The 121,896-nt window shown below is 38.8% G+C and overlaps 1 protein-coding gene and 1 pseudogene across 1 annotated transcript; one reads left to right on the forward strand and one right to left on the reverse strand.

Annotated features, from left to right (window-relative positions):
- Window positions 1-7,653: 7,653 nt before the first annotated feature.
- Window positions 7,654-29,531, reverse strand: LOC143410592 (DNA-directed RNA polymerases I, II, and III subunit RPABC4 pseudogene; annotated as a pseudogene).
- Window positions 29,532-31,646: 2,115 nt separating this feature from the next.
- Window positions 31,647-104,152, forward strand: LOC143409646 (gamma-aminobutyric acid receptor subunit alpha-5-like). The gene is made up of 9 exons (XM_076870070.1): window positions 31,647-31,732; window positions 46,484-46,605; window positions 49,014-49,081; window positions 49,192-49,412; window positions 80,437-80,519; window positions 92,307-92,450; window positions 95,179-95,331; window positions 98,815-99,026; window positions 103,850-104,152. Exons 1-9 carry the CDS (start codon window positions 31,647-31,649, stop codon window positions 104,150-104,152), a joined length of 1,392 nt encoding a protein of 463 aa, XP_076726185.1.
- The last annotated feature ends 17,744 nt before the right edge of the window (window positions 104,153-121,896 follow it).

Consider the following 121,896-nt stretch of genomic DNA (forward strand, 5'->3'; position numbering starts at 1 on the left):
GAGGCAGCTGACCCCATCTTATTAGTGCAGTTCTGTTAAATGGCATCTTTTACCTTTCCACACAGAGCACACTTACACATGGAAATCTCAGATATATGCTGCATCCTAACAAGCTGTCCTCTTTCACAGTTAAATTTAAACCTCAAGTATTAAAAGGAAAATCTAGAATTTATCTGTTTTTTATGTCAGATATGAATTCATTTAATCCTTACAGAAGCATCCCAGTCTGAATATATGAAACCAATTAACAAAGGGAGTAAACAGAAGATTAAAGAGGATCAAAGGACTTGTCCCAGGGCAGGTCCCTTTCTCTGGCAGCTTCCAAGCTCTTCTTTCTTCTTTTGCACTTTAGTTCAGGCTCCTATGGGAACACCCATCTCAAACCCAGGCTCTGAATCCCAGGTGTGCTAGATTAAGATGGCAGAATGAAGGCATTGAGAAAGCCATGGAGATCTTAGAGATAACTAGTGACAAATCCACTGGGGTGTATATCGATTGTGAATCAGATCCATGCACACACTTAAGAGCAGAGTTCTGCCCATACAATCTGAGTCTTCAATTTTAGCAAGTCTATTCTGCACTACTTATATTCTTTTTATACTTTCTTATTTGTTTGATTTTTTAAAAATGTAATTGCAAAATCCACTGAATTAAAAAACAAAAATGAATTATGATACTAACTTTTGTAATATGGGAACATGCTGAAGTCATAAATACACAAGATGGAGACATGGTGGCAAGAAAAGTACCAGGTAATAACCACCACCAAAGTAATTGAAAATTCCTACCTCATGCGCTCTTCACAATCACTAAAACACCCCACCCTTACAAAGAAAACATCTACAGTGATTTCTAAAATTGTGTAATATCTTTGCCTGTTCTATATATTTGTATGAATGGAAATGCATGATTTCTTTGTGACTTTTCTTTGGGAGATTTTTGCCTATTTTTACCTCGAACAGTCATTCATTGATTTTCATTGCACTTAATGCATGAACAGGTCATTATTTATTAATCCACACTGTTATGAATGACTATTTGAGTTTTTCCAGATTTTGGTGATTGTCAATATCCTTTTAAGAATATTCTTGGACCTATCCTATGGGGCACACACATGTGCATTTTTATTGCAAAGTATGACTATTGAAAGTATGACTTCATAGTGTATATGAATGTTCAACCTTAATGAATAACATCAAGCAACTTTCCAAAGTGTTACATAAATTTTTATTCTCATTAGTATACAAGAATTCCAATTGTTTCATATCTTTTCCAGTGCTTGAAAAGGCCAGTCTTTTTATTGTAAGCCATTCTCATGGATGTAGGGTGATCTCTCACTGTGGTTTAATGCATATTCCTCTGAAGAATAATGACACAGAGCACCCTATCATGTCTTTATTCTCATTGTGACATTATGAGTAATGTACTGACATCTGTGAGTGATATGAAGTTGGGAGCAAGTTTAATTCTTTCAGTATGAATATCAAACTGAAATACCATTTATTAGGAAAGACCATCCTTTCTCCATGCCACCACAGTGTTCTCTTTCCATTGTAACAATTAGTTACGTATTTCTGTTCCCATTTGTCTGTCTGTACCTCATTTTTTAAAGTACTGTAGCTTTATAATCAGTCTTGATTGTTGGTAGAGTCCTTCTTTAAGATTACCTTGGTCATTTTTGCCCCTTTTGATCATATATAAATTTTAAAATCAGCTTTTCAAATATTACTTTTAGAAATCCTGTTGGGATGTCTATGGAGTTACTGAGATTTCATTGATCATCTTAATGAAGAACTCATTGTCAGTCTTTCAATCATGGAATATGACACAGTCCTTCATTTAGGTAGGTCTTCATTAATTTCACTTAATAATGTTACATGGTTTTCTGTGAGGAAGTTTTAAAACATTTGATTTTTTTTCCTAGCTTATTTGGTGAATGTAAGTTCTAACATAATTACATCATTTTTTAAAATTACATTTTTATACTGGCCTTGTCTATAATGCCCTTGTTAAATTAACTTAATTTCATTTAATAGATTTGTTTGTAGCAAATCTTTTGTCAAATTAAAAAAATTCCCTTTGTGAAAGTTGATGATACCTAAACAAAATTGTTGTTGTCAGACAAAATAAGAGCCAGGTAGTTATGCAGAGGAGAGCTCTTCATAAGACTTTTCACAAGGACTCCAGAAAAGCCCAAAAGAGACTTCTTCAAGTTGTAAAAGCACTTGATGCTTTGTCTTTCATGTCTGCACAGATTTCTATAACAATGTTTAATATTCTCTAAGGCAGCAACAATTCAGACTAGATGCTCTGGGCAGAATATTTGCCAACAAGGACACCTCCACCAATAAGCTCATGCCAACTATTCCCTTGAGTCTGCAAGGCTAAAGGATTTTGTATCTGAAGTCAGCTTTTTCCCTGCTATGGCCAAAAGAACTCAGAAATAACAATGTAAAGAAGGAAAAATTTATTTGGGGCTCATGGTTTCAGAAGTCTAAGTCTGTGGATGGGTGACTTCATTGCTTGGACCATAGTGAGGCAAAACACTATGGCAGAAGGGTGCAGAGGAGGAAAGTAGCTTAGGCTATGGCAACAAAGAAGCAGAAAAGAGAGCTCAGCTCCCAGAGACAAAACATAAACCACAAAGGTGTGCCCCCAGTGACCTATCTCCTCTAGCCACACCCTACTGGCCTGTAGTTACCACCCAGTTAATCCCTATCAGTGGATTAACCTACTGATAACAGTTCTCAGAACCTGATCATGTCACTTCTCAACTTTCTTGAATCATCCTACACATGAGCTTTTGGGGAACCCTCATATCTAAACCATAAGAGTATCAAATAACTTGTGTAAATTTCTCCCTTTGTTTGCCCTTAAAATCTTCCCCTTGCTTTAACCTCCTTGAATATGCCTGTAGTTAACCATGACCATGTGTATTCCCATCACAATGCAGTGCTCCACTGTTTCCAATATCATGAACCTTTGGAAAACCTCTCTGATTGCTATTTAGATTTATACTTTAAATATGTCATGTTAAGGGTTTAATTATGAAAGATTCTTATACTTCATGTCTATTTACAGAAGTGAAAGTAAGATTTATTCATTTCTACTTTTACTGGCAAGTTAAAGAATTGATTTGCAGCTGTTAGACTAACTTAAGATTCCTGAAATAAGCCCCAGTTGGTCTTATAAACTGCTGAATATTATTGAACAGTAACATTCACATTTTTGTATCCTTATGTTTATGAAGAATATTATCCAGAACTGTTCCTTTTTAAAATTATCATTTAGGTATTGTATTACAGATTGGCCTCATAAAAATGTTAGAAAGTGTTCCTTTATTCTTTGGTAGAAACTGTGAAATATTTGTTTTCTGTCTTCATAAAATATTTGTTAGAGGGGCCGGGGTTGTGGCTCAGCAGTAGAGCGTTTGCCTAGCTTGTGCAAGGCCCTGTCCTCAGCACCACATAAAAATAAATAAACAAAATAAAGGTATTATGTACAACTAAAAAATAAATATTAAAAAAATATTTGGTAGAATCCAGGCCTAGAGTTGCCTTTGTACATTTTTATCAAGGATTTGATTTTATTATTTCTAATGCATTCATACTTATCTTCTTAATTTGTCCTTTTAGTAAGTTTTGTCATTTGTGAGAAATATAATGTTTATATTTTAACATTCAGAAGAGCAACTCTTTGTACCTTTTCTGGTGTATTCATGATCAACCTTATTGAGGGTGAATCATTTTGATTTTTTTCCTTACACCAATTTCTCACTTTATTGACTTTTTCTATTAGATGTTGTTCTTAAGTTGTTTATGCTCCTTTTAATATACATATTCTTTTTTATCTTGTTTGTATTTAATTTGCTTTTCTATTCATAACCTCTTGATTTTTAGGGCTTTTTTCCTCTGAATATTTGTCTTCAAAAGTATGGATGTAGAATCTTTTTGTTTTTAATCATTCAATGAAATTATTTTGTAGATTCTTTTTTGATTAGTGAACTACTTACAAATAAATTTTTAGTTAATAGTCAAATATTTTGAGGTACTTCTGTTTTTTTTTAAAATATTCCTTGGGATTTGTGTAATTTTTGGCTTTGATCTTCAGCTTCCTTCCACTGAATTCTGAAATCATATTTTTCATTGCTTTGTTGCCAAATTGAAGTATTTCATGGTGTGGTTCTTTCTGTGTGGTTGTTTAAATTTAATCAGCTTTAAAAATTAAATTATTTAAATGTTCTGTTATTCAGCCCTCTTTTTAATATCAGTAGCTGAGGAAAGTAAATACAAACCTTGTATGATGATTAGAGATTTTTGTTTCTCTTTTTAGTTCTGACAATTTTGACACATTAAACACACTTGAGCCTATTTTTTAAAATATTACAAATTTAGAATGATTACATCTTCCTAGTAAATTAAAAGATACCTCTCTTTATTTCTAGAAATAATTCTTGTCTTAGCGTCTACTTTATCTGATATCGATATGATACGGTTATACTGGCTTTCTTTTGGTCAGTGCTTATATAGTTTTTCTTTTCTATCCTTCACTTTCAGACTTTCCAGATCCTTGTTTTTGAAGAGTATTTCTTTTAGCAGCACATATGGAAGTTATCTTTAGTGTCTGTGAGTGGTTACATCAGAATTCCATGTATCTTGCTATATAAGGTTCAAGATAAATAATTAATTTTCTACTTCTCATACAAATGTTGAAAAACAGACTTGGGTCTCACTTTTCCCCTTAAAAATAACTGATATTGAAATGTAATTTTAGTCCATATTCCTCTCTTTCAATTTGGAGAAATGTAACTATTTGATGTCATAGCCATAAAATTTGCATTAATATAGTGATCTTGACTCTGATTTTATTGAGCTTTTTGCTGAACTATCTGAGCTTCTTGTGTTTTTATTCATAGCTAAACATGAATTCTCACAAGCTTTACATTGTATTGGCTAACTGGAGCTCACAAAACACAGCTTATATGGTGCAAACTCCAAATTTATCATCAAAATGCTGATACATTCATTAAAGCCCAGTGTTTTCGCCTTTGTTAAATTTATAATTGCATAAAGAAAAAAATCCAAACATTTTAAAATGCAAACCACATTAGAAAAGGCATTAAATAGAAGAGAGACATCTATTTTAGAAACCTAACTGTTGCTCTAAATGGTTCTCTACACAACAAAAATAAAGAAAGGATAAATTATGACAAACCAGGAGTGATGTACTTATTAGAAAGCAAGTGAAATTCCAAGATCATATACTACATGTGTTAGTCATATTTCCATCACTGTGACAAAAATAACTGGCAAGAACAACTTAGGAGAGAAAAAATTTATGTTGGACTCACGATTTCTGAGGTTCAGTACATGGGTGAACAACTCCATTGCTCTGAGCCCAAGATAGCATAGCAGAAAGAAGGGCATGGTGGGGCAAATTTTCTCAGTTCATGGCAGTCAGGAAGCAGATAGAGAGTAAGCAGATTGGTAGTAGATACACAATACCCAGGGGAATGCTCGACCTACACCCTACCTGCCTTCAATTATCCTCAATACAGTTCTCCTTTCAAATTACTAATCCATCAAAAGGATTAATTCATTGGCTAGGTTAAAGCTCTCATAGTCTGATCGATTCAGCTGTAAACATTCCACATGAACTTTCTGGGTGGACATATCCAAACAATAACACTGCAGGAACCAGTGAGCTCAAATAGTCAAAAAGCTCAAATAGCCAAGCACTGGACCAGGGGGAAGTTGGGACTCAACCTGATATTCCTACATGAAATCAAGCATGTAAACCTCTGCAATCTTAGTGAGGAAGTTGTTTCCCAGCAAAGGAAAGGTATGAAAAGTATTTTGTTCTGGCTTCTGGGAGAAAAAAAAATAATAACAGCAATAAAACCAACAAGAAAAAATAGAAGGAAGAGGGGAACAACACGTGCCTATTGTGGAAATAGGAGACCATGGGACTGCCTTTAAGTTTACAAATCAACCTTACATTCCTGCTTGGTCAGAAAAACAAATTCAAAATAGCAACAACAACAACAAAAATTAGATTAATGTAAACCCAGGCTGAAAAACCAAACACAAATAGAAAATAAAAATCAAGTGCCCACTGGAGAAGAACACTCCCAAATATAGCCTGTAGGATCAGTTGGATAGATAAATACACAATTATGCAACCCAAATAAATAAGACACTAAGAGAAGATAATCATTGGGAAAATAATTTGGACCCATCAGGACTTTAGATGTCAAACTCTGCAGATATCTATATAAAATAAGCATACAGGCTTTATTATACATTACAAAAACAAAATTATATGTATAAAATGATAAAATAAAAAGTCTGTAAGGAATACAAAACTATTAAAATTATAAGGCAGATTTAACAAATAAACCAAATACAATTTTTAGAAAATAAATGTCTTCATTAAGAATAAATTCTTATACATGTCTTAAATAAATGAGACAGCAGGAGGGAAAATGGGCAAACTGACGAAAATAAATGTAGCACAGGAAAGCTAGTAGTAGAAAATATGCAAGTTTAAGACATACTGAGGACAGAGTGAGAAGTCATAAGGATAGTTCATAAATATTCCAAAATGAGAAAATAAATAGAACTAGGGAGAGGCACAAATTTATCTAAACTTATTAAAATACATAGAAGCCATAGATAAAAACAAAACCATACAACACATCCTATATAGGAGAAAAAAATGTTTAAACATATACTTAGAAATATTGAGTATACCTGAAAATATTAGAAGAGAGAAGGAGGGCGGAGCATAGAAGGGGAGAAAGAAAGAGGCAGACAGACAGATTCCTAAAAGACAACAAAAAAGAAAGTTATATTACCTTAAAAAAGAGAAAAGATAGAAAATTTCTTGAAATAGCAACAATGCAAGTCAGAAGTTCACGAAAAACTGTTTAAATTGCTGAGAAATAATAAATGCCAATGTAGAATTACAGTCCTAGCAAAACTGATTTTCAACAATAAGAACTCAAGACAATTTTCAGATTGAAAAACAAGGCCCCAGACAAAACAAAAACAGAGGGTATTCACTTCAGCTGACACATGCCAAGGAAATCAAAACAGAAATAAAGAAGAAATATAAAACACTCAAAGAAAAAAAGTTTCAACAGGCAAAAATACTGAGAAAAAAATGGTAAAAACAAAAATTAAATTTTTTTTGCACAAAATATACAATAATGTTAGGGTCTAACTTATGGTGTTATTAAAATGAGAAATTTAAAAATAATGAACATAAATGGCATGTATGTGCAGAATTATAGGTGTTTACATTCCATAATGCCCTTAATCTGAAAGTTGGATTCTGATTAATGTTGGACTTAAAATTTTATTTTTTATTTTTATTTTTTGTGTGTGTGATTTGGAGAAGCAATTTTAATTTTCATTTTGTGTCTGGTCACATAATACAATAAAATTAAAGTCATTTAATTAAACAAGAGTCTTTATACAAATTACTGATATCTAAACACAATTTGATTTGGAAAATGAAATAAAATGGAATCATATGTATACAGTTGTATTCATAAGATAAGTGTGCTAAATGAAAAGCTGTATAATAATGAGAAACATTCAAGGGTCAAATCCAGGTACAAAGGAAGACACTCCTTTGAATTCTCATGTTTCATCCAGCATCAAAACCCACCAATCTTTTGGTTCTTTTTTTTGTACATTATTCTGTATCCACATTCTCTGCATCTGATTGGATCCCTGGGTTTTATTTCATTTTCTGTGTGACATTCTCACAGATATAGATCATTGGCTGCTGCTTTGGGGGTTGAACGACCTTTTGAGTGTCCAATCCTATACACCACACAGACTTTTCCCCGCATTTCCAAACAGACTGGACTTAAAAATTTAATGGAAAAACATTTTTAAAGTAGAAATTGTTCAAATCATTACAGGAAACATTGACAAATAAGGAAGAAGAGAAGAAAGGAAGAAGAAAAACAGTATAACAGGGTAGAATCAGTATACACACTGATAGATGAAGAAGTGAGTGCAAACATATAATTAATCTTTACCACTGCAAACAAACCAGAAAAACCTTTTTGTAAAGAACTGGAAAGTAAGTAGTTCTGTAGGCTATTGGTTTCTATCCAGTCACTCAACTGTGCTGTTCAGCACGAAAACATCTATACACAATATGTAAATGAATGGCTATCTTCCAATAAGACTTTGTTTACAAAAATAAGCAATAGTCTAGATTTGCAAAGTATGGCAATATTTACTGATTTTTGTCCTAAACTTACAATTAAAAAATAAAGTAGTTAAGAGTGGGAATAAGGAAAGAGTGTTCTCTTTTACCCCTTACACTAAATGTCCCACTAAATGTCCCAGCTAGTGCAGTAAGACAAGAAAAGGAAATAAAAGTGTTAAGGTATGATTCTAACATTCCAAATAAAACTCCATGTCTTTTTGAAAAAAAAAGACAAAGGATTTATTCTGGCCAGCGCCAAGGGAGCAGAAGGCAGGCAGTTCTGTAGCCCAAGACAATGAATGCAGGTGGAGGGATCATTTAAACAGAAAAACAACAAAGTGGGGCGCATGGGAGAGGCAAGAAGAGTCATAAGTACATTCTCAGAAATCTGCACCTCTTGTACCCACTCAGGAAGTAAGTCAGCACAAGCTCCATAGTTTAAAGATTGTGTTGGGGTGCGAGTGGGTAGAGATGTCAGCTTCTATTAGAGTGGGCTCTTACAGGAAGGGGAGCCAACTGCCCACTCAGGGTGAGATATCTTGAGCAGAATGGGGTCAGTCTGACTTAAACTCTCAAATAAGCCCATAACAAAAGGCATATAGATTTTGAAGAAGGGAATTAAATTGTTTTTATTGATAGGATTTATTCCTTTTTTGTTTTTCAGCAGTACAGATTTAGCATTCCTAAGAGGAAAAAATTGAAATCCAGAATGTTCCAAAATATGAAACATTTTGAGCACAGACATGACACCACAAGTGGAAAAATTCTACACCATGAAATTTTGCTTCATTCATAAAAGTGTTGTACAAAATTCAGTCCAGATAAATAAGGTGTATATGAAACATAAATGCATTTCATACATAGACTTGACACACATCCTCAATATATCTGTATCTGAAAAAAATCCTAAAGAGCTGAAATATTTCTGGCCCCGCATAAGACATACTCAACCTATATTCTATGTATGGATATACCAGTTGTTTGGCCATTCACCTGTTGAAGAAAATTTGGGTTGTTTCCTGTTTGGGCTATTATAAGTAAAGCTGCTAAGAATATTTCTCTGTAAATTTCTGCATGTAATTATATTTCTGTTTCTTTGGGATAAAGACCCAAGAATTCAATTCATGGGCCATATGGAAAAATAAATGTTCATTTATTTTAATTGCCAAACTCATGTCTTAGAGGCTGTACCATTTAACATTCCCACCAGCAAAGCAAAAGCCATCAAGTTGCTCTGAATCCACATCAGTCTTTTTTTTTTTTAGATTCTGAATTCTTTTGTTAAAAAATATACCTTTATTTTTATGTGGTACTGAGGATCGAACCTAGGGCCTTATGTGTGCCAGGTGAGCACTCTACCACTGAGCCCCAGTCCCAGCTCACATCAGTCTTTGATAATATTATTTTTATTTATTTCACCCATTCTATAGGTGTACAGTGATATTTCATTATGATTTTAATTTCCCTAAGAATTAATACGTTGAATGTCTTTTTGCCATCTGCCTATCATCGTTATTGAAATAATCTCTTCATATAATTTTGTCATTATATGACATTAGTAATGCTATTTTCATTTATTTATTTATTTGTTTGTTTGTTTTGGTGCTGGGTTTTAACCCAGGGGCACTTAACCACTAAGCCAAATCTCCATTTCTTTTTAGTTAGTGAATTATATATTTTTTATATTTCATTTAGAGACAGGGTCTCACTGAGTTCCTAAGTTGCTGAGGCTGGCTTTGAACTCATGATCTTCCTGCCTTATCTTCCTGAGCCACTGGAATTACAGGCCTGTGCCACTGTGCCCAGCTCATAATGTTATTTTTAAGTAAATAAACAAGATTTTTTAAACCTCAATTTATTTTTAGTGTTTAAAAGTGATAGCTATAAATGGTGTGACTCTACTTTGTGTACAACGAGAGATATGAAAAATTGTACTCTATAGGTGTAATATGAGTTGTAATGCATCCTTCTGTCATACATAACAAAGTATAATAAAATAAAAATTCTTCCAAACAAAGTGCTAGCTATAGTACACATAAATAAAAGAATAATGGGGTCATAAATAAGAATATAATGAGGTTTTAAAGACAAAATGTTTGAGAAATCCTGCCTTATAAGCACCCTTAATTGATGGCATCAAATTAAAAAGCTTCTGCCCAGCAAAGGAAATAATTAGGAATGTGAAGACAGAACTTGGATAATGGGAGAAAATCTTTGCTATTTACTTTTCTGAGAGAGGATTAATATCTAGAATATGTAAAGAACTCAAAAAAAAAACCACTTCAAGCCAAAATCAAATAATCCATATAATAAATGGCCAAATTAATTAAATAGACATTTCTCAAGTGAAGTAATACAAATGGCCAACAAATATATGAAAAATTGTTCAACATCACTAATAATTAGAGAACTGCAAATCAAAACAGCACTGAGATTTTATTTCACACCAGTCATAATGGCAGTCATAAAGAACACAAATAATAAGTGCTGGAGAGGATGTGGAGAAAAAAGAACACTTTAACACTGTTGGTGGGATTCTAAATTAGTACAACCACTACTGAAATCACTATGGAGGTTCCTCACAGTCTACTCATGGAACCACCATAAGACCCAGTTATACAACTCCACACTATTCATCCTGAAGAACTAAAGTCATCATAGTACAGCCATACATGCCATGTTTATAGCAGCACAATTCACAATTGTGGGACCAGCCTGTTTGTCCACCAACGAATGGATGAATAAAGAAAAGTGGTGTATATACACAATGGAGTTTTATTCAGCCATAGAAAGGAATGAAATTATGTAATTTGCAGGAAAATAGATGAAACTATGGACCATTATGTAGAGCAAAATAAGTCAAACTCAGAAGGTCAAGGGTTGTATGTTTTCTCTCATATGCAAAAACTAGACAGGAGAAAAGAAAAGAAAGGTGGAAGTGGATCTATGACAATCAAAGGGAAATCAGTAGAGGAAAGGGACCAATGAGTAGGAGGTGAGGAAGGAGGGAGGAAGAGTTAGGGAGTGATATTGACCAAATCATATATATATATATTGTCATATTTTATATATGTATAAAATATGACAATACATATTATATATATGTACACACATACACACACATACATACATACATATACATATATATATGAATATGTAACAACAAATCCCATCATTATGTACAACTATAATGCACCAATAAAAAAATGTAGAAAACAAAACAAACCCTTACATATGTTCCCAGAATGCCATAGCAAACTATTGGAAACAACTCAAGTGACCACCAACAGAGGAAGGTATAAATAAATGGCAATTTGTTCTGTTCATGAAATGAATTGTTTCTAAGCAGGGAAAGTTATTTGTTCATAAAATATCACCAGCCAACTTTGAAATGAATGTTGAATTTTCTGCTTATCAAAAGTAAATAAAATAATGAATAGTTATCTATGACAGAAGAATATTTTGCATGCTTTTCTGTTGTAAAAGGTTCATTGGGGAAGAGTATTAAAACACAGTTGACCTGTAATCCCAGCTGCTCCGGAGGCTAAGGCAGGAGGATTTTAGTTCAAAGCCAGCCTTGGCAAAATTAAGGCACAAAGCATCTCAGTGAGGCCCTTCCTCTAAATAAAATACAAAATAGAGATGGGGATATGGCTCATGGTTGAGTACACTGAGTTCAATCTCCAGTATTACCCCAACACACACACACACACACACACACACTCGAAAAATTGAAGATATGGAGTTATGATTAAGTAATTAGGACTCAACTCAATTCTCCCTCTATAAACACATGGAAAACTATTCAAGATGCATAAAACAATTATTTTCAACACTAAGCAAGAGTTTGTTGAAGCATGGCCCCTGAGAAAAGAAAGACAAAAAAGGTAAATCCAATATTTATTCCTAATTTCTGAAAGGAAGTAGATTTTTTTTTCTAACCAGAGATTGAACCCAGAAACACTCAACCACTATTTCTGGCTTTTTTTAAAACTTTTTTATTTAGAGATGGGGTCTAAGTTGCTTAGGGGCTTTCTAAATTGCCTGGGTTGGCTTTGATTTTTGTGATCCTCCTGCCTTAGCCTCCTGAGCCACTGGGATTACATACATACACCACAGCAACCAGCGTGGATGTAGTTCTTAAATAAAGAACACACACACACACACACACACACAAACACACACACAAAGAATCCCTCAGATGAAGATACAAATATTAGCATCAGGAAGATAAGAAAACTGAAACTTTTGAGGTAAAATGCATGACAGAAGGGGACAGTGTGAAGTTATACTTGCAGAAATGTAATAGAAATGCCTTGAGTTTATTCATGAGTAGAAAGTTATGCATTCATAGAAGGAAATCCCATAGGCTGAGTGAAGAATAATTGGGGACCTGTAAGCTGAATAGTTTCCAGAGTTCACATTGTGATGGGAAATAACCAAACCCAGACACCCAGAAAAAAGAAATCACATGGTATAACTTACAATACAAAAAAAAAAGCAGATATGGACCACCTCTTTCTGACTAGCAGACCACTGCAGGACCTCAGGCCTGGCCCACATCCACCCGCACCAATATGCGTGGGACCCAGGCCCAGGGTAGGTCCAAGTTCATCAGGGAGTCCAAGTCTAACCCTCTTCCATCTTGGGACATTGCAGACATCACCATAGCCTTCCCCATACAGTAGCCCCTAACTTGACATCAGACAGGCCTAGAAGAAGCTGCATCTTAAAGCAGGCATTCTAAAGACAATGTAAGGCCCAGCCTTTCAGCCCCATCTCTGTAAGACATTGCGTCCATCTTAGGGCACCTCCACTATTATCTCGTGTTACCTTGGCTATTGCTGTCACCACCTTTAGTTGCAGTAGCATACTTTGAGGGACACCAGAAGGGTCTGTCAGCCCAACATCAAGGTGAGGTACAGACAATCTGCATGGATACTACAAGAATATAAGGTAGAAACTGTAATATCTCAGATCTAAACTGCAAGAAAGGAAGACACACAGACAACATGAAAAAACAAGGGAGGAAAGTGCACCAAACAAACCAGGATACTACAATAAAAGAACCCATGGACAATGAAGTTGATAAAATATCAGAGAAGAAGTTCAGAAGTTTCATAATTAAAATGAATTAAAAAATGACCTAAATGAGCAAATACAACAAAGAGATAAGAGAGCAAATGCAGGTAGCAAAAGATTACTTCAAGAAAGAGAGACTCTGAAAAAAAAGTCAGAAATCTTTGAAATGAAGAAAACAATAAACGAAATAAAAAACTCAATAGAAAGCATCACCAACAGACTAGATCACTTGGAAAACAAAATGTCAAATAATGAAGACAAAGTGTACAATCCGGAAAATAAAGTGGATCACACAGTGAAGATAGTTATAAACCATGAACAGAACACCCAAGAATTATGGGACAGCATCAAAAGACCAAACCTAAGAGTTATTGGAGTAGAAGAAGGCACAAAGTTTCAAATCAAAGGAATGCACAATCTCTTCAATGAGATAATATCAGAAAATTTCCCAAACACGAAGAATGAATTGGACAACCTAATACAAGAGGTTTATAGGACACCAAATGTACAAAATTACAACAGATTTACACCAAGGCACATTATAATAAGAATGCCTAGCATATAGAATAAGGTTAGAATCTTAAAGGCTGCAAGAGAGAGAGGAATCAAACCACATACAGGGGGAAGACCAATTCATATCTCAGCAAATTTTTCTTCCTCAAAGCCAGATCGTGGAATAACATATACCAAGCTCTAAAAGAAAATGAATGCCAACCAAGAATCTTATATCCAGCAAAATTAAACTTTAGATTTGATGATGAAATAAAAACCATTCCTGATAAACAAAAGTTAGAAGAATTTACAACTAGAAAACTTGCACTACTAAATCTTAGGCAAAATATTAAACAAAGCGGAAATGAAAAACAATGATTAGGATCAGCAGAGGGAGGTATTACACTAAAGGAAAAACTAATCAGAGGAGAAACCAAGTCAAGTTAAATAAAATGGCTGGAATACAAATCATGTCTCAGTAATAACCCTGAATGTTAATGGCCCAAATTCACCAATCAAAAGACATAGATTAGTAGATTAGATTTAAAAAGTGCTAAAAATATGCTGCCTTCAAGAGACTCATCTCAGGAAAAGACATCCACAGACTGAGGGTGAAAAGTTAGGAAAAATCATACAACTCACATGGACTGCAGAAGCAAGCAGTGGTTTCCATCCTCATATCAAATAAAGTAGACTTCAAGCTAAACTTAATCAAAAGGGTTAAAGGACACTATATGCTGCTCAAGGGAACTGCTGGGAGCCATCAGCCAAGTAGGTATGACAATTTCCTTGCCAGCGTACCCCCATGTTTCTTTAGTGGAAGGACTCATGGAAATAGGACATTTTGCAGGACATTGCATGTAAGGTGACCTTGCTCAAGGATGAGGGCGGATCCGTGTTTAGGGTGTTCCTGGTTTAGCATAATAGGAGATTAGGGTGTTCCTCCTTTAGAATAGGGCAGTTTAGCATAATAGGAGATTAGGGTGTTCCCCCTTTAGAATAGGGCGTATCCTGCTGCTGAGTTCCTCTTGAGTTCTTAGGGTCAGACAGTATATTTGGGAGACAGAAGCCCAGGAGTAGGGGATTTGGGCAGAGTGTGGATTAGGGCAGAGAAGGTGGATTCCCCCAGAACGTGTTTGTAGATGGCCGGTGTGAGTTCAGGAATAAAGAATTGCTGTTTGAATCTACAAGCTGTGTGGAGACTCATGATTTGTGCCCAGCCAGAGATTGCGGCATCTGGTGGCTCGTACTCGGAATGTCTAAAAATTGGAAGTAAGTGAAATTACTCGCCCCTGAAGGAGAGCGAAAGAATGGGTAAGCGTTTCAAAAAACAATGCGTTCTTGTTTTGATTTATTTTGTTTTTATTTCAAGTTGCTTGTTCCTAGAACTTTCTCAGGCAAACTGGAGAAAATGGTTGGCTCAAGGTTTGAAGTTGTTCGCCTCCAAGGAAGAGAAATTGTTAGAGAAAAAAGGCACCCCAGTAAGACTAAGAACAGCTAGGGCATATGTTGATACAATACAAAAATGTAGCTCATGGCTTTTTAACGAGAAGTTGTTAAATATATCAATGGGACCTTCATGGTATCCTGTAGAAGAATTTTTCTTCAACAAGAAAGAGATGGCTAATTCTGTTTACTACGCTTGTCTAAGATCTTGGTTTTTACAGACATCTGATTAATTTACAAAGCTAAAGTGTTAAAATATCAACCACTAAATATGAAATCAAGTACTCTTTACTTATTAAGTTCCATAAGGTAATATATTTAAACATTATGTGTGTTTTCATAAACTGGTAAATGGAAAAAAAGTTTAATATTGCTTTGGTCTATGTCTTTGCTGAAACAAGGTTACTAAGAGTTAAGATTCTATCATGTGTAATTTATATACAAAGAGTATAAGAAGTTTCAGTTGGGTTTCAATTATAGTATTATAGTACCATAAAAAAAACATGAAAGTATTTCATCTTATTAAAGTGGAGTAATTTGTCTAGATCAGAAATTTTATAAGGGTTATTTCAGAATGTGAATTTATAAAAAGGGTTAACGGCTTTAAAAGAGATATAAAAAGATTCAAGATGTGAAAATATATTTTAATATAAAAGGTTAAAGGAAAAAGAAATGTTTCTAGATGAGATAATCTCTGTGGTAAAGTAAAAAGTTGTAAAATGCCATTTATAAAGATTTTGAGGAAACTAGACTTACTTTAAAAGTTTGAGAAAGGAAGAAAGAAGAAAAAGGTATTTGTACATGGCAGATTGAGACAAAGCTTCTTAATGGAGTAAAAAAGGCCTTTGGTTGAAGGGCAGCCATGTAAACTAACATTAAGTGATTTAAACAAAATCTAAGCCTCATTTAAAAGAGTGAAGCTGTAGGTGGTGAAAAAGTACATTTAAAAGTACAGTATAGATGATAATTAAAAGGCTTTAAAAGGTTAAATTGAAGGTGGTTAAGATGCCTTCATGACAGAGAAAAAAAAAGCATAAAAATGGGAAGATAATAGGATAAAAGATATTTAGATAAAGAAGATTAAAAATTTTAAGTCGAAAACTTTAAGACAGAATTACAGAAAGGTAAAAAAAAGAGAAGATGTAGGAAGATAAAAAAGATAAGAAACAAGAATTTCAAACCCACAAAATAGGGAACAAAAGAAAACTAGGAAGAAAAAAAAACAACTAAGGGTGAATGTACAAACCTTAGAAAACTAGAGGATAGAAACAAGATAAAAAAATGGTGGAAAATATCAAATAAAGGTATTTTAGATAAAAAATGCAAAAAGCTAAGACAACTATTAGATACATACATGTACTTATTAAAGCAAAAAGAGGGAATTTGAAAGGAGTGTATATCCCCCAAAGATAAACTTAAAATAACCCTTTTTACTCTAAACTTTTTAAATTTGGATTCATCAGGATTTAGTGCTGCGGAAAGACATATGTATCCAAAAAATGTTCATAAGCCTAAGGTACTTTGGAAAGATATTCTAACAGGACAATGGAAAGGTCCTGACCCAGTGATTGTCTGGAGTCGGGGTTCTGTTTTTGTTTTTCCACAGGAAGAACAGCAAACAATTTGGATTCCAGAAAGACTAACTAAAACGATTTCTACAGATCGAAAAGAAGATGATTTGACTCAAATCCATAACAGCTGATATGCAGAACTCCAGATTGGCCATTTTTACATCTGCAACAGTGATTAACCAGGATGCTTTTTTCAATATCTATTTTATTATTGCATTTTTCCACATCATAAGGTTCTATTTTTATTTTTTGAGCTCATACAAACCTAGGTTAATGTTTTTCTGATCAGTTTTATTTTTTTGACTGTGTAGTTTTTAAACATTGCAATGGAGATTTCACCTAGGTAAAGCTACAAGGCCTTTATTATTATCTTATGTGTTGTACGTTTGTTTGCACATTTGTGTTTTGTGTTATATGTCTGTGTGCGTATGTCCATATTTCATATATGAGGAGCGCTCATGAAAAATGGATCCAAATTATTATTTTTTTATTCACGTGATTTAAATGGCTTAATTTAAATTAGGTAAACAGCTGTTAAGGATCGTTTTTAAAGGTGGTTAACAGATTTGCTTGTTTACTAATTTAAATCAGGTAAACAGCTGTTAAGGATTGTTTTTTAAGGAGGTTAACAGATCTGTTTGTTTACTTTCACCTTTCCTTTTCATTATATTTAATAATTCTTTTCAGGATAATGTCTCTTTAGCATCATTGCCAGAATTCCTATCTTCATCCCAATGAATATAACTCAACAAGTATGCTCAATCAAGGAGTCAACTTACTTTGGGAGGATAGATTCCTCCACTTTGAACCACTTGCAGAACTTGCCTGTACTATGTAACTACGTTTAGTGCAGCAAATTGTGGTAATGCTGGCATATCTTTGCTGATGGTGTCACCAGTGATGCAATTTTTATTTTCTTGCCAGCACACCACATGTTAATTGTGGTAATGCTGGCATATCTTTGCTAAAGGTGTCACCAATGATGCAATTTTTCCAAAGGAACTGTCAATTGGCTTGGTGTCGTGGCATTTCTGTATCCTCCTCCCTTCTGCTAGTGATGGTCTAAATTTGGGGGCCAATGGCTATATGCTGGACCAGTAGTCAGTGACGGGTATGATCCAATTGCAGTGGTATCAACCTAAGACAGGAGGCTGAAGCCTAAAGGTCAGTTTTCCAATGACGGGTAAGAACCATATGTTGAACTGGACAACCTACCAGGCACGGTCCTTAAGCCACATTACTTGTTGTTTAATTAATCAGAAGGGGGGAGATGCTGGGAGCCATCAGCCAAGTAGGTATGACAATTTCTTTGCCAGCGTACCCCCATGTTTCTTTAGTGGAAGGACTCATGGAAATAGGACATTTTGCAGGACATTGCATGTAAGGTGACCTTGCTCAAGGACCAGGGCGGATCCGTGTTTAGGGTGTTCCCCCTTTAGAATAGGGCAGTTTAGCAGAATAGGAGATTAGGGTGTTCCCCTTTAGAATAGGGCGGTTTAGCATAATAGGAGATTAGGGTGTTCCCCCTTTAGAATAGGGCATATCCTGCTGCTGAGTTCCTCTTGAGTTCTTAGGGTCAGACAGTATATTTGGGAGACAGAAGCCCAGGAGTAGGGGATTTGGGCAGAGTGTGGATTTGGGCAGAGAATGTGGATTCCCCCAGAACGTGTTTGTAGACGGCCAGTGTGAGTTCAGGAATAAAGAATTGCTGTTTGAATCTACAAGCTGTGTGGAGACTCGTGATTTGTGCCCGGCCAGAGATTGCGGCAGGGAACCATACACCAAGAAGACTTAACAATTACAGATATATATGCCCCAAACAATGGATCACCTACATTCATCAAAAAACAAACAAACAAACAAACAACAACAACAAAAAACTCCTCAAAGTTCAAGAGTTAAATATACCACAAAACAATAATTTTGAGTGATTTAAACTCATCTCTTTCACCACTGGATAGATCTTCCAAACAAAAGCTGAAAAAAAAGATTATAGAATCCAATAATAGAATCAATAACATAGACTTAACTGACACATATAGAACAGTTCAACCTTCAACGAGTGAATACACTTTCTTCTCAGCAGCACATAGATCCTTTTCTAAAATAGACCATATATTATACCACAAAGCATCTCTTAGCAAATATAAAAAAGTAGAGATACTACCCTGAATTCTATAAGATCATAATGGAATGAAATTAGATATCAATGATAAAATAAGAAGTAGAAGCTACTCCAACACCTGAAGACTAAATAATGTGCTACTGAATGAACAATGGGTTGCAGAAGACATTAGGGAGGAAATTAAAAAAAATACTTAGAGGTGAATGAGAACACTGATAAAACATATTGAAGTCTCTGGGACATTATGAAAGCAATTCTAAGGGGAAAGTTCATTGCATGGACTTCTTTCCTTAAAAGAAGAAAAAGTCAACAAATAAATGACTTAACATTACATCTCAAAGCCCTAGAAAATAATAACAAATCTACACCAAAAGCAGTAGAAGACAGGAAATAATTAAAATCAGAGCTGGAATCAATGAAATTGAAACAAAAGAAACAATTGAAAACAATGACAAAACAAAAAGCTAGTTCTTTGAAAAAATAAATAAAATTGACAGACCCGCAGTCATGCTAACGAAGAGAAGGAGAGAAAAAACTCAAATTACTAACATCTATGATGAAAAAGGAACTATCAGAACAGACACTACAGAAATACAGAAGATAATTAGAAATTATTTTGAAAACTTGTACTCCAAGAAAATAGAAAATATTGAAGACACTGACAAATTTCTAGAGTTACATGATTTGCCCAAATTGAATCAGGATGATATACAAATTTAAACAGATCAATTTCAAGTGATGAAATAGAAGATACCATCAAAAGCCTACCAAGAAGAACATCCCAGGACCAGATGGAAACATATCTGAGTTCTACAACACCTTAAAAGAAGAACTAATACCATCTTCAATTTATTTCAGGAAATAGAAAAAGGGGGAGCACTTCCGAACTCATTCTATGAGGCCAATTATCACCCTGATTCCAAAACCTGGCAAAGACATATGAAAAAAAGAAAACTTCAGACCATTATCTCTAATGAATATAGATGCAAAAATTCTCAATAAAATCCTGGCAAATTAAATAAAGAAAATGTCAAAAAGATAGTGCACAACTATCAAGTGGGATTCATCCCAGGGATGCAAGTTTGGTTCAACATACGGAAATCAATAAATGTAATTCATCACATAAATAAACTCAAAGATAAGAACCATTTGATCATCTCAATAGATACAGAAAAAGCATTCAAAAAATATAGCAACCCGTCATGTTTAAAACACTAGAAAAACGTGGGATACAAGAAACATATCTCAACATCATAAAAGCTATCTATGCTAAGCCCAGGCCAACATCATTCTAAATGGAGACAAATTGAAAGCATTCTCTGTAAAAACTGGAACAAGATAGGGATTCCCTCTCTTACCACTTCTATTTAACATAGTTCTTGAAACACTGGCCAGAGAAATTAGACGACAGAAATTAAAGGGATACAGATAGGTGAAGAAGAACACAAATAAGCACTATTTGCAGATGATATAATTCTATATTTAGAAGATCCAAAAAATTCCACCAGAAAACTTCTAGAGCTAGTAAATGAATTAAGCAAAGTAGCATAATACAAAATCTATACCCATAAATCAAAGGCAATTCTATATATTAGTGACAAATCCTCTGAAAGGGAAATGAGAAAAACTACCCCATTTACAATAGCATCAATAAAATAAAATAAAATACTTGGGAATCAACTTAATGAAAGAGGTGAAAGTTCTCTGCAACAAAAAAACTACAGAAATGTTAAAGAAAGAAACTAAAGAAGACCTTAGAAGATGGAAATATCCAACTTGTTCTTGGATGGGCAGTATTAATATTATCAAAATGACCATACTACCAAAAGCACTATACAGACTTAATACAATTCCCATAAAAATCCCAATGACATTCCTCATAGAAATAGAAAAAGCAGTCATAAAATTTATCTGGAAAAATAAGAGACCCAGAATAGCTAAAGCAAGAAGAGTGAAGCAGGTGGCATCACTATACCAGAACTTAAACTATACTACAAAGCAATAGTAACAAAAACATCATAGTATTGGCACCAAAATAGACTTGTAGACCAATGGTATGGAATAGAGGACACAGAAACAAACCCACATAATTACAGTTATCTTATATTTGACAAAGGCACCAAAAACATACATTGTAGAAAAGATAGCCTCTTTAACAAATGGTGTTGGGATAACTGGAAATCCATATGCAACAAAATGAAATTAAACCCCTATCTCTCACTACACACAAAACTAAACTTAAAGTGGATCAAGGACGTAGGAATTAAACCAGAGACACTGTGTCTATTAGAAGAAAAAGTAGGCCCAAATCTTCATTATGTCAGATTAGGCCTGACTTCCTTAATAATACTCCTATAGCACAAGAATTAATATCAAGAATCAATAAATGGGATGGATTCAAACTAAAAAGCTTCTTCTCAGCAAAAGAAACAATTAGTGAGGTGAATAGAGATCCTACTAGTTTGGAACAAATCATTACCATACTCATGTCAGATAGAGCACTAATCTCTAGAATATATAAAGAACTCAAAAATCTTAGCACCAATGAAATAAATAACCCAATCAATAAATGGGCCAAGGAACTGAACAGATACATCTCAGAAGAGACTATACAATCAACAAATATGTGAAAAAATGTTCATCATCACTAGCAATTAGAGAAATGCAAATCAAAACCACTCTAAGATTTCATCTCACTCCATTCAGAATGGCAGATATTATGAAGACAAACAACAATAAGTGTTGGTGAGGATGTGGGGAAAAAGGTACACTCATACATTGCTGGTGGGACTGCAAATTGGTGAAGCCAATATGGAAAGCAGTATGTAGATTCCTTGGAAAACTGGGAATGGAACCACCATTTGACTCAGATATCCCACTCCTCAGTATATACCCAAAGGACTTAAAAACAGCATACTACAGGGACACAACCACATCAATGTTTATAGCAGCACAATTCACAATAGCTAAACTGTGGAACTAACCTAGATTCCCTTCAGTAGATGAATGGATAAAGAAAATGTGGCATATATAAACAATGGGATATTAGTCAGCATTAAAAGTGAATAAAACCATAGCATTTGCAGGTAAATGAATGGAGTTGGAGAAGATAATGCTTAGTAGAATTAGCCAATCCCCCCAAAACACAAATGTGGAATGATTTCTCTGATTTAAGGATGGTGATCCATAATATGCTGCAGGGGGGGTGGGATGAGATGGGGGATTAAATGAACTCCAGGTAGGGCAAAGGGGAAAAGGGGTGGAGGTAAAAGGAGGGGGCATGGGGGTAGGAAAGATGGTGGAATGCGATGGTCATCATTACCCTATGTACATGTATGAAGACACAAAGGATGTGATTCTATTTGTGTATAACCAGAGATATGAAAATTGTGCTCTATATGTGTAATATGAATTATAATGTATTTTGCTGTCAAATATAACAAATTTTTAATAAAGAAAATGATAAAATCAGACATGGAGGCAAATAACATATTATGTACAGAGAAATAAAAAGAAAAACAATAGCAGACATCTGGCCAAAATCATCACAAGGCAGAAAACAAACATAGAGAACTTAAAACTATATCCAAAGGCTGGGATATAAGTTTTTTTTTTTTTTTCTTGTGGCTCATTGGTAGAGTGCTTGCATCGCACATGTGAGGCACTGGATTCGATCCTAAGCACGACATAATAATGAATAAATAGAATAAAGGTATCTGTCTATAACAATAACAACACACAAGAACTATATACAAAAACACTTATCAGTCCATAATTCTACCTGAGAAAATAGTATATGTCAAAACTGAAGATGAAAAAAAGTTTTCAAAGAAAGAAAAAGTTACAGAATTCATTACAGATGGTTGGTGATACAAGAATGATAATGGTTTGTCTCTGTGTCTTCTATTCTGTTCCATTGGTATTCATGTCTGTTTTAGAGCCAATATCATGCTGTTTTTGTTACTATGGGTCTGTAGTATAATTGAAGGTCCAGTTTTGTGATGCTTTCTGTTTCACTTTTCTGACTAAGATTGCTTTGGCTATTCTGGGTCTCCTATTTTTCCAAATGAATTTCATGATGGCTTTTTCTATTTGTTTGAAGAACGTCATTGAAATTTTAATAGGAATCTCATTAAATGTGTACAGGACTTTGGATAGTATTGAAATCAGTATGTAGCAGAATTAAATTTAATCCCTCTCTCTCACCCTGCACAAAATTCAACTCAAAGTGGATCAAAGACCTAGGCATTAGACCAGAGATGTTGAAACTACTAGAAGAAAATGTAGGACCAACTCTTCATCATGCGGGCTTTGAAACTGACTTCCTTAACAAGATTGCATAATAACTAAAATCAAGAATCAATATATTGGATGTTATCAAATTAGAAAGCTTTTTCACAGCAAAAGTAATAATCAAGTGTGAAGAGAGACCCTACAGAATGAAGAAAATCTTTGCCACATGCACCTCAGATAGAGTGTTAATCTCCAGGATATATAAGAACTCAAAAAACTAAATACTAATTTTTTTAAAAAAAATCAATCAATAAATGGGCAAAGGAACTGAACAGACAGACACTTCACAGAAGAAGAGATATGGATGGTCAACAAATATTTGAAAAACTGTTCAACATCTCCAACAATTAGAGAAAAGCATATTAAAACTACACTGAAATTTCTTTTTACTCCAGTCAGAATGGCAATTATCAAGAATACAAGTAACAATAAATATTGGTGAGGATATGGGGAAAACGATATGCTCATACATTCATTGCTGGTGGGACTGCTAATTGGTGCAATCACTCTGGAAAGCAGTATGGCGATTCCTCAGAAAACATGGAATGAAACCACCATTTGACCCAGTTATCCCACTCCTTAGCATATACCCAAAGGACTTAAAAATCAGCATATTTCAGGATACATCCACATCAATGTTTATAGCAGCTCAATTCACAATAGCTAAGCTATGGAACCAATTTAAATGCTTCAGGTATATCTACTGAAATGGTATATTAGAAGAAACTATGGTATATTACAGAATGGAATATTACTTGGTCATAAAATGAATGACTTTATGACTTTTGCTGGTAAATGGATGGATCAGGAGTCTGTTATGCTAATCAAAATAAGCCAACCTCAGAAAACTAAAGGTTGAATGTTCTCCCTGATATACATATGCTAACATACAAGAAGGGAGGTGAGAGGGAAGGACAGAATTTCAATGGATTAGACAAAGTTTGGAATGAAGGGAATGGATTGGGGACAGGAATAGGAAAGACAGTGGAATGAATCTGACATAACTTTCCTGTAATCATATATGAATACAACACAGAGAATCTCCCCATCATGTACAGCCACAAGACTGGGATCCTAATTAGAATAAGACGTACTACATGTTTGAATAAATATGTCAAAGTCTACTCTACTGTCATGTATAACTAAAAAGAACAACAACAAAAAAGAACAAAAAAGGAATTTCTATAAGTAGAATTAAAATGATACTCAATATGAACATTTTTATTCATTTGAAAATCCATTTAAAAAATAATCAATAATTAGAGTGAAATGCAATTTGTTGAATATAGAAGAAATAAGTTACAACACTACCAAATAAGACAGGAAAGAAAAATAGAAGTATAATTGTTACAAGACTGATATACTATACTTCGTGATAGAGTTGTGTTGTAAGATTCATATGCTACAGTATATACTATTCATGTACTATATAAATTAAATCTAAACACATTGTTGTAATGGCTATTTTAATTACTATTTTTGCCAGTTCCATCACACTATGCATAAAATGGTACGATATTACTTCAAGGTAGACTGTGATATGTTAAAGATGTGTATAACCCCAGCATCACCACTAAAATAAAAATAATATAAAATTAAAAATATATAACTACTAATGGAGATAAAATTATAATTTAAAAATTTCTTAAATATTTTTAAAACCTCATTTGCCTCTGTTTTCCAAGTTATATAAATGAAGCTCAGTATAAAAAAGAATTTGTTACTCTGAGGAGCCCACGCCCAATATAAGTAGGTGGAGGTGAGGCAAAAAGATGTGAAGTTGTGCTTAACGTTGCTGAATCTGGTGGGTTTTTCTTCCCTTTTTAAATCCAGAGATCTAGAGATATTCATGAATGGATGCATTCATTTATGGAAAATCTGGTTTTCAAATACTGTATTTTAAAATATTGTCAGCTAATTAAAACATGTCTGTCATCTACATGTACCCTTGAAATAACTAATTTGAGAGTTCTAATTTAAATAATGAGAAAAATAAAGAAATAACGTATGGATTGAAAATACCCAGACTGTGCTTCCTATAAATACAGCATTTATCACCTGGAGTCCTGCACGTTTATGCCTCTGCTCCTACTCTTTCTTTTGTTTTTTCTGTTATTTTTTGGTCCCCATTCTTTTTTAGGTTCCAAATCAGCTGCCATCTTTCCTAGGACTTGTCCTGCTTCTCCCAGTCAGACTCCACCTTTCTTTTTCCTTAACAAGCAAGGCCCACTTGCTTCTGTTTGGGCGAAGAACCCCTAAGTCAGTCTGCTTTGAATACAGGTCAATTGATGAGTTTATCATTCCATTGATGAAGTAACTCAATCATTAAATTTCTCCAATAGGCTGTCCCTGTGTTGTGCCTGGGATGTCCATATTTGCTTTTAGCCTAGATTTGCCTCCTCTTAAAGCTTTCTCTGTACATAGTTGCTGGGGTGATTCTTTTCCAGCATCTTGTTTTTCTCATGACACCAAAACTACATTCCATGGCTCTCTAAGGCTCGTAGGAGGAAGTCCACCTCTTAGTTCCAAATGTCCTGTCTTCCAAGCCTGGCTTCTGTACACCTGACTCATCTTATCTCTGTGTTTACCTTGCTTTCACTTCTTCAGTAATACAAAATTACACACAGTCCCATGTGTGTGTCTTATTCTACAGTGTGGACTCTCAGCTTAGAACATTCATCTTCTCACCTTAACCAAGCTCTTATTCCTCAGAGGACATTAGTTTTTCTTTATTGAAGTATAACTGGTGTGTCTTAATGGTGGTCAACGTGACAATTTAATATACATATACATGGGTATAATAATCACTTCAATGAAGCTCATTAACCATATAGTTACCATTTCATTTTGCCTCCTCCTCCTCCCCTTTATCCTTCTTCATTTTCTTCCCCTTCTTCTTTTGTCATGAGAACTCTTAAAATATACCCACTTATCAAATTTCAAATTAGATCTCCAGAATTTACTCATCCTGAATAATTGAAAATTTGTATGCTTTTACCAACATCTCCCCATTTCCCCCTATCCTTAACCTCTGACCCTATCATATGATCTAGCAATAAATGGAATGAATATATATATATATATATATATATATATATATATATATATATATATGTACACACACACACACACACACACACACACACACACATACACACACACCTTGCTGGGTTTCAAATCCAGGGCCTCATGCATCCTTAGCAAGGACTCTATCACTGAACTACCCCTCAGCCCTCACTTCTGGGAATTAATGCATTATCTGATAGAGATATCTGCACGACCATGTTCATTTCAGCATTTTTTACAATAGCCAAATTATGAAAGCAACTCAAATGTCTGTTGATGGGTGAAAGGACAAAGAAAATGTGCTGTGTACAATGGATGGCAATGGAATATTATTCAGTGTTAACAAAGAAGGAAATTCTACCATATTCTGTACCGTGGATGAGGCTGGAGGAAGGACAGATTCTTCATGATCTCAGTAATATGATTTGGCTTTCTTGTATTCAGCACCTCTACCACACCCACTCACATAAAGAAACTCTCTTCTCAACCTCTGTTCTAGATGCAGTATGTGCTTGGTGTCTTATGAGGTACAGAGTTACTGTTACTGTTTTTAGGGTAAATGTCAAGCCACTGCCCATCTTCCCCAAGTTCAGCTATTTTAAGGTTTCCTACCCCAAACCAAAAATGACAGACCACCAATACTGAGGTTGTATGAAACTGGGGTGCCCTCTACTGTTCTCCAGAAGTATAACTACCTGACTTAATTTGATTCAATAAAAGGTAAAATTTGAATGGAACAAATGAAAATTCAACTGATAGACCATTGTTTCTCAGGACAACCATTGAATTCCACATTAAACCAAAAGTTATTGAAATGCTAGTAAGTATTATTAATGTGAGTTTCCACAATACTGTGGTTTGTCTTATCATTTCACCATCCTCTTAGGTAATCAGCCGATCTAACATGAGGCCCTCTTATATGTTACATGAACATAATGAGGAAAGATTGAGATACCACTTCAACACAGGAAGGAGGAAAGCATTTAAGAAACATGCTTAAATACAGTTTTAAATAGCAAATCTTACTTAATGTAATTTTCATATGTAGAATATGTGTTGATTTGAAACTGATAGAAAATTTTCAAAAATAACCAATGAAATTTTAAATGCCCTCCATTAAAAGAACACATTCAGTTACAATTGATATTTCATTCAGTAAGAATTAACATCCTTGACTTACAAATATGAAAGCAATCCCTATTTACTTTTTGTTTTGCAAAAATAAGCTGGATGGCTTTGTGTGACAATCTATAAAGATTTAAATTCTCTAATCAATTGAACCTATTTATTTGCATTATGTTGTTTAATTCTATGAGAAGAACATCTGTTTTTGGAATACTTAAACCTGTAATTGCAACACCTAATAGGTGAAAAGTATATTATTCTTATTAGAAAATCATATTGATTCTTTTTAATTTAATAATTTTGACTATTGTTAGTTTTGCATGACTGTGACAAAATACCTGAGATTAAACAACTTGTAAGGATGAAAGGTCTATTTTTTCTCACAGTTTTGGAGATTTCGGTCCATGGTTGCTTAACCCCACTGCTCTTGGGTGTGCAATGAGGCAGCACATCATGGCAGGACTATGTAGTGGACCAAACTATTCACCTCAAGGCTAGGAAGTGAAAAAGAGAGGAAGAGGCAAGGACGGGATCCCAATATCCCATTTGAGGGCTCACCTCCACTGACTAAACTTCCTCCCACTACACTGCACCTCTAAAGGTTCCACACTTCCCAATAGCAGTACAGGTTGGGGACCACACCTTTGTAACCAACAAGCCTTTGAGGGACACATAAGACAAACTACAGCAAATTTCAAGGAATTTTAACTTAGGATAAATCTTTTGAGGACTCAGAAAATGAAGAAATGTCTGTGTTCAATTCATCCATCTTAGAGTTAGAAAACCCTTTCAAATGAGCATCTTATTTATATTTAAGAACCCATAATTATTTAGTAACTGTGACTAAAGATGTCATAAGAATAACAATTCATATATATATATTTTCCCACATTTTTATGTGTTCACATCGTGTTCCTGGAATTTATTTGCAATTTCTCATTTGGGGAAAAATTTGTATTTTCTGGAATGTGCTCAAAAATAACAACAGGTAGCTAAGATTGATCATACTCTGGGTTAAACATAACTGGAAAACTGAGGGGCTTCATACTCTGGAAAATTAAAGATCTTTTCTAGAGTAAATTTAGAAATTTGCCTTTTCTCATAATTATTGTCCTACAAGAAACTGTTAAACAGTGCAGTTTCTCAAAAGATATGAAGCAATAATACAAATTTCCCATGGTCTTGGTGGTTTTACTTTAAATCTTAAACATTACTCCCTGATGTTTTCATCAACAAGAAGCACCTACTTCCTGTGGAAACAGCTCGCTACAGTCTTGCAGTTGGGGAATGTGTTGCTTTAGTGCTGGTGTTGTTTGTAGGGAGGCCTCTGTCTGCCCAGGTGTCCTTAGTACTTCCTTCACATCTCAAACTATACCTCTGACACAGGAGACCCACATAATTACAATAAAGCCCATGCATGTTCTGTTAACTGAAGTCAGTGCCTGATGCTGTGTCCCCAGAGGATTTACTGGGGAGATCCCTTTCTTTGACCCAGACGCACTTTCAAATCTGGAGAGGCCATGGCCCTGAGCCCCATCCTAGTCATACCATGGCTTCTCCGCAGGAAATGGTACTTCAGAAAATCTCAACTGTATACTGGAATGGAGCAAGGGTTTCCTCCTAATCCCCAGTTTTACTCTGGCTTTTCCTTCCTAAGCAATGAATTAATTATTATCTATGAATTGAATAAAAAGGATTCTCCCAAGCCAGTCTCTTTCTGACGAGAATAAGAGATGAGAATAGACAGGGGGGCCACTGAGGACTGAGGTCATGTCTAGGGAGGTGCTATGCAGGGCCCCAGAAGAGGAAAGCTCTCAAAGCAAAGGCTTCCGTTATCATAGAATAGGCTGCTGATTTTGACACGATCTTTCTATTTCTGTTCTAAAAAGGGGACCAGTGGTTATTCCAGGGGAGTACAGAATATGTTCCTAGGGGCCTCAAGAAACTTCATTAGAAATATGGCCTATCCCAAATCCCCAAACCGCGGGGCCCTGAGCCCTCCCCCTTCCTGAGTTTGGCCCAGAGCGCGTTTGGTGAGATTCTGGCGGCCTCTGCCGGAGCGTCTCTGCAGAGGGACGTTCCTCCAAACCCAGAGACGACATGTGGCGCTCAGGAGAGGTGAGAGCGAGCGCGCGAGTGCACTGGGGGCGCTGGGGGGATCTGCAGCGGGGCAGCGCGCGGCCTCAGGCGCGGCGCAGAGCCCAGCCGCAGGGCGGCGGCAGGAACGCGGGGCGCCGGATCCACTCCACCCGGGATCGCTGGGGAAGTTCGCGCTGGCAGCATGGGGCGGTGACGCCGCACCGGCCTTCCGCTCCTGCCACCGGGCGAGAGCAGGCGGTGGAGAAGGAGGATGCACCCTCGCCGACGGCTCGCCTCTCGGGGCCGGCGCGCAGGATAAGCCCCCGGCGCGCCGGGCCCGGGCAGTGGGGTAAGAAGATCCGGATGGGGGGAAAGGACAGGCAGCTCAGGCTCCGCCGGCACTACTCTCCTCATGGCGCCTGAGCCTTGTGTTGCATGGCTAGGGAGCACAAGTGGAGAGCAGGCGGGAAGCCAGGGGCAGCCGCAGCGCAAACTTTCCCCCGGCGACTGCGGGTACAACCCGGGCGCGGGAGGGCATGGGCATCCTGGGCGGCGCAGCTCCGCCAGACGGGGCTTCAGGGCGCAGCACCTACGGGTCCCTGGTAGGAACTGGGGGATAGGATACCCCCGCAGCCGCTGTCGCGGGAATCGGAGGGACGAAATCGCCCGCCTGGAAGGCCCCTACCAGCCCCGGGGCTCCGAGGCGCTTCCTGGTGTTACTTGCGGGGTGGGCGCGGGCCCCGCAGGGGTGTCGCGCGCGTGTCGCGAGGGCTGCTCGAGGCCAGGGTACTCCGAGCCTCCACTGCACCGAGCGGTCCCAGCCCAGGAGGAAGGTGCTGCTTGGTGGGGCACTGGGCTTGGACTCGGGGCAAGAACAAGGGAGGTCTGCGAGAGCGGGAGCGAGCCGGGAAGGGCTGGGTAGAGGGAAACTCTAGGCTCGCCGCTGCGGACCGGGCGGGTGGCTGACCCTGTCGGGCAGCGGGTACCGGAGTAGCGGAGGCTGCGGCTCTGCAGTGCCTCCCCCGCGCCCACCTGCCCCGGTGCCCTGGAGAGCCTGCACGGCAACCTGGGGACCGTGGAGTACAGCCTTCCTTTGGGGTATACTGATCAGAGCTGAGGGGCTGCAGGAGGAGCCGCCCGGGTTTCCCGCATGCAGCGCCTCATGCTCGCTGTTCCGACTTGCCCCGGGTCAGGCGACCACCGCAAGGCACACTGTCCTTCTTTACCGGAGTCACAGAAGGCCTTCGCTTCTGAGGTGGAAGTACCTGTTGTGTACTTCCCAATTCTGGAGTTTTGGGGGGGTCTCCTAGGAAAAATGTTCCTTTCGAACTCTGGGCTGTTCATGCATCATGAACACCTATTTGCGTTATGCGCATGTTAAGAAATATAAGCCTTCTCTAAGGTTAGTTGCTGAGCCTAAGGATGGTGTCTGCCTGGATTTCATTGCATTGATTAGGGCTCAGAACAGAACTGAGAGACTTTCTCAAATGCAATGATTATTAAATTAGTGATGGAGGCAGGATACTGAGAAAGTGGCAACGCTGTCTTATGGAAAGTTATTACATTATCGTGATCTGATAGAAGACTTGTTTCCTAAACGTGCTTTTCCCCCACTCTTTCCACATACTTTCTCTCAGCACCTTGCAGAACAAGGAGTAACTGGCTGGCTTTGAACGCGTGGCGGACATTTCAGAAAGGTAAATCTATTCCACTTGTGGATTTGGCGCAGACAAAATATAGTTGCTCAGATTTATTTTAATAATAGGAGTAATGGGTCATTTAATTACATACTGAAAAGTAAAATAGGATTTGGGGTATGGGAAAATGAATTAAAATGATTCTGCACTCTGAGTTAAAAATGAAAATTGATTTGTATTGTAACTTTTCTTTACACCCCACCTAACTGCCTAGTGAAGTAGAAAACACCTGGTGTATGCCTGTCCTGGGATTGACAGCCAGGTTTCCTTTCTTTGTCGATGGTTGTTTGGGAGCTGTTATGATTGATTCCAATGTAGTGACGCAAAAAATTCATGTTCATGTTTTTCCTTTTTGTGTATTTTTCAGCTTCAAGATCAAGTTGGGAGAAAAGAACAGTTATTCTTCCAAATTCATCTGCTTCAACTATAATCTTATTGGGAATGGACAATGGAATGTTCTCTAGCTTTATCATGATTAAAAACCTCCTTCTTTTTTGTATTTCCATGAACTTATCCAGTCACTTTGGGTAAGTTATCCCTTCCAGTTTTAATGTTTACAATTTTGGGGCTAATGGTACCTTTCTGGAATCTTGTAGAGCAGAACATCAATTCAGCAAGCCCTTGCTTTTTACCTTTGCAGTCTGCTGCCCTTCAGTTTGTTGTAAATATATGAAGGGTCCTTGCTCCTGACCTATGATTTCTACCTGAGCAAGGCTGCCCCTGGTGTGGGATCTCTGCAGTATGTCCAAGAAAAGAGGCAGAAAATGTTTTCAGAAATGAAAACCAAATATGGTTTCAGAGTAAAAGCTGTGTTTCCTCCTACTTGGGCTAAAACAAGATTCAGAAGTTCGCTTGTGTAAAGGACATTCACTGCTTATTAGACAGGGTGGTCGGTATGCAACATTCTGATCACTCTCCTTGGTTCCATTATGCAATTGAATTTGCCTTTCAAGCCCAGTCTTTGCTGTGTATGTATGTGGCATTGAAAAAGGACTCCAAGTAGTCATGCCTGAGCCAACGGCCTGGAACAGCCCATTCAAGTGCAGGGGCAGACGTCATAAACTACACGTCTGAAAATCTGAAAGTCACCCCTGAAGTTCTAGCATTATCATTTACATTAACCTTTCATTTTGGCCATTAGTCTCTGTGTATTGATTTTCTCTTTCATCAAATTATTGTTAACTAACATGACATGTGCATGCTCTTAGGAGGCCTAAGAGCCTCCTCTCCTTCTTCTCTCCCACCACTCCAGAACTGTTCTGGCTAATCAAAAGGATTGCAACTTGAAGCTTATGGAATATGATTAAGAAATTAAATTTCAGGATTAAAGTCACCAAAAAATTAGTTCTGTAAAACTAGGCTCCAGAGGTTTCACATTATACTCTGCACATGTGTAAATCGTAAAAGGGTGGAGACTATTAAGTGGCTCTCCAACAGCCTGGGGAAACTCCTGCTGTCTGGCAAACAGAGATGATCCTTTTGGGGGCTGTGACATTTTGTTTGTGCTCTGGGCATTTTCTGCTCTTCTGACCCTTCCAGATTTGAGCAGATGAAGAGAGAGGGGAGAGGGAAAGAGACAGACAGACAGGTAGAAACTTAAGACTTCCAAGTGCTGTGACCGCAGCCCAGGTGCACTGGGACCTGGGCACAGGCCTGAGTCTTCAAGGAGGACTTTCTCCAACATAGTTTATCTAAGGACATGCCCATCCCTCACCAGCGTGAGCCCAACAGCCCATGTTGGCTAATGGAAACAGGTATAGGTTGCAGCCAATCAAGTATTCTCTGGGAAGAAGTGTTGTATGTTATTTTTTCCTTGCTTGTTTGGCCACCTCCCCTCACAGGCCTTGTCTTTGTTAACTGTTAAACGCAGATTTTCTTTCCAAGTTCTCTCCAAGTGTTAAATTCTATAAACTGTGATGCTCACAAAGTTTTGAATGGAAGGTGTGTAAATGAAATCCTACCAAGTATTCAACTTTGCAAGTTAATGCATTGTGTGGTCAGTCTGCTTACTGATATATTACATATTCTTAGAGATATTTTGGAAGTGAAGAGTATGCTAGGATTGGCATCATATAGTTTCTTTATAATATTTTAGCCAACATATTACTGTGACTTTTCACTAAATAGGTAGGAAGTTATTACACTTCCTGGAAGGTTCAAGTCTGGAATAGGAAGTAACATATAAAAGAAGTGTAGCCATAAGAAGCAGTTATGCTTTATTCCTTAATTAACCCTATAGATTTCCAAGATCATGTTCAAAATAAGAGAGGTAATTATTATGTGCTGGAAGGAAACATTAAGCAAGTGGTAAGGTACTCCTCAATCTTTCTAAAAAGTTAGCTGTTGGAGAAGATTTTAATTTTGATTGTTTTGATAAAACCATACCTAATAAAATGGAAATTGCCCATAATTCCACCACCAGAGACAATCACCCTTCACAGTTTAATATACTTGTTTCTGTGCATACGTTTATACAGCTGGGATCATACTGCACATTAACTTTTGGGTAGTTTTTTTCAGACTTGTTACTTTATTATTGCAAAATCTAAGTTGTGTGATTTTTAAAAGGGATGGATTTATTACTGTGCGTGAATGTTCTGTTGTTTACTACTTCCCTAATTTGGGATGCTTACGTTGTTTCTGATTTTGCTGTTACAGATTTTCTTGTAGTGAACATATATGGCTTACAATATTTTAAATTATTTGAGATCATTTCATTTAGAGAATATCTCTGTAAGTGGAATTTTAAATCATTACATCATTACATCATTACAGGTTCTTGGAGTGCTTTTAATGCTTAACCCTGGGTGTTCAGCTGCTTTTGATAAAGTGGGGTTTTTAGTGAAGAAGGAAGCCGAGTTGCACACATTCTGTCCAGCAGGATGTACTTTTCAACAGCCGCAAAAGATATCATAAAATATATCAAATGTCTACTTGTTTCTCTTCTTATATGAGGCTCCTCTCACTTACCCTTTACCCAAACATATGTAAGAATAATTTTGTCAAATCCCAAAGTTTCATAACATTTGCTTGACTTTAAATCTTCAAAGAATAGTATCGATTACAATGTACAGCACCTATTTTTAGGACTATGTTTTAGGTGAATCATAGGAGCAGTCTTATGAGATGAGCATCCTTAGCCTCTTCTGACAGCTATGGAAGATGGGATGGAGAAATAGCTAACTTGGGGATTTCATAAAGCCAGTAACTGCTGGGATTCCTTACTCAGCACACTTTATGTGATTGTGTCTGGTTACTTTCTGTGCTGCCTTATTTGACTACTGTTGGTTTGCAAACTAATATAGATGGGGTGGGGGGTGTAATTCTGAAAGGTATTCTCTTCCTTCCCAGCAGAGAGAGGACTTTGTACTTTGAGATTAGGGGTGGGAATGAATTTAAAGTAAACTCTTGTTTGTTTGTTTTTTCCCCAAAGAAAGAGTTTATGTGATCAAGCTCAAAACAAAAGCAAGAGGGAAGTAACAAAGGCCCTGAGAAATGCTGATACCTGTAAATACACAAAAGAGGTCAGAGAACTGGCAGGGGGTAAGGAGTGAATCAGAAAGGGGAGAGGAAGGAAAGAGGCCATGTGTAAGGTTTTGTGCTTGTATAGAGTTGATGTACAGGGTTTTTGAAAAGCATGTGTATCTGTCAACCAGGAAATGTATTTGTGAGAGGGGAAATATTTGAAATTATATAAGATAATTAATGTGAAATTGCTTTGAAAATAATATGAGTATTATTTCTTTTTTTTTCCTCATAATCCTTTAATTTATTTGGTCACCAGCAGCTCATTTTTAATAGCCTTTATAATTCTGCTATTAGTGTTAAATTATAGAACAGAGCATGTATCAAGCATACAACAGAGCAGAGATCTTATTTGAGAGTCAGCCTTATGCAATGGCCTGGTTGAAGATGTGGGATTATTTAAGCCATTATAATTATTTTAATGAAACCAGTATCCTAAAGTACATGGGAGAGGAAAAATAGCATTGAAACAATATTGCAATCAATGTCATGCCAAAATATATACTATTAAGTTTGAACTGGAATTAATTTATCATAATTTGAAAAAATCATACATTGTCCAACTTGGAAGACCCATGATAATTGCAAGATACTTTGGAGGATTATTCACTCAATCATAAGGTTAAGTCCAATTCCATTCATTTAATTACATTAAATATATTTCATAGATTTATCCATTGAAAAAGAATGTGTTGGGATTTTTATTATGTGGGCAGTGCAATCCAGACAGACTTCAGAAAACAGTATTTTATAATTGGGAATTAAAAGCAGGTCCTTGCAGAAGTCCCTTACATACATAAACAGAGAGGGCTATTCTTTATTTATACAAGTGTGCCAGCCTGGACCTTAGGTCTCATGTACAGGGCCTTTGCAGACATATACTCAAGGACAGTTCCCTTCTCTTAACTAGAGCAGAAAGTACATTTTCTCTGAATCATGCAGGCACTCACAATGTCTTCTTAAATGGAAAGTTCTCTCTTCTCTATCCCCGATGACAAATTCTTCCTGCCCTACAGCTGAAGGTTCATAAGACCCAGGACAAACAGTCATTATAATAATTATGAAAACACTCAGAAAGCAGCACTGAAGCAGTCAGCAGGAACAGAATCAATGGCTCAGGGAGAGTTAGAGATCAGAAAAATAGGTAGCTCCAGCAAGACAAGTAGGTGACCGCAACCTGGCTGCACAGTCATGCCCAACTTTCTTTCTTTCTTTTTTTTTTCTTAAGGCACCAATAGAAAATACTTCTGAATTATATACTTTATAAAGGTAACTTTTTACATGTTCATCATGCCAATAGGCAGCAAGCAGAGCTCAGAAGGATACGGCTCTCTGCCGACACCAGCTGGCAATCAGCTCCAGAATGAGTCACTGGCTCAGTTCAAGGGGAGAAGGAGAATGTGGGTTTTTTGATTTTTATAAAGATTCAGTGGCATAAGATGTATATTTCAGTTAATGTGGAATTTCAGAGGAAAGTATTAGAATTGAAAGCGACAAGACATCATAAAACCCTCTCAGCAGTGAGTTATAGGTGTGTCTATAGGTGTGTCTCCTTAATCTTCACAATGCATTTTAAGAAGTGTGCCATTTAATTTTCACAAAATCCTCATGTTGTGGATATAAAGAGCTCAGGCTCAAGAGCTTAGAGAGATGCGTCTGATTTTTGCCATTGGAAAGTGGAAGTATTAAACAAATTTTTTTAAAAGAAATGGAAGTATTAGGGTCCATCTCAAAGATGCTGAAGCCTTCTTCAGAATGTCCTAATGTTTATAGTGCCATGAAAAAGGAATGAATGGGAAGGAAATTTCCATATTGGTAACAGAAGAATATTTTAATTTAGAATTCAAATAACACCAATATAAAAACAGTTGGTCTACCTCACAGCCTGAATAAAACCCAGTACAGGATATGGATTATGAAATTTAATGGTGTACAGAAGGTCCCAGCAAAGTAAGACATACTATGAAACAGGCGTTAGCAATTCCCTGAGAAATCCATTTTATGTGTATTTCTTTAAAAGCCATTTCAAAATCAAAAAGACAGAATCTAGAAGTTAATGAAACCCAGGGTCAGTTCATTTTAGTTTTAGTGACAACAACAAAATGGGTCATCACTTCACTATCAGTTTGCTTCCTGTTTCAAAATCCTTGCCAAACATTTAGGGAGCATAAAGTATTGTTTGGGGCAGTCTTGATGGCTGACTGTGATCTCTGTTTCTACACATTACGTCTGTGACATCAGAAGTTATGTAACCTGTCTACATCTCAGTTCTGAATCTCAAAGTAGGGATAGTAATGGATCCTATATTTCAGGACTGATGCGAGGGACAACTGTTTAACTTATGCCAAATGTTTAAACAAGTGCTTAAACAGAGGTGGGCATGGGGGTGGTGTGCGCATGTGTGTGTTTGTGTTAAGCTCATATCATCCCTCCTTCTGGGTATTTGACCAGGCCACTCCTGACCTTTACTAGACCCAGAGGGTGAATGTGGTGTCCCAGCTGTGCCTGAGTGCAGTAAGGGCTATAAATGGAACCACATATGCAAAGCCTCCCTTGCATGGGCTTCTTGAGGACTATTTCCCTGCTGCTACTATAGCATGTATGGGGTCCTCACCACGTACTAGGCACTATGCTAGATGCTGAGGTCTCACAGGGGGCAAAGTGGAGCCTGCCTTCATGGAGGGTATATTCTGGTTTAAGACAGGTAATAGAGAAATAAATATCGGTTGAGTTATAAAGATGGCTACAAAGAACAATTCCGAGTAGAGGTAATGAATGTGCAAGGAAGAAAGGCTATTGCAGTGGTCCTAGGGAAGTGAGGTCGTGAGCAGTGCTATTTGTAGGGAAGACTGATCAGGTGGGAGAGATGGTGGCAAAGGCAAGGGTGCTGTAGCAGGGGCTTGCTGGGCATATTAGGAACAACAAGGGGAATGATATGGGGAAGTGGGAGATTGGTAGAAAGCAGAATCAGAAGAAGGGGTGGAGTTGGGTCAGAGGACCTTGTAGGTGATGACTGTAGCATCAGTTGACTTTTATATTGAGGATCAGAGAGAGTGGTGGAGTGGTGTTTTGTTGTTTTAGAGATCGTCTCAGTGTCTTGCTCAGGCTGGTCTTTGAAATTCTGGCCTCAAGTAATCCTCTTGCCTTACCTTCCTGAGTAGCTGGGACTACAGATTATGTGACAGGATGCCTGGCCCAGTTCATGGAGTGTTTTGGAGTGGGAGAAAAATGTGATCTAATTTAAATGTGCCAATGATGCCATTTAGATTTTCAAACTCACTCAGTATGCTGAGTAAATAAAATGGAATAGAATCTGGGGTGGGGCTAGAGGGGAGAAAAGGAAGAAGCAACAAGGTCATAGTGACCCTGGGGAGGAACTATTTTGTCTAGTAGGATTTCTTGATGGGTTAGTGTGGGCATGAGAAAAGAGGGGACAACGATGATGACCTCTCCACATCAAGTATTTGACCTGAAAACCTGATTGGTTCAATTACTTGTCAAGGAGTAGAGAAGGCAGTGGAGAAGAGGTTTGGGTAGAGATAATCCTAAGTGTGGTTATGAACATGCTAAGCCTTTTGAGATATGGGTTAGATACCGAGGTGGAGAAGCCAGGCAGACCATTGGAAATAGAGGTCTGGAGGTCAAAGACAGACTGGACTACATGCATAGCCTTGATAAACGTCTGTGGGTAGAAGATATGGAAAGCCATTGGGTTGGATGAGCGAGTAAAGTTTGAGTATAGACAGAAAGAAAAAGACTTCCCTGGATTACATCCTGGCATATTACAGTATTTGGAGACAGGAAGGCAAGAGCAAAGAAGGTAACAGCAAGAACAAAAGGAAGAGGCAAGTGAAGAAGATGAAAGAAGAGAATAATGGAGGAGGCCAAGTGGAGAAAGTGTTATAGGGAGGGGAACCTTAGACCTGTTGCTCACAGGTCCACTGAGATGAAGATCAAGATTTGACCTTTGGATTTGGCAATGAGTTCATTCCTGGCCTTCAGGAAAGAGATTTTCTTGGGATGCAGGTAGTGGAGATCAGAGAAGAGCTGCTGCAAGAGAAGGAAGGAGAGGCAGCAGGGTTTTCTAATGCAAATAACGCTTCCAATGAGTTTTGATGAGAAGAGGAACAAATCACAGAGAACAGCTGAAAGGGAACATGGGTGAATGACTTAAAGACCCATGGTACTATATCAGATGTGCTTGCTGATGGGAATGATGAGAAGCAAGGGATAGCTGTGGGATGGTGCATGTGGCACGAACACATACGTGGGTTGGGGAAAGGAAGGGCCTGAGCTAGGGAACATGGGTGGTGTGGGGTGGATGGCGTGCAGTGTGGCCTGTAGGGTTGTATGATTTAGGTTCTATGTTGTAGGCTGCAGGATTCTGAGCCAGACAGAAGAGTCAAGGACAAGAGAGTTCATAGGGAGGTAGTGAGCTGGGATGGACTTGTGCTTGATCTGGGAAACTGAAGGGCAGGACTGGGAGGGTCTTTCAGATGGAGTTGGAGGAACCTAAGAGTTCTGGCATAATCCATGATACAGGAATTTAACCACATAAAATATGTGTTTCAAGTTTTGAGTTTTCCACATTGAAATGGGAAAAATTCTTATCTAGAAACTTGGAATTAATCTCATCATCCAGCTAGTGTCCACCATGGCTGCCCTCTCTCCTTTTACATAGCATTTTGTTTTAAATATGGTTAGCTAAAGTAGTGCCTAATGCACATTGAGGAAACACATCACAAAATGGTGCCATTTAGAGGTGCTTATGTAACGACCTTCAAGTAACAAACAAGTGAAGATATATTTCCAAGAAGCAATCAAATACTGGGGGGAAGAATGCAATTTCAGAAGACAGATAAGCTGAAGCATAAAACCAATCTGCTCAACCCCCAAAGTAATTTCACATTAAAACTGTCTGCAGTAGCTGTTATCAATCCCATTTTATGTAAATAAAACATGACTGTCAATATAAGCAGAGATTGTACCATAAGAAATACAACATGCCCTCTCTTTACATGTGCAATTTGTGGTCTGACAACACTCAGAAGAATATTCTTCACCAGAAATTATGAGCTAAAGTGTACCCTTTAAAATACTATAGTAAGGAAATATCTTGGTAGAATAAAGCACCTTTAAAGATGGAATCTACAACACATTACTCCTCTTATCAGAGATTTTAACCTTAATGGATAAATGAATCAGTCACATTGTCAGAGAATCCTTGAAAGTTTCTCAAAAAGAAAGATCCTTTTATATCTTAATAAAAAAACAAAACCCAACCAGCACACCTAGAGTGGTGCACACCTATAATTTTAGCAGGTCTGGAGGCTAAGGTAGGAGGATTTGAAGTTCAAAGCCAGCCTCAGCAACTTAGGCCCTAAGTAATCCAATGAGACCCTGTCTCTAAATAAAAGGGCTGGGAATTGGACTCAGTGGTTAAGCACCCCTGGGTTCAATCCCTGGTACAATCAATGAATCAGTCAATCTCCTTGCTTACTCCCCTCTCCAGGGTACCCTTGTCTCTCAGTGTCTGTGGAGGACTGGCTTCAGGATCCCCTCTTAATACCCTCATCCACCATGCTAAGACCCTTACATAAAATGGCATAATATGCATATTTTCCTGTATACTTTAAACCATCTCTAGGTTACTTATACAAAGTAAATTCTGTTTGAATAATTGTTATACTTTGTAGTTCAGGAAATAATGAAAAGTGGGGAAAGTCTTTATATGTTTGGTATAGTTGCTATTTTTTTTTCCTGAACATTTTCCATCAGTGATTGGTTGAATCTGAGTATGTGGAGCCTGCAGATATGGAGGCTGACTGTAATGAGTGAATTCTGCAGCAGAGTTCACCCTGTGTTGGTAGTTGGCTTATTTGGGAGTAAGCTTCCTCTGCACTTCCAGTCCTATTATTTAGATCCCTCCTTCTCCCTCATCCCCCGAGTCACAAATTCAGCTGATGAGCTGGGCTTGGTGGCATGTACCTATAGTCCCAGCCTTGTGAACAGCGAGGTGGGAGAATCTCTTTAGCTTGGGAATTTCAGGCCAGTCTGGGAAACATATAAAACCTCATCTGAAAAAAACAAGGCAGTGGTGGTGGGAGGGAGTAATGAGGGAGGGAGAGAAGAAAGGGAAGAAGAAAGGACAAAAGGAGGGATTGAAGGGAAAAACCCAGCTGATGATACTCATTCATCCCACCTCTTATCCCCACTACCATGGCTTGAGTAACTGATCTCTGTGCCTCTGGTCTTGCCTTGTCCACATCTGTCATTTGTAAGCTGCCCAAGTGCTCCAGGAAAGTGCTTAGGGGCCCTATCACCCCCAGGAAGAACTTAGATGTGTAGCATGGCATACAGAGGTCATGGTTTAGTGTGTGCCTACCTGCCCACCAATTGCTGGCTTTTGTGGTGCTGGTGGTTGAACCGAGGGCCTGGATCATCTTAGGCAAGAACTCTATACCGAGCTAATCCTCATGTCCTTTTCAGCAGAGTTCTCACATACCCTCTGCAAAGAGGGTATGTTTCTTTTTTACAGTTTCTTTTTTCAGGGTCACTGTTGACAATTCCCTTTTGCACCCCTTTCCTTGACATGAGACACAGTCTTCATTCTTAAAGCCTCGGGTTCATTTTCCTCTCCCCTGAACCTAGGCAAAGGTTGAGTCTTCTCTCCCTTGTGTTCCTGTAACGTCTTGCATAGTGACACTGGATTCCTACCATATTCTACTGAAAAACCTCCAGGAACACAAAACGCTCTTGCAGAAAACACTCATGTCCTGCAGGTCATTTTCGGGTCCCTAGTTCTCTCCACAACACCTGGCACATGGTGGACTCAGTAGTCATAGAGCTGGAATATGTACCAAGCGCAATCAGGGCCTCTCTGAAGATGTAATGGAGGAGAGAGAATCTTGGAGGCCATTGGAGTCATGTTGGAAGTTGGTTCACAAGGCAGTTTTCTGTTTCTAGCTTAGCCCCAGAGCACTCGCTTTCCACCTTGGCTGCACAGGAGGGTCACAAGGGTGGTGGCAGGGAGAGGGATTAAAAGTTACTGGTGCCTGTTTTCTCCTGGATCAATTAAAACTAAGTTTCCAGAGCCAAGAAGTCAGGAAGAAGCTAATGCAAGAGTCTCAAAATCAGAATTTCAAAAAGGCCAGGTATGGGACAACAGGGAGAGGTGAGAAGTTGGCAAAGGTTTACCCTTCCTGAACAATTTATTTTTCTTAAGCACTTTGCTGGTGAAATAAACCCATTAGTGGATCAAATTTCATGGATACCAGCTCCCCACTCCATTTCATCAAAAGTCTATAAATGACCCAGAAGTTCACATTAGGCTGGGTGCCATGGCATAGCCTTTTAAGAAACCCCGGGGATTTCCATGGTTCTTCAGCACCTTACTCCTGTCCCTGCTGATCCTGCAACCAGTACCTTTCTCAGGCTACAATATGAGACCCTTGACCTCATTTCTTTATCTTCTCCATCTTCTCCTCTTCTCCCTCCTCCTCCTCCTCCACCACCACCACCTCATTCACCTCCTCCTGCTGTTCCATTTTTCTTTTTTTCCAGTAGTATTGGGGATTGAGCCAGGATCTAAGGCAAGCTTGGCAAGTAATCTACCACTGAGCTACATCTCTAGTCCTCATTTCAAATCACCATAAAGTTTAGGAATCCATTCCTTATATCTTTTGTATAGACTAGTAATACTTACACAAAGAAATGTAAAAAAAATGGGAATTTTTTTTTAACAGAATAGATGGGTTTTTGATGGTGGACCCTTCATATCCATGGATTCTGCATCTGTGAATTCAACCAATCTCAGATTGAAAATACTTGCATCTGTACTGATCATATCCAGACTTTTCCTTCATCTTTATTTTCTAAGTAATACAGTATAACTATTTAGATAGCATTTTCATTATATTAGGTGTTATAATTAAATTAGAGATGATTTAAAGTGCATAGGATGAGATGCACAGGTTATATGCCAGTATAGCACCATTTTATATAAAGGTCTTGAACATCTATGGATTTGGGTTTCCATAAAAGGAGTCCAGGAACCAGTCCCCCATGGGTATCAAGATATGACACTATTCTTTTCTGAAAGATCAATAATCTGAAAATATTAGAACTGAAAACATGGAGTAAATATGACGGTTTTGAAGAGAGTACATGCAAATATAAGGAAATAGTTCATATTTCAAGAGAACCTAACTAATTAACTCTCATTAAAATCAAGTGTGAGTCACCCAAATTTTCAAGTATTCCTTTTATGTTGAAAACCATTAAATAAATAACATTTTACAAAAATCCACTCCCCAAAGAGCAGAGCCTTTAGCTTCTCCTTGAGGCAGGAATACACTCAGGGTGGACCCAAAGGTGAGCAGAGCTCCTGGGTTGTATTCAATATGGCTAACAAAAGTTGAATGGGAAGGCCAGTGGACCAAGCCTGCCCTTGGACCTTAACTGGAGTGAGTGTTCAATGGGAAGGGGGAATGTGGGAGGGCTCCCTCATTACATGCTGCTGTGTTCAGCGTTACTCACTGATGGCAGAGCCCAGGATGTCTGGGTTATTTTGTTTTTCAAGTACTTTCCCTGAGCCCAAATGGAACAAAGAAAGCTGGGGTTACTCTTAATCCTAGAGGAAGCTCTTAAAGATTGTGCAGCTTGGTAGAAGCACCTGCAAGTTCCCCTGACATCTGTGAGCTTCTCCTGAAGGGACAACAGTGCCGGGGGCTAAGAAAACACAGCATTTGTGTTCAGTGATCAAGCAAGTGTCTTTCTCTTCAGGGCTGTCAATGTGGTGTACTTCATAACCATATTCTGTGGCTGAATCATTTTTGAGGTTGACCTATGGATGTGGAGAGCTTCCCAATTGTTCATGGAAAAAACAAAAAGCAAACAAACAATAAAATGATATTGCTCCTCTCCTAGGAGGCATTTTCAGGGAATTTTGGAATACTCTGTTCCTTACTTTAGCACCTATCTTTAGTTAATACAGTGAAGGAAAAACCCTGCAGGTCCTCAGCCATGCTTCTAACTATGCAGGCCCACAGATAAATACAAAGAGTGATTATGGCAAGACAGGGTTAACTATAGCTCTTTCTCCAAGAAAAAGTATAATTATGTGCATATTTAAACTCTGTTTTTTGTATTGTTCTTGTTTTGGCCAGTGAGTGAAAGCTGAGCTTTGGAATTCTTAATCCTATCCTGTTGCTATCAGACATGATTTAGGTATTTGTGAAGTGAAATTCAGGGTGGAATGGTGATTCCCTGAAACTAGTGAACCAGTAAACATTTGTCTTTCCTCTTGGACAAAGCCAAGGAGAGTGGCACTCAAAAGACATCTCTACAGATCTAGCCTCAGAATGGTCAATAATGTAGGCAAGTCTTTGTCTCTTAACAGCCAGGGCTATTCAGATCTAATGTAATTTAAGAACATTTCACAATGGATAATGGAATAGCTTAGAAAAATTTCTTTGAAACATTAAGATGTAGTACTTCTCCCCTAAATGCAGGAAATACATGCCAAAACTCCAGCTGATGCCTGAAACTTAGGATAGTATCAAATCCTATATGTATGATGTTTTTTCCCTATATCTACATACTTAAAAGTTTAATTTATGAATTAGGCACAATATGAGATAAAAAATAATAACTAATAATAAAATAGGACAATTATAATACTATACAGCAATTAAATTGCCAACATCTCTTCTCTAGGACTTTGGGGCCATTATTAAGATTACTGGGCAGATATTATATACAGCAGGATACATTGGACAAAGTGATGGTTCAGATACTGGGTGGGTTGACATGACATTGCATCATGCTACTCAGAATAGCACATAATTGAAAACTTATGATTTGTCTACTTCTGGAATTTTCCATTTACTATTTTTGCCAGCGGTTGACCTCAGATAACTTAAACAGCAGAAAATGAATCCATGAATACAGAAAGAATTTGCTTTTCTTTTTACTGGTGTATATTTGTATGTTAAAGAGGCAGCAAGTACCTTCTAAATACTAGGCACTTGGCCATAGCCTAAAATTGAATAATTGGACTGTTTAGAATTTGAACACCATGAGAAGTGGACCCTGAGGCCAGATCTGTTTGACCAATCATTACACAACTAACTGAGCCAGTACCAAATATAACATTCATTCATACACTACCCAAGATGATGTCAAGACTTTTAATTCTGACATTAGCTTTGTGTGGCTTAGTTTTTTGTCTTTCTAAAGTGTGAAATTACCATGGATGCTAGAAAAAAGGGAAATTTAATATTTTTAAATACTGAATCACTGAACAAAATATCTGTGGGCTCTTTACTAACAGGATTAAATTTTAGCTTGCTAGAACTTCTATATGTGTTTTAATGGCAATGTAAAAATTAAATCAAGGGATCTTTCTACTGTGTCATTCAAAAAGGAAAAGCTTTAGGGTCAGTAAAGAATTGATCTGTATAAATGCAATCAATGAAAATGACCAATTTTCATGAACAGGGTGGGGCAGGCAAACATTGATTTTGACTTCAGTGTCCCTCCACAGAGGGATGGTGGCTCTTGGCTCTAATTTCAATGATTATGAAGTACAGCTGAGACCCCACAGCTGAGTATTTAAGGGAAGCATCAGGAATAGAGCATTATTTTCCCAGTTGCCAAGAGGGCTTGCTTCTGGGAGTCACATCTGGCTTTCAGCTCAGTGAGTCCTCTGAGCTCTGCAGCCAAGCCCAATGTGTAATTCAAGTGCTGTTGGCACATCTCAAAGCATCTACAGGAACCAGAGGTGGAAACCATGCTCTTTAGTCATGTTACTGTCTTTTGGGATGGTAGACCTTCTTTTCCCCAAAATAACCTCCTTAGCTTGTCCAGATCTGCTCAAGGGCAGACACTGAGGTCAGAATCTATATGTGTCTGTCCCATCCAGTTCTTAAAAATTGCTCATTTCCATGGATTGCATCTAAGCAGATCATTCTGGTTTCCATCTGTTCCATCTACATAAGCTTTTTGAGCCTGGATAACTTCACTTCATTGAACAAACTCAGAATGATCCTCTTGTATCATCCCTGAAGGTTCAGTCTGCTCTTCTAGGTTTTTTTTTTCTTTTTTTTTTTTTTGGCTCTTGATGTGTGGGCACACACAGAATGTGCCATGAGCTGGCAGCACTGAAAGCTGCAGAAGCCCAAAGATATATCACAAACTCAATCACTTGTGTCACTAAATACTTGAATTCTGGTGTATTATTCACAGCACAAAATACTCCCAATTCAACTAAAGACTCAGTAAGACCAGCCTTATCTTTCAACCTGGGTAAAAGTTTTTCACCATCCCCCTCCTCACCCCAGTGCTCATTGAAGAAGGCTTACTAGTGATATTGAACCCTGATTTTCTGTGTTTAAATCAAATTTATGAAATCCCTTATCAGTGGAGTAAATTCTGCTAGTCCATGTGCAGTGCCTAACTTGTTTTTTAAATAGCTAAAACATTGGTAATAAACAGCTCTTCAGAATCAAGAATGGTAGATTTTGATTGTCATGCTAGGTGATGCACATTTAGTCCAGAACAGAACTTAGGATACTCAGGAACTAAGGCTTATGACAGCAAAATAGTAACTAGGTGGTATGGAAGCTCCCTTTCCCCAATGTCCCCCTTTAAGAAAAGTTGCCATAGGATACCTGCATTTCTCTATCTTGTGAAGAATTTGTAAGAAACAATACTTAAGTTTTAACCTTTTCTTTTGTTTTTCTTTCATAAAGCTTTTCACAAATGCCAACCAGTTCTGGAAAAGATGAGACCAATGACAACATCACAATATTTACAAGGATCCTGGATGGGCTCTTGGATGGCTATGACAACAGACTATGGCCTGGGCTCGGAGGTAAGTGTGCTGTTCTTGGAGGAGGCCGGCCAGGCCCCAGGAAAAACCTAACCACAGTCTACAGCTTGGGTTACTGTGAGTCAAACAACCCCTGAAAGAACCATCACATCTGGATGTCCTGAGATGGTTGCTCCCTCCTTGCCAAGGACCCTGTACCCTTTATTATTGTTTCCCAGATGCAAAGTGCTGGGGAAGTGGTCTCCCTAAAATGTCCCTGCAAACTCTTCTTCCCAGAAGTCCTATTCACTTAGTGAGGAAGCAGTTATTTTTTTTTAATTTTTAATTTGTTTTAATTTTTGTACAAGACAGTAGAATGCATTTATGCACTTTGATATAAATAGATGGGATATAATTTCTCATTTTTCTCAGTGTACATGTTGCAGAATCACATTGGTCACGTAGTCACATATATACATAAAGTAATAATGTCTGTTTCATTCTACTATCTTTCCTATCCTCACATCCCCTTTTCTCCCCTCTCATCACTTCCCTCTACCTAATCTAAGGTAATGCTATTCTTCTTTAGTGCCTCCACCTTATTGGGAATTAGCATCCGCATATTGGAGAAAACATTTTGGGATTGGCTTATCTCGAGAAGCAGTTCTATCCAGTATTGTTCTTTGCATCTTTACGGGGTGTAAATTTAATTTTTGACTTTGGCCATAATTATAATATTTATAATAGTCTCCCCTTATCCATGGGAGTATGTTCCAAGACTCCCAGTAGTCGCCTGCAATTGTAGGTTCTACAAAACCCCATATATACTATGATTTTTTTCTGTATATACATACCTATTATAAAGTTTAATTTATAAGTTAAGCATTGTAAGAGATTAACAGCAATAATGTATTATAACAAGACTATTATAACAATTTATAAGAATATACTGTAGTAAAAGTTATTTTAGAGCAAATTACTTATTTCTAGAATTTCCCATTTAATATTTTTTTATTTGTTGATAGACCTTTATTGTATTCATTTATTTATATGTGGTGCTGAGAATGGAACCCAGTGCCTCACATGTGCTAGGCAAGTGCTCTACCACTGAGCCACAACCCCAGCTGAGATTCAAATTTATCTTTGAATCTCAGCTCACACTGGGTAGCTGAAACTTCAGAAAGTTAAAGCACAGATAAGGGAAGGACGACTGTGCTTTGAGAGAAACTGATAAAAAACAAAACAAAACTTGATAATGGATTGTTCTTCCAGAGCACAACTGGCACAGCTTAATTTTATGGTGAAGATTGTGTGCAGTTTCCAGGCACGTTTAATGCATTTGGCTGTAACCAATTTAGATGTAGTGCATTTGAACTTGCTTCATTAGGTGAAGTTGACACCCTCTGGCAAACACATTCTAGAGGAAAAGGTTTAGTTCTCTGATATTTGCATTTTTAAAGGGAGATTCACTTAAAGCATGAATTGCCATTCTCAGCCTTTTCAGGAAGGCAAAGACTCCTTGACAATGTCTGGTCTGCCCTCTGAATGGCATTCCCAGGCCTCAGTGTTCAGCACTCCTGCCCCTTTTGGACATATTCAGTGAGGTCAAGGCATAGAGAGACCTGCTGAGTTGTCCTCTGTTCTTGCAGCCTGCCTTACAACTCTGCAGGTTGGGGGCCCTGAGGATATACAGGAGGGCTTAATGGGCTACCCTAAATCTCAGGGTGCAGTGGGGCTTATGTTTCAGTGGGGAGACAGGCACCAGAACCACAAAGCACCAAACACCTGTGTATAAAAGTAGATGTCCACTGCAAGGAGATGCTGGGAGAGAAAAGATCTGAGCCCATGGGGATATCATCAGGAAGTCTGGGGTCCTTTAACACTGGATGTAGCACATTCTGAATGTGGTCTGTACTCACAGGGGTTATTTGGCCTCAGTGGTGCCCAGAGAACACACAAAAATTTCCCCAATATTATTAACCACTTGTATCACTTTATGTATTTTCCAATAATTTTAGCTGATACAGTAGTCTTCCATGATGGAAATTTCTAACCATTGAAATGCCATCCATGGAGCAGTGCGTCTTCCCCTCTGAGAGCTGTCCTTGTCTGAGAGCACACCCAGAGCATTTTCTCATTCCTCCTTTTCCTGGAGACTACATGGTGGCTCCATTTTTTTTTTTTAACTGGAGCTACCCCTGAATGTTTATGCTACTAACCAACTCCCACTCGGGGACTCAGCAGGTCCCTTATGCAGAAAGACAGTCCAGGGGGCAGAAGTACAATGACAACCAAGCTGCTTTCTTTATGTGATGGGTATTTTATTTGTGTTAGATTTTGGAGCAGCTTAGTTCCACTGGGTATTCTGACCAGTCCTCTGGATTTACCAAACACATCACAAATGCCCAAATACAGTGTGACCGAGGTGCAGGGTGAGTCCCTGCACGGAGCAACCTGTGTGTCTGTTTCAGAGCGAATCACTCAAGTGCGGACTGACATCTACGTGACCAGCTTCGGTCCTGTGTCTGACATGGAAATGGTAGGTCACGGGGCTTGGCCCCACATAGATCATTCTAAATAGTCCCCTCAAGAACTCTGCCGCTGGCTTCTTCTACTCAGATGTCCCCTCGTTGCCTTCCTTTGCCTTAGGAATACACTATAGATGTGTTTTTTCGGCAAAGCTGGAAAGACGAAAGGCTTCAGTTCAAGGGGCCCATGCAGCGCCTCCCTCTCAACAACCTCCTTGCCAGCAAAATCTGGACCCCAGACACCTTCTTCCACAATGGGAAGAAGTCCATCGCGCACAACATGACCACGCCCAACAAGCTGCTGCAGCTGGAGGACGATGGCACTCTGCTCTACACCATGCGGTGAGCGAGGGGATGGGCTGGGGGAAGCTGGGCGATCAAGGGTTCAGTGCAGGGACGTGGTCACCCGACCAGTCCCAAGGTCCTGGGGTCCAATCCATCTGAGGATGGGTTTCAGGACTGCAGCCTGCGCAGTGCATTTCAGTGTTTCATACTCTGCCCTTCCCATGCCACAGCTCATGACAGTTCTTTGCTTTAGAGCCTATGGGTTCAGAGCCATTAGTTATTTGTACTTTTTTTTTTAATTATTCTTGTTCAAGAGCATCTTTGGAATTAGTGACCCAGATAATAATGTAAGATAGGGAAAATTTATTTTATAAAAATTTCATTGAAACCTTTAAAAGAATCCTTTTTTATGTTGTAGTCATGCAACCTCTTCAAGTTTTAAAAGTCCATTTCTCATAAACTTTGATAACATTGCACGGCTGAGGTTAAATTTCAGTATTTCTGGTTTCAAATGTTCATTAGTCATCTTTTCCCCTGCATTATTCATTATCCTTCAGTAAATCAATAAATTGACCATCAAGAGAGGCTCCTTTATAGTTTCTCAAAGCTTCCATGGTGGGCTTAAGTCAGCTTCAGAAATTTTTTTTTTTAAATGTAAAAAAAGTCACCAAAGCCAAATGAAAAACAAATAAATAAATAAAGCACACAGATAGATGTAGGTTTATGGAATTCCCTGTCTCTTGCTACAGTCTCTTAAACTTCATATGTAAAATAAGTAATTATAGTGGAAACTAATATTGCTCTTGTTATCTTTGGAGGCTGTATTTTCTCATGTATCTTCTGAGTAACACTTTGACATGCAAACCTGATTGACAACAGAACTTTCTCCTTCTCGTCATCACCCCATAAGGAGCTCCGATGAGCAGTCTTGAGACACAACCAGTGCATTTCATTCTTTTTTCTTGTACCTTGCTTTTCCTTACAATGATCTTGTGCATGTTCTTCCCATTGATGGATGTGTGGGTTGTGGGCATCATTGCCCTTGGACAGTTCCTTCTCCAAGAAGCAGAGTGTATTGAAAAACTAAGAAATGTTGCCAGAGTTGAGAATAAGGGCTTGGTCATCTTCCCGTGGAAAAGAGAGGGGATGGAGAGAAGTCAGTGCAATCTTAGCCTGTGAGCAGAGCCCAGTGTGGTGGCAGAGGAGTCTCCTGGGTCTACACAGGGTGCTGGGTTGAGGGATTGACTCTGTGATCATTGTGGGGGTGCCTGTGTGTTTTTCGTAGGATACAACAGTCCCCAGTGGATTGTTGTCCTTGATTCTCGTCACCCACTCACGGGGGTCAGGTGCAAAGCCTCAACAAAACAGCGTGGAATGAGAGATTGTATTTCTGGAAGACACTGGGAGGCTACCATTGGTGTATCACTGCCTGAATCTGGTGGTGGGAGGTAGGGCCACCGATTAGAAGAGGAAGAGGTGGGAGAGGGGCTTCTTATTGAGCACCATGTGCTGGACCTGCAGGAACCCTGCCAGCCAGATGACACCATGACCTTTAACACTCAGAGAAAGCGAGGCTCAGAAGTGTTTGGTAATTATCCTAGGGTCACACAGCTAGTGAAGGGATGAGAATTTGAGCTCAGGTCTGAGCAGTGCCCTTGTTTGAGCCATCATATTTGACAATTGGAAGGATGTGGCACTATTAGATGTAGGGTAGATTTCTTAGTACCCTCTTCAGAGTGTCATGCCTAGAAGGAAGTCAGTGAGAGGTGAGAATGGGAGCAACTTGTCGGCAGTAGTGAGTGGTTGTTTATGCAGAGACTTCTGCTAATGAGCTGCAAAGTTGATAATGAGTTTTCTTTTTCAGTCATATACAACATTTGGGAATTGGAAATAGTTCCTCTTCAAGGTGCTATGAATTTTAATGTGGTGAAGCTAGAGCTAGGGGGTGATACTGCATGTTATTGACTTAGCCAAAATGATGAGTGGGCAACACGAACCTGTTAAAAATAGAAATCACGTGAAGTGGTGTCCCAGTGCCCCACCCCCACCATGGGGCACTTCGGGCACGGCCTCTGGCTTCAGCACTGGGCCACACCTGTCAGGACCTGTGCTCTAATTTGGATGTTGAATGTCTTCTAAAGGTGCATGTGATAAAAGCTGCATGCCTAGGGTGACCCTACTGAGAAGTAGTGGAAAGTTTAAGAGGTGGAGTCCAGCCGGGGGTATTCTGGTTAATGGGGGTGTGCCCCTGAATGGGAATGCGGGACTCCACATCCTTCCCTTTCTCTCTTTCACTCCCTGGCATAAGGTGAGTGGTTTGACTCCACCACACACTTTCCACATGATGTACTGCCTTACTACAGGACCAAAGCAAAGGGGACAATCAGTCATGGACTGAAACCTCCGTAACTATGAGCCCAAAACCCCTTTTTTTTCTATATAAGTTTATTTATCTCAAGTATTTGTTCTAGTAACAGAAAGCTGACAAAAACACCTTGTAAAACCAATGGTACCCTGATCCAGTGATTCCCAGTTAGTCTCCATCTTGAGGAAATCATTAGAAACATGATCTAAGCTTCATGTACAAAGGTATCTGCTATGAAATTACTTGTGATGTCAAACATTGGAAGAAATATAAAAGCTGATACCATTTTTCAAATACCATTGTGTCTTTTGTTTGTGTGTGTGTGTGTGTGTGTGTGTGTGTGTGTGTGTGTGTCTGGTACAGGGGATTGGACCCATGATCTCACACATGCTAGAGAAGAGCTTTAGCCACGAAGCTACATCTTGTGACTTTAAACTTTGTAATTAATGAAACATGAAAGTGTAAAACAAACTAGGATTTGTGTGATGCCCTTTTAGCCTAAGATAAATATCTAGAAATGTTTAAAACTAGTGCAGTTACCATCTTTTAAAAAGTAGCCTCAGAGTAATTGTATTTGGAGAAGATTTGTATTGTAAAATTCCCATCACACCCCAGAAGTCGTTTAAATGAGTATTCAAAGATACGCACAATTTAGCAGGATGGAATTATTTTCATAGGGGATTTAAAAGAAGCCAAGAGAAAGTCAGCTGCTGATGCCATTTGATCCTATATACCTGTCAAACAGCTGTAAGCATTTGCCTAGAGTTAGTTGACAACATTGGTTCTGAAGAATTTTCTATGACCAATGGGTCATTCTTTACAGAGTTTGAAGGTACAGTTCACCAACTACTCAGTGTAAGCCCAAAGAGAGACACAAACATTTCCCACTGGATCCTCCAAAAGAGAACATTCGGTGCTGGGGGTGTAGTTCAGTTGTAGAGCAAATGCTTAGTATACCTGAGGCTCTGGGTTCAATCATATTGATCAAATTATTTTTTATTTTATTTATTCTTATTTGTTACATATGACAGCAGAATGCATTGCAGTTCATATTACACAAATAGAGCACAATTTTTCATATCTCTGGTTGTACACAAAGTACAGTCACACCATTCGTGTCTTCATACATATACTTAGGGTAATGATGTCCATCTCATTCCATCGTCTTTTCTCCCTCCAAGCCCCCTCTCTTCCCCTCTGTCCCCTCTGTCCCCTCTGCCCTATCTAAAGTTTGTCTACTCTTCTCATGCTCCCCCCCTGCACATATGAATATGCCACAATGAAACCCACTATTCTGTATAATTAATATGAACTAATGTCTTTATTTCTTTCTTTGAATACTGGGGATTGAACTCAGGGGCGCTTAACCACTGAGTCACACCCCTATCCCTTTTTATTTTTTATTTTGAGATAGGATCTCACTAAGTTGCTCAGGGCCTCACTAAGTCACTGAGGCTGATCTTGCACTTGCGATCTTCTGCCTCAGCCTCGGAAGTCACTGGGATTATAGGCATCTGCCACTGTGCCCAACTATGGATTAATTTGTTCAAAAGGACATTTTACAGTACAGATGCTCCCAAACTTACAATAGGGCTACATTTCCATAAACTTGTTGTAAACTGAAAATATCATAAGCTGAAAATGCATTTCATGCACTTACCCCAAATGTCATAGCTTAGCAACGCAGCACACAGTGGAATGTCAGTTTCACTCATGATCCTGTTACTGACAGGAGGCTGTGATTTGGTGTGTTACTGCATGTTGCTAGCCCAGGAAAAGGCTAAATACAAAATTTAAATATATTGTCAATTAAATGTGTATCACTTTCACACCATTGTAAAGTCATCTGTATTGAACAGTTACTCCTGGAGAGTCTTTCAGCAAATAGATCTATTTTACAAAGCCGTCCCCAAAGTTGAGTTTCAAACATTAGGCATGGTGGCCCAGTCACTTCATCCTGGCCTCCTTTTCAGGGATGGAGAAGTAAGAGACTAGCTTTAGTCCATCCAGGATATTGCTGGATGATTGTCACCATGGCCGACTTTCATAGTTGCTTTTGATTCCGGATAGAACTTTTGGTCATTAGTAGATGGGTTCTGATTCCCAGCTAGACAAGCCCTTTATAGCAGGGTAATTACCTCAGGGAGACATGGCTGGTAGACCTGGCTGTCTTTCATCTCCATTTCTTTTGCACTCTCCAGAAGTGCAAACTCTTGTGGGGATGCACCATGAGGGGCCTCTCTTAAGTCTTCAGTGTCAGAAGAGCAAGAACTTACTTAGGAGGCGGGCTTCACTAGAATCACATGATTATGTCTGTCTCAGAAGAGCTGTTCTGCCCACCCTCACTCTGCCCAACTGAGGGAAAGACCTAGGTAAATGTTCTAGAATGTTGACCATTTCCGCATCATAACAAAGCATACAGCACTGAGTAGCCTAATACCAGAGTCAGGTATCGAATGCCACTCTGTGTCATCTTCTGTGCACAGTGTTTTCTTCTGTGATGTTTTTATTTTGAGGAAGACAAGTTCTTATATCTGTTTATATTCTGTTTAGACTTTCATCATTAAATGGGCAAATATTTGCCACACATTGAAGAAATAGGAGGCATCCAGAAGATCATGTACCTTGGGGTTATGCTGACTAAACTTCACTTGCATTTAGTGGCCAGGAATCCTTGATCATTTCATATTAATCTCTTAGAATCACTTTTTTCCCCTTTGTGTTGCCTTATTATTAATTATTTTTCTGACAATGCGGAAGAGCTATAGGGTCTAAGACTCTTTTGAGAACAGCTACCAAATAAGCATATTCTTCGAATGGCCACTGGAGGGCAGCATAGTCACATTTATGTTTGGTGATTCACAACACCCAAAGTAACCCAAGAAACTAACTTGGAAGAAATTGTGTTACACGTGTTTGGTTTACGGATAATGTATTTGAAGGAACTGAATACATACAGCTAGAATTTTTTTAACTAGACACTGATATGTGTGTGTATGAACAAGCATATATACATACACACACCAATATCCAGTTAAAATCTGCTTTTGTGAACCAACTCATCTTGAAATTTCAAGGTAACACTTATTTTATAATGACAGAAACAATAATATGATTAAAAAATTCAAGAAGTATGATATCAAAGCCAACAAGAATCAATGTTAATATTTGTGGGTGGGTCATGTGCTTGTGTCTCTGTGTATAGACACACATACATACATATGTGCATTTCTGTGTGAACACCTACAGCGTCTCCTATGGTTTTTAAGTGGTATCAATGTCTGAAAACTTCTTTAGGTAGATATTTATTTAAAATGTATTGAAGACTTTTTCTGTGTCTTAGAGTTTGTTCTGAAACATGATACATCACATTTCATCAGGTGGATATTCTGTAACAAAATTCTGTATCTGTATCTATAACAAAAATTCATCCTATTTCCTTTTTTTACTTGATAAATAATATTGTGATTTCAGCACACAGATATATGCTTTGGGTCAATTCCAGGAATTGGACAAAAGATAAATCTTTTATATATATATTTTCAAATTGTTCTCTGTAAAATTTGTACGAATTTGACTTTCACCAACAGTGGGAGTAGAGATTGTCTCTCTTACTTCCTTTCTGATACTTTGAATGTGAAAATTAAGTGTCCTGCAACCAGTTCCCTGCAGCTACTGACAGACAGCTGTACTCCATATAATCTCAGCACCTGGCAATAAAGAGGAACTAAATGCATGTTTGTGAAGGAATGAACAGTAATGAACTGAATGAGACCACTTTTTCTTAAGTGAGGTTGTCTCTCTGCTCAACCTCAGTTTGAGGGATTTAGAAGGGAGACCCAGAGAAATTCCTCTTTTGCAAACAAGCTCAGTGCTTTGGTTTGTGCCAGTTTCATAAAGATTCAAGCTTATATTTGGCTAAAACATTGTACTTGCAGCATATAAATGAAGTCATTTTAAACACATATTTCTTGCATATTTGGTTCAAAGTCATTACTAGAATTATTCTTGATCTATTGTAGAGGGTCTTATTTCACAGTTGTTACAGTTAGTCCATAGTTTTGGACTGTTGAGCACACATCTCACAAAGGACCTCCCCATACTTTGCAAATGGACCATCTCCAACACATATTGGCTGTCTTTCAAAGTATTTTACAGTATCTCAAAGGCTGCGGACACATCCAGTCGTACTAATAGAGAAGCCAGGTTTCTGCTGTAGCTTCTGCACGGCTGACATGTCAGGCTCCCTTGCCTGTGTAAGGACTTTCTTAGAGATAGCCTCTTACATGCATAGGGCCACAAGTTCCAACATTCTTGGTTGAAAGCCAAGCTCACTAGAGTCTCAGCTCTGAGCCTTGATCCAGAATACCCCTCTGCCATGCACACACACACACAAAAGTCCAGGAATTCAGTTATGTTTGAATAGAAAGGATCACTTGATTTGATGAGCTCATTAATTTGCAAAAACGTCTGTGTCCTTTGTTATTAGCCAGGTGCTTCAGAAAAACAAATTTATCGAATGTGCACAACACCATAAGAATTTGGAGCCATCATTATCCGAATTAATAAATACATCCCATGAAGCAGGTGAAAGTGAATACCCAGGAATCCATCCATCAATAAAGCCCAAATGCCCAAACCTGCTTGCCTGTCCCTATTGTAACATAATACCTATGAAACCTGCCCACTCTCTGTTCAGCTAACAGACTGAAAATAATATCCACTAGGTCACGCCATGCCTATTTGCATGGAGGAAAAAACAGGCCAGCCTGCTCCAGAGGGCCCTGCTGAAGCACTGGCTCTACTGAAGCACTTCCAGGGAAATGAAAAGTGTTGTGGCTCTGTATCACATTCTTCTGAAGGACACAGGAAGCCTGTCCTTAGCCTAGAGTCCTTCCTGTCATGCAGCCAGCCTGTACCTGCACCTCAGGCACTGGAATAGGGGTTCTGAGTCAATGTCAAAAGCTGGTTAAAAAAAAAAAAAAGAAGAAGAAGAAAAAAAAATCCTTTTTCACATGGGGAAGGATTGAAGGACCAGCCCTCCTAATCTCAACTAAGAGTGTGGTCCTTTTAATTGGCAGATATCAATGGTCTCATCTCATGCACGCTGTCATCCGTATGGTTCTCGAGTCTGAGTTGACCTCAGATCAGCCAACAACAATGGGCACTAGAAAATTCCAAGAAGTCATGGTCTCATGGTAATGCAACTAATGCAGTGAGGATTTCTATATTTACCCTGAAAATAATTAGGTATTTGCCTGATGTGAAGTGGAAGAAGATGCAATAGAGTTCTCCATGCCCAAAGTGTTTCCCAAGGAGGTTGGAATCTCAAGAGTCTTGCTTTTGCCTTTTATAATTTGTGCTATCTGATATGGTAGCCATGAGCAATCTATTTAAAAATGAACCTTACATAAAATTAACAATTCAGCATATTAGCAACATCTCAATCAATAGCCAGATGTGAATGGTGGCTTCCACGATGGATAGCACATGTATAGGACCTTGGTGTTGCCACAGAGTTTCTTTGGAAATGCAGCCCATTTTCAGAATCAGAAGCATTTTTAGGGATCCTGTTTTTTCCACTCTGAGCCCTGATCATATGTGTGTCCACCCACCTAGACCAGTGGTAGCCAGCTGCTCTCATCCCTGTCACATGTGCAGTTAACAAAGACTCAGGAAATCTTTGTACTTAAGCAAAGTTTCGAAGTATTTCAAGGAAACTTAAAAGTCTTGAAGCTACAGGCTTTTAATAGGCTGATTTTTCTAAAGCATTCTAGAAGTATAAATATACCTAGTAATAGAGAAGCCAGGTTTCTGCTGTAGCAGAAGTATAAATATTTTCCTAGACATCTAACAAGAAAATAGTATATTGCCAATTTAATTTTTGTTATTGAACTTTGTTTTTTCCTAATTGAAGCTGATCTTTATGTTTCTACTTTTGGCAGTCCTGGGGGTTGAACCCATGGCCTCATACATACTAGGCAAGTTCTCTACCATTGAACTACACCCCTAGCCCTAGAAGGTAATTTTTTCTACAGTACTTCACACAATATTAATAAGGTCAATGAACACACACTATTAGTTGTTAGCATGGAATTGTTAGCCTATTAGAATTAAAACACAGAGAAGAAAAAGAACATAGGCTGGACTAATAAGAGGGGCCCTTGGGGTTGGGAGAGGTCAGGTAAAGCTTTCCTTTGGGAGTCACTTCAAGGATGATGTGGCATTGGGTAGGTAGAGGAGGGGTGTGCGTGGCTGTCCACAGAGCACATGTTTAAGGAGGTGGGTGAAGGCCAGTGACTGAGTGGGTTCATCCTTGTGTCCTGGGCTTGAGGCTGAGGAATCAAACCTGAGGCAACTTTGTGTGTGGGGGAAATGATTGGAGGCATTAGGATTCTCAGAGGGAACAGGAATTTAGGGGATTATGATATCCATGCAAGGGATGAAAGGTGACCCCAGGGAAATGGAAGAAATGGACCATGTCTGTGACATTTTGGAGGTGAAAGGGCAGGACTTGATAGATTTAAAACTGGTGACAAATAGGAGGTGTCAAAAATGATTCCCAGGTCTGTCTTGCAAAGTGAAACCATTCCCCAAGATAATGACACAAAGGAATGAGTGAACGAATGGGAACATTTGAAAGGCACCAGGGCTTTCCTGAAAGTGTCAGAGAAACGTTGAATTCTATTTTCAATATGTTACACTTGTGCAGTCTCTGATGTGGCTAAATGAAGATATCCGGCACAGATAGAAACAATCCAAAGAGACGTTTTGTGTGACTGTTAGCTGGAGGGTGTGCTGCTCGGCTTTTCCCCGGGTGCCCAGCTGCAGACCTGAGCCTGCATGCAGTGTGCTCCATCAGCCCCTAAGGCACTGGGTCTTGTTCTTTCCTGCCTGGGTGACCCAGGATTTCCAGCAATGCTGGGGGACACCCCCCTCCCTGCCCTCTGCAGGGAGGAATGATCACTGAGGATAGTAGTGCTAGAGTTGGAGTGGTGTGTGTGAGCATGCATATGTATCGGTATGTAGGTGTGTGAGTGTTGTGTATGATTGTGGTATATGAGTGTGTGCATACGTTTTTTGAGTGTGCATGGGTATGTGTGTGTGTGAGAGAGAGATTTGTGGTTTGGGGGTGTGTCGTGTTTGAGGGAGTATGGGTACATGTGTGTGAGAGAGTATGTATAGGTGTCGGAGAATGTGAGGGTGTTTTTGTGGGAGTGTGGGAGAGTGGTTGTATGTATGAGTGTGTCTTTGTGGTATATGAGTGAGTGTGGATGTGTGAGTGAGCATGAATGGCTGTGTGAGTGTTGGTGTGTAGTGTGGTATCTGAGTGTGTGTGTGTGTGTGTGTGAGAGTGTATAGTGTGTGTATGGGTATAGTGTATAGTTAAAGAGAGTATGTATATGGGGTGTGTGTGGGGTGCGGTTGTGATGAGTGTTGGTGTGTGAGTGGGTGTGTATGTGAGTGTGGTGTGTACAGTTGTGTGTATGTGTGTATGGTGTAAGAAGGTGATTGTGGGGGTGTGTTTGTGATTGTGTAGCTTGTGTGAGTGGGCTTGTGTGCTATGTGTGGTGTGTGATGAGAACAAGGGCTCCCATCTCCCGACTCTTACTGGATAAGGAGGGGAAGGCAGTCTGGCGAGTCTCCTAAGCCCTGATGGGGACCTGGGCTGGTTACATTGCCGTCCTGCCCTGCCTCTCACACGGCTCAGCCTATCCTTTAGCCATCATTTCCTCTCCACTTGCTCCCTCCCTTCACCCATTTAAAGCCCTGTGGAAAGTTGAACCAACACCATCTGTGGAACCGCCTGCTCAGACTTAGGGGCTGGGGAGTAGGGTGAGTCCACAGGGTGACATCACGGGGGGGGGCGGTGTTGAGACTGGGTGGAGGAGGTAATGTGGCCCTGCCTGAGCTGGGGCTGCCAGGGTTTCTGGACACAGAGACCAGCGTGTGCAAAAACATGGCTTCAGGAGTCAGTATGCAGCTATGTGAATGTGTGCTTGAGGCTGTCGGGAAGAAGGCCATGGAGCAGCAGGGGTTAAGACCTTCTTATGGACAAGGACCAGGGCAAGGCTGATTCCTTTTGGTTTGGCCTTGGGGAAAGTGTAGGCCAGGACCACCTCGGTAGGCTTTCCTGACCACCTTCTCAGGCCACACACTTCCCACCCATGTCCCCTTACCCCTCAGAAGTGGTACAGTAGCTACAGTTGTTCCTCACGGCAGGTGAGGAGATCCTGAAGTTGGAGGGAAAGCCAGGCCACCCTAGGAGGAAGCCATGCACCTGGAGTTCTGTGTGAGCAAGCCCCAGTGTTCACATGAGGAAGAAAGTCGGACAAACCCCACCTGGAAGGGGTTCATGTTTCCATGTTTCCATCTATTACACTTCTCTCTGAATGGTATCACTCTCAGTGAGTGAGTAAGTGTGTGTGTGTGTGTGTGTGTGTGTGTGTGTGTGTGTGAGAGAGAGAGAGAGAGAGAGAGAGAGAGAGAGAGAGAGAGAGAGAGAGATTGGTTGGTTGGTTCTGGAGCTCAAATGCTCCACAGCTGAGCCACATTCCCATTCTCTTCTTTGACTCCTTAAAGAGAGGCTGACAGACAGAGGTCTGGAACAGGGATCCCTCCAGACCCCTTGAGGGTCTGTGGCTGGTTCTACCACTGCACACGCCACGTCATCATTGAGTGCCCACCCTCATCTGAAAGTTAGGCACCTCCTTGAACTGGAAGAAGCATCAGTGAGGTGATACAGGTGAGGGCCATGTTGTGACCCTCCTGTGTGAAGGTGTCTTAGTCAGCATTTTGTTTTGCCTCGAGGACCTAAAATACTGCCCGAGCAGTTTTAGAGGAGGAAAAGTATCTGTGACTTTCACTATTTCAGAGGTCTTAGTCCTTAGACAGCAGACTTCAGTACTCTGGGCCAGAGTGGGGCAGAAAATCATGGTGGAAGGGTGCAGAGGAGGAAAGCAGCTCAGCTCAGGGTAACCAGGAAGCAGAGACAGTGCCCCACTCATGAGGGACAAACTATAAACCCCAAAGTCGCCCTTAGTGCGCCCTCAGTGATCCACCTCCTCCTGCCACACCTTCCCTGTTAATCCCTGTCAGGGGATTAATGCTCTGACTAGGCTAAGGCTCTCTTAACCCAATCATTGAAACTCTAAACTTCCCTGAGCTTTTGGGGGCCACCTCACATCCAAACCATAACAGAGAGGCTCCTGTCTGCTTCCCCAAAAGACACAACAGGCAGTTTTCTCAGACTGTGGTTCTTCTCTTGTGGCCCACTTAGAAAAGCTAGTTCCACATTTCCCAGGATCTTCTCCTGGTTAGAGTCTGTTCTCCCATTTTCCCTCCCCTCAATCTGTTGCCTTCACCGTTCTTGGTTGCGTGGACCTGTTTTCCTGTACTCTCTGGTCATCAGAACCACTGCTTTCCCCGGTCTACAGAGAGGGTGCTGTTTTGAGGCACTGGAGGTGGGTGCTGTGCTCCCCCATGAGGAGCCTGGGCACAGGCTTTGCCCTGCTTGGTAAAGGATTGAACAGAGACATGGGACGTGCCAAGCTGCATGGACCTAGAGACACAGCTGGATGAACAGAACATAGGGTTCCTCCAAGGCTTTGTCCTCCAATCTCTGAGTTGCTCTTCTGGAAAATAAGTTGTTTCCATGGGTTTTACTTCTGTTTACTTATATGCCTTCAAATAAGTACCCTCAAGCCCTGATTTTCTTCTTGGTGGACTGCAGGCTTCTCTCTTGTGCCCTCTGCTGAGGTTTGCAGCAGCCCAGAGTTGTTCTTACGTTGCAGCTGCTTGCTTAGTTCTTTGTTAACCAGCTGGTTCTGTCTATTGCTGACCCCCTTCCATTCTTTCTGCCACAAAACACTGGCCTTTCTTTGTAGTCCAAAGCTACCAAAGCTTCCCTTCCATCCCCTGGGACTCTTCACCTTTCCCCAGAGGGCTGCTACCGTCATTCAGCTGATGCCTGGCTCTTGGTTTCTCTTATTATTCCCTCTAAATAGAGATGCAAAGACAACTGTAAAAGTCTTTCTAATTCCTTGCAGGAATCTCTAGAATGTTCAGGATTTATAGCCTGTGAAATAACTTGTAGATTTTGGATTCTACTCTTAACTTTGGTGTAGGCTTTGGAGCTATTCTGCTTGGATTGAAATCCTAGCTCTGCTACTAATAAATTTCTCCTTATGTTATGACAGTTAAAGTATCTGTCCCCTAGGGTTGTAAATATAAGTGAAAAGAGCCTATTCACAGTGCTCAGCCCAGAGGAGATGTCCGCTTAGTCCTGTGAGCCAGGCTGGGTCCAGGGTCTCCATGAGAGCCCAGTTTTACACCTCTTCCTTCCTTTCATGCCAAGGGGTGATGCTCTTCTCCCCACCTCCCAGTTCTTGGGACATCATTCTGTCCCTTGGGTAATTTTCCAACCTCCCACTGCTCTGGAGCCTTATACCTTTTGATCACTTCTTTGCCCTATATTACACAGAAACCTAAGGATAATTTGGAATGTATTTTCCTTCTTTGTAAAGGCTCTGAGGTGTCTTTGTGTACATGTGTTAATGATGCTCCTGAATAACATGAATTTTATTGCTGTCTCTGAAGAGGCAGATAGAAAGTTCAGACCATCCAGCCTCTGAATACAGAAAACAAAGTCTGGCTGCCCAGGGAGTAAAGGCAATGGACGAAGTCCCCCCAGTCCTTGCACTGCTGCACTGCCACTCTGGGGAGGTTCTCTTGGACCACCTTCTGAGAATCTTAGTGTGTAAAGTTTCATCTTCACACCCACATACATCAACACACCCTTCCTACCAGCTCTACCAAGGAAGAACCTGAGGTCATCATTTGAAAGATTCTGGGTTGCTAAAGCAGGACACATAAAATGGCATAAATAGCAACTCAGAAGTGCTCGTGTGTTATCTGAGGTCCTTAGACATCTGGAAGAAGGGATTTAAAGATTGAAAGCAGCAGCATCTATAGTACAGAAGATTGGCACCTATGTCCAGGGACTCAGGCTTCCCTATCACCAGTCAGCATCTCCTCTGACCCTTCTGTGAGCCCAGCAAGCTTTTCTCTTTCTATTCTCTGCTTTATTTATTTAGCTCATTCTTTTTGTTTTAGTTCCTTTGTATGTGAAGTTGGTTTATGGAATTGAGATCTTCCTTATTAAATGTCAGTGTATCTAGGTATAAATTTTACTGAGAACTACTGTTTCCTTATCCCATAAATTTTGATAGGTCATATTTTTGTTTTCATCATCTCAAAGTTGTTCTTTCCCCTAATTTCTCTTATTATATATTCTTTGACCCATTTCTTCTTTAGAAGTGTGTTCTTTAATTTCCACATATTCATAAATTTTTCAGTTTTCCTCTGATGTTGATTTCTGGTTTCATTCCATGTTTTAGTCAGAAGTGATCCTTTGTATTATTTCCACAAGTTTTAAATTTGAGTCTTGTTTGGTTGCCAGCTGGTCTATCCTGGGCAATGCTTCATGCACACTTGAGAACAATGTGTATCGTGCCCTTGTTGGATTGAGTGTCCTTTGTGTCTGTGAGTCCAGGTGGTTTATAGTGCAGCTGAAGTCTCTGTTTTCTTTTCAGTATTCTGTCTTGATGCTCTACCCATTATTTAAGATGGGTTATTGATGTCTCACTATTATTATAGGATAGTCCTTTTTCTCTGAATTTTATCGTTTTTTTTCCATCAGATATTTTGGGGATTCTATTGTGAGCTTCATTTATGTTTATAGTTTCTTGTATTCTAGATGAATTGAACTTCTTATCAAAATTATACGATATCTTTCTTTGTTTCTTTTAACAAATTTTGTCCTAAAGCTCTCTTTGTTTATGATTTGCATGGAATGCATTTCCTTCATTTCACTTTCAACTTTCTAATGTATTTTGGAACTAAAATGTGTCTCTTATTGGCAGTAAATAATGAATTTATATTTCTTATCGATTCTACCAATTTTTTTTTTTTTTTGGTACTGGGGATTGAATTCAGGAGTACTTGAGCATTGAGCCACATCCCCAGCCCTATTTTGTATTTTATTTAGAGAAAGGGTCTCACTGAGTTGCTTAGCATTTCACTTTTTGCTGAGATTGAACTCATGATACTCCTGCCTCGCCTCCCAAACCTCTGGTATTACAGGCATGCACCACTGTGCCCAGCAGTTCTGCCAATCTTTGCCTTTCAATTGAAGTGTTTAATCCATTTACATTTAACGTAATCACTGACAAGAAAGGACTTCTTCATTTTTTTTCTGGTTATTTCTATATGTCTTATTTATTTTTTGTTCTATGATTCTTCTGTTACTGCCTTCTTTTGAGGTTAATTTTTTCCCAGTATATAATTTTGATTCCCATTCAATTATTTGTATATTTTAAAATTATTTTCTTAATGTTTTGTCTGGGGATTATGTTTAACATCAAAATTTATAACGACTTAGTTTGAATTAACAGCAACTTATTTTATATAGTATAAGAAACTTTGCTGCTATGCCATGTCTCCTGTTATGTTATTCGTTGTCACAGATTACATCCTTGTATAAAGTATGTTCGTTATTACAGATTTACAATGATCACTTTATGCATTTGTCTTTTAAAATGTGGGATAGGGCTGGGACTGGGGCTCAGCGGTAGCACACTCACTTGGCACATGTGAAGCACTGGGTTAAATTCTCAGCACCACAAATAAATAAAATAAAATAAAGGTCTATCAACAACTAAAAAATTTTTTAAAAACATGGGATAAAACAGGGGTTAAAAACTAAAAATATAATAGTATAGTACCACGTTTTGTATTTATGTATGTAATTTCTGTCATTTATTTTCTTCAGTAACCTTGAATTATTGTCTAGTATTTTTTAATTATTCATATAGGACTGCCTTTATCATTTATTATATGTCAAGTCTACTCTATGGAAGTTTACTAAGTAATGAACTTCCTAGTTTTTTTAAAAAATTAATTTTTTATATATTTTAAAATTTTATAATTGATTTTATTTTCCTTTTTGTTAACATGTATTCATTGTGCATAATAATGGAATTTAGTATAATATATTCATATGTGTATTGAGCATGCCCCAATCAAATCCAACCTCCTTTATACACTCTCTTCCAACTTATTAAGTCCTATAAAATAATTGATTTTTCAGACCAGTTTCTGATTTACAGAAAAATCGAAAGTAAGGTGCAGAGATTTCCCTTTTTCTGCATACCTCCACACAAGGATTGCCTCCCTCTCCCCATTACAGTGGTTCATGTGTTTTAATAGACAAACCTATATTGACATGCCATCATTCTCCTAGGTCCATAGTTTACATTAGGGTCTACTCTTCATGTTATACTTTTTATGGATTTGACAAAATTAGAATGATATGTACCTAGATTATGGTATCACATGTGATATTTTTGCTGATCTAAAAATCCTCTGTGCCCCACTTATTTATCCCTCTCTCCCCACAAACCCCAACAGTCATGTTCTCCATAGTTTTGCCTTTTCCTAGAATATTATGTAGTTTGAATCAGACAATATATAACCTTTCTATCTGGCTGTTTTCATTTACTAATGTGCACTTAGGTTTCCTCCATATTTTTTCATGGCTTGAAAGCTCATTTCTTTTTAGTACCAAATAATATTCCATTGCTATGTCTGGATATAGTATGCTTCATCCATTCACCTATGAAAGCACATATTTGGTTGCTTGGTGTTGGTGATTGTGAAAAATGCAACTGAAAACATTCTTGTTAAGGATTGTGTGTAGACACAGCTTTTCGACTCTTGTGAGTAAGCACTGAGGATCATAATGCTAGATCTTATGGTAAGATTTTTTTTTTTTTAGTTTTGTAGCAAATTGCCAAAATAACTTCCGTTATTTTGTGGATTTTAACAAATTGATTCTAAAATTTATCTAGATGGACAAAATGCTGTGAATAGTCAACACAAGATTAAAGAACAAAGTAGGAACAGTGACAGTACCAAACTTCAAGTTTTATTACAAAGCATGTAATAAATGTATGATTTTTGCATTTACAATAGCAAAAACTGAGAATTTCTTTCTCCACATGCTTTCCAGCATTTGCTATCATCAGTGTACTGGAGTTGGTCATTGTAGTAAATATGTGGTGACATCTCATTGTTCCAATTTGCATTTCCTTGATGACACATGATGTGAGCATTCAATGTTTGTTTGTCATCTCTATGTCTTCTTTGGTGAGGTAGTTCTAAGGTTGGTTTTTTAAACTATATTTTAATTGGGTTGTTTCATTTTTGTGGTCTAGTTTTAAGAATTCCTTGAATATTTCATTTAACAGTCCTTTGTCAGATATATCTTTGTACTTTGTTTCTCCCCATCTGTGACTTGTGTTTTAATTTTTTCTCTGATTAGAAAATTTTGATTTTAATGAATTTTAACTTATCAATTCTTTCTTTCACAGAGTGTGCCTTTGTTATCATATTTGAGGTGTCCTTGGCAAACTCAAGGTCATTTATTCTCATAGGATAATAAATTTATTCATTTATTCTTATAAGAGATTTATAGTTTTGCATTTCCCATTTGGTCCTGTGATCTATTTTGAATGGGTTTTTGTGAATGTCCATTTGTCCCAGCATCAGTTATTGAAAGATTATGGTTTTCCAGGGCATTGCCTTTGCTTTTTGGTCAAATATTAGTTGACAATATTTTGTGGGTCCATTTCTTCACTCTTTTCTCTCCTATTAATCTCTTTGTCCATTGTTTCACAAATTCTGCACTGACTTGCTTACTGTCACTTTATCTGTCTGTCTCTCTAGGCTCAGGATCAAACCCAAGACCTCTTGCATGCCAGACAAGTGCTCTACTACTGAGCCCCATCCTCTACTCACTGTTGCTTTGTAATAAACCTTGAAGTTTGGTACTGTCACTGTTCCTACTTTGTTCTTTAATCTTGTGTTGACTATTCACAGCATTTTGTCCATCTAGATAAATTTTAGAATCAATTTGTTAAAATCCACAAAATAACTTTATGGGGTTTTAGTTGAAATTGCATTGAGTGTGCAGATCAAGTTATAAAGAGTTGACATCTTAGTGATATTGAATTTTCCTATAAATGATGATGGAAATTCCCTCCATTTATTTAGTTCTTTGATTTCTTTCATCAGTCTTTTTGTTTTTCTCACATATATCATGTACATCTTTGTTAGATTTTTACATAAATATTTCAATTTTGGATGGCAATATGTCTTTCATTTAAATTTTATTTGCTCATTGCTGATATGTGAGAAAATTATTGAATTTTGCATATTAATCTTGGATCCACTAACCTCACTTAATTTGTATATTAGTTCCAGGAATTTATTATTATTGTTGTTGATTCTTTTATATTTTCTACATAGAAAGTCATATCATCTGTGCTTATGAACAATTTTATAATTTTCTTTTCAATCTGTAGATATCTTTAAATTGCATTTCTTATCCTATTTTATTAGCTAGGGTTTCTAGAATGATGTTGAAAAGGTGTTGAGAGGAGATATCTTTGCTCAGTTCTGAACTGAGAAGCAAACTTTGAATTTCTCTTCATTAATTATGCTAGCTGTAGGGTTTTGGAGATAATTTTTATCATGTGAAGGAAGTTCTCCAATAGTTTTAGTTTACTGTAAGTTTTTGTCACTAATGGTTGTTGGATTTTGTCAAATGCCTTTTCTGCATCTAATGTAAGATTGTACAACTTTTCTTTAGCTTGTTGATCTGATGGATTACTTTAATTGATTTTTTGATGTTTCTTCAGTGACTTTTAATCTAGAATATATTAAATTCTCCTTAATGTTGAAGCATAGTTTGGCTGGAAATAGAATTCTTGGTTGATAGCTTTTTCTCTTTAAACACATTCAGTAATCCATCGCACTGGCTCTTCATTGTTTCTGGTGGAAATCATCAGTTTAACCTTATTTAGGAACCTTTGTGCATTATGTATTGCTTCTTCTTTGCTTCTTTCATGATTCTTTCTTCATCATTGGCTTCTGACAATTTTAGTATAAGGTATTTTAATCTATATCTATTTTGACTTTATCCTACTAGGAGCTCACTGGGATTCTTAGATGCTAAATTTATATTCTTCATAAAATTTAGAACTTTTTGAGCCATTATTTCTTCAATTATTCCTTCTCTTTTCTCCCTTTCTTTTGTTCTGGGACTTCTCGTGTCCTTGATTTGGTAATGTTGGTGGTGTCTTAGACCTCTCTGAGACTCTGTTCATTTTTATTCATTCTTTTCTGTTTCTCCTCCTCCTCAGACTGGATAATTTCATTTTACTTTGCCTCCAAGTTTGATTAAAATTTTTCATTCTGCTGTTGAAACTCTCCACACATTGTTTGCTTCAGTTGTGTTTTTATTTTGTTTGCTTGTCTTTATCCTCCAGATATTCTGTTTGGTGCTTTCCTAACTTCTCTCTCTTTACTTGTACTCTGTATGTTGAGATATTGTGTGCTGTGCTTCCTTTATTATTACTTTGTGCATGGTGTTCTTTAGTTCTTTGGTATTTAAGACAATTGGTTTAATTTGTTTCCTAGAAGTTTAATGTCTTTGTATTCTCAGGGAGTTTCTGTTAATTTTTATTTTCACTTTAAATAGACTATCTTTGTTTCTTCATGGGCTTTGTTTTTTAATTAAAAACAGGCATTTAAAAAAAATTATAATGTGGTAACTCTGAAAATTCTATCCTCATCACCTTCATAGTATTTGTTGTTTGTGCTTGTTATAGGTATTGAATGCTTGCTGAGGTTTTTTTTCCATTAATTTTGTAAATTCTAAATTGTTTGTCATGTGGGGCCATTGTTTCTGTAGGTTAGTGGTTACATAGTTATCCTACAGATTTTTAAATGCCTTGAACCAAAATGAAAACCATCTCCTCCCCCTTGGGGGAAAAGTATCAAAAAACCTCCCCGAGTCTGTGGATAGATTTTAGACAAATGCTGTCTGGGAAAGGACATCAGTCTGGGAAATCTCTGATACAGGCAAATCAAAAGCAGAGAACCTCAGATAGATCAAAACAAGTAACAGATATCATTTAATAATAAGGTTCGAATTACTCCTGTCACCAGCCACCTGCACTAGGAATGGGGCTGCCATTGCCAAGGATTATGGTAGACTTGGAGAGCAAGGGATGGTACCTGGTAAGTTAAAATGCCTCAGAACTTGCTTACTGAAGCCCAGGTGCTTTTGTCTTCACTGAGTATCCCTCTAGTTGTTGTAAGATTTTTTTGTTGTTGTTGGTTCCAGAATTCAAACAAAGGTTGATGTTTATAATTTTGCCAGGTCATTCTGGATGGACAGACTTTTGGAGTCCCCCAATCTGCCAATGTTTCTGATATTGTTTCTGATATCTCCTTTATTTCTTCCGTAGAGTTTTAAAAACATCTACTGTGTGTCATGCATTGTGCTGCATATTTTACATTGGTATGTCAATACCTTAAACAATACTGTAAGATAGCTCCTATATAATGGAATCTGCTTCACAATTTTGAATCATAGAAGCTGGTTCTGTTTGATTCCACAGACTTGTCCATCTGCTGTCTTCTATGTCATGCTATTCATTGTCTTATGCTTTATGCTTAAAGAAATATCTCAAAGAATTTCTCAAAGTTAAACTTTGAATTTCATTTTGAGAAAGTAACTCCTTTGCATATTTGTGATATTCCTCTTTTGCAGCAATTTTTATTGTTCAGGCTTATGTTTATTTTTCCACATTTGACCTGTTAAGGCATATTTATTGATGAGTATATAAATACACATAAAAAATAAACAAAATATTCCCACTCTCACACCCATCATTATGATGACTTCTTCAGGACATGAGTAATGAAAAAACAAATACTGATATTAATCAAAACAGATCTATAAAGCTTATGTCCCTATAGGATAAGAAATATGTTAGCTTTTCAAAATTATCAAACTTATGTTAATTTCCCAACATCAATAACAGTTGGTGACATCTTTCCAACAGTTGAAGGGGAATGAAAATTCTAATAAATAGTGCAGACCTCACTTTTAGTCCAGTATAATTCTGCTGGTTGGTGTCCCATACATCCTATTATATTCAAGCATATGAAATTAATTAGCCATAAAACAACTTATGAATTCTGTAACTCAAGCTTGAAGTGAGTTGTAGAATTTAGATCCGTTTCCAAGAAGACATTTGTGTCATCTCAGTAGTCAATTTTTTTAAAGCATGGAATGCTACAATTGTAAAAATGAAAACATGAATCATTTGAACATAATCTTTCTTGAAAGACTTTAAAATTTCAAATAATACCCTAAGTTCTATTTTTTTAAAAGATTATGTTCATCAAATTTAAATTCTATTGTTTAAAATAGGTCACTGTGAACTTTATTCCAGCTCTCTATTGCTTATTCCTACTCTCCCACCTCAACAGCCTCTGCTGGACTTGCCTCTGTTTAATTTCAGGCAATACCCGCCAACCCTATTCCTGGCCTTGGAGTTGGGTGGGTTTAGGGTTAGTGCTAAGGCACAAATCCCCAAGAACCTTGGCAAACAAGTACAATGCCCAGCTCCTGAAAGAAACTAGGCGTGTAGTCAGCCTGGATCCAAGACAATCCGTTACAGTGGATGCACAACCATCACAGAACACAACCAGTATCCACACCATCAGTAATAAGACAGGCGTCGGTCAGCCTGGCAGTGATCTTCCTGATGAGACAGACACTGTTCTTGGCTGATCAACATTTATATTTTAAAATGTTCAATTTTTACATATTTAATTAAGCTTTAGAATGCATTTTTCTTCAAAATTTTTATTCTAAATTGTAGTTAGGTTCCCATGAACATTGGCAATTCCTAGGAGGTACACAAAATAATACAAGTGGAACATCATGTTAGTGATTGTTTATAAGAAAACAAATATGTTCATAAATTCTTTTCTTTAGAAGACAATTTGAGGTCTGTTTGTTTGTTTTGTTTTTCCCTTTAGTGAAGGAGTGTAAGGGAGAAAACTCCAACAGGGCAGGATTTTAGCATCAGGCAGCTACCTGGGAAGGTTTCTGAAGGAGAAAGAAGAATGTCTGTATTCCTAGCACTGGTGACTTTACTTTTTTATACACATACATATGCCTGCGTATACACACACACACACACACACACACACACCCTACACTTGCCTTTATTTTGGGAAGGTTGGTTCTAGAGATACCAAAGATACGAAAATATTCCATAGATACCAAAATTCTTGGTGTTTGTATAACATCTATGTACTCATTTTTTTATGTACTTTAAAAGAGGATCTGATTTACTAAAAATTCCAAACACAATGTAAACACTATCTAAATCATTGTTAAACAGTTTTGTTTAGGGAATAGTGACAAGGGAAGGTCTACATGTTCAGTACAGAAGAATTTTTTTTTTCAGAATATTTCTTATCCTTAGTTTATTGAATTCACGGATGTGGAAGCTCCGTGGATACAGAGGCCTGCTGTGTGTGTGTGTGTGTGTGTGTGTGTGTGTGTGGGCGCACGCGTGCATGCCAGTTTTTTGTAATTGAAGATGTGGATATATGTCTCTTCATTTGCCAATCTTGAGATGAGTCAAATACAAGAAAAATGAGTATGTGATTCTCAGAGCTGGGCTTCCTTTCAACACCTCCTTTTCATAGCACAAAATGTGGATCTATAGTTCCAGTATATCTCAGGATGTGACTCAGGTACAGATCCAGGAGAATTCTGTGGCTTCCTCCTTGCCAGAGTATTGAAAAGCCTTGTTCAGCCTTAGACATGTGTGGGTAAACCAGAGGCATCACACAAGGCCATACTGTGATGAGCCTGCTCCTCCTCTGAGGCCAGGTGGGCAGTACCAGTGCCACTGCACCTCTGAGCCCTGCAGTCTTTCAGATGGATAAAATTCTGGGGACTAGAAAGGCACCTGAATGAAGCATTGGTGTGTTCTTTAGGGCTCCTAAGGCTGGAAAAACATCATGACCAAATAAACATTGTTTCTTTTCCATAGCATCAGTCATTTTATACATGTTAATATTGACTTTCAGAACTCCTCCCCGCAAGGATTTCAAATATTGCCCGAGAGTCACTGGTAGCATCTTTATGAAAGGCAGTGCCTTGACTGTGTGGTTCCAGAGAGGTGTGGTCTGCTGGCCACTACTCACTGGTTTCATTAACCGAGTCTGTATTTTCATTGACACAAACACTTTGTGGGTATTTATAAATTGACTAATATTTCCAAATTTCCTTGTCAGCTTTGTGAAAAACTTCTGTGGTGGGGATGAGGGTGCAGCTCAGTGGTAGAACACTTGACTAAGCACATGAATGTCCGTGGATTCAACTCCTAAAACTCCAGAACAACAATAAAACTTAGGGAACATTCAGCATAGTTACAACTGGTTATACAATTAATAAATATTACTTCCGTCTTAGTGTATGGAAACTGCTGTATAAATTTCCTACCATTGCCATGACAGATTGCCACATAGTTGCTTTTCACTGGGAAGGATCCCACTTTCTTCTCTTTCTCAGCTTCTGGAGGCTGCTTGTTTCTATGGGTCATGCTGCTGCTCACTCTCCTCTGTTTCCATCATCTCACCTCACTTCCTACCTCCAGTAGGAGCCTCTCCGTTTCCAGTAGCTTGCAATTGATGACATTGGGCCCACCAGGAGGATCCAAGATAGTGTCCCCATTTTTAAGAGTCTTAACTTTTTAAATTATAATTATAGCATATTAATGTGTTTCACTGTGACATTTCTGCACAAGCATATATCATGCTTTGAACATGCCCACCCTTTCTTGCCCTCTTGCCTCTCTACCCCCAGTTACTCTTCCCTTTCCCTAAAAGTTCCTCTTTTACTTGTAGGTTATCTTTTCTTAGTTTCCATGTGTGAGGGAAAGCATGGAATACTTGTTTTCATGAGTCTGGCTTGTTTCACTTAACATGATGTCCATCCATAGTCCTCCAAATGGCATAATTTTCATTCTTTTCTCGGATGAATAATGATATATATATATATATATATATATATATATATATATATATATATATATATATATATCTCCCCTATTTTCTTTATGCGGCTTGAGGGGCACATAGAATGATTCCATGTCTTGGTTATTGTGAATAGAGCTGTAATAAACATGCATTTGCAAGTATTCAGTAGCCTTAACTGAATCATATCTGAAATGACCCTTTTGCTACATAAGGATATATTCATAGGTAAGAGAGCATTAGGTTTAAGGGCATTAGTTTTCTTGCCACATGTACAGTCTGGACCCCCAAATTTATGTCCATCTCACAATCAAACTACATTAAATCCATCTGCATATCCTCAAAAGACTCAACATATTACAGCATCAAATTAATGTACAAAATCTCAACTAAAATTTATCAGCTCAAAAGTTTCAAATCTCATCATCTGAATTGTCTAAATCACCTTTGGGTGAGGATCTGCTGTGATTTGTCTTGAGGCACATTTCCTCTACATCTGTGAATTTGTAGAACCTAGGAAGCAGGAGGCTCTTTGCTCCAAAAATGCAATACTGAAACAGGAATAAGGGAGCAGTAATAGACCTTCCCATTTGAAATGAGAGAAAATGGTAGGAAAAAAGGAAGCAGCATTTCCGAGCAATTTCTAAATCCAGTCATACAAACAACATTAGGTTTCAAGGCCTGGCACTAAAGCTCTGTGATATGAGGTCCTGCCCTGTGTGTCTGAGGTTGTGGCCTTGGAGCCTCCTTCCTTTTCCCTAGGGTAGCACATATGTGAAGCTGAGTGTTGTCAACCTGTTTCCTGACGCTAGGATGTTGGGAGTCTGGTACCTACTTTCATTGTGTTCTCTGTCCCTTTCAGTCCAATGCAACAGTGTTTCTGTTAATGTAAAATTTTTGAGAATCTCATGGGTCTCCCATAGATGTCTTAGATGTTCCTGCCATTAGACAAGCAGCTCTTCTATGCTTGTTCATGGATAATCCCCTCTTCATATCTGGCTTCCACTTACATGACTGAGGGAACCCCTGAGTCACACATTTAATAATCTCAAAAAGTTTTCTGTGTTGTTCAGATTCATGAACATAACTTTGTCCTATGACTCCCTTGTTTTTCTCTTAAGACCAGGCCATTCTGACATTGAAAGTCATAATTGAAGTATATTTCCTTTTTTTTGCAACCTAGATAAATTAAGAGTTATCCAAATCATTGATTCTGGCTCTTTTCTTTTTTTAGCAACTTTCCATTTCATCTCTCTCCTCTGCCCCTCACTTTTTACTATGAGAAGCAGAAAGAAAGCAGGCCACAACTTCAACACTTGGCTTGGAAATATCCTCATGTAGGTACAAAGTTTCATCATTGTGTTAGCTTCCTAAGACTTCTATGACAAATTGCCACAAATTTGGTGGCATTAAACAACACAAATTCATTCTCTTAAGCTTCTGAAGCACCTGAATCTGAAATCAGTTTCACTGGAGCAAAAATCAAGATGTTGGTAGAGCTACACACTCTCTTTGGAGGCTCTTGGGAAAAATTCATCACCTTTTTTAGAGTCTTTGTCTTGCATTCCTTGGTCCAAGGCTCCTGCCTACCTCTTCAAGCCAGCAACTAAGCACCTCACCTCTGTAATCTCTGTTTTCATCTCCTTCTCTCTTCTGTGTTTCATCTCTTGCCTGTCTCAAGAGATGATTGCATTTAGGACACACCTGGATGACTTCTTCATCTCAAGACCCTTAACTTATTCTCATCTGCAAAGACCTTTTTTCCATGAAAGGTAATGTTTACATGCTCCAGGAATGAGGACTTTATGTTACTATGATTGTTTATAAGCCCTGCTGTCTGCATAACTGTAGATACAGTTCATCCAAGCTTTCTCTCACTATACAATAGTCATATTCTCTCTTACAGTTTCCAACAGCCTGCTTTGCATTTCCTTCAGACTCTCACCAGCAGAGCCTTTGATCTCTGTATTTCCACCAACAGTATGTTTTTGGCCATTTATCCATTCTCAATGACAGCATAAGTTTTCTATACATGCTCATCACTTTCTTGCAAATCCTCAGTACAGAGTCCTTAACACCTGTGTGTCTAGGAACAGTCTATTTAGGGTAATGTAGGATCTCTGTTATTTATCTCAGTTTCCTTCCAGCCTCTACCCACTGCCAAATTCCAAAGCCATTTCCACATTTTCAGAAATTTATTACAATAGTTTCCCTCTTCCAGATATCAAAATTTGTATCAGTTACCTGTTGGCACTGTAACAAATTGTCAAGAACTTATTTGCTTAAAATAGCACATTTTATTATATTATAGTTCTGGTGGTCAAGAACCCCAAAAGAATCTTATAAGGCTAAAATTAAGGTGTTGACAGGTTTGCATTCCTTCTGGAAGCTCTAGGGGAGAATCCTTACCTTGCTTCTTCCAGTTTCTAGAGGACACCTGCATTCCTGGGCTCTCAACCACATCATTCCCACCTCTGCTTCCCTTATCGCATCTCTGAAACTGATGCTCTTGCCTCCCCTTTATAAAGACCCTTGTAATTATGTTGTTCCCACATGGATAATCCAGGAAAACCTCTCCTTCAGAAGAGTCTTAAACTAATCACATCTGCAGAGCATTTTTCCATGTGAGATTGCCTTCAGAGGCTTGGGGTTTCTGTGCATGAGAACATAAGCAGGTGAGCATTGTTCTTATTTTGCCCAGCATGGCACTACCTTCCACTGCATTAGTGCTGTATTTCTACAAGGGTGAGAAGGTCTCAAATCTGAAGAGAATATGGCTAGGAATCTGGACACTTTCTTCAATTACTTATTGTTATTAAATTTCTGGTCTTGGAGCAACACTTTTAACCAGTTTTTCATACCTACTAATTATTTCTTTCTGGTTATAAAAGCAGCTGCTGTTATCATTCTTTTTCAAATGAGAAGACTTGACCAGAGGAGTTAGGTAGAGTTCGTTAATTAATGCTAAAGCTACTCTAGAATTTGGTTGTTTTATCTGTCTTAAAGTGCTCACCTGTGAGCTGCTGCTTTTGGTTAGATCTCAATTAGGATGATAAAAATCCAAGGTGGAACAATGATCTTAACTGACAAAATAGTCTTTCTTTACCCTACAATTAAGAGGTTGTTCACAAATGGGACCTTATGCTCCAACAAGTCAGTGCTTAAACTGTCTTAACAGAAATTAGAAGTAAAACATAAATTGGACCTTTGGAAAAAAATACTGGATTCCTGGATCTACTAGTAAATTAGTGAACTTTTGCCAGAAGCAGGTTTCTTAACCTTCTGGGCTTCATTTTCTTTATCTAAAAAGTGAAGATTTTGACTCAGTAACCTGACTGGCACTTTTGAGCTATGACACTCAGCCATTCCTAGAAGGCTTTGATCTCAGTTCTCTGTGAAGGAGGTTGGACATACATCAAGGCCCTTACATTTCAAAGACCCCATGAATAGAAGTTTTCCTCCAGAGACATAAGCACAGACCATTGTTGTGAGACATTTAAAGGCATCAAGAATTTTAAATTTATTCTCTCACTCAGGCTGAAACATTTGCTGTTGGAGGACTTATCTGAATAATTAATTCATTTGTTAGACACTTTCGTAGATGAAGTATACTTTTCTGAGTTTTTAGATTCTAATTCTAAGGAGCTCTATAAAACTGAGGACTAATCATTGAAATTTAATCATTTATTGAGGTGGTAATTAAAGAAAGCACTCTTTTTTATGTTTTTACTGGAAGCATTTTAAAGAATCTTTTTAATGAAGATCCATATATTTTATATATATTTCAGTCAACTATTTTGCTGCTGTGACTCAAAGACCTGATAATAATGATTAGAGAAGGCAACGTTTATTTGGGGGCTCGTGGTTTCAGAGGTCTCAGTCTATAGAAGGTGGGCTCTATCCCTCAGAGCTCAAGGTAAGGCAGAATATTATGGTGGAAGGTGTGGTAGAGGAAAGCAGCTGGGAACATGGCACCAGAAAGCAGAGAGAGAGAGAGGCAGGGAGGGAGGGAGATTCGTCTCACCAGGGACAAACTATATCTACCCCAAAAGCACTCCCCCACTGACCCACTCCTCCAACCACACCCTGTCTGCCTACAATTATCAGGTAATCCCTATCAAGCGATTAGTACATTGATTAATCATTTTCCCTCTCAGCTTCTTGTGTTGTCTCACACATGAGCTGATGGGGGATACTTCATATCTAAACCATAATATCCAGCTAATTTCTGTCAACCTGTCTTTGCATGTTCACAGTACGCCCTGTCCTCCTTATAACACACACGTACACACATGCGTACATACACAAATACACATTTACTCCTACAATAAGCCAAAAGTAGACCTTGGTGTGCCTTCCTTGCAGAATGCCACCTTTAAATGTTGTTAGTGCAGTGATTTTCCAGAGACTGGTGTCTCTGGGAATCAACCAGCCAGAGTGAATCCCACCATGACAGACACAGGGCTCTGGTTCCCCTTGTAAGCACATGGTCTTGGCCAGGAAACCAGTTCTAAATCAGGAATGGATCCAGTGCCCAAGGGGGGGGGATAATCAAGTTTCCTGGGTACGTGTGTGTATGGTGGGGAGTGGCTTGCTCTGACAAATAGGGAGGGACAACAGAGGTTCTGAGCTGTGGTACCTGGAGTGGGAAGGTGGACTGAAGCAGACCAGCACAGAGCAAGGAAAGGAGGAGCTAACCACAAGTCATCAAGTTGTCAAGAACTCAGCCAAAAGACCTGGTTTCCATGTAGTCTACAGATCCCGTGGAAACTGAGTGTTTTCTGGAACCAGAACCCCAGTTAAGGTGTCTTAGAGACATAGCCATGACTAAAAAGAAGTCTGCCATTGAGGCACCATCTCACATCTGCCCTAGGGATGGGAGTGGGCCCATGATGTCCTTAGTAGGAGGTGACTCAGTTCTCTGTGAAGGAGGTTGGACACACTCAGAGCTGGGTCTGCTGGTTTGCAGGCTCAGTACTGAAACTGGGTGGAGGCAGAATCACCCTCTCCCCCTGAACTCCCCGCACTGCTCCAGTGGTGGGCCCTGGGTGTTCCTGTCTCCCTGGTCCATGAATTGTTAGAATGGAGGCCATAAACCCACCCAAAGAGCCCATAAACTCACCCAAAGAGCCCCTACAACACTATCTTTCCATGTGCTCCTTGTCACATTTATTGCTTTGAACCTGCTCTTACATATGTGTGTGTGTGTGTGTGTGTGTGTGTGTGTGTCTGTCTGTCTGTCTGTCTGTCTGTCTGTCCTGGTTCTCTATTAAAATTTTGCTTCTTAAGGAAATTCTAGATATTCTGAGCTCACTTGTGATTTTGTTCTCTAGATTATATCTAAGTCATTTAAATTCTCTGTTTGTTATTGTTTTACTCAACAAATTGCTTAAGTTTGCTAACAACCATGTTAAAAAAACATTATTTCCTTTGTGTTGTCTGAATACCACTCTCACAGAGTATGCTTTTTCATTCCTAATTTTCATAATTATAATAAATAAAACTCTATTTACCTCACCCATTTCATAGTCTCTTAGAATGTACCTTTTTTCATAGTTTATGATTGAAGAGATCCATTGCAGATTATCAATCATGAAAAATAATGTAAAAATCTAACAACATTTTATTTGTTATTACACATACACATGCATGCTAGAATTAAATATTCAGTCCCTCAGAGTCACAATTATGTAGATTTTAGTAATGAGGGAAATACTTCAGCTCTAATGTTTGGTTTAAAAAAAAGAATGCATTTTAAATACCAGGAATGAAAAGAAAATATACATCCATATAGAAGAATTCTGGGCTACCTGTACCAAGTAAATTCATAATAAAATGTTAGGTATTTGTAATTATCTTCTTTATATTTTTTCTCATAATTTATGAATATACATGGAATACCATTTTAAAAGTCATCTCCTTGCCTCAACATGAGACTTCTGTCTATTTGCACTTATAGCTCTCTGGGACTCACTATGTATTTGAGGGACTGTCCTTCATAGTATTGTGAATGGAGAATTCTCACTCCTTATGGGCACAGACCTCTTTCCACTGATCACATTTTAGTTTCAATCAGGCAATGCATGCATTGACTACTCAGTCTACAATCAGCAAGTGTGAATTATGTGCCCAATTTAATAATTATAGTTTAATCTATATTAATAGGAGGAAGTAAGAAAGGTAAAAATAAATGTTTTTACATGGATTCTCCTTCTGGGTGCTTAAGCAGTGTTCAAATATAATACAATGAGGCATTGACCATAGTGCTATTTAAAATGGAATTATTATTTGCTTTAGAAGTAGAATGATAACAATCATTTGAAGTCAAATGTTTTGTCTTATGATTTCATTTTATATAATTCATTTTATTTATATAATGGAAAGAAAATCAAGAAACAAAAGATAAGCTCAATACAATTTGGAATTTTAATTAGAAAAAGGTCTTTAAGATAAATAAGAATTCTTGTCCATTTTCTGTGACTATGACAAAATACTTGATGCTGGGTAATGAACAAAGTAAAGAGATTTGTTTCGAGGACTGAAAGTTCAAGGTCAGATGATTCCATCTGTTCAACCTCTTGTGAGGGCTTCATGGAGATGGCATCACAATGGTGGAGGCATGAGCAGAAGTGTCCTTGTGGTAAGACAGGACTCCAGATTCAGGGGCCAGTCTGTCACTTTTTAACTGGGGTCCTGTAGGAACTACATTAAGGCCTTACAAAGGCGGTGGCACCAGTGACCTAATCATCTCCCATTAGGCCCCACCTCTTATAGATTCTACCACCTCAACCCCACACTAGGGCCCAAGCTTCAGGCATATGAACTTTTGGGGAGCAACCTCAAGCCCTGTGCAGCCCATGGAATTCCCACATGTGGTAGCTCTGCAAGTGCACTTGCTTCTTCCAGAGCAGAGCCTGTGGCTGTGTGGCAAGCAGCAGATGCCTTTAGGGAGCCTCTGCGCTCAAAAGCTGGCAGCAGAGGATCCTGCCATGAGAGCCTTGCATTTAGGGTCTGATTCCTTATTCTACACACTAAATTTCCTCCTCCATGAACTGACATAATAAGAGTAAGGGATCTCATCATGCTGCTATGATTTCATGAGTGAATGTAGGTAAAGCATTCAAAACAGTTCCGGGCACAAACAGGCCCACTGTCATTATTATCACTGTTCTTATTGGTGATGGCAGTTGTGATTGTTGGTATTATTATCTGGAAAACTAGGCTTTAATTAAAAAGCAAGTTCAGTTTTACCAGAGCATTCCTATTGCAACATACATATACCTACTGTACGGTTTCATATCAATCTATTAAACAATGAGTATAGCCAGGTTCTGGTTAAAACTGTGTGCATTTATCTACATTTACATTTTGAGCTCTGAGCTATTTTAGATAATGTGTGTATTTTCAGCCTCATCAAGGTAACCTTTTTAGATAATGATGAATAAGGGATGGGAAATAAAGAGTAAATTCTTTTAAGTGCATCTTTAGTTGTCTTATAAGCAGTTATGTATAGAGATGGGAGGGGAGAAACATACACACCAAGCTGAGTGGATTTGATTCTAAGCCTTATTTCTGAATGATACTCATCTACTACGCAAATTTAGGTACTTTAGTGAAGACATTTTAAACAGTATCACAAAAGGTATTTGTTAAAGTTAGTATTTGATATGGCTTTCTGGGACAAAGTAGCTGCTCAGTAGACAGTGATTCATTTAAAGGTCTGATGTCTTTTTTTTTTTTCAGCTTGACTATCTCTGCTGAGTGCCCCATGCAACTTGAAGACTTCCCGATGGATGCCCATGCTTGCCCTCTGAAATTTGGCAGCTGTAAGTTATTTTCACAAGTAAGAACCGTGGATATACTTTTGAGATCAATTCCACATTCATTCAGAAGAATGTAGGTTGTGTATGAGCACAGTATGGTGCCATCAGAGAAGACTAGAGAGTGCTTTGTCCTTGCCACACTAGTTTCCTTGTCTTTAAAGTGAAAATATGGTCACCTATATCATAAGTCAGAGAGCAAGAAAAAAAGGAAGTCTTTGGGCTCCATAGTCCCCTTTGAGTTTGTATTCCAGAGAAATAAAGACCTCCTACAAGTTCCATCTCCCAAAGGCTCTACCACCTCCCAATAGTCCCACCCTTGAGACAAGCCTTTAACACATGGGCTAAGGGGGAGGGGGTTTCCCAGTCTTCCTGAGCTGACTACATTCAGGAGAAGACCTTCACCAGTCCTTCTGGCAAGATGCTCTGGAGATCTCAGTCTTATCCAATCTACGTCTTTTTGTTGTTATTTAAACAGCCGCAAGATGTCGAGTATGCTGGGTCCCATTAGCACTCAGAAACAAACAAGACTGAAACCTTTACCTCAGGCATCTCAGAAAAGCTGGATTATTGGATGCTTCATTCAACTATTTTCTTTTCCAGAGAGCAGCTGAGATCTAGGGGTTCCTCCCTGTTTGCTGTGTGCTGAACCAGTGGCATGGGCTGTGAGACCAGTTGCCATCTCTGTTCTCATTGGCTCTTAGGCGACTGGGTGATGCTGAGTCCCCTCAGTGCTCAAAGGCAGGCGCCATGGGAAGCCAGACCTCTGTGTAGCACCCAGAAAGTTGGGATGCTGGATCCATGATCTGCCTCTCCCTCCCTAGGAAGAATCTGGGAGTGGTGTTTTGCATCCACTTATACTGAGCTGAGCCTGGGAAGGGTATAGGACTGTGGTGACTGAAAGTCCAAGTAGGGCCTCATCCTACTCCTTTTCCTTGTTCCCAGTTGTTGGTGTCTAGATGTTCTAACTCTGCCAATTCCCTCATCAACTGTATGAGGTGAAGTGAGGTTCCTGTCCCTAGGGAAGGATTGAAAGCCTGGATGTTGGATGCATGCTCTACTTGGTTATTTTATAAGGACTCTGGATTCTGTTAAATCTATAGAGTTTTAATTATATATTCCACTTCTATTTACACTTACACTTCTATTTATAATCATACTTCTATATATAAAACCAGTTAACTTGGCTGAGTTCAAACTCCAGACTGCCTTTCCCTGGCAGGCAGCAGCTGACATGTCAGGTATTTCTTTGACCTTTGTTGGGCTGGTGGGACCATGCTTCATGCATGCAAATACCTAGTGTGGGGGTAAGACAGAAATTTGGGTGCAGATTTTGTACATCAGTATATATATATCACACTTGGGGCTTCCTCCCCATGGCTCTTTTAATTTCAAGGATTTGATGCCTCACCTTCCAGCTGCATTGCCTTGGCGACTACAGACTCTTCTTCACACCGACAAGACTGAGAATCCTGTCTGAAGCTTAGCCACCTCACAGTACTGACACACAGCCTTTTAAGGGAAAAGCCATTGCTTCTTCCATGTGTCACCCTTTAGTTTCTTCCTGTACTTGTTCTCTCTCCAGATCCTTCAGGGGGTAATTTTTTTTATTGGTGTCCAGACTTAATGGTTGTTACCTCATAGCAGCCACTTTGCCATTCCTGGAAGTGGAGCCTTTTTTTGACTCCAAGAGTTTTATTTATAGTACTTTGTCATTTCAAAGGGACTTTTGAATTTAAGAGAGATAAGTATGAGTGATGAACCAAAAGTAAAGTGAGATGGAAATAATTGGTCTTTTTTCAAACTATGGTCTTCAAATGCTAAAGACAGATTAGCATATATATATATATATATATATATATATATATATATATATGTATTTGGGGGAATGATATAATAGAAGGACATTGTCACCAAGATATATTTAAATCACTTGCTTACACGGGGTGACTATGGACATCATTGCTTGTGACAAAAGACCTACTAAAGATTCTGAAGGCATTTTTGTAGGAAATTACTTATTCACATCTCTGGAGGAAGATCAGTGGTCCACATCTCCCAAGGAAAACTAGTTGTATAATTTAAAATTATACCACTCTCAGTATAGGAAAATTATGCTTTGATTTGATCAGAAACAGAACACTGAAAAGTTGAAGGTTTTTTGTTTGTTTGTTTTGTTTTTTTCATACTGTGGTGGTACTATGTCCTTTGGTTAAATAAGTTCAAGTCACTGTGATGCCTAGATTTAATGGTAATTGTGTTCAGGGCAAGCAACTTGAGAGCAATTTTTGGTGATGAAAAATATGTGACAACCTAATTTTTCTTCACTAAATTATCTCATACTCGACAGCCAACCCACTGCAGTTAAATCATTTATCACATTCAAATCTGAAGTAATCAGCTGGTGGGATCTTTTCCCTTTCTACATTCAATGCAACTAAATAAGATCACTATCATACAAAATATATAGAACAAAACTAGCAGAGGCACTTCTCGAACTCAGTAGATGTTTTGAACTGTCCTGCCAGATTTCTTTTTATCTGCCCAGTATTTTGAAGATGGATTTGAGTTGATTCAGATATTGATCAATGGTGTATATTTACTGTTAATGACCACAATATGCAAAAAGTTCAAAGGATTTTATTGATATCATGTTTTATACAATGACCAAGAGATAGAAAAATGTATAAATATAGCTTTTTGTCAGCTTATATGGTTTCAGTTCAAGACATAATTATTTTAAGAGAAGAAATGCCACTCTACTAAATGTTTTTCTTATTTGCCTTTCATCCTTTGGATTTTCTAAAAATAGATGCTTGGCCAAGTTGCTCACTTATACCACAGGCATCTGAGTATGCATAGGCTAAATGTGATAGTATAATGAGTTTCAAATTACCCAATCCAACAGTTCTCTGCTATTAGGAGACAAAGGAATGCAAATATGTGTCGTTATTCTAATGAGCCACATGCTCTGGTTTCTCTAATGCAGAAGTGAATTAGCAGGCATTTCTGTTATTGCTGCCTCCAGCTTCAAGAATTCAAACAAATGTTGAAATTAGTCCTAGCTTATAGAGGATGTTTCCTAGTCTATACAGAAATCCTTAAAGATAATGGCATGGTTTCCATTTGAAATTAAATGCTCAAACACATCAAAATTGTTCAAAAAAGAAAATGTCTTGATTCTTTTGCTCATTTTGTTTGTAGAACAATGGATTAAATATTAAATTATGAGATAATATCTGGATTTATGAACATTAAATTTTAAATTTATCTGGATTTATGAAAATATATGCTAAATTAGAACTGAAGTCTTCCTTGGTGGGCATCCAGGAAATCAGGGATCAGTCTCCCTGTTGTGAGCTGTAAATATATTTACATGTGTGGAATCATGACCCTGCTGTTGCATTCATCATCTCTAGGATGTAGCAACTCAGCACGAGTATGCACAATCTAGAACCCAGGTTTCTCCAAATCTGATGTGAATATGTCACAGTGCCTGAGGTCTTGGAAACACAGTGAAGTTTTTTTCTGTGTTGTGCCTGAGTTTAGATTGTTTCAACAACTGTGTTGGTTAATTAGTTAAACTTGATTATTGCCATGGTCTGAATGTTTGTGTCCCATTCAAATTTACGTATTGAAACCTAATCCCCAATGTGATGGCATTAGAAGATGAAGCCTTCAGGAGATGATGGGGTGATGAGAGTCCCAGAGAGCCTTGATTGCCCTTCTTCCATGTGAAGACACAATAAGAAGGCACTCAAACGGACTAAGAAAATTGCTATTTAAAAGAACTGCTGTTTTAAAGGGACTGTCTTAGTCTGTTTGGATGCTAAAATAGAATATCATAAATTAGGCTGCTTATAAGCAATGTAAATTTATTCTTCACAATTCTGGAGTCTGGAGAGTCCAAGGTCAAGTTGATGACAGATTTGGTGGCTGTTAAGGGCCTGCTTCCTCTCCATAGAGGACTGTCTTTTCACTTTTATGCCAGATGGTAGAAGGAGCAAGAGAATCTGTTTTATAAGGTCACTAATCCCATTTGGAGGGCTCCACCCACATGTCCTGATGACCTTGTGAAGGCCCACCTCCTAATACTATCATATTTAGGATTCCATTTCAATATAATTTCTGGGGGACACAAACACTGGATCTGTAGCAAGCGTGGAAAGCATTTGACACTCTGCTTGGTGCAAGGAGGAACACACAAGTATCAGCCATGAGCTTCTCCTGAGGAGCTGATGGACACATGTAGATCATTGGATTAAATATCTTTGTGAAACCTAAAGCCATCTGAGATTCACAGAAAAGATAGCTCACCATGGGGATCTGAAATGAACCTGGTAGGAGTTGAATAGAAAGAGATATAATGGAAATAAGGGCAAAACACAGAAAACCCCTGGTCTGTTAGTCCAGGTCTAGAATGAAATGAGAAACCTCCTCTGAAATAAGCAAGTCACAGAAGGATGAATTCTGTATGATCTTGCTTGTTTTGGGATTCTCATAGAAACAAAGAGATTGGATTGTTCCAAGAGGTTGGGTGTGGGTAGAAAAGGATGGGCACAAGGAAGATGTTGGTGTCAGAGTACAAAATTTCAGTAGACCACAGGAATAGAATTTGTGGTCTATTAAACAGAATGCTGACCACAGTTGATAATAATGTGTATTTCAAAGCTGATAAAATTGACTGCTAATGTTCTCACCACACACATAAAAAATGATGAGTTAGTGAGGTAATAGTTATATATTAACTATGTTGACAGAATCTTTCTGCACTATATACATAGCTCGAATCATCACTTTGTACCCCATAAATTTGCACAATTTTTATTTGTCAATTAAAAATACATTTTAACAAGAAGGGAAGCCTCCTTTGGGGAACTGGCAGAATGGCATTACAAGCTAAACAGGAAAGACCATAAATACAAAAGTATTTCTAAAAGTAGCAGGCAGAGTGGGTGATGCGTATCGAACAAAGGAACCACATGCTGATTTGACTCTTCCTGGAGGTGACATCAAGAGCTAGAAATTCCCAAGAAGCAGGTAGAAGAGATAAGACCTGAGAGGAGTTGTTGGCCAGATATGAAAAGAGAATATGTAGGATGAGGGAGGGGCATGATTCAAAGATAGCACTGTGATTTTAAGACAAGGTGACGTGAAAGCTGGTAGTAATTGGGAGAAGCTGCTGATTTGAAGATAAAAAAGTGAAGTGGTTCATGAAAGTGAGAAAATTATGTAAGAGATTTTCTCTGAGGACTCCCATCCTCCTTCGGTGCTTCTTACTCCTGTCATTGAGGCAGAGCATCTTTCTGCTGGGAAGGTGACAGTCCTTCTTCCCTGATCTATTTCTACTAAAAGTCCAAAAACACAGAGAACATAGTTTCTTTATCCTGTTCTCTCAGACCCTGTGTAATTTTGCAAGGACTTAACTATGAGCTGGTGAAGTGCTTCATGATCTACAGTGGTGGCATTGTTGGTAATAACGCAGATGTGTTATCTGTTCATCCCATCTGCTGATTGCTCACTTACCTCTTAACTGGTTCTGGATAAGGCAAAGGGTGTGCAATACACTCTTGATTTATTTTATCTCTTAAATTTAAAGCAAGATTATTGGGCCTCTGGTAGACTCTTCGAGATGCCACATCTAAATATATTCATATTTTGCAAACTTTTCTTCTCTATGTTATGCAAGCCACAATGTCAGTTATGGATTTAGTTTCCAACCCAGGAGACTACAGTCATACAGGTAATGTGTGACACGGTCTTGTTAGGTAGTTGCTATGCTTATTCCCACCCTGGTTTTAGAAGAGAGAGGAAGCTAGAGACATAGGCTTCAGAGAACTCAAATGCTGTACATTTTCAGATCACAAAGATACTAGTTACCTGTGGCATTCTAATCTGCATTTCTCTAACATCATATGTAATTAATGCAGAACAACACAGACCTTTTGCGAGGCTGTTAGTAGTTCCTAGATGTCCCTGCACAGTCTGTCAAATAAGACTGACTATTTTCCTCAAAAATTAGATCTGCTGACAATCAGAATTCAGTTCAGGGCTGGAGGCTTAGAGGTGGAGTGAGTGCTTACCATGTATGAGGCCTATGGATTCAATCCACAACACAAATAAGGAAGGTGGGAGGGAGGGAATAAGGGAGGAGAAAATTCAAATAGAAAACTCTTTTCTTTAGTCTGGGTTAGACACCAAGTAAAAATCCTTCTTGACATATGGTTATACTCACTGTGGCTATTATTTATTAAGCATCTACAGTGTGATGGGCATATTCTAAATACTTAATATTCTTGTATACACTTTGTTCTCACTACAACCCTTAGGAGATGGGTGTTATTTTTGCAAAAACTACAGGTGGGAAAATAAGAGGCTTAGAACTCAAACAGGTTGTCCAAGTTCATTCTGATAGTGAATGTCAGAATCATAATTTCTTATTTCATTAATAGTTAAACAAAAACACATGACTTATGAAAGGCCTTCTATGTAAGCAGTCGATTGTGCCATCACTACCTTCTACTAGAGATTTTCTATGCTAGAAGAGGTCAGAAAGTGTCAACCAGAGGGGAAAGTTTTTGAGGGCAGTGATGATGAATTCCCCAGTCAGTTGTGGGTGAATGTGTTTCAAGCCTTCTTGCACAGCCCTGCTGATGTATGGTCAGAGGAGGTGAGTGTTGTTTTCCAGGACTCTAAATCATGAAAAATGATAGCACAGTAAACCTGATTGCCTCCTTTACTGTTGTCCCAGCTGAAAGATTGAATGCCACATCGCTGACCCAAAGAGAAGAGTTTAGTGTTGGTTGCTAAACATCTGAGCTGCAATGGACATGAGTGGTCATTTATTTCCACCCTTAATTTGATGAGAGTGAAACTCAGGATTCTGTGCTGACATTGCCAGACATGCCGGAGGCCACAGTGCCTCTTGCTGTTGGTATTATTAATGCTATTAACATCATCCACATCGAAAGAGCTTTTAATATTTAAGAAAGCAATGGATTATTATAAAAAATAGCAATGTGAAAGCAATGTGAATTATTATAATGTGTTGTAGATAGTGTCTGCTGTGCTTTCAAATGACTTTTATCTACTTACAATTGCTGTTTTATTGGATCTTGACTGGAAGGTACATATTGTTAATTTAATCTTCTGCCCACCCCACAACAATGGAAAGACTCATGCCTAGCAAGCTCCAAGTAACATACAGGGGCCTCCACCTGGGCCAGTGATTCCTCAGCCCTCCCTGCTGGCAGTGCACTCCCTGGCCAACATGCTGCTTAACCTTGAGCCTGAGGAGGAGCCATGCGAAGCTATGTGCCACCCCAGTTCTACAGTGGAAATGATGAGCAGCTCTACATTCAGGAGGGCAGATGGGATAGGGAGTCAGTGGCCCTACTAGGCCAAGACTGTCCCAGCCACCACTCCCACCTCTGTACCTCCGAGATGCAATGATTCCCATCAGCACCCTTGCTTCCTCATTAGGAGCCATCTGTGTCCCTGGATCTCACCTTTCTCCAGAGCACTCTGTGTCCCAGGCATTGCCTGTCTCCCTAGCATCTCATCCTAGTCCTCACTCCTTTTCCTTTTCTCTCTTAGCAGTCTTGGCATCAAGTAGTCACCTATGAGAAAAACAATATTTTCTGTCTTCTGGGCTCTCTTTAGATGAATTTCTATAATCTTAGCTAAGTCTCAGAACTGTTTTGTATCAAAACTTACTTTCCCAAGCTTTGAGCTCCTTTCATGAGCTTTGGGATTCATGTTTCCCAACCCATTTACATCTTCGAAGAGATGTGGGGATCTACCATACTTCTCTCCAGGGAACAAACTCCCAGTCTCCTGTGGATACGGAAATGGAAAGAAGGGGTGGTTAATGAAGCTTACAATTATGACTGAGGCCTCTGTAGAAGGCCAGCTGCAGTGTAGGAGATTTCTCTGGTATGAGGCAGATGAGCTGAGGAGAAGATACAGAACAGGTGCACAGGATAACAGGTGCAGGACCAGCCTGAGCTAGTCTGGAGACAGCAGGAAGCAGGGCTTTTTCCCTACCCAGAGGACACTGCTTCATTAGCCTCTTCTATCCAATCCATACTTACAGCCTGGACAGAATCCAGCCAGACTGCTTTGCTCAAATCCATGTCTGAGTATCCACAGGCCTGCATTATTCAAGGTTCTGCAACATTTACATAATAGGCAAAAGAAATCTCGTTGTCATTTATGTGGAACCCAGGGAACCATTGGAGTTGCAGAAAATGCCCAACGGTGCCTGTGACTGGACATTTAGAAAGCCACTTGCCAAGGAGGAGAGCAGCATTACCCCCCCACACACATTCATCACCCTGAAATGCACATCTTCCCAGGAGACAAGAAAATTACAATGGAAAAATTTTCATTAGGAGAACTCCAATGTTGTCCATGTGAAAACACCTTTCTATATTACCTAAAACTTGAAAACAGAAGGTCATGCTAATTTTAGAAAAAGGTTGACAAGAACACTACCCAACATGCACTTAAAAAGAGCTAAGCATGCTTTCCAGGGTGTTTCATCAATTATTAAATAAATAAATAGCTATTATATTTACTTCTGTATAGATCTTACTAATGTGCATATCAACATTAGGATCCTATCATTAGTTCTCACGCCCCCAGCCCAGCAAACTTGTAAGTTGCCCCCCGCCCCACATGGCTGTCATTTTCAGACAGGATATGTTGATTATGAAAAAAGAGTGTTGCATATCACAAGGTGGGGGGAATCTATCAAAAGATGTGCAAGGTGATTGTGTAGGACATGATATGAATTTACTGAAAGATATTTCAGTATAGATGATGTAAACTCATGAGTGGACACATCATGCCATAATGGAAAAGACTCCAGGTGGGACATCTTGTTTCCCCAAACTATAACCTAAATTCTAGATCTACTGGTTTCCAGTACAGATCTCCTGAGGATTTTGTTTTCAAATAAATCCTAACAAGCTGATTCTATCATGTATGTGGATGGACAAGGGCCAAGAACATCCAGGATCCCCTGAGGAAGGAAGGGTGGGGCCTTACCCTCCTACCTCTGGATGTTCTCCTGACATATGAATGATTGCAATATTTTGAAACAGGGACAGAAAAAGGAAGTGGAAAGAGAATCAGGGAAGGAGAAAGCAGGCTCCTGATATATGCAGCCTTACCTGCCAGAGCAGGTACTTCAAGTGAGGGAAGGGGGGCAACAAGCTAATGATAGTGTGGTCACACTGAAATGCACATGGGGAAATGGTATCTGATACTTAAATACAGATAATTAAGGCCGTGTGTAAAAGGCAACATATTAAACCTTGTATAATTCAAGTGTTGTATATGAGAGAGCAATGGGGAGGGCTTTTGGAAAGAGATTCTGAAAGCAAACTTTAACTTAAAACATGATGGATTTGATTACATTAAAATTAATATTTATCTGCCCCCTAAATAATGCCATGAACAAGGTGAAAGAGCTACATATTTAGAGCAGATATTTGTGATGCATATATCCAAAAGTATGTGTATCAAACTCTATAATGAAAAGATACTAATAAAATGGGCATAAAAACACAGATTTTATAGAAAAGATAAGGGTAAATCCCTGCCCAGAATATAAATGCTTCTAGAAACATAAAATTTGGAATACTTCCTTGGGAGAGCAGGATGGTGAGCTATATTGGTGAGCTGTGCATGGGATGGCCCTGTGTTTGCCATATACATGCTTGTTTTATAATTTTTGACTATTATGAATACTGGTTTGCACATAGAATAAGAATTTGGATAGTAATGTGTATTAGCAAAGAAGCTTCCACACTTTGAGCATAATCTCCATCATTCCTCTGGCTTCTCTCTTTTGAAATCTCTGACAGGACATGGTGTGGCATGTAAGAACTAAGAATGGCTATTGTAGGTACTTTCAGCTGCCACAGCTGCTGGGGGATCCCAGAACATGTGTCCTAATGACGGAGACTGTCCTTGTAGCCTGTGTCTCTAACATATCCTCCAGATCCAGAAGCATTTGTATTTTTTTTTGTATGACAGTGCTTGGCTTTGTTCAGTCAGGAGTTAGTGTCATGCCCTGTTGGAGGAGCTGGGAGTGAAGGCACACAGCCTTGTTCTGAAGGTGTCATGGCTCCACATGGCATCTATGCAGATTCTGGGGCTAGACTGAGGCAGGTGTACCAGTTCACCTGAAGGGTCCTGAAGAGACCACTGGAATACACAGGCTCTTTCACACCTACTTTTGCCTAGATGACCCTGCTGGATTCCCTGGCCACCCCTTGGCTATCACGTGCAGCCCATGTGACAACACATTTGTTGTGCCCCCCAGCTATGGTGGCCACTTGCAACTCTGCTTTCCTCATCTCCTTAATCTCTAGACCCTGCAGCACACTGGGAAACTGTGCCTCATCCTCTTCTTTTATTCATCAGCATTCCCTGGGTGGCCTCCCAGCCCAGTGCCTCAGGTGGCATCACAATGAGACCATTGCTATGAACTCGGGGCTTGTGTGCTCCCACCCCACACACATCAGCATTCCTCAGCTCCACATGTTACAGTTCTCTTTCTTCCAACACATTATACTGCTCTTTCATTAGAGGTCAGTGCCCTCCAGGTTCTCGCCATTCTACTCAGTGCAAATAACTACACACTTCCTCTCAAAGCTCACATCATGTTTCTTACATGAGCATATTTTAGAAAAGTATTTTCTATTTTCCTCTTTATTTATTACCATCATTGCCTCTCACCTGGATTGTTTTTAATTTTACTCTCCCATTTCTGTCCCTTTTCCACCTGCATTCTGCTCTCCTGACTCACTCATATGAGTGGTCCTTTTATTGCATAAATTTGAATAGGTCACTTAATTGGCTTAACTCTCCTCTCCAGAGTCTTCCTGGCTCAGAGGAAAAGTCAAATGCCTCAAAGCTCTGTTTTATCTGGTCTTCCGTCTGCCCTCTTCTAGGTATGCTCTGTTTTGCCTCAGGCATCTCAGGCATGCTGCTGCCCCTGGACCTTTGCACCTTGAGTTCTCTTTCCCTGGGACTGCGTTCCTCCATCTTCAAAGTCAGTAATGGCCAGTTGAGTACATTTTTTCATGCTTTAAATCTCTTCATCTGGCTCCAGCTGGAGAAAGTTCTCTGTTTTGTGGTAAGATTGGGCTCATTGGGATAATCCAGGATAATCTCCTGATTTTAAGATACAGCACCACCTTTCCATCTGCACAGTGCCCATGCCATGTAATGTAACATTTATGGGGGCACCTGGTCCTGTCTATCCTTCTACCCTTCTCCTGAGGACAGTGTTGATAGCACATGCCTGTTGCAGAGAGAAAGGTTTAGAGTAGCAAAAGTCATCAGTGTGCCACACATATATGTCACTATGTAGATCACACAATCATACCGGAACCCTAAGAAGTAGGTGCTCTTATTAGCTCATTCTATCAATGAAAAGACTGAGGCACAGGATGAGTGAGTTTTCAAGGTCACAGATCTGGAGAAGATACAGGTAATCTGATCTCAGAGCTGATATTCTCGCTGCTTCATTAAAAGAGAAAACACATACTAAGAAGCAGAGGGCACTGGCTTCTGAACACCCAGGCCTTTTGCATTTCAAAAGTGGGAAGGACCTGAGCTTCAGTGGCCCTATTCTGACCACCCTGAACTTTTTAGGTCATTCAGCGTTAACTTTCCAAACGTCCCCATCATTTCTCTCTCTTGCTTCTCAACCTCTTTATATTTTCCAGGCTGGGAATGATTTCATGTTTATAACACTTTCTGTCCTCCGCCCCATAGATGCATATCCTAATTCTGAGGTTGTGTATGTCTGGACCAATGGCTCCACCAAGTCTGTGGTGGTGGCAGAAGATGGCTCCAGACTGAACCAGTACCACCTGATGGGGCAGACAGTGGGCACTGAGAACATCAGCACCAGCACAGGTGAGAGCCCTTGAGGGCTGTGCAGCCAGGACCTGCAGAACACCACACCCTCTGGAAGCTCAGGGTTCTGTGTCCCATTCTGTGGGGGCCCCACAAGAGGAGGGACATGGACCATGCACATCATGCCCTGGCCAGCAGCACTATCCTTGGCAGCATAGCTGTCATGAGTGCTGGCTGAAAGAAGGGCTCCTGGACGGACCCCTCCCTGCAACTACACACACACAGAGGCACCAGCTGCAGCATCCGGGGAATTAAGGAGCATGTGAGGCATTAATCTGTAGTACATTTGCCACGGTGTAAGCAAGCCCTGCCTGCGGGTGAGTGGACCTGCTTATATAACACCCCCTGCCTGAACAGTGAGGTGCAGTCTCTTCAGAAAAGGGAAAGAACTTCTTACAAATACTCTTGTTACCTGCTTTCCTGTCTCTGCTCTGAACATTTCAGAGAAGATCTCCCTGGGGTTGAATCTGGGGAAAAAATAACCAAGCAGCATAAAAGGAATAGCTGAGTTGGTACTGAGAAGGGAGCAGATGCTGTCAATCCCAGCTGTGGGGGCTGTCCTGAACCTGCAGGGGGAGTCCAAACCTGAATTCACCTGATTTAAAGTGAGTGGGGAGGGCAAAGGAACATCATGCAGTTGATCTTTGGGGCCTTGAAGTTGTGTGGTCAAACATCTCCTGAGAGCAGGTCAGACTCTAGCAGTCACAAGGCTGTTGTGGGTGGGACAGAGGACTTAGGGGGTACAGAGAGTCCCCATATAGCAGAGGGAAAAAAGCCCAAAGGATGGAATAAGTCCTAAGTACAAATGAGTTCTAAGTCTCAGAGTATGTCCCCAGGGGAGCCCTGTCAACATCACCATGTGTCTGTGTGTCTGCAACACTCGCCTTTGTAACTAGCAGGCAGTACACTGGGCATTTAGGTCTGTGTCTGCCTCCTCTACGTGCACTTGCATAGGGTCAGGTCCTGGCCAACTGATGGACCCTGTGCATGGCATCATTGAGGGATAGAGGAGAGCCTGGCAGGATAGCTTCACCAATTGTTACCATGAAAAAGGGCAAGGAAACAGAAATGGTCAGATTTTATGAAAATGAGTGAAAAGGTGGTATGGCAGAAGTTTGGACCTGTGGTGTCAACACAGGATGATACCATTTGGGTTTGCTTCATGTAGCTCTTTAAAAATTGATAATTGAGGCTTCCGCCCCCTTTTGCATTCTCCAAAGAGCATCTGTTTAAGTGCCACCTGATTTTACTACCTCCAACTCAAAAATAAATTGAATACAACAAAAATAATTAAAAGTACAAGAGTGATTCAAAACCTTAGTGTACAGAAGTAGAATTGTACTTCACATGTTCTTTAAGTATTAAGAAAGGGAAAATCTGGATCATTGTTAATGATCCAGTCCTTCCACTAAACCTATCCCTTAACCCTTCAGTTTATCCCTGTTTCCTTCTTCCATGTTGGAGCCCACTCAGCCCCTCTCGTCTGCTCTCGCCTGCCCTGGGATTATGGGGAAAGTGTGTCCCATCACTGCAGTATGTCTCAGACATTGCTGAGAATTTGACTCCCTGTCTATAAGAGGGCAGATTTTTACCACATGTTGCCTTTATGATTCCTTCATCTCTTGACATCGTAAGTAAAAGCAATCAGGAACATCCACATAACTCAGCCCACAGTAAGTACTGGCCCTGGCATCAGCCTCCAACCTCCCAACATACTGCCCATTACACATGCCACCAGCAGACCACTCCTCTCATAGGAGATACCTTACCCAGGGTCTGGGTTAGTGGAGCCTCCAAGCCTGCCCTCTTCCTGTCCACAGAGTAGCCCAGCTCCCAAGCCATACTATAGACTCCTTGCAATTCAACCAAAGAAGTGTCATCCTTAGATCAGGTTAGCTCAGCATACACTTTCAAAGCATCCTTCCCATCTCTCCAGGGAGATGCACATTCAAGTGGCAACAAGATTCTGGCCCTGCAGGCCTCACTTTCCCTCTGACCGGCAGCCCACCCACCTCAGCTCCTTACCAGTTAACCATCAGGACAGCATCATTCTCTGCAAAGAGTGGGAGGTCCCCTCTTGCCTCCCACACAGCCAGGCAAATCCAGAGAAGGCTCTGGGACATCCCCAAGGAAATGTTCCTGACTTCAAAGAACAGAGGACACTCTGGTGGACAGTCGAAGAGAGGAGCTGTCAGGAAGTGAGGTCTTCTGAGCTGCTGGTTACCCTCTAACCAGCCTGGGCAAGCACAGAGCCCTTGGGGGATGGTGGTCAGTCCACCTTCCTGGAGTTTCCTCAGCTGCGAAATTGGAAGAATCTGTACACCCACAACAGGGCTCTGAGATACTCCGAGCTATTTCGACAAAGGTTAAATCCTGAAATCCTGATTGCAGTAGCAGGCGAGGGGGCGGGTCAGAACATGGCACAGATTGTGACCAGGGATTAGTAAAACACACAAATCTGATTTTCCCTAGGAAAAGCCTCCATCAGCAAAGGCTATTCAAAGGCTGAGGGTCAAAAGACTTACTTATAAAGGACTTGCTTTATAAGTAAGGACTTATAAAAGGACTTTCAAGAAATTTATACATCCTCCTCTGTCCTCTCATTAACCAAAATAATACAAATAAACCCTTGTCCAAGATGAAGGAGGGATAGAGGGAGGGGCCTGGACTGCCCTGACTAGAGCTGGAACCAGCTAGGCCTGATGTGCATCAATTTGCTTGTTTGCAGGTGAATACACAATCATGACGGCCCATTTCCACCTGAAGAGGAAGATTGGGTACTTTGTCATCCAGACCTATCTTCCCTGCATAATGACAGTGATCTTATCCCAGGTATCCTTTTGGCTAAACAGAGAGTCCGTCCCAGCCAGGACAGTTTTTGGTGAGTGTCCCTCAACCTGGCTTGGACATCAGTGTTCTGTGACTGGTCTAACCACCTTCAGTGTAACAGAAGCACTGCCACTGCTGTAATTTGGGACTCAATTGTTCCTCAGAGGCCCGTGCTAAGGACTTGGTCTCTAGCCTGTGACACTGTTGGGTAGTAGTAGAACCTTTAGGAGGTGGGGCCTGTGAGACAGGGTAAGTTAGGTAATGGGAGGGAGCTGTGTCCACAAAGGAAATTGTGGGGCTGTGGTCTCTTCCTTTTCTCTCTTTTGCTTCCTGGCCACCATAAGTGAGCGACTTTGCTCCACCATATACTTCTTCCATGATGCGCTACCTCACCACAGGCTCAAAAGCAACTCTGGACTGAAACCTTCAAAACTGTGATCCAGGATAAACCTTTCCTATTTTTTTTAATATTTATTTTTTCATTGTAGTTGGTCACAATACATTTATTTTATTTTTATATGGTGCTGGGAATCGAACCCAGGGCCTCGCACGTATTAGGCGAGCACTCTACCTCTGCACCACAATCCCAGCCCAAAACTTTTCCTTTTTTTAAGTTGATTACCTAAGGTATTTTGTTACAATAAGGGAAAGCTGGCTAACTCATCCATCAGACATCAAGTGCTGCTTGTCCATTCTGTGATCTGGGAAACAAATTGACCAATTAATTCAGAATTTAAGGTTAAGCATTAGGATTTAGGATTTCTCTATGAATGATAGTTTAGAAAAAAATACGTAGTTTTTTTTTTTTTTTTGATAATTATTCCCATTTTGGAAAGCCTTTCATTGATAGTACTTTTTAAGGTTGGAAATTGCCTGCATATATCTCTCTTAGGTGAGATTTTGCTGTAGTATTTTTACAGTGCTCATAAAGTACTGCTTTGTAAGTTATCAGGCATTTCATTTGAAGTGTAAATACTACTTTAAAATTAACCACCATGTGGCAGTTTATATATCCAATATGATAGTGACAAATTAAACACACACACACACACACACACACACACACACACACACTTACAATCAACCCTCTTTATTCAAAAATTCCATCTCCTTGATTCAACCAACTACAGATGGAAAATATTTGAAAAATAGTTGCAACTTTACTGAACATAAAATTTTCTTGTCATTATTCCCTAAAAATGTAGCATAACAACTATTACATAGCATTTACATTGTATAAGGTATTATAAGTTATATAGAGGTGGTTTATAGTACATAGGAAGATACATACAGATTCTATGCAAATACTCTGACATTTTATATAAGAAACGTAAGCATCCTTAGGTTTTGGAATCTGAGCAGGTCCTTGAACCAATCTCCTGAGGGATGCTTGAATATAATAAGATTCTAGAACAACATAATTTTATATTCCTAAGACTTTTAGTACAGAAAGATGTAGCTCAGTAGGTATCTTGGCACAGTGGACATAGTTGAACATCTCTGACTCTCACCTTAAAATTCACTGTAAGTCAGATTTTTACTATGGCAACAAAATACCTGAGATAAAAATTAACTTAAAAGAAGGGAAGGTTCATTTTGATTCTGAGTTTTGGAGTCCATGGTAAATTGACCCTGTTGCTTTTGGGGCCTTCCATGAGGCAGCTCATCATAGCAGAAGTGTGTAACATTCACCTCATGATCAGAATATGAGATAGAGAATGAAAGAGAGAGGGAAATGTGCTAGGATCTCAGTATCTGCTTCCCAGATGCCTCTAATGCTGGAGGACCTCCCACCAGTCTCTACATCCTAAAATTTCCACCACTTCCAATAGCACTATGGGCTGGGGACCAAGCCTGGTAGAGTCTGTTTCCTCTTGGAGATTCCCAATGCATGTTAAGATGTTAAACACCCTGAGAAGATTTAAGGGGCTGGCACAGAATTCCTCCTCCAAGCACAGTGATTATTTGATTCCTAAGAAAAGTCAAAGATGTCTAATGATGTCTCATTAAGCATTAATTCCATGCAGAGATTTATGTTCAAAGAATATACATAAATATCTTTAAGGAATTACTTGGTCTGAAAACAGATAACTGCTCTGACCACCAGCAATATTATGTTTCCTTGGTACTATATTGGTTTCCTGTGGCTTCCATAACAAAGTTCCACAGACTCGGTGTTTTAAGCAACGGAGCTTTCTTGTCTCACAGTTCTTAAGGCTGGATGTCCAAGATAAAGATGTTGGTAGGGTTGGTTCCTCCTGAAGACTGTGAGGGAGAATCTGTTTCCAGCCTCTGTCCTTGGCTTCTGGTAGCTCTGTGGCTTGTGGTAGCACAACTCTAGTGTTTATAACATGTGCTTATTTGTCTCCACATTTCCTCTTTTATGGTGAGGGAGGGTACTGGAGATGGAACCAGGGCTTTGAGCATGGTAGGCAAGTGCTCTACCACGGAGCTACAACCCCAGCCCCCAATTTCCCCCCTTGTAATGAACACCAGTCATATTGGACCTAGGCCCAAACTAATGGCCTTATTTTAACTTGATTATTTCTATAGAGACCATATTACCAAATAGGATCAAATTTTGAGTTCCTAGAGGTTAGGGCTTAATTATATGAAGTTTAAGGGATTCACTGTTTGACTCACAGCAAGTATGTTTATACCCACATCCCAAACACTGTTACACACCCATTCAGGAAAAAAAAAACTTTTTTGGAAAGGAAGGCAGGGTTAGCATGTAGAAAGCACACAAACTGAAGCTTTAGGCCTGGCTCCAAAGATGGAATGTCTCCTTTACCAGCTGGAGAATGTGGGCACATTGCTAAGTGCCTTTATATCTTCAGGATTTCTCCTGCAAAATGGAGATCACGACTCCATTCCAAAGGGTGACCCATAATTTTGCAGTTCTAATGGAATGCTTTCCCCTAAGGAATTTAGCCTTGTTGTATGGTCACTATAACATTTCCCTAGAGGCTGCAGGTGCCTTGCACAACAGCTTAAGGGGATGTTTTTCCTTCTTTGAGGGAGTGACATACTCAGACTGATACAGTGTTTCAGTTGCACTTTGCAGGTTGGGTTAATCCAAAGGAAAGAAAGTCCAACTTATGAATTTGCCTTGTACCAACTACTTATAAAACACATAGCAAGTCTTTGTGACGCACTTTGCTAAATGCTGTGTGAACATAATTGCCATTTTTCAAATGGAAATTGCTCTAATGCCACAAGGACACACCATTCACTTAAAATGTCCTCATTGAGTACCAATGATTTGCTTGGCTTGGTCCAAGCAAAAGCAGACACAGCTATATAGATATCAGACCAAAATCCCTGCCCTCCTCAGTTTGTTTTCTAGAGGAAAGAAACATGTTGAGTAAGTGATATTTAAAATGCACTGAATGCATGAACATTATGAACACATCTAGACAGAGGCAGGTACAGGCTGGGGTTACAATTGTGTCACTGTCTGTCATGTTTGACAGTGTTGTAGCAGGGGACGAGGGCCCTGCTGATCTGTTTCCATTCTCCACTCTACCTGCAGGGGTAACTACTGTGCTCACCATGAGGACACTCAGCATCAGTGCTTGGAACTCCCTGCCCAAAGTGGCCTATGCCACCGCCATGGACTGGTTCATTGCTGTGTGCTACGCATTCCTCTTCTCTGCGCTGATTGAGTTTGCCATAGTCAACTACTTTACAAAGAGAGGCTGGGCCTGGGATGGCAAAAAAGCCTTGGAAGCAGCCAAGATCAAGGTACTGGCTTTAATTTCTTCCTTTTCCTTTCTTTCATGTTCCCTTGACCAAGAAAGCCTACCTGAATCTGTGTCTAAATAAGAGATGAGAAATTTCTCCTTCTTGCTTCTTCTTCAACCTCAGAATGATTCCTTCCCTTATATTCAAGTCCCTTACAAATTTTTTTCTTTTAAATAGCAGATCACTTTTCTAATATATTTCAAATCACCAATTTTATTCAGTCAAAATTGTTGTTAGCTAAATGGTTTGGACTTGTTTATATTCATGCCTAATTTTGCAAAAATAATTCCTACCTCTTCAGGTAAGACTTGTACAGATTTTAATTGATTTATTTTCCTGCTTGTTATTTTGCCACTTCCCCATGCAATGTATCTTCTTTGGGGTGGCATTCAAACCAGAGAGAGGGCACACAGCCTAATGGGAGCATCCATCAGCCAATCATGCCTAGTACCACTGACAATGATTTGGCTCACTTAAAACATGCACATGCATTATGAAAAGTATTCCTCTGTTCAAAACAACTAATCATCAAGTATTTAACAGGTGACTTGTGCCCAAATTTAAGGAACATTTGAAGGAAAAAGAGTTACACAAGAATCTAAACTGAATCATATCCTTTGGGAGATGAGAGTATGGTACATGGATAGAAAATTAAACAGCACATGATAAACTTCTAATTATATCATGCACAGAACAAATAAATCCTTTGTACCGAGAGAAGAGGTCAGAGTCATTGGGGAAGACTTAGAAATAAGCTTCGATCTTTCCTTTGGAAAATCTGCTTGAAAGAAGTCCCAGAAGGCATTATAGAAGACTTGAGTTATATGTCCTGACTTCCCTACTGCTGGGAGCCATCAGCCAAGTAGGTATGACAAATTCCTTGCCAGCTTACTCCCATGCTGTCTAGTGGAAGGACTTCTGAAAGGTGACCTTGCTCAAGGACCAGGGCAGGATCCGTGTTTAGGGTGTTCCCCCTTTAGAATAGGGCGGTTTAGCATAATAGGAGATTAGGGTGTTCCCCCTTTAGAATAGGGCAGTTTAGCATAATAGGAGATTAGGGTGTTCCCCTTTAGAATAGGGCGTATCCTGCTGAGTTCCTCTAGAGTTCTTAGGGTCAGACAGTATATTTTGGGAGACAGAAGTCCATGTGTTGTGGATTTGGGAGAGAGTGGATTTGGGCAGAGAACATGGATTCCCCCAGAGCGTGTTTGTAGACGGCCGGTGTGAGTTCGGGAATAAAGAATTGCTGTTTGAATCTACAAGCTGTGTGGAGACTCATGATTTGTGCCCAGCCAGAGACTGTGGCACCCTACCATGCACCACAAATTAGTAACTGCCAGCCCAGGACACTGGTTCCATTGAGGGCACTCATTGCTGACCCATCCACAGCCCGGTATGCTCTTGGAGTTGACACATTTCCTTTCCTGAGAAAACTCAAAAGGTCTGACTTGACTTTACCCATCTAACTCTCTCATTTTCAAGGCCAAGTGTGTACTCCTGTGCTCCATTGTCACTCATGGAAGTGCCACTTCCAAGTTCAACTCACTCTGTTGGAAGAAGGCTAGGCACAACTTGCCTTGTCACGGAAGAGGGGAAGGAAAGGCCTGAGTAGGAGAGTATGGTAAATGAATAGAAAATTAAACAGCACATGATAAACTGCTAATTATATCATGCACAGAACAAATAAATCTGTTGTGTATGCACAAGGTCTATTTTAACAGTCTCTGTACTTTTAAGTGGTATTTTATGTGAGTAGGCAAATAGTGGGCTGCTTGCTCCCTGTGTGTGTGCTTACCCCAGTGTGGGATGTTTCTACCACATAGAACCTGTTTGGTGGGTGTGTCAGAGGGTTACGAGGAACAGGGATGATCTGACTGCAGTGGACAATGGGTAGGGAGTTAGGAAAACATTTGTAGAGACGGGGTGTTCTCAGACTGTGAAGGTTCTTGACCAAACCATTTGAACTTGATCCTACAGATGAAGGGGAACCAAAGAGGATATTTAATGGGGGAAGGAACAAGAAAGGAGTCTGAGAAAAAGATGCTTCCTGCACCTAGGTCTGGGTTGCTGGAAGGTAAATGCTTACCAACTTACTGGGTTTTCCATGCTGCATGGTAACAGAGTGAAGATGGCTAAGTCAGAAGTAGAAGAGCTATCAAGAAACCATTGCATTACTTGAAGTTGTCTGGTCCATGATTGTGAGTCTAGTAGGAAAGTAAAGCCCAGGGTGAAAGGAGAGACCTGAAGTGTTGCTGAATGTTGTCAACAGTGTCACCATTACTATCATTTGACACATTCACACTCAGCCAGCCTACTGTTCTAGATCTAGATCTGAATGGAGACCTGGAAGAAGGAGGGGGGCTCTAAAATAATCAACTAGCCTCCATCAGTCTTGTAGAATGTTGAGATGAGGTGTTTTTCCCCAGAAGACCACAGTACTGGGATTCCAGCCTTCCTTCCAATAGGGCTTTGTGCAGTGAGATCATCAGACTTTTGGGGAGGCCCATGACTGATTAAGCGTAGTGCTCCTCTACTTGTGTAAACTGCCCTTAGACATATAAGGGATGTGAAAATAGACTGTGTTCACCTCTGTCCCATGCTGGGATCTACAGGAGCAAACACCAGATCAAGGTTAGGTGCAAAGTAGTTTTCAGGGGTGAGGACCTGAGAAAGCACAGAGGAGGAAGTGAGATTCAGCAGAAGACATTCCCCTGGGTGGGTAATGCAGGCCCAGCAAAGCCTAGGATAACTGGGAAGCTCTGGAGGAAGTATTTGGCCAGGACTTAGTCATCACAGGTATCTGATTCCTCAAGAACGATGGTACTCAGACAGGCAGCTTCTGAAGCTCAGGTGTTTCCTGAAAGAAATAACACTGCCCATAGCTGTCCAGCAACCTCTTTCTGGAAGGGGATTCCAGAACACATCTCCATGTCCACCATAACAATCTAGACTCTCTTGAGTCTTGAGTAGTTGCTCCTTCCTGATGCTAATGCTTCATAATTAAAAACACACATTATCATGACTGATGTGCCTTTAACTTTCTGAATCCATGGGTTTTGTATGGTATCCTTGGACTCAAACATTATAGATTTAAAATATTTGAGGAAAAAAAATATTTGTATTGAACACGTGTGGACTGTTTTCTTGTCATTATTCCCTAAACTACTGTAAAGAAACTATTCACATAGCATTTACATTGATTTAGGTATTATAAGTTAACTAGAGATGTTTTGAAGTATATGGGAGGTTGTTCTTAGGTTATAGACAGATACTAAGCCATTTTATGTAAGGGACTTGAGTATCCTTGGATTTTGATTTCTGTGGAATGATGAGACGGATCTTGGAATCAATCCCTTCATAATACTGAGGGACCACTGTATCTCCTCAAGTGCCTCTTTCCCTGGTTACACCCAGAGATGGAACCATCCAAAGCAGTAAGGCAAGGTTATTGATTCCTTCTGGCAGACTGGTATGGTGCTCAGATGATGGTGCGTGTTGGTACACAGCCAGTTTCTGATGTGTGGCCCCCTCCCTCCCACTCCCTCCTTACAGCTGCACCTGGCCCAGCATTTGCTCTTCCTGCTTACACTTACTCACTCGTTTCTTATCCTCTTAGCCCTTTTCTTTCCCCTATTTTTAATGGATTATATATTTCCATTCACTTTCTATCCTGTTTTCCAGATTTTATTTAATGAGATTACATTATTTTGGTAATTAAAATACCTATTCTACAATATTTTATTATGCATAGTTTAAAACATACAGATGTTTAAAAATATTTACAAAGAACACCTGTCCACTATTAATATTTTACTATGTTTATGTCATCACCATCTGTCATCTCTCTCTCTGTCCATCCATCAATCCATCTTATATGTTGATGCATTTCAAAATGAATTTCAGATGACAGTACACTTCTAAAGAAATACATCATTATGTAGATCATTAACTAGAACTCAATGTTGGTTTGTTGTTTTATTGTTTTTGAAGTAAAAGCCATATGGCATTAAAGACAATATTATTAAGATTACCTTTGCTGAATTTTGGCAAACTCGTACAACCATGTGCTCCAGATCTATATCAAGGTACAGAACATCATCAACTTCCAGAAAGTTCACTATGCGTCTTAGCAGGAAACCCCTGTTCCCACCTCTCCAAAAGTAATCACTATCCTGAATTTTCCTCCATTAATGATCTTACTTGCTCTAGAATTTTATACCCAAGAAAAATGAAACATGCTAGCAAAAACGTTCACAGCTGCTGAATCTATATTAGTAAAGATCAGAAACTTTCTAGGTATCCATCCATAAGAAACAAACAGTGGTATATTCATACAAAGAAATGCCCTTCAAACCATCAAAGGAATAAATTACTGAAATAAACAACAACATGAATGATTCTCAGAAGCACTGTATTGAGTGAAAGACATCTTACCCTAAAGGTTAAGATTTCTTAATGATTCTTAAGCACCCATTCTCTAGAGCTCTCCTATTGATTCCTTTATAACCACACACATTCATCTGACTGATGCACATAAAGGTAAAGAAATGATGATTAATTTCTGGTGTAAGAGAAGTCTTCAGTTTATGCTATATTTCCAATAAATGTCCAACATTAAAATCAGAACTGACTCTTGCTCATGACATGTTCCCTGGGTGGTGGTTCTTTGGGCTATTTAGACTTAGAACTCCAAGGAGGCCTGCTGTCTATTAGGGATGAACTGATATTTCTTCATCTTTTGAAAGGTATACCTTTAGACCTTCAAAGTGAGGGCTCAATTGCCTGCTGATGGCATGTCCTTACATTTTTATTATATTTTGCAGAAAAAGGGACGTGAACTCATACTACATAAGTCAACAAATGTTTTTACTACTGGGAAGATGACCCACCCACCAAACATCCCCAAAGAACAAACCCCAGCTGGGACCTCAAATGCATCTTCAGTCTCTGTAAAACCTTCTGAAGAGAAGACTTCTGAAAGCAAAAAGACTTACAACAGCATCAGCAAGATTGATAAAATGTCCCGAATTGTATTCCCAGTCTTGTTTGGCACTTTCAACCTGGTTTACTGGGCAACATATTTGAATAGGGAGCCTGTGATTAAAGGAGCTGCCTCTCCAAAGTAAGCCACCACACTCCCAGACACCAAGGAAGCCATACTTCCAGCAAAATGGTACAAGGGAGAGGATGAGCTAAGAGGACTCTCCATATTTGGGCACTTTCAGGAAACTTTTGCATGTTTAATAATATGTACAAATAATATTGCCTTGATGTTTCTATATGTAACTTCAGATGTTTTGAAGATGTCTCATTGGTAAATAAAGCAAACAACTTTCTAGAAAAACAGAAGGCAATGACTCTGACACTCAGATGCTCAGTATCTCAACATCGATAGTTTACAACAAGATAAGTATATTTTTAACTGTTCCAAGTGTTACCTAACAATGTTTTTTATACTTCGAATGTCATTTCATACAAGTTTTCCCAACAGATAAATATTTTAGGAAATGCTCCATGATTGTTACTTGACCAACTATTGCAAGAGACAAAGATCACAGAGAGCACATTTTTCATTAAAAGGGAAACAGTGGACATTTATGTCCAAAAATCAATTGCCTTTGATAATTCTTACTATTCTGAAATTTGAAAAAGTACTGCATGATCTGATATTATGAAATAGAATAGGCAAACATTTATGCAGAGAAATTTAATAACAGAAATATATAGTATACTAGATTAGCCTACCAAATATTTCCCCAAGGAAAATTTCTAAGCAGTTAGGCTTAAAAATTCTTTTTTTTTTCGTGTGTTGTGGGGAGGGAAGAAATTTATTTCCCACCCCACTTTAACCCCTCCACTAACTGAACAATGATCAAGAAAGAAAAGGAGATATTAAAACAAAAAGAGGTTTGATGACATTCTTGGCCTTGACCCACATGTTCACAGTCTCCAGAATATTGACCACCCGCTGCCATCAGCTTGTAGTGCTTCAGTGGTGAGAAATTGTAACTTGAGTTATTTTCCATTATACTTCCTTGTATGTATTTCATGATTGACTTACTGCTGTTAGCTTTTGTATATGAATCTTCAATGTTCATTAAAAAATAATAAATGAACTGATCTTTTGGGCATACATCCTTTTTTTAAAAAAAAAAGAACCTCACATTTAAGTGAACTAATTTCCTTAAAACAATGTACAAGAAACCTATCATGAAATTACTTAGGGAAAAAAATAAAAGAAACTAAAACTTACCACTACCCCCTGCTCCAACCTAATTCTGTGGAGTAGGACTTGGAGAGAAAACTTGAGTAGACCATAGTGAGGGCACATAGGTACAGCCAGATAGTCTCTCCTGTTACATCTCAGTGATGCAGTGCCCCTTAGGCCTCTATTTGATGGAGGCTTCCTGCAGCGTGTTTCCATTGTGTTTTCTGTGGGTCTAGTGACTGCTGGTCTTAGCTCTGCACTTTCCTTTAGCAGTCTGTGAACACTCAGCAGAGTACTACAATTGGACCTTCTCCTTACTGTGTGAATAAGTATCAACAGGCATGCCCCTTCCATGGCTTACTTGGAATTCCAGATTCTTAAAAATGGAGTTATGACTACTAACCAACAATATAAAAGCAGGCCTGTCTAAATGGATCACATGCCCTGGTTCTTTAAATATGCAAATATTCCATCACCTCATGGATAACTGGTTTTAGGATTTCACAAATAATATGCTAACAGAAAGGATGCTTTTCAGTGCTCCCATAAAAAGCATTTCCCTATTACAAGTGATGATTTTTTTTTAGGATAGTGTGTGTGCTTTCTATTACATTACAACATAAAAGTCACAAAAACAGAAAACCTGAAGCTCAATATGAAGTTCCTGTTTTCATTTGTCATTGTTATATTTCTCTTACATGTTCTTTAACTGCAGTTTTGTAAAGCAGTTTGGAGAAAAGATACTGTAAGTTACAACCAAATGTACATCTTGACTATTTCAGTCCTGATGGGATGGGATGTCTTCCTTATCAAGTTGTGATTTTTTTTACATGTTCTAACTTTTATTACAGAAAACCCTTGCTGAGCTTCAGTTTAGAATTATGCTTCCTGTATTACATGCTGCTGAAAATTTAAACTGTTAAACATTTAGTGAAAAAGAGCATATTCCTTTTCAGGTCTCTGATTTTGTATTGCAGATATTTCAGGGTTTGTTATTTTTAATTAGAACATAATAAAGAATAAGCTTGGGGAAAATGATAACAGGGAAAGAAATAAAATTTTCAGAAAGTAATTATAAATTATAATGCCCTACTTTTAGAACGAGGGTATTCAAACATCCCTTTTGATATCGCCTCAAATAGAAGATATCAAGTCCATAATCAGAATTAATTCTGTACTTTCTTAGAAATCGACAGGTCCATCTCAGGAAAACCTTGGATAAACTTGTTTTGGTTTGCATTGAATAATTGGGTTTAAATGCTTTGGAGAAACTAAAATAGTACTGCAAATGCTCTCTGTCAAAGATTTGTAGGGATATTATAAATCTTCTCATCTATTTGTCATGTTATTGACTTAGATATAGTGCTGAGTGCTGTATGTCTCTCATGGGACATGTTATGTGAAGTAGGTTCATTAAATTGGAAATCTCTGCTTTATAAATTGGGATACTGTAACCCAAGGAGGAAAATGAATGGGCTCAAAATTGTATCAGAAATTAGGAAAAAAAATGGAGGTCTCAATTCCACTTCTGAGTTCCTAAGTCTCGGTTCATAACACCATGCAATTGCTTCTACAATGTTGCTGGTGTTGTGCAAAATTGTAACCTAAAATGAAAAATCTTGCTTCAAGACCTGTTTGAAAACTCTGTTAAGAGAGTGGTAGCATCTTGGAGGCACACTCCTATAAATCCCAGATTCCTGGGAGGCTGAGGTAGAAAGAGCATAAGTTTGAGGCCAGAATGAATACCTTAATGAGATCCTTGTCTCAAAAATTAAAATGGGCTGGAGCTAAGTGTACAAGTACCTGAATTCAATCCCGGTACTACATTTTAAAAAATGCCCCAAAAAATTTCTTTTAATACTGAAAACATGATGTTTAAATCTGTCCTTTCTTGGATAAAATTTGTGTTTCTGTGATCTTAGAAACAGATCTTGATGGAATGGTCATAAGTTTGGGTAACATTCCTCTACCCATCAGAGAGGGGGCGTGGGGGAAATGCACTGACTGAAGCCAAGTATTTTCTTGAGATTGCTCCTTCCAGAGAACTCATAAGAATGATTATGGTGGTTGAGTAAGGAATGATCTACCTCAAGTAGAAACCATAACTATATATGACACTGAGTCTTTAATCAACATTAGCCTTCATTGTAAGAACTAGCTTCACGTTAAAAAGAACCATTTCCTTGGAAAATTGGAAATGGCACAGTTTACTCTGTGAAAACAGTGTTTTAAATATTTAAAAATTAGTCTTAATGTCTTTTTTTTACAATAGTAGCACATCTGGGACAATCAATGCCCTGAGCAAACATGGTGAGTATTTGAATATGAATTAGTCTGATCATAGCAATTACTTACCAGGTTTGCAGGGATGAAAGGGAGAGCTTTTTGAAGTGTGCAAAAAGGTTCATTTCATCAAAGATTTGCATGATTATCTGTTTGTCATTGTCATTTTCAATAGTCTTATCAACCCTCAACTCAAAGGCTCTAGATAGCCTATTTTGAAGTAAGCATGGGGTCTTTATGGAAATTTGGCTTCAAAAAAAATTTTCTGGTCTGGGGAGGTAGCTTAGTGGTAGAATGCTTGCCTAGCATGTTCAAGGCACTGGTTATGATCCCCAGAACCACACACACACACACACACACACACACACACACACACACACACAAATTATCTTCAAAATTTCTGAAATAAAATTCTGAAGACATACTCAGGAAAAAACCTCTGAAGAAATAGGATTACATAGCTCTTTTGCATTCAAATTGAAAGGCAAAACCAAGTATCAAACAGTATATATTGCAAAGTGATATCTTAGAAAGTAAAATTTGTAATGAGTTCTAACTGATCTCATACAGAATATACTAATTCTACATTCTTCATGTTGTTGCCACCATCTCTTTAGCAGCTCACTGTTAAGTGTTCAGTGAAGATGGACAGACTAAAGGAATGAATACTGTAAAGTGGGTAGACTTAAGTTGATGAAACTCCTTCATGTAGGGATTTCCATAGTGGTCATATCCTATGCAAGGAAATTTTTTTCTTATGAGTTGCAAAATGGAAATTTCATATATTTTATAAACTTAACTATTGTTGACCTAAAAATTCTGGCAATACAATACCATGTGGTGACAACTGTCTGGATTTGAATAATGGTGTGATCCTTTATGTGGGGTGGCCATGTAAATTTATCATCTAGATGTGAGACTTTTGTAATTGTGAACTGAGGTTCTTAGTAGTCCTCTCCCTGTCAAAAGTTTTAAAAACTGGAAAAATAATCCAAAGCAGTCATTTCAGAACTCTTAAAATATGACAAATAACATACAACAAATTATAAAATTATAAATGTAAAATTACAATTCTGAATTTTAAGTGTTTGGTGAAAATAACTACCAAATTATTTTACTCACACCTCCTGACCTTGATATGGTACCATGAAGACCAGCAATCTTGGTTCCACCAGAGGGAGCTGATTTAATTTGGAATTCTATAAAAAGTTTCATTCCCAGAGACTTGCCACTGTTTGTCATGACTTGGAGCTCTATGGAATTATCTTATTCCCAAGGCATTGTTGAGTACAACAGCATCAATTAGAGGAGGTCGATACAGCTTCCCAAGGCAGTGATACAAGTTGGGGCAAAAAAGAAGTCAACCATAATGGTAAAAGAAATATCTAGGGAATCAGATCTAGTCCATAGAGGCTATCAAAACTTCTGACATGCTCCTGAGAATCTGCAAGCCTGTGTGCATGTACACTGATATGTGTACAGTCAAGAAAGTGTCCAAAAAAGTGCTGATTATCTGAACTTCGAAGATATGCTACAAACCACATATTGATTCTCATAACAAAGTATGAGAAACTTGCTAACATAAAACACTCAAGGAAATACTGTGTCAAATCATTTGCCGAACCTTAATTTTTATATTAAGCTGACATGAAGTGAAGGTAATCTGTACAAAGCCAGAATAGAAAATAAAAATGAGAGTTAAAATTTAAAAGTACCTCAATACAGTGGAATGAAAATACTGTAGAATGGGTCCAGGAAAGTTACTGGAAAAAATAAGAAACAAGCCCTATGAAAAATACAGAAAAAAAGAAAGGAAGGAAGGAAGGAAGGAGGAAAAGTAGAGGGGATCAGCAATAAATATTCAGGGGGAGAATGATTAGATTTTAATCTTTTAAAATATATGTGTAGTGTGTCCAGTTTACAGAAAATATTAGGAAACAGGCAAAGAAATAGATAAGTGTGACCTGTACGCAGAAATAAAACAATCAAAGGAAACTGGCCCTTTTGGTGTTGAGATGTTGGATTTAACATATATATATATATATATATATATATATATATATATATATATATATATATATAATCAGTTATCAGGGATACATTCAGAGAAGTAAAAGAAACTATGTTTAAAGTAGTAAAGAAAAGCACAATGAAAATTAATTAGCAAATGGAGAGAAGAGATCAAAATCAGTTTTTAAAAAGGACCCAATAGAAATTCTGAGGTTAGAAAGTATAATAACTAAAATGAAAAATTGACTAGAGAGTCTCAGATTTGAGCAGGGAGAATAAAGAGGTAGCAAACTTGAAAATAAGTTGATAGGTATTACTCAATCTGAGAAACAGAAATTAGAGAAGAATGGAAAAATAAATCAACAGCATAAAAGACTGATGTAACACTATCACATAAACCAGCAGTATATAGTTAGAGTCCTAGAAGACAAGAAATGAGATAAAGGGAAATAAAACTTTAAATAAAAATAAGGCCAAAAAATAGAAAATCATAGATAAAGAAAATGAAAGACCTTTAGAAAATGAGTAGCAAAATGGCTGTTATAAACTCAACCATATAAATGACAGAGATTGTTACACTGAATTAAAAAGGGGGGGCGGAATTAACTATCTGCTTGCTGTCAATAAGAGACACATTTTTAACTTCAAAGACATGAATAGGTTTAGGTCGAAAGACTAAAAAGATATAGCACGAAGACAGTAACCCCAAGAGTTCTAGAATGGTTACACCAATATAAGAAAAAAATAACTTTAGTACACAAAAATACTACTAGAGACAAAGAGGAACATTTAAAAATGATTAAACCATTCATATATCTGAAAACATAACAATTAAAAACAGATATGCAGTCCCAAGATCTCAATGCTGCTCCTACTTGCAGAGAGATCACCAGGAATATGCTCATAAGGACAAAGGTGCCAAAAACCTTTCACTGGAGAAAAGATAGCCTATTCAACAAATGGTGCTGGCAAAACTGGAAATACACATGTAGCAAAATAAAATTAAATCTCTCTCACCCTGCTTAAAAATCAACTCAAAGTGGATCAAAGACTTAGGTCAGAGATTACATATATTTACTATCTTTCCTATCCCCACATCCTCATACCTCCCCTCCCATCACTTCCCTCTACCTAATCTAAGGTAATGCTATTCTTCCCTAGTGCCCCCCAACCTTATTGTGAATTAGCATTCACATATTAGATAAAACATTCAGCTTTTGGTTTTGTGGGATTGGCTTATTTCACTTATCATGATATTCTCCAACTTCTACCATTTACTGGCATATGCCATATTTCATTCTTTTTAAAGCTGAGTAATATTCCATCAAGTATATATACCACATTTTCTTTACCATTCATCTGTTGAGGGACACCTAGGTTGATTCCATAGTCTAACTATTGTTAACTGAGCTGCTATAAACATTAATGTGGCTGCATCACTATAGTATGCTGAGTTTTAAGTCCTTTGGGTATAAACCAAGGAGTGGGATAGCTGGGTCAAAGGGTGGTTCCATTCCCAATTTTCTGAGGAATCTCCATACTGCTTTCCATTGTGGTTGCACCAATTTGCAGTCCCACCAGCAATGTATGAGTGTACCTTTTTCACCACTTGCTTGCCGACATTTATTGTTGTCCTTATTCTTGGTGATTGCCATTCTAACAGGTGTGAGATGAAATCAGAGTAGTTTTGATTTACATTTCTCTAACTGCTAGAGATGTTGAACACTTTTTCATATATTTGTTGATCAACTGTATTTCTTCTTCTGTGAAGTGTCTGTTCAACTTCTTAGCCCATTTATTGATTGGGTCATTTGTTTTCTTCTTTTTATTTTTTTGGTGTTAAGTTTTTTGAGTTCTTTAGATAACGTACAGTTTAATGCTTTATCAGAGGTGCATGTGATCAAGATTTTTTCCCAATCTGTAGGCTCTCTCCTCATGTGAACCCATTCTTCTTCCTGATTCCTGGGCATTGTCTGTGCGAGGAAGCACATTCTGTTTTGTGACCCTCCTAACTTGCTGCTTGAATTAATAGCACACTCCATATGTGTGATAATTCATCCTTTTATATTCACCCGGAGCAAAACTAGAGAAGCAGAATCAGTAGGAGACATATGGATATAGACGATGGATACAGATATGTAATTGCTTCCCTAATGTGAGGGCTGGCTAAGCAAGTCCAAAGCCTGTCATCAGGGAAGTCATCAGGAAGAGATGATCAGGAGCTGGCTGGAACACACATTCTCTCTCGCCTCATTCTTGCTTTTAAGTTTTTCCAATTGATTAAATTAGGTCTACTGAGGATAATCTTTCCAATTTAAAGTCACCAGATCAGAGAATTTAATTATGTCTGCAAAAATCCCTTCATGACATAATTAAATTTGATGAAGTAATTGTGGACTGTAGCCTAGCCATTTGACATATAAAAATGCCACTATAGTTCACCCCTTGTCAATGTGACACCATACGTATCTCCTTAAACTATACTTTGTCTCCAAATAAAGACCATAACAAAGTCATATTTCTACTTAACATGATGCAACTAACCTAAATACAACAAAAAATATGCTAACATTTCCCCCATTCTGGGAATGCAGATTTGGGGTGATATGCGTTCTTATACCTTGCTGTCTGGTAACTTAAATAGTGAGATGTAAAATGACTATCATCAGCACATTTTATATCAGAGGATAGTAGAGGGAAGAAAACAAAAATACTTGTAGGACCTGCTGGGAGGGTGATGCTCAGGACTGCCCTCCAGAGTGCTTCACTCTGAGTGCTGTCTTTCTGGTTGGTTCTTGCAAGACTCAGCCTTAAGCATTGTTTAGGAGACCAGAGCAAAAGTCCTTCTTTTGATTTCCAGGGTGACCCACAGCTGAATAGGAGGAGTGATGGGGTGACCGTTACAAAGCCTGGAAAATCACTTGCCATCCCAGAATATGGTTTTCTTTCATTTTTACCCAATTTCCTCAAGATATCCTGGAAACTGACAGGGTGACAGGGAAGAAGTCTTGCAGAGACCTGAGGAGGAGGATGTTCATTTTCCTGCTGGCTGCTCTTCCCCACAAAGGTCAGTGCAGGAAGCAATCAATTAAGCTGTAAGGGGCATTTGCAAATTAATCCCCATTTGTCTTGGCATGTCTAAAGATAATGTACCCCAGAATAGAACAGAATAGAAAAAAAAATAATGAGAGAATAAGAGGCCAGCTCACCAGGAAAATGCAGCAGACTGGAAGGATCCTAGTAAGCCAGTGTGTGGTTCCTCGGGCACATGGATGCATGTGGGCCTGTTATCACTAATTGTCTTTAAAATAAAGACCTCATGAAACAGAGAGATGCTAGGCCAACTGGAACCAGACAGAAGATGAAGCATCCACCAAACACATCTGCAGCACAGTGCCTGCCTTCTGAGGCTTGAGAGGCAGGAGCAGGCTGCAGACTGCACCTCTCCAGCAGATGCTGTTCCACCAACTTCAAGCCACTGTCTTGCAAAGACTGCCCACTGATTGGCCTCAATGGATGGCCTAGTCCGGAAAGTTGAAAAGGAAGATACACAAGACAGTGGAATTTTGGCAGAATTACAGAACCTAAACTCATAGGCCTATTTATGGGCTACCCAGAGGGAGGCCTCAGGTTGAGGCAGGTCACCTGAGCTCTCTAAAACCAGTTTCTCCATTTTTCAATAAGGAAGATGTATTAGCTTTCTGTGGTTGCCATAATAAAATACCACATATTTGATGGCTAAGAGTAATAGAAGCTTTTTTCTCCCTCATAGTTATGAGACTAGGTCCTCCATTAAGTTGTTGGCAAGGCCATACTTGTCCAAAAGCCTCTAGGGCAAGACTGTCCCTGTCTTTTCCCAGATTCTGGTGACTGTTGGCATTTCTTGACTGACAGACACATCACTCCAAGCTCTACAGTCACATTCTCCTTTCCTATGGGCTTCAGATCTTTATAAGCATACTTGCCATTGGATTTAGGGCCCACACATAATCCAGGATGATCTAAAGATGGTTAATTCAATCCCATCATCAAAGGCCCTTCCATATATTCATTAGCACCCCAAGTTTCTAGCACACCCAGGATTTCCTAGCACACCCAGGATTTAAGGTAGGTATTTTTGGCCTCTGGCAAAGGATTGGGTAAGAAGATCTGTAAGACATAGCATAGGGACACATAAAACTGTACATGCTGAGCAAACACTAAGAGCACTTCCACTCTATGAGTCTCATTTCCTGAATAAAGGCACTAGCACCTAGTAGAACAGGTACATATGCATCTGGGCCACAGTTCCCATCATCAGGACCTTCATACTATGGTTACTATCATGGAATCTCTCACACTTTCCAAGATCTGATGAGAAACTTGTAATTCAAGCACAAATATCATCCCCACTGAGAAGGCAACATAGCACTTCTACAGCACATTTAATTTTCCTCAAAAATATGACTTGGAGATCCACTGACTAATAAAGCTCACATTTCCTTATTATGTGACTTTTAAAAAACTGTTCAAATTATACGACTTTGACTATTTTTCTAGCTTACTTCCTTTGTTTTTGGATTATTTCACTTATTCGATCTAATGAATTATTCAGAGGACAGAACGGATTTCTTATGCAGACACCACGAAAACGTTCTCTGCTGGCTGCCCAAAGCTTTCTGTTCCTGGGGACTGCCTTCATTTTTGTGCTTGAATGAGGATGCATTAAATAACTTATTTCTTTCATGAGCCAGCATTGAATGCCTATGATGTGGTAGACATTGCCTTTGATGCTCGGCTGCAAAATAAACAAGATTCCAATTTTTTTCCCTGTTGATGCATCCTTCAATGTAGAGCCTGTGCACTTAAGAATTTGCAAGTAAAATGATTTTTACAAGTTTTTATAGCCTTTAAAATTGACACAAACCTATCCCACTACAAGAGATGATTTGCTCAAAAAAGATAAACTTATTTGTAAAATAATTTTCATATAACCTGAAGTATCAATAGTTAGTTACACACTCCAAACAAATGAGAAAAAAATAACTGATAGTTAAGCAAATTGTTTAAAAAATGTTTTAAAAATAATGTTCATATTTCACTTGAAGTTGATCATTTCAGACTCATACACTGGTATATAGCAAAAATTTTCTTCTACCTCGACTTGAATATAAGTTGTGAGATGTGACTATGATTATCACTTAAAACTGATTGAGGGGGGCAAATATTCACTCCTTCAAACACAACAGCTTTATCAGGTGCTTTGGAATAAAGCCTCAGTGTGAAATTCTCTACAAAACAACCCCAGTTCTTTTCAGCTTCACCTCCTTGTACTCAGTTTCTACCTGTTCCCTCCCAATTACTACACACACACACACACACTTGAATGTGTTACACTAAATTCTAAATTGGAACCCCAGCTACACAAGATACTAAACAATATGAACTTTAATTTTTCTTATCTATGAGATAAAAATAATAATGGTTGTTCCAAATTTTGTCATAGAAAGTAAATGCCAATGTAAATGGTCACACATAGTAGGTTATCAATAAAGGTTCCAATAAACTTAAAAACAAGAATCATATGATCAGATCAATAGATGCAGAAAAAGCATTTCACAAAATACAGCACCCTTTCATGTTTAAAACACTAGGAAAACTAGGGATAGTAGGAACATATCTCAATATTGTAAAAGCTATATATGCTTAACCCAAGGCCATCATCATTCTAAATGGAGAAAAAACTGGAACAAGACAAGGATGTCCTCCTTCACCTCTTCTATTCTACATCATCCTTGAAACTCTAACCAGAACAATTAGAAAAAAGAAATTAAAATTAAAGGGATACAAATAGGTAAAGAGGAGCTCAAACTATCACTATTTGCTGATAACATAATTCTATATGTAAAAGAGCCAAAAAAATTTTCACCAGAAAACTTCTAGAACAAATTAATTCAGCAAAGTAGCAAGATATAAAATCAACACCCATAAATCGAACACATTCCTATATATCAGTGATGAATCCACTGAAAGAGAAATTGGAAAACGACTCCATTCACAATAGCCTCAAGAAAAATAAAATACCTGGGAATCAATCTAACAAAAGAAGTGAAAGACCTCTATAATGAAAACTACAGAACACTAAAGATAGAAATTGAAGAAAACCTTAGAAGATGGAAAGATCTGCTCCTGGATAGGCAGAATTATGATTGTCAAAATGACCATACTAACAAAAGCATTATACATATTTAATGTATTTCCTATTAAGATCCAATGACATTCTTCATAGAAATAGAAAAAACAATTATGAAGTTTATTTGGAAAAATAAGACACCAGAATAGCTAAAGCAATCCTTAGCAAGGAAAGTGAAGCAGGAGGCATCACAATACCAGACCTTAAACTATACTAAAGAGCTACAGTAACAAAAATGGCATTATATTGGCACAAAATAGACTTGTAAACCAATAGTACAGAATACAGAACACAGAGACAAACCCACATAAATACAGTTATCCCATACTAGACAAGGGTGCCAAAAACATTCACTGGAGAAAATATAGCCTATTAACAAATGGTGCTAGCAAAACTGGAAATACACAGGTAGTAAAATGAAATTAAACCTCTATCTTTCACCCCGCACAAAAATCAACTCAAAGTGGATCAAATACTTAGGTACCAGAACAGAGATTCTATGCCTAGTAGAAGAAAAAATAGGCCCAAATCTTCACTTCTAGAGACACAGATGTGAACTAAAAATGTAAATGACTGCAATACAAAAGCTCATTAAGAATTCTCAAACACAGTAGGATCTGACTTCCTTAAAAAGACTATAAAGTGCAAGAAGTAACATCAAGAATCAATAAATGGGATGGATTTAAATTAAAAAGCTTCTTCTTAGGAAAGGAAACATTCAATAATGTGAGGAGAGAGCCTACAGACTGGGAAAATATCTTTACCACTTGCATTTCCGATAAAACATTAATCTCTAGGATATATAAAGAACTCAAAAAACTTAACACCAAAAAAAAAAAAAACAACAATCAATAAATGGGCTAAGGAATTGAACAGACACTTCGTAGAAGAAGAAATACAATTGAGCAACAAATATATGAAAAAAAGTATTCAACACCTCTAGCAATCAGAGAAATGTAAATCAAAACTACTCTCAGATTTCATCTTACTCCTGTCAGAATGGCAATCATCAAGAATATAGGCAACAATAAATGTTGACAAGGATGTGGTGAAAAAGGTACACTCATTTATTGCTGGTGGTACTTAAAATTGGTACAATGACTATGGAAAGTAGTATGGATATTTCTCAGAAAATTGGAATGGAACCACCCTTTGACCCAGCTATCCCACTCCTTGGTTTATACCCAAAGGACTTAAAATTAGCATACTATAGTTATTGCAGCCACATCAATGTTTATAGCAGCTAGACTATGAAATCAACCTAGGTGTCCCTCAATAGATGAATGGTAATGAAAATGTGGTATATATACTCAGTGGAATATTACTTAGATTTAAAGAAGAGTGAAATGGAGCATTTGCCAGTAAATGGGTGGAGCTGGAGAATATCATGCTAAGGGAAATAAGCCAATCCCCACAAAACCAAAGGCTGAATGTTTTCTCTAATATGCAGATGCTAATTCATAATAAGGCCGGGAGAGGCACTAGGGAAGAATAGCATTACCTTAGATTAGGTAGAGGGAAGTGATGGGAGGGGAGGTGCAGGGATGTGGGTATAGGAAAGATAGTCGAACGAAACAGACATTATTACTACTGTATGTATATATTTAACTGCATGACCAATATGATTCTTCAACATGTACACTCAGAAAAATTAGAAATTATATCCCAAACTATGTATGATTTATCAAAGTATATGAATGCATTCTACTGTTATGTATAACTAACTAAAACAAATTAAAAATTTTAACAAATAATAAATAAGTAAAGGCTCCAGGCTGGCCAGAAGTTACATCCATCCACTTGCTGGTCTGCCTATCTTTTGTAGTCCTTTCCCTATAGTATGGGCAGGATATGAGACCTTTTTTTTTTTAAGCAGAAACATACATAGAGTAACAGAATACCACTGCAGTGACTGATTACAATGTTTGTCTTGCTGGGACACTCTTTCCCTTGGGGCCTCTGAGGACACAGCCTTTCTGAGAGGTCCAGGTAGCAGATACTGGCCAAGAAGCTATTGCCATAGCCTGAGAGGAGTCACATCAGGATATGTCACCTGGGTTTGTCAGTAGATCAGTTCTCAGTGGAGGCTTCAGATGAAACTCAGCCCTGGCTCTCACCTTGAACTCAGCCTTGCAGAGTACAGAACACAGCAGTGCTTGAACGGCCCTCAGATATTGAATTAATAAGCAGGTGTTTTCTTAAACTACCAAGCTGGTGCTAATATTATTAAACAGCAGCAATATACTAGTTTGCAAGGTGAGTTCCTTCAAATATAGCACAAAAGCAGAAATAAATGTTGAAGACAAAGGGAATCTAGGAATGTGGGACCTTTGGGGACAGTAAAATTAACTGCTTCTAGAGACACAGATGTGAACTAAAAATGTAAATGACTGCAATACAAAAGCTCATTAAGAATTCTCAAACACAATAACTAGAACTTTTTAAAAGATCAGGTGAGGTGACATCTTTAAATCAAGCTTCTGTTTTGAATGGCTTTCACAGCCACCACCTAGCAGAAGCACATTGTACCAGCTTATACCACATTGTACCAGCTCTAAGGAGGCTTGTTGCCAATGTCACCTCACTGGAGGTTGTGAAGGATCTCAGTCAAGACTTTGGATGAGGACAATCCCCTAGAAGCAGAGCTATATTGGGGGCTTTCTCTTTTTCAGGGCAGAGATACTTCATGTCTCATGAGGACAGATTCCTGAAGGTTGTGTGCATGTCTGTCCTTTCTTTTCCACAAAGTAGTTTTTAGAGATAAACTGTCTCTTCTGCCCCATGGCATATTGGATGGATGTGCTTGGAGTCATAAACTTCTAGGAATGAGTCACATCAGACTGGACAAATTCCCCAGCAGCTTGGGCCTTGAGCTGGAAGAAGTACTGAACAAGAATGTGATAATCAGTTTAGGAATGTTCTTGTGCTGTGTCTGATATTTGTTGGCCAGAAATGGAACTATTATAGTGATGGCCAAGGATTCATCAGAAGTTCATGTTTCTCAATCCACTGAGTATGGTTGTCCTTAGGAATTGACTTCTAAGACGGCCTTGCAGTTGGGTGAGTCCATTGGTGGAAGAGAGGTGTGGCTCTTGCCTGACCAAGAACACCCCTTGCAAATTCCACTTTTTCCCTTGTGGTGGCCTGGCATTGAAACAACACCAAGGAAAACATCAAAAGCCTCCTGCAATGTCAGTTGGTTGAACTGCTGCACCATTGATCTGTTGTTCACTAAAATGTGACTTCAGCAAGAAAGAGACTTCTGTTGTTTTTACCACTGTACACTTTTGGGTCTATTTATTACACCCTAATGAAAAGGATTCCCAAAGTCTGATGTTAAATGACATGAAAATGTCCTCTGAGAACAGTGATATTTGGGACTATTTTGAATGCCCTGCAGACTCCTAGAATAAGATGAATATGCAGGTGTTGGAAATGAGTTTCAAAGAATGAGGAGAGTGTTTCAGAGATACATGATAAAGATAAAGTTATCTACTTCATGATATTAAAAATTACAATGGGTCCAGACAGAGTAAAATTATTTTCACAGAATAAAAAAACAACTAATGTGTTTCCTTGCAGATCAGAGTTTTTAGATGGAAAAGGACTTAGGAAGATAGCACCCATCCTTCAGAGGCCTAGACAAGGAGAAGTAGAGAGCTTCCAAATAGCATAATGGAGAAGACTGCTATAACAGGTTCCTACTTCAAAAGGTAGGATGAGAAAACAACGAAGTATGAACTATGGTCCAGTTTTGTTTATGGCTTAAATGCTGTCCTGCTTTAGTAGGACATGACCCAATTTGTCATTCATACCCTGAGGCTGGGCAGTGGATAGAAGAATCAGTGAGGTTTTCACTTGCATGAATCTTACAGCCTGGGAGGAGGTGTCAAGACTGTTTTTCCTTATTCCCAAATCCATGAAAGAGTAAAGTCATTACTATTCACCAGAAAATTAGTATCAGAACTCCTGAGTAAAATGTACAAGCTCTAAGACACACTTTGAGAAGGTAGCATCTGAACAACTCAAACTCAGAGTAAATATTTATATCTAATTGCACACATGACATCTTTGACATCTCTGGAAAACAGGTCTTCAGCAAAATTAGAGTTCATATTGCCTTATTATGGAGACAGAAAAGTCCACTCCAACCGTTCTAAACCCAGAAGAGGATTAGAACTGCTGGCAGTGTTCTTGTGTTTGTCCTTCCCATAGCTTGCAGATTGTCCCAGTTAATGACGAGCAATACCATTTGGGGGCATGGCATTGAAAATCAGACTATTTTTCAAGCTAGAGTACCATATCAGGACTGTAAAATGGCTTCCCTAACTAGGAGCACTTGAGTTTGCCACATCACTGGTATATTCACCAGTGAAGACAGTAAGGCAGAGAGGAGGGAAGGACATCAGTCACTACAGAATTACCACAGTACCCTCTCAACCTCGCCTTGCTGTAGTTTGGGGCCACAGGACTAGATAAAAGGAAGAGAGGAGAAGGGGTAGGACTGATAAGAGTGTATAAATGTCCCACTTTGGTCTCCATGTGCAATACAATGCCACTAAACACCACTGAGTACTGGCATCTTTGGATCCTAAAGGTCACAATGACAATATCAACACAGTCACTACCAAGAAACTAGGGTTATGACATAAACACACAGGAGGCCTCTCACTCTAGGTTATCCCTGCTCCAAATGGTTGCCTAGGATACAAGGGAGCCCAGACTCTGATAAACAGCACATACACTGAATGCAAGATCAGACTTCTTTGAAGTTAGTCAGATGGAAGAATTACAATGCAGCAGCCAAGCAATTCTCTGGTGCTATGGAAGAGCCTTAGGTGGAAAAGTAACTTGCAGTTCTGTTTGCATTTGGAAAGTGGAGCTGGCTTAGCCAGTTGTGGGCAGCTAGGAGGGTCTATGTTAGAACACAATGAAGTCAAATGAGTAGTAGTTTCTAAAACACTCAGAATAAAATATGGCCATCCATCATTGAGACATTTACTTTAGTGATTTATTCCAAATAGTGTTAGTTATTAAATAAATACACCATGCCAGTTCTTTCCATGTCTGGCTTCCCAGATACCTCTAAAGTCACTGCTTACTTAAGGTCAAGCAGAAACAGATTCTGACATTTTCATTTATAGTCATGCCCTAATGGAGACATATTTTTAGAAATGCTTTGTTGGGTACATCTTCTCATTGTGTAAATATCTAAGCTGTTACTGAAGCTAAGAAGGGCTTCAATATCACCATGAGACCACATCCAGTCATATGTTGCATGTGACATATGTGGTACATGACTGAATACTCATGATAATAAACCTTAATATTTCATCAAATCCTTCACTTTAAACTCTAAAGTAAGAAAGGGCAAGGATGTTAACTGAATAAATGTTCTTCAGATTCTTGATATCAAGCATGATTCCATTTCCAAAGATGCAGGAGAAGAAATTTCATGAATGCAAAAAATATATTTAAAAACTCACTCATGTTATAGAATGAGTCTGATTGAGTAGAAGAAAGTATGACATGGAATGAGTTCTGAATGATAAAATAGTCACAAATGAACAGCAGGACATACCACTTGACAGTGTTCCAGAACAACCTGTGCTCTATACCAAATGCACATCTTACCAATGAAAAGCAATATTCCTAAATGATTTTCTGTCTCCTTTTTTATAACACTAAAAACAAAAGGAAAGTTCTGAGCTACATTCAGAGTGTTGCAAAATGCTTTGCTGTGCAGATAAGTGACATTAGTAAAAACTGTACACTTTCCTTTGGCTATGTTTTTAATATATTCCTCCAAAATATGTGTGTTGAAAACTTAATACCCCCAATTCATATGTTGACAGTATTTGAAGGTGGGACCTTTGAGAGGTAATTAGGGTTGGATTAGGTCATGAGAGTGGGATTCCCATGATAGCATTAGTGGATTTACAAGAAAAAGGAAGAGAGATCCAAGCTTGCATGCTTACTTTGTTTGACCACGAGATACCCTCTGCTATGTCATGATGCAGCAAGAAGGCCTTCATCTGATGCCATGCCATGCTCTTGGACTTCCCAGCTTCCAGACCAGGAGATAAATAAGTTTCTATTCTTTAAATTATCTGGTCTTAGTTATTTTTTCATAACAGTAGAAATAGAGAAAACTAAGACACCTTTCCTCACTTGGGGGATGAGTCCCATCCAGGGAT

This window comes from Callospermophilus lateralis, chromosome 11 (genome assembly GCF_048772815.1).
Source record: "Callospermophilus lateralis isolate mCalLat2 chromosome 11, mCalLat2.hap1, whole genome shotgun sequence".
In the NCBI taxonomy this organism is placed as follows: domain Eukaryota; kingdom Metazoa; phylum Chordata; class Mammalia; order Rodentia; family Sciuridae; genus Callospermophilus; species Callospermophilus lateralis.

Coding starts and splice junctions, on each gene's coding strand:
- LOC143409646 (XM_076870070.1), top strand. CDS start 31,647: ATGGACAATGGAATGTTCTCTAGCTTTATCATGATTAAAAACCTCCTT. Junction 49,413..80,436: donor ACTCTGCTCTACACCATGCG/GTGAGCGAGGGG, acceptor TTTTTTTTTCAG/CTTGACTATCTCTGCTGAGT. Junction 99,027..103,849: donor TGGAAGCAGCCAAGATCAAG/GTACTGGCTTTA, acceptor TATATTTTGCAG/AAAAAGGGACGTGAACTCAT.